The sequence below is a fragment of the Xenopus laevis genome, chromosome 3L (assembly GCF_017654675.1).
Source record: "Xenopus laevis strain J_2021 chromosome 3L, Xenopus_laevis_v10.1, whole genome shotgun sequence".
In the NCBI taxonomy this organism is placed as follows: Eukaryota; Metazoa; Chordata; class Amphibia; order Anura; family Pipidae; genus Xenopus; species Xenopus laevis.
Genome location: NC_054375.1, coordinates 78,390,875 through 78,515,255, shown reverse-complemented (window position 1 = coordinate 78,515,255; position 124,381 = coordinate 78,390,875). Strand labels below are relative to the sequence as shown.

The window sequence follows — 124,381 nt, the reverse complement described above, 5'->3', positions numbered from 1 at the left end:
CCCATCCTTCAATGATACAGTACGTGCCATACAGTCTACATGAGTGCCAATTGTGGAAATGAGATACCCCTCTCAGTTCTGCCATTAGATTTAGCTGCCAGTACAGTGGCAGGTTGGGGAAATGTTATTTGATAATATTTATTTGAAATAACACAGATAATAATCTGGGTTATAGTTCAGTGCTGCCCCTGAAGATTGTCCAATCCAAAAAGCAGACAGGAGGGCCCGTTTACAAATGTTTGCTCCTTGTAGCCCATGCATTCAATGTTGGACTGGGGGGAGGGTCTGGGCCCACTGGGGCTGCCAAATGCACACAAACACACACCACCCCCACAGACCCCTGATACAAATCCCCTTCTGCCCCCCTCCTCCCACCAGTGAGTACCTCCGCCAATTGTGTTATTTCTTCATGGGGCAGGAGAGAGGTCAGGAAGGAGCAATGGCTCTGGCAGACTTGGTAAGTAGGTCTGGGCCCAGTCCAACTCTGCATGCAGTTATCAATTGCAACACTGCTCATTCTCCTTAAAAACTGTGCTCAGCACTGGATTACAGCTTGCTCTGACACAAAAGATTAATGTACTTAAAGGGATAATGTCATGGGGAAAAAATGAATCTAAATTAATCAGTTAATAGTGCTGCTCCAGCTGAATTCTGCACTGAAATCCATTTCTCAAAAGAGCAAACAGATTTTTTTATATTCAATTTTGAAATCTGACATGGGGCTAGACATACTGTCAATTTCCCAGCTGCCCCAAGTCATGTGACTTGTGCTCTGATAAACTTCAATCACTCTTTACTGCTGTACTGCAAGTTGGAGTGATATCACCCCCTCCCTTTTCCCCCCCAGAAGCCAAACAAAAGAACAATGGGAAGGTAACCAGATAACAGCTCCCTAACACAAGATAACAGCTGCCTGGTAGATCTAAGAACAGCACTCAATAGTAAAAACCCATGTCCCACTGAGACACATTCAGTTACATTGAGAAGGAAAAACAGCAGCCTGCCAGAAAGTATTTCTCTCCTAAAGTGCAGGCACAAGTCACATGACTGGGGGCAGCTGGGAAATTGACAAAATGTCTAGCCCCATGTCAGATTTCAAAAATGAATATAAAAAAATCTGTTTGCTCTTTTGAGAAATGGATTTCAGTGCAGAATTCTGCTGGATCAGCACTATTAACTGATTCATTTTCAAAAAAATTTTTTTTCCCATGACAGTATCCCTTTAACATCCACAATTTTCAGGCAATAAACACACTGATTCCTTGTTTGTGCTGCTGCTGTGCATGCATAAACTAGTACACCTTTTTATGTTCCATTTTGCAAGGGCAAAAGAATGTACAGGAACAACCAGGGACTATCATAGGGGCCCAAGAGAACATTGCCCCCCCCCCCCATAACACAGAGGCTACTGTCTTGTAATCTGCCTAAGGATCTCTTTAAAATATTTCACTTTATGGTTTAAACCATTTTCTTTATTTCGCAATCCTGTTAGCAGTGGCCTCGTATATACTATTATTTGATTAGTATACATGCTTAATTGTGCATTCTAATAAACATCAAGCTTTCCACTTGAAGGAATATGGCATTTAGGATTAGTCATTTATAGAGTCTTCTAGTAGAAAAGTCAAGTTGTAACACATGTTTTACATTAAGGAATTTGTAGAATATGTTACCATTGTATCATTAAAAGACAATATTGTAAGAAATTATAAAATGAAAGTATATATCCAGTGTGTGGCGATAATTACATAGTTAATAATGGCTTGCCTAACCAATATGATTATAAACTTCTCTGGACTAAAAACATGCCATCCATCCTGTCTTTGTTATTTTTTATCATACCTCCCTGTTAATAACACAGACATAAATTAATTACTTATTCATTAATGACAAAAATGTACTTGCAAATTTAAAGACTACTGAATGATGTAAGTAGAAAGTTTACACAACTAATCATGCTGCATGTAATTTTGTACTGACTGAAACATATTTGCATACAGTAATATGTTTAATGTACTATACACTAACCTTGTGTATGTAGCCATTATATGTCTGCTATTGCTTTAAAATTAAAATATGAAAAATTACACATTAAGCCCTTTTATCAGTTGCATGGGCTAGTATGGTATATACAGTCAGTCGCTGTGTGACAGATTACCTTGCACATCTATCTGGCCCTACATAGTCAGATGAGCAAAGACCATTACCTATAGTAGGAACCTTTTAATTTCAGCCTGCAGTATAATTGTGTATAATGTACCCGCTTTAACAGACAATCAGTTCTGTGAATCAAGCAGATTGTGGGTTTAATAATAAAATGGGGGGTGTAATAAAAGCAATTCAAGGAATAAAAATCTGCAAAATTCAGAAATAACCATTACATTTCCCAGTATAATACAATTAAGTGATCTGCAGTCTGGAATACTTTGCTACAAACATGGATTGATTAGTTACCATCAAGTTAAAGATATTGTTGAATTATTACAGAGAACAAGGAAATTGTTTAAAATATATAATTATTCAAACATGACTCTATGGAAAATGGCATTACTGTATTTTGGAGCTTTATGGATCATGGGGCTCCAAAAGGTAGATCACAAATGTACAGGGCAGTCCCTAAAAACACAGGGTGTTCATATAGTCAGCGTGATCAAAATGGGGCAAACATTTATTTATTACATACATCACTATTGTTTTTTTATAGTTAACTCATTTTTTTATCAAACATTAATAGGAACAATTTACAGAAAAGAAAAGGAGGGTTATAGCAGTATCCAGTAAGCACATCAGATTCATATTTTCAGTTATACAACAATAAAGAAGTTTCATAATATCAAGGTAATGCTAACAAATGTACATCTAGCCAGGAGTTCCTTGTTAACAAATTTGTTGGGGCAACCGCAAGCTTCATACGTTAACATTATCAATGTGTAGACATATTCTACCCATGCACCTTTCTTTGCAGGGAGAGGGGCCATTAATCTTATGATTATTATTTTCATGACATAATAAAGGAGAGATCTTACTAATGAGTGTACTTTATTTTGGGGAAGGATGTTGCCCAGCAGGCCCAATAACCTTATTTCAGGAGAAAGGATCAGGGGAAGAGCTAAAATTTCCACCATATATTTAGTAACAGCTGTCCAGTAATAAATGATCGGGCATGCTCATATCATGTGCCAGTAGGACCTGTCATTGTCTCCAAAACTTTATATACATCACTATTGTTCATTAGATACTGCAATGTACATTTTCATTGTAACTAATGAATTTTTTTTTTGCTTCTTTCTAGAAGTAAAATAAAAATATTGCAGTTTTTTCAAACAGAGGATGTAAGAGTTACTAAATACTTTTGTGTTTTCCCAATACTTATACTTTCACAATACTAAATAGTCCACTTAATGGAAACTGTGGAAATTGTTCACATTGCACATTTTTTTGTCTGGAAAATACTTTTGTTACTTTCCCTCCACAAACATGTAAGAACACTTTAACATAATCACATTTGCAAAATCCTAGGGCACATACACAAGATTCAAATTATATGTCCAAAACTTGATCCAGCTAATCAAAATTAAGCATCACCAATAAGACCACCTTCCTCCTTAGCATTGGTATACATTTGCCACAGCAGTACTGTAAGCAATATTAATAACTTGCATGGGTGTCCACAGAAGGGGCCCAGAGGAGGCAGTTGCCCTACCCTGACTTCTCCAGCTAGTTCCAGAAATTCTTTGTAAATTTAATTCCCAAACATTTTTTATACTTCCCACCACAAGGCAAACCTTTATAAGGTTATCTTCTGCATTGTCATGAATAGGTTCATCTTCAGTGGGATGTTACCCTATGTGATATTAGCTTATTTGCCCCCCCACGTTGAAAATTTTCAGACACCCATGATAACTTGGGATGGGAAATCCTGTACTGACATGTCGAAACTATGAACTTATGATATGAAGGTAAGTGAAATTCTCATTTCCTTTTCTATCCTTTCCATGTCAGTACAAACAGGATCTACCAAGACATGCCCCAAAAACAAACAAGGGGTGGGAAAAAAACATGCAAAATAAGACACAGTAAAACAAAAAATGCATAATACGCCAAGACTAACAAGGCCAGTGTCACATTCATGAAACAGGAACATTGATTTAATGTACAGCCCCCGGAAGAAGAGACAAAAAGGCACAACAAGTCATAAGTACAGGAACAACATACCCCAGGACATGTTAAGTGACATGATAAGCTGAGGACCATAGGAAAACTAGTAGCCACTCGAACAAAGGGCCCTAACAAAGACCAGTGGCCACACAAGCCAAGGACCATGGCAAAGTCTAGTGGCCACGCAAGTTAAGTGCCATAGCAAATAAAGTTGTCTCCAGGCCTACTAATGTGCTAGCAGACATTAGACTAAATGCCCACCAACACACAATAAAAAAAGATGGGATCATACAGCCAGAAAAACACAGTGGCACTCATTTATCAACACTGGGCAAAATTGCCCATGGGCGGTTACCTATAGCAACCAATCAGCGATTAGCTTTTTGAAGCCAGCTGCAAGTAAAACAGTGAAAGCAGCATTGTGATTGGTTGCCATTGGTAATTGCCCATGGGCAAATTTGCCTGGTGTTGATAAATGACCCCCAGTAGGTGTAGTTGTTCTACAACTGAGCCTACCAGATAGGAATTAAATCTCTTAAGTGGAAAACTGTGTCACACATAAAATTACCACAGAAATAAAATAGCATAGGAAATAAAGGGGGTACACTATTGCTTCAGCAGTGCAAACCCCCAGCAGCCCTGGAAAACACTGTGGGTTAATTTATAAACACTGGGCAAATTTGCCTATGGGCAGTAACCCATAGCAACCAATCATTGACTGGCTATTTTCTGCCAGCTGCAGGCTGAACAATGATAGCAAATATTTGCTTGGTTTCCATGGGTTACTGCCTGGGTGCAAATATGCCCAGTGTTTATACATGAGCCCCCTGCTGGTGTAATAATGAACACACATACCACTGTGTCTGCACAGGGGACTGAATCTCATCAATACTGTATAAAGCTGGCCATAGACGCAAAGATCCGATCGTACGAATCGTGGATTCGTACGATTTTCGGACCGTGTGTGGAGAGTCGGAGATCGGTCGTTTGGTCGATCGGACAGGTTAGAAAATTTCTGTCGCTTGCCGATAATATCTCTGCGTGTATTGCCGATTGTACGATTTTCAGAGGGAGACTGTCACTAGTGTTGTCAGACATAAGTATCGTACGATTGCTGTCAGGGGCAGAGCATTGGGTGATCTGTTCTTATTTGATCGGAATGGTAAGACTTTGATCTGAATGGTTAGTGGAGGGTCGGGAGATGGGAAAGTCCGATCGTACGTTGATTCGTACGATCGGATCTTTGCGTCTATGGCCAGCTTTAGACTTCAGATCTCAAACAATACCAAGAAGCCAAGAGGAACACATGCACTTAACCAGAAACCATGGACTTGTCAGCGGGATGAAAGGGAAGGCTGCTTATTTGGTGCAGACTCATTAAAAGGAAGGAAGGAGGTACCAAACTGCACCAGCAGTGCAACCCCCACCCAGTTTTGGAAGCACTTGGTGTAATAAAGAATACAAATAACCACTGTGTCTGCACAGAGGTCTCAGGCTCTAAATAAAAATAAATTAAACAGCAATAAAAATGACTGGTCATCAGGAGGGAAACTCCAGCGAGAACCCTGATAGCTGAGGAACATATGCTAATTAGCATGCATGCTTAAGGAGAACTACACCCTAAAAATTAATATGGCTAAAAATCCCATATTTTATATACTGATCTAATTGCACCAGCCTAAAGTTTCAGTTTCTTACCAGCAGCAATGATCCAGGACTTCAAACTTGTCACAGGGGGGTCACCATCTTGGAAAATGTCTGTGACACTCACATGCTCAGTGGGCTCTGAGCAGCTGTTGAGAAGCTAAGCTTAGGGGTCGTCACAAATTATCAAGCAGAAAATGAGCCTGACCTGTAATATAAGCGGATGCTAAAGGACTGATTATTAGATTCTCATGCACTGGTTTTTGTGCTGGCATGTAGTAATTATCTCTATTAATTACTAATAAACTTTATATTGTGACATTTTTATTCTATGTGTACTGTATATTTTGAATTAGTCCCTAAGCTCAGTAACTGGCAGCAGCACAGAGCATGTGCAGTGAATCAGCAGAAAAGAAGATGGGGAGCTACTGGGACATCATTGGAGACACAGATCTTCCGTGCTAAAGGTTTGTGCTTAACTGGGGCTGGTACAGAAGCTCAAAACATAATGTACAACATTTCTAGCCTACTTATTTAGTTAAGCTTTACTTCTCCTTTACCAGTGCACTGAGCATTTCAAACATTTGGGCTCATTTATAAACACTGGGCATATTTGCACCTGGGCAGTAACCCATGGCAACCAGCAAAGGTGTGCTTCTATTGTTCAACCTGCAAGCGGCTGAAAGTAGCCAGCCACTAATTACTGAAGAATCATACTCACAGGATTTAGGCTTTATTATAACTAGCCCATTTCCATAGCCATGGCCCTTTTGTGCAAACTTCTGGGCAAATGCATCTTATTTCACATTCATATAAGCAGAAGTCTCCTAAATCTCACAAAACCATAGGAGAAATGAGGCTAAATCAGCTCACAGGTATAGTGGTGGGAATGCCCACACCTGTATTTCTTACCCATAAGCACGAATTTGAATCTTGTGAATAGTTGCACATACAGTATAGGGGACTATTTTAGCACAGGGCTAGGACCATGGGTATGCCCACACTTGCATTTCTTCCAGATAAGTTTCAATTTGCATTCTATGCATCTTGGGGCATCCTGTAGAGTCTTCTCCATTGCCTGGGAATCATCCCTCTCTGTCCATGCAGAAGTAAAAAACTGTAGTTCAATTCTATAAATTTTCACCAAAAGAGAGAGGAGGGGATCCTACCTCCCTTCCAGTAAGACAAATAACAACAGTTGTGAGGAGGAAGATGGTCTTTTATATGATGAGTTATTTTAATTGGCTGTGTTATAGGTCCCGCCTCCTAGTCTGGGAGGGGCAAAACTGCCTGTTTGTACTGATATAGAAGGGATGCAGAAGGAAACGTTAGTATAATAAAAACACCCTTAACCAAATTGTAGACCGCCTTTTCAGTATTTGCACTGTCTGAACCACAATGAGAGTCAGCCATACTTGTGAAGTGTATATGTCTATTGATTGGCTACAATATTACAAAAGTGTGGCACTCCCCTCTTATGCTGGTAATGTTCTGTGTTGGGTGGAGTCTCTTCAGTTCCAAGTGCTTCTTACTGTCACTATGGGGCATGTAGCTTCTGGGAAAGTATTCTACCATTGATGCTGTTTTTATCCTATGTACGTTATTTGTATTATGACTGTTTAATCTGCACTTCCTTTTTACAGTTATTCATGTTTGAATTTACTGTACTTGTATGACCTCAGGACACTATTCTAGTAGCTTTTATTGCAAACATGTCCTTTGTTATGGTTTCTCTTGTTCCACTGAAAGAGGAAGCAAATAAAGGGAAATCTGTGACACACTAATCACTTGGCAGAATAATGATGTCACAAAGTTAAAAAGAGAAGCATCTACTGTTGAGCAAACACATAACATACTACATAACTTTAGTTATGGTGTAATTATAGTAAAGTCAATTCATTTAATTTTCGTTTGAGGGTTTTCCCTTTAACCTGAAGAGATAAGCAAAATCAAAGTTTTAAAAGGTCAGTTTATTTTTAGGTCTTCCACCACACCAGCAAATCCAGTGATAGATACATGTTATAATATACAGTATATACCGCTATGGGACCTTTTATCCAGAATGCTTGGGACCTGTAGTTTTCTGGATAAAGTGTCTTTCTGTAATTTGAATCTCCATTTCTAAAGTCTACTAAAAAAATCATGTAAATATTAATTAAACCCAATAGTCTGGTTCTACTGCCAATAAGGATTAATTTTACCTTAGTTGGGATTGACTAGACTGTACTGTTTTATTAATATAGATAAATAAGCATAAAAAAACAGAGCGGATTTGATCTGAATTTGTAGCAGAAAATATTGAGATAAATTCAGACTTTGATAAATAACCCCCTAACAGTGCTAATTCTTTTTGCCACATGTGCAGGGCTCAGCAAACAGGGGTACAGAGGTTTCTGAATCTGTGCACTTCAGAACCCACCATGTGCACTTTTCTTTACACCCCAAAAATCGAATCCAAGTGAAGGGCATCTGAGCACAGGTTTGGCTTCCCAGAGTGGGGTAACACAGGTCATGTTCATTATGTACTAGGACTAAATTTGGTTCCAAGATTAAGAGGCCACAATAATCTAAGCCAGAGTGTCCATATATAACAAATTGCATACAGTGCTTAAAGTGAATTATTTGTCCGTGTTGTTCCTTAGAACCACAGAACCATTTTAAATAATAAAAACAAGTCGGTAGTTGTGCAATGAAGAATGACAAAGCTCCAGTAACTCCACTAACTGTTCTGTTCAGTGGAGATTTTATACACATTGATGACTGGCTAGCAAAGGCCCTATAACATTTTCAATAAAATATGTGTATGTATATATAGATAGATAGATAGATAGATAGATAGATAGATAGATAGATAGATAGATAGATAGATAGATAGATAGATAGATAGATACACACACATACCAAGATGGGAACGAGTACTCCGACACAAATGACTAACAAAGTGTCCATCAAGATGGGCATTAATATGTATAGGTGACCCAGTAATAATGTCTGGTCAGTGATGTACGAGTAAGCGCAGTACCGCTTGGACATTTGATCACACTGGTAGCGGAAACATGCAGAGGCTGTTGAGTTCAGTAATGAGGGAGTATGATCGCTTGTGCAAAAATTATAATGCTTTTTGTTTTTTTAAATACAGATTATACATGCACTAAAAAACCTTATTAACATATCGTCTCCTGTACTTTGGTTACAATGAACACACTGGGTCTTTTACGGCTATGTTTGTCTATGGACACATTCGGTCCATTGTGATTCCACTTGGTGTTTACAATCTGGGTAAGGGTTTTAAATACTTTTATAGACACTATAAGGTTTATTCTTTTTATTGCACTGGTTTATATTGATTCTGATATAGATTTGAATATATATAGTCCGCATCGATAAACATATAGTCAATTTAAATACCTAATTGGAAGGCGATGATTGGTTCATTTCAATGGTGTATAGATACTCACCAGCCATTGAATTGGCTATATAACAACTGTTGAAAGATCCGCACGCACAGGTCTTATAGAGAAAAATAAATACTTTATTAGTTACACAGGACTGTCGTTTCAGCCTCCCCAAGGCCTTTTTCAAAGACCTGTGAGTGCGGATCTTTCTACAGTTGTTGGAGATATTTTGTTGTTTCTGCACCCAGGCAAATTAATTCCTTTTTCTAGAGTGCTGGCAACCTTTGGAGCTATAAATATTTAAAAAAAAACTTTTATTTGAACATTTCGTGTAAATATGGGGTAATTTAAGGACTTAGAAAGGATTTCCACGAAAGCCTCTCATAAATATAGTTCAACATAAGTCCGGGATGAAATATTTGTCCTGGTAATTTCTGTTTCTACAATACTTTTGTAAATTGTGGTACTATACTGTATATCTGGAGTCTGTTCTTGTCTATGAAAGGAAGCTGTGCACCACACAAAATCATGAAATGCTGCCTTTCTCTTCCATGAACCTGGTCAGCAATGGTTTTACAGGGTCATTTTCTGTGTAAGAAATTGTGCAAAAATTAGTAATTTGAGGAAAATACAAATCCTGCTATGGAGTGAAAAGAAACAATTCAATTAAAGAGTTACATTTTTTTTGGAAAGGTGTATGATGTTCTCCCATAGCAATTTTCAAGTTTGATACTTTATTGTACTCTTTCTATAGTGCTAGAAGTAGTAGGTTACAGACTTGCTTTTCATCTATGCAAAGTGCAGTAAATTATAGTTAGACAATAATAGAAACTAAACTTACCTTGGGTGAACAACAAAAAATCCAAATGAGTAACTCACTTTCACCTTAGGGGATTCAATTGGCATGAAGGTAAATAAATGTTATGAAACATATTTGCATAAATCTTTTCATCATTTCCAGCCAAATTGCTTAATTAATCCCCAATTTCAGTGCTGTGTAACTGGAAGAGTACAATCTTGAATTTCAAACATGTCTATATATGTTTAGAAACTGTTTTTAATGCATCATATTTTTTTCAAAGTCAAATACTAAATTACATATGTAAACAATTATTACAACATAACACGATTACCAAACAACATTACTAACATAACATAACAATATTGACAGATATTATTAAACATATTTTTTGATAACTTTGAGAAACTGGTGAGGAACTAAGAAATGCAAAGCCAGTCACAAGGAAAGGCATAAACATCCAATAATGGAGGATAGATCAAAGCAAGTTACGTAATTTAGAAGTAATGGAGAAATGTTTTCCCAATTCAGATCATCCATTGCAGCTATTACAGATTAAGAAATCAAATGCAGAATTTTCCCTTTCCGTCAAATCCAGAGGTTTCACATCCTTCAGCCATTTATTGAAAACAGGAAAACCGATGGAAGAGAATGAAAGGTCTGGAGAAAATGTCTTGACATAAGTGTTCCTATATATTGACGTAAGCAAATTCTCAAGTCTTGTCATCATAACTTTAAAGTTGCACAATGAGACCATATTGCATGCTTTACCTCATCATAAAAGAGGAGCCCAACAAACCACCAGCATTCATGTAGTAGGTTTTACAGAAGCTAATTCTGTAGTTATGTAGTTTTACATTTTACCAATAAAACTGACAAGTAAGCTTGTTGACGTCTACATTTCAAGATGTACTTATTATATTAAGCACAGTGATTTTCATGTTTAGCTGTGTTAGTCGATTATCTTTTTAGCCTTGTAGCTCATTAATATTTTTCTGTTATAAAGAAGGAAGGATAAAAATGAAATTGTGACAATTATAACCTGTTCTAGAAATGCACACACTTTCATTCTTTGTGCTGCTACACACCAGGCCTTGTGCTGGATATATAATTCAGTGTAAGGCACAAAGCACAGCTGTGAAAGGAATAAGGGTGCAGTGCACTGGCATAAGCAGGTGCTAAGTAGATAGTTCCCTAGAACCTTGTGTCCCCTGTTGCTCCTGGCTTGCAGGTTCTGCAAGATTCAAAAGCTATGGGTATGCCCATGTGTTTTCAACCATCATCCCCTCCTTTATGCAGCACTTCCAAAGAGTTTCACCTATGGGTGCTACAGACCATTGGGGCAAAGTGCTCATTTCACGTTGCCTCTTACTAAATAAATAAGCCAGATAAGGGTTCCAGATTCCAGGGTTACCAGCTTTTTAGTCCTTTTTTATGAAAAACATTTTTTCAACAATTCACCAAACCATAACCAACATTTTCTGGTTTTATCAGCAGGTAGCTGTAAGTAGTGTGACAGGGTGTTTGGGAAACACCACTGTCTTAGAGCAAAAGACACACAAAAGAGTGCATTTAAACTGCATTGTATGTGCTGCAAAGGAATATTTGGCTCAGGTAGGGTTAATATTCCCTATCAGCCAGGTAATTAAGTGGCAGCTGAGAGAGGATCTACCTGGCAATGTAAAAGGGCTGTGTGAGCACAGTTCAAGGCTCTCCAGGGAAGTGAGGGGCTGTGAGAGACAGAGCTGGGCAGAAGGGTCTTTTCTGCCAGCAAGAGAGTTCCAGAGCTTGGAGCCTAAATCCCTTGTGGGGAAAGAAAGAGAAAAGGACTGGCAGAGGCTGGTGAGTCTGAATCCCAGGAGGGGAAGCCAGCAGGGCTGAGTGTGAAGCCCAATACTTCAAGGTGCATGAGGGTGAGAGTTTCCCTTGATGGTGAGTGACCAGAGGGGGGAAAACCCTGAATGTTTTGCAGTGTATTTGCTGAACTGTACCCTGCATGTTCTACAGTGAAGTTGAACTGTAACCTGAACATTTTTCTGTTGCCTTTTCGTTGGAATGCCCAGTGCTTAATAAACCTGTTTTTTTGTCTGAAGCCTTGGTGTCCCTGTCTCTAAGCTCAAAAATCCTACGCTACCTGCCTACCAAACGCTAATTCCCCCTTAAAAGTGCATGTGCAGGCCACTGGCATGTCACAATTGGTGCTCGGATGCGGGCAGAGCTTTAAAGAGACATACACCTGTTTAAAAGCCTGGTAAGCATTACCCTTAAGAGACTGTACTAATATGGCAACTGGTGCTGTAAATCGCCATGCTACAGCTGTTCAGCAGGAGGCTGTGAGTGCTATTGGAAAGCAACAGGAACAGCAAGATGGCGACTGGTGGCTGCAGTTCCACCGTGACTGGGAAAGAGTCAGCATGCCAAGTCTGGGAAAGAGATTGCTAAATGCCTCACAAGTGAAGGGTGAGCATTTCTGTGAGTTGCAAGCAGCAGTGGCAGCTCCTGTAAAGTCTGTAGGAAAACAGACAAAATTTTTCTGTCTACCACAAAGAAAGTTCTACCAACAGACTGCCAAGGAAGTGAGAGCAACTTCGCTTGTACGAAAGGAGACCCCTACATCTGGATCCAAGGCAGGAAACTGGTTCCAAAGAGGCGGTACCCCAAAGTTGGAGCTCCGGCAGAATACCAAGGAGAGAGGCTATGCTGATTTCCAAGTCCAGTCTGGCATATTTGGCCAGAGTTCATCCCCAGCAGTTCCACACCGGATGCCCTACAGGAATGGTGAGACTGTTCTTAAAGGGGTGGTGGAAAGGGAACAGCAGGCTGGGGGGATAAAAGACTGGGACTGTGGGAGGAAAGGCAAGGTCCTGGGACCTAAAGAGTTAAGTGTGCAATCAGAGTGCACTGTGCCTGTTAAAGGTATTGCTGAAAAGTTAGTAGAGGTGAAAGTGAATGGGATTTCACTGTGGGTCACACTGGACATTATCTCAACTAAGTCAGTGGTGTTGCATGAACTGTTAATGTTTATTCTACTACCGCACGAGGTCCCTGAGAAGCAAGAGAACTCAAACCTGACTGTATGTCTTAATTTTGAAACCACCAAAGGGACTGTTATCCACTCACTTATGGTTGCAAGTGACGGTGAAGAGGAAATTGTTCTGGGTACAGACTTTCCCCTATTCTGGGAGTTGTGGGGAAACAACAACCCAATGGATGTGGAACAATCAAACCAGGTGGTGAATAATGGTGGGGTTATGCAAAATGTTATGTGTAATTTTGCTGTCCAATGTCCAGATGGGAATCCTATGTGTGTGACTGTGGGGTGTGAGGTAACACCCATAGTAAAAAGTATAAGGGGGACCCCCAATATAAATGTGTCCCTAGAGAAGGTGAATGAGGTAATTCACAGTGGGGATCACCAAAAAGCAGAGCAGGTGTTTCTGCAACAAAGTAGCTCAAGTGAGAGAGAAAATGTCTTGAGTAAAATGTGCCTTAATGTTTTGTTACCTGAAGGGTTAAATCAAAGGGAGAAAAACTCTTTGAGGCATGTCTGTGATTCCAAGTGTGAATGTCTTAAAGGTGAGGCAAAACCTAAGCCCTGCACTATGTGTGACTTGTCTGTGAATGTGTACAAATCTGCAACTGTGTACAAAACAGAGCCTGTAAAGTGCAGTAGTTGTTCTGGCCCAGGTCATATGGCTGATAATTGCACAATCGAAAGGTCTACTGCGGCAATAACCGAGCTGATCAAAGTCTATGACCAGTTGTGTCTGCAACTCAACTTAGGTGGAGAGTCCCAGTCTACTGAGAGCAATCCCTTAGAGAGACAGGGATATGTCCGGCTCACTGAGTGTGTAGTGAGTGAGAACAGACCTGAGTGTGCTGATATGGAGAATGGTAACATGGCTGTCAATGGGGATAAGCCACATGGAGTGACCGCGGTTGAAAGCGAAGTCATGACTCCTGTGTTACATTCCATGGAAAGAGTCTTGCAGTCAGAATCTGTCTGTCTGACAGCGGTTGCATTGGGTCCCAATACAAGTGATACCAAATGTGAGTTGCTTGCTAACCCTAAGCGTGTGACCGAGTGTGTGTCTGGTTGTATAACACAAGTCTGTGAGCAAGATGCAACCAGAAAGCAAACTAAAACTGTTGGCCATGGGTTTGAAGTGAAAGGCCTCGGTGTGTTTAAAATCCCATCATTGCCAGTTGTGGAAGCACACCCTATATCCCAGGCAGTGGGTAAAAATGAAATGCAAAGCGTGCATGATGGTAACAGAGATGCCAAAGTGTGTGTGTCTTCCCTAGTAAATAAAATTCAGGAGTTGGAAGTGTGTGTGGCTGCTTCCATAGAGACACATGTGTCAGATTCATGTAGTAGCGATAATAAGTTGGCCTTAAAGTGTCCATCCGACTGTGACTCCCATGGTTCAGGCATGATAACCAGGGAGAGTAAAGTAAGGCAAAAGTGCAAGCAGAACTGTGGGAATGAGACACCTAAAAGTGTTTTAAGTGAGAGACCTGAAATCTTTGACTGCCAAGCTGTGTGTGTGAACATAGCCAGTGCAAAAGATGGTGTAGAAACTAGTACCATGAGTGTTAATGGTGATAAGCCAGATAGAGTGTCTGAGGAGGTGAGTGATGAAAATGTACAACTTCCTCCTGAATCTGTGTGTGTGCAGGTGCCAACCACACAACTGTTCTCCAGTGAGCCCGTCTGTGTGAGAGCTGAAACACAGTGTTCTGGAGAGGAAAATGTATGTGAAGGCATATTTAAAGGGGAAGTTAAAAGTCCTTTAGCAAAATGTGTGCCTGTCCCCACTGAAGTGAAAGTGACAGATTCAGCACCAGCTGAGTCTATTAAAGAGGTATGTGAGTTAAGACCTGATACAGAAGAGGTCAAGTGTGGGTTGCCTGTTAACACAGAATGTGTGTTTGATTGTGTGTCAGAGTTTGTGACACAAATCTCTGGTAAAAAGCACCCTACAACCCATGAATGCAAAATGCAAAGTGTTCATGGTGTGGACAAAGACACTGAAGCATGTGTGTCTGATCTTGCCCTATTTGATCAGAAGCAGGAGACTGAATGGTGTGTGACTTCTTCCATAGGAACACATGTGTTAAATGTCTTGCAGGTTAAAGAAAGACCAAGATCCCTTTTAAAGGGATGCGCTATGGACAAACGGGTCCCTAGCCCTTTAGTGAAAGACAAAGTGAGTAAAACCTTGCATTTCAAAGGCAGAGTGAGCCCTTTAAAGATAAAAGGTTCAAGTTTACAAGAGAGCACGTGTCTGTATACTCTGATTAACATGTATGTGTTGGATCTTTCACATGCTAAAGAAAGGTAAAAATCATGTTTAAAGGGTTGTGTAACTGAGAAGCAGCAATCTAGCCCTTCAACCAAAGAAAGACTGGAGGTAGAAATCCCGTTAAGAGAGTTTCTTTTGGGATGGCAATGTGTTCCGCCCCTGGGTCGAAACAGAGGGGGAGGATATGTGACACTGTGTTTGGGAAACACCACTGTCTTAGAGCAAAAGACACACAAAAGAGTGCATTTAAACTGCATTGTATGTGCTGCAAAGGAATATTTGGCTCAGGTAGGGTTAATATTCCCTATCAGCCAGGTAATTAAGTGGCAGCTGAGAGAGGATCTACCTGGCAATGTAAAAGGGCTGTGTGAGCACAGTTCAAGGCTCTCCAGGGAAGTGAGGGGCTGTGAGAGACAGAGCTGGGCAGAAGGGTCTTTTCTGCCAGCAAGAGAGTTCCAGAGCTTGGAGCCTAAATCCCTTGTGGGGAAAGAAAGAGAAAAGGACTGGCAGAGGCTGGTGAGTCTGAATCCCAGGAGGGGAAGCCAGCAGGGCTGAGTGTGAAGCCCAATACTTCAAGGTGCATGAGGGTGAGAGTTTCCCTTGATGGTGAGTGACCAGAGGGGGGAAAACCCTGAATGTTTTGCAGTGTATTTGCTGAACTGTACCCTGCATGTTCTACAGTGAAGTTGAACTGTAACCTGAACATTTTTCTGTTGCCTTTTCGTTGGAATGCCCAGTGCTTAATAAACCTGTTTTTTTGTCTGAAGCCTTGGTGTCCCTGTCTCTAAGCTCAAAAATCCTACGCTACCTGCCTACCAAACGCTAATTCCCCCTTAAAAGTGCATGTGCAGGCCACTGGCATGTCACAGTAGCTAAAATATATGTACAAGTCTCAGTATTACATATACACATTTTTTTTCGTGCAAACTGTGTAGTCATCACAACTTCAACTTATATTATTTTTTTGTTTACATTCCCTTTAGTAATATTAATGGTATGATATTGTTTTACTAAACTTTAACAATAATATTGTTTTGTTGAAAATGTCTTTAATTTTTCTCATATGCCTTCCAATTTACAGTGTTAACACATTAGAGCCGTACTATTTTATGATTATAATGTTCACCAGTATTTATACGTCATTTGCTGGTTTTATGTATGCATACACAGGGTTGGATTGCAGTGCACACCCTGTATTGTGCAGCACTGAGGAATATGCTGGTACTTTATAAATACTTGCAACTGTAAGGAGCTTGTCATATAATCAATACACATCTCAGGCTTATATTGTCCTTGTGCAATTGTGTTTTTTCCCAACATCTTGAGAAGCAGTCCTTTATTAGTTGTATGTTCCACACTAATTGATGGCCATTAACGATGTTTACCCATTCCACATACATTGCTGCTGAAACTAAGAAACATATTACAAGTTGACCCAAGGACAGCATGCCAAACAAATGCACAGCACAGCCCACAGATTTTCTTTGGATTTCTCCTAGCTTGTACATACTGTATATCTGTCCAGAATGTTTGTAAATTGGAGCAGCTCCAAAATAGACACAGCATATTTTCCATCCAGTGTTTATATCTGCAGCATATAGAGGTGATGTCTTTATATCACATTTATGTTGTTTTAAGTTCAAGTCTGTATATTCAAAATTTGTTTCTTCTGTCTGTGAGGTACTCCCTGAGCTCTTTCTTAGTCCACTTTCTGTGTCAATGGGGAGGAAATTATGTAGGTTGATGGGTTATTGTATATATAGGGCATATAATGCATTTAATAGAGCTGTTATGAATTCAATAGCACAGTACTTTAATACAGAAACAATGCATGAGAGCACTATTCATATTTAAAGTCATCAAATCATTAGTCACCATGCTACAGTGTGACAACTTCCTACTTGTGGATCCTATACCTTAAAAAACTCCAGCCAGCCTAAATCCAAATTTAATTAATTCAAAATTTTCAGATTTCATGATATTACCAGTTTTTACACTGCTAATATAATGAAGGTCTAATGTGATTGCCACCTGCTATTCAGCCTGTGTAAGGGGGCAGAACAACAAAAGATTATGGGGCAGATTTACTAAAAGGCAAAGTGGCTAATGCTAGCGAATTGGCGCCCACAGGGACATTGCCGATTTAGTAACGGCACAGGTGATTCGCTAGTGAAAGAGACTGGCGCTAGCGGGCATTCGCACTCTATCACCAGGAGACTTTTCTCTCTGGCTAATGGTCGTTACTCCGCAAATTCACAAAAGTGCGGATTTTAATAAATGTTACCTCTTTCACCAGAGTTGCCTTCGCCACCTCAGACCAGACAAAGTGCATTAAAGTAGCTAGATCTTTCTCAATCTTCTGTCGCTTACATTATATTCTGTGAACCAAAAATGCATCTAAGTTAAAAAAAAAACAAAACGCTGCGTCTTTTCCTTTTTTCAGCCTGATTGCCTGCAAAAGACCTAACTTAAACTTTTTTTGGGTAGCCGGTTTTCCCCATACATTTGCAAACATATGAAACATTAATCTTACAGTGGCACATGTGTAGGGCATTAGAATAACTCTATTGTCTTTATTAAGGTTCTCTGGATATGCGTTTTAAAAAGTGTAATCTGTAAGTATATGCACCAACATTTAACATAAAGACATCCATACAAATTTAAATTTCCCGCCCTATGCAAATTGACCTGAGCAAAAAATTAACGCTAGCGCATCTTCACTATCAAATGCTCGCATTGCCGAAGTAACTCTAGCGAAAAGTCGCCCACAATGAAACTCCACATTTTAGTGAATTAGCAAAGTGTAGCGATGGCTGCGAAGCAGTCGCTGGCGACAATTCGCCCTTTAGTAAATCTGCCCTATACTATGTTCATGAAGTAGGAAGCATCTCTTGACAATTCCCTTCTCAGTTCTGTCACTCCTGTCATATTCATGAAGCATGTCATAGGCAACCAATTCTCACTGTAGGCATATTGAAGAGACTGAGATGTTGAAAACAATCATTGCCTAACTTCCCATTCATATGTGGGTCAACAGATTGACTTTGGAAGAATTAAGCCTGACATTACATTATGAAACAATAAATAGACTGTACTGTATAAAATGTTGAAGAACATGTTTACTTTCCTAAAACTATGCATCAATCCTGCTACAAAAATTGTGTCAATCATACACAAACGGAATGTGTGCATTCTTTTGTCACAGCATGGGTTGTGTAATCTCCATTTGTGCATTGTAAAATAAATAGCATGGCAGTGCGTGCTAAGGGAACCCTGGAGTTCATCAGCAGCCAAAGACAGATGGGAAAGTACAGGAAGTTTTGTGGAAACACAAACAGAATACCGGAATATGGGTAGCTGGAATAAATAAAGTAGTTAGAAGCCACAGATTTGACATTGTTGTCATAAAAAGTATCAATTAATACAGCTTAAACCCATCTGAAATAATTGTGCACAAACATGTTTTTGTTTTAGTTCTTAAATGAACGCATCTAGACTGAAAATGTTTCTGGCTTCACAACCTGCTGTTTTGCATTTATATGCACTGTATCTTCTATTCAGGATGTTAGGCACATAATAAGGATACTGCTGAGCCTCAGTACACTGTTGTTTAATGTTATTGCCAAACAGAGAGCAATGAGCAGTAAAAACATAATCTGTGTTCCATTAACTTTTGTAAAATTGCTCAGACCACACATGTTATTCAATAATGATGTTGACAAAGGAATTCATTGCTCAACAGTGTAAGCAACCTCATCATTATCAGTTCCTATGGAATCATTGTGTAAAGCTATACTTCCGTATAAAGCAAAATACTTTAAACACTAACTATGTACAGGTAACTGGAAATGCAAGTTTTGGGTGGAATGTTTCTTCTATTCACCTTTTATTTGGCAATTATAGGTTTTAGATACATTATAGGGCCGATGTATCAAAGTGAGTTTAGAGCTTAGAAATATTTTATCAAATGGTGAGTTCTTTTCACCCATTGATAAATACAACCTGATAAATAAATATGTGGGTCAGTTTTTATTTAATAATCACTGAACACACATTTTATGAAACCTGTCCCTGCCAATTATATTTCTCATATTATATAATGTTTCTGGTTAATCTCTTACTCACATTTAACTTTACCCACTTTTCTTTCATAGATCATAGATTATATGGTCCTGGCTGTCAGGTACTTAGTTGCCAAGGGCTGTAAATTTGGTTGGTTCTTCTTTGCCTGGTGATCACTGTGGCCAGTGGCAAAAAGGTTAAATGAATTGACATGGTACTATCTCTAAATGGATTAGGATTTGTGGGGGTCCTCAAGGTTCTGTATCTACATCATTTCAACCCTGCAATTGCACATATATCCACATACTTATACAGACATATCTATGCATTCTCATATATATAAACTATATATATATATATACTAATACCTATACTAGCTAACTGTAGATCTTAACAGCACATAGCTTTGGATATTATTCTTGGTCAAGAAATCAATCAAGCTCCTTAAATGCATAGAATATGCCATCACAATATCACCCAGCAGGGCAGTCCACAAACTCACTGACCTCACCCAGAAGAACTACCTATGTTTCTTCTATTGAAAGTTCTGTTCCTCTAGTCTAAAGGGGTGAACTCCAGTGCACTGATATTTTATATGGGCAAACAATCCACTGCTATCTGTCTATAATTTGATCCAATGTACACATAAAGAGAAGTCATGTCCAATTTTATTTCATTTGTTCATTAATGAAATAGGGGTGGGTATTGTAAATAATGTATGAGTGTTTGCAGATGGCACAATTCATTCTATACAGAATGTGGGCAGCAAATTGGCAAATAGGATTCAGTATTGCTAAATGTAGGGTAATGCACCTGGGATATAAAAATATGCATGCCACTTATACTCTTAATTGGTCTACATTAGCCAATGAAGGGCCGACAAATAATTATAAATAAATAAAAACTTGGCTGTAGTAAGCATTTCCAGATAGCAGCTGCAAGGGCAAACAAGGTTTTGAGCTGTATTAAAAGGGGTATTGATTTTTGTTAGGAAAGGGTCATTCTTCTCTTTTACAAAGCACTGGCTATGATATTTTCCATCTGGAATATGCAGTGCAGTTTTATCAAAAGGGATATTATGGAATTAGAGTCCACAGAAGGGTAACCAGGCTGTTCAATGGTACATAAAGTGTCGGTTATAAAGAAAGACTGGCCAAGTTAGGAATGTTTACACTGGAGAAAAGGTGCTTATGATGTATGTATACATATAAAATATAAAAAAAGAAGAAGGCAGCACAATAAACTGTTGCTTTATTCGCCCTTCTAGCAGAAAAAGGGGAAATCAATGAGATAAGGAAATATTTGAAAATAATCAAAACCAATTTTGTACGGTGAGAACTGTGAAATTGTGGGATTCTCTACTTGAAGTGGTTGTACAGGCAGATAGCTTATTAGCAAGTTAGAAAATACAGGGTTACTGATATTAACTCTGGATTCAGATACTGTTTCAATTGCCAACATGAATTCAGGCAATACTGTATTCATTGGGGCAATTACAGGTCGCTATTTTCCATTTTTGTGCAGAGACCTGCGGCAATTTATTTAGCAAGCATGACATGGTGCTAACTGCAAAACATCTGACAGTTAATTCATATTTTATTTTTCAATAATCCACAAAATTAATAAATTAAACATTTCAGATTTCAGATCTTAGCAAGGCTTCCTTGCCTGTCTGGAGTAGATGTAAAGTACCATCAATTAAAATGTTGCCAAAATTATAAACATATGCAATACATTGTCATTACAAAGATGTGATATTTACCCTTAATATAACATATTAAGGGGCCTATTTAACATGCTGTGTAAAACATTGGAGACAAACATCACCGGTGATGTTGCCCATAGCAACCAATCACATATTTACGTCTGTTTTCTAACTTGTAGGTGACTGATGAAATCTAATTGCTGATTCGTTGGTTTCACCAGTGAGGTTTTTCTCCAATGTTTCACACAGCATGATAAATAGGCCCTAAGTATTCTTCCTCATACTCCTGATACTCAGGATTCCTTAGTTTGCCTTTTATATATATATAGTTATCATTGTTAATATGTAAAAATTTTGCAGTGCTGTATAATAAATGCATGTATACACTGAGGGGATATTTATTAAAGGTCGAGTTATGTTTTCCCCGAAAAATTCACGTTTATGGAGGGTAGTTTCAGTAAAAACTAGAAAAACTCTTATTTTTTAAGATTAATTATGCCCGAAGCTGCTAAAACCTGTTGAGGTCATGTACAATTTAATGGCAAAGGTCCCTCTTTTAGCCTTCCAAATTTTTTGGTTTTTTTTGTGGTTTGCGCTAAAAAAGTCGATCAATTTGAACTATTTGGTTTTTTTTCATCAATATTTAGATCAATTCGAGTATTCAAGCTTTTCCCCCCGATTGCCTTTAATCAAGTTTTTTACATTTCAGTTTTTTCATAAATAAGCAAACATTCAAGTTGTGAGTTAATACGAGGTAGAAAAAAACATCACAAACTCGACCTTTGATAAATAACCCCCTGGATGCACAGATTATATTCATAAATAGAGACGTGAACCTGTTTTTTATATAGTCCCAGTGACTTACATATAGTAATTAAAATAACCTAATGATAAATAGTGCCATATAGAGAGTGATTCAATCCAAGATATATTAAAATAACATTAAATGCACCTTCTTGTGAAAACTTTAACCAAAAGATTCTAGTGTTTAATACAAGATTTCTACATGCTAAGTATATAATAATAATAAGGGGGACATCATAATTGCAAAAATTTACTTTGCTTAACACAGCGCCCACATAGATTGCTCTTTGTTATGTCTCGGTGCAGGCTACGAGCAAAGCTAATCAGGGAAGTGATTCTTTCCTATGTACCACAAGCCAATTCCTTTCAGTTTCCCTCACGAAATCTAAACTGGCAAGAGGAATTTCTGGTAACAATAATTATTGGAAAATCCTTTATTTAAATTTAAAAAAAATCTATCTTCCATATGTATACATTAAAAAGTTTTCCTATCTCACAAAGGCAGCTAATGTCTACAATAATGTCAGCAGTTTATTTAATCACTGTTTTAAATTAAATATACCATACTCTCTCTGTCTCCTAATTACACAAACAATTATTGTATTTACAATATATCTTACATCATGTCTGCTAAAAACATTTGTTAACTCGTGACTTTTGAGTAGGGGACAAGGAAATAAGTTTTAACAGTAGAAAGCAAGTTGCAGGTAAAACTTAGTCCCTGTGAAAATGTATAATGAAGCAGTAAAATTCTAAATGGATCAGATAAAAGTGGGTGTAGAGAGTGGATATATTGCACTATATTCTTGACCCCAGAGGGTGCACGTACAAGAGCACTAAGGAGTGCCAGAGCGCATCCCTTAGGACTTATTCTGGGACCACTGGTGCCCCCCTGCCTGATGTGCTTTGCACTCAATTTGGTCTCAATGTGTAGCTAAGCCCTGTCCTTAATGCCTGAGTGAGGACAGGGCCTCGATACAGGCTACATGTTATGTTATTTTCCCTACCTTGTGTGTCTGAATATGTGCAAGGTAGGGGAGGCTAGGGAGCAGGCAACGGGACACTTACGTACCTTTCTCCACCCACCTCTCTTGAATCCTTGCCTATTAGCATGTAACTACTATATTGTTTTCCTTTATATGAGACTAGGTACAAAGTCAATAGTAAGTCTGCATACACCAAAATGCCATGTTTAAAGTGATTGTTCCTACATTTTCTTAAAGATAGCAATAGCTGGTGCATAGCAGTGTAAAAAGTAAAATTATAGCAGATGTTTGAATTCATGAAAAAAAATTGCATTGAATGTGAGCTTTTAATGATGTTCATTTGATATTTACCATGTCCTTTACCACATCCTATGAACTGGAAATTAGTTTTGGGGATATCTATACAGGAAGAATAGTGATCAAGAATTGGTACAGGAAACTGACACAAAATCACAGGGAATCTTCCTTTGGAAGAGCAAACATGCTGTAACCCTATGTTAGGTGCCTGGTATGGTGGTGCGCGCTGGTGATCTAATAATATACATAGCAAGGACCAACATGGGGTAGCTTCAGCTTCATTTAACAAACAAAGCTGTACCTTGAAAAATCGTGCATTGTAGCTAACGTTTTACAATACAGAATAAGAACACAATAATATTAAGAGAATGTTTACTCAACATTGTGTAATTAGGGAAACATTGAAATTTGCAACAATAGTAGCATTTTAAGTTCAAAGCATAATGTGAGTGATGTATAAAGTAATAGTTAACTGTCCACTGAGTCATGGGAGGAAAATCAGAAATAACGGAAAGTGATTATTAAGACATTAACTAGACTAAGAAATACACACAATCTTTTGAAGAACTATAAAACATTAAAACTTGTTAAAAGTCATTTTAGGAATGTTTTGCTGTTATTATTTTGTAATATTGTGTACTCAAAGTGTAATTTTTTGCAGCTTTTGTTTTAAAAGATCATATGAATGGATGTCTTAAATAGGTGACTCAGTAGAGTCAGCCAAAAAGAAGCAAAACCATTCAAATAGCAATTTGTGTTGTACAGGTATAGGACCGTTATCCAGAATGCTTGGGACCTGAGGTTTTCTGGATAATGGATCTTTCCGTAATTTGGATCTTGATACTTTACATCTGCTAGAAAATCATGGTAACATTAACTAAACCCAATAGGTTGGTTTTCCTTCCAATAAGGATTAATTATATCTTAGTTGGAATCAAGTACAAGGTACTTTTTTATTATTACATAGAAAAAGGAAATCAGTTTTAAACATTTGGTTATTTGGATAAAATTGAGTCTATAGGAGATGGCTTTTCTGTAATTTGGAGCTTTCTGGATAATGGGTTTCTGAATAACGGATCCTATACCTGTACTAGCTACTATACTTGCAATTGATCATTTACAAATGCATAACAATCTTCAAATTGCAATTTTGTGGATGCAAATTGGCATTTTTTACCCACAAAGCAGCATTCTTCCCCAAGATGTCAGTGTTTGCTGAAGTCTAATAAGTTGTGTCTATAGTCAAATAGCACGTAAATTGTGGCATACATTTTTATAAAAAAATATATATATATAGAAACACTGATAACTATGATACTGCAGTGAGGTTGTCTTATTTGTATTGTGGTTCACTTTACACAAAATAGGATCAAAAGTTTCAGAACAATCATATGCCCTTCTTCACCTGTTAAGTGATAACCCACCATAGAGATCCAAATCCTTACATACCCAACAGTGTAGTGACATCTAGTGAAATTACAAGTTGTTGCATTATGCCTTTAAAAGTCACAATGATCATATAACATCAGTTCAACAAACAGTTCATATTGTAGTCCATGTAATAGTTTAGTATACTATTATAATTATATAAATAATCACCTAAATCCTTACCCCTACGATAAGCAAATAGTGGAAATTTGCTAAATGTTTTACAGGTGGAGGAGTCATATTTTAATATTAGCCCAAATTTCCTGGTCACTCGTATTTCCTTAGAGAAATTAAATCTGCCTAATTTTTGGCTTTGAGCAGTAGATTATCAGGGTAACCATGGGCCCTGAATGTATCACTTATGTTTCACTTATTTGTTCATATACCCTTTCATCAGATGTAATAATTTTGCACCTCATCATTTGACCATAGGCCAGCAGTTGTGCCAGGTGTATGGATGCTGTCATATACCAACCTGTTTTTTTTTATACTGACTTCCTAAACAGCTTAGTCGATATCTTATTGCAGGGTCGGACTGGGACGGCAGGACAGCGGGGAAAAACCCAGACCTGAACCACACAACATGCAGCTCCTGTGCGTCTTGAGAAAGAGGGAGATTTGTGTCTGGGGTAGGGGGATTTGCAGAGGTGGCAGGGCCCACTGGGATTTTTGGCTGGGCTGGTGGCCCATGGGGGGCTCAGATGTGGGCCAAGACCCGCCCCCAGTCCTCTGGCTTATTATTCTCACAATAAACAGACATCTAAATTTAAGATCTTGAATAACAGGATATGAAGCACACCATCCTCAGGCATTGCCTTTAAAACATTTTATTCCAGTGGAAGAAAGAAGTGGTGTGCTGAAGAAAAATTGTATTTGGACTGTATCTAAATTTAAGAGACTGCAAAATAACCTACATGTCACATGTTCGAACCTAGGCAGGATGTTAGGAAAACATTTCCAGATCCAGTATTCAGTCTCGGGAACGCCACCCTGTACCTGCCCACTCTTCTACTCTCAACGTCATGCATGTACATGTCTCACATGCATGGAATCCAGTCTTCAGATGGGCAAAAGTAAAGGCAATCCCCCACTCTGTTGCGATCTAGGCACACACCTCTTCTGTCTACTCCTAGTTCTGGTCCTGTCCAGGAATGTATGGCTTACATTTATTATCACAAACATAGAGGAAATATTTGTCTTGCACAGGCTAAATCCATTCAACAAAAACAGGGAGAGATCATACAGGTTTTTATACCCAGAGGTTTGACAGAATATAGCCTGTGTCATCACAAGGTGGTTTAAAATATAGTGATTCCAGTATGCATCCTCATGAGTATTAAAAGTTTTGTTTTGTTTTAACATTTCTTGGAAAATTATCTCTGAACAAACATTACAAATGTTGCATTTGGGTGTGAATGTGATTAAGATAAACCAAACTCAGTTCAGGATGCATATGCCCAAAGGCATTCTTTAATCCAAAACACCATTATCCAATCGTTTTGTAAAATGCTTCCAGAGAGCAATTATGGCATATTTTGAGAAGCTATATGGAATATCCTGTGTCCTGATGCATTATATTTCATTTCCTCAAACTTATTGGACATACAGTAATAATCAAACCAATCTGAAGGAACAAGAAAAGTATTTTAATTTTAAAAGGATACTGTCATGGGAAATTTTTTTTTTTCCAAAACGAATCAGTTAATAGTGCTGCTCCAGCAAAAGAGCAAACAGCTCTTGAATTGAATTATATTCAATTTTGAAATCTGACATGGGGCTAGACATATTGTCAATTTCCCAGCTGCCCCAAGTCATGTGACGTGTGCTCTGATAAACTTCAATCACTCTTTACGGCTGTACTGCAAGTTAAGGTGGCCATACACGGATAGATCCGCTCGTTTGGCGATGTCGCCAAACGAGCGGATCTCCCTCCGATATGCCCACCTTGAGGTGGGCAATATCGGGCTGATCCGATCGTGGGCCCTAGGGCCCAACGATCGGATCCTAGCATTCGCCAAACGGGCGGTCGGATCGCGGGACCGCATCAACGAACAGATGCGGCCGCGATCCGACGGGATTTTTAACCCCATCCGATCGAGATCTGCCCGACTTTCGGCCAGATCTCGATCGGGGAAGCCCGTCGGGGGCCCCCATACACGGGCCAATAAGCTGCCGACTTGGTCTGTCGGCAGCTTTTATCGGCCCGTGTATGGCCACCTTTAGAGTGATATCACCCCCCTCCCTTTTACCCCCAGCAGCCAAACAAAAGAACAATGGGAAGGTAACCAGATAGCAGCTCCGTAACACAAGATAACAGCTGCCTGGTAGATCTAAGAACAGCACTCAATAGTAAAAACCCATGTCCCACTGAGACACATTCAGTTACACTGAGAAGGAAAAACAGCAGCCTGCCAGAAAGCATTTCTCTCCTAAAGTGCAGGCACAAGTCACATGACTGGGGGCAGCTGGGAAATTGACAAAATGTCTAGCCCCATGTTAGATTTTAAAATTGAATATAAAAAAATCTGTTTGCTCTTTTGAGAAATGGATTTCAGTGCAGAATTCTGCTGGAGCAGCACTATTAACTGATTCATTTTGAAAAAAAAATTTTTTCCCATGACAGTATCCCTTTAAGTAACAGCATTCAAAAACATTTTATTACTGTATTTATTACAAAAAAAACAAAAACAAGGGATTATGTAGTTAGATGTTTAATGCTTCCCTCTTACCTGTGCCCTTTTATGGGTTCTGGTAATTTTCAGCACGCAATAGCCTCAAGCCCATCATTTGATTAAAGTTACCTCTCCTTTAAAAGGTGGCATTAGCAGCAGTTTGAGAAGATACTGGGGGCAAAATAACGTGCTCTCCAAAGGACTTTTGGTCCAGGATATCAGTTGGACATAGCTTGTTCAAACCCCTTTAAAAGGTGTGTTATCATATTATTTAATATTATTTATGTGTAAAATGTGTTGAATATGAATATTTTTATTTTAGACGCCTGGGTTACTCAGATTAACAAATAACAACCTAAAAATGTAAAAAAAAATATTGAAAAAAATACATTTTTGTAATAAAAGAAATAACTAACACCAATTTGTCATTGGATGATGCCCCCTTGATTTTGCTAAGTCTAGATACTGATAAAAAGGGTTTATTAAGGGACCCACTTACCTTACACTTGCTGGATGCAGCTAGGTCAATAATCCCAAGACATTGGAAGAAGAAGGTTCCACCAAGTAGCATGGCATGGCAGCAGGCAGTAGAGCACACCAGAAAAATGGAAGAAATAACACATATTATTCATAACAAGAGTATTCTATTTAAAGCTTTTAGTGATTCATATCACTGTACCTGTTAATAAAGTGCTAGACTTTGACTAATGGCTATGGCATATACTGTGAGTAGAGATGAATCGAATGCCTGATGTGCCATAAGACTCAGAGTTAATGTTGCAGTCATTTTTTTAAAGTGGCAATTTAAAATGTATTTTTCAATATTTTTTTTTACATTTTTAGGTGGTTATTTGTTAATCTGAGTAACCCAGGCGTCTAAAAATAAAATATTCATATTCTTTTTTTTATTTATTTTTTATTTAGACAAATTATACAAAAATAGTACAATACCACAGATATAAATAGATAAACAAATAAATGAAAAAAAAAAAAAATAGGATAGAATAGAATAAGAATATATAGGACCCCAGCTATCTCACAACTGATTACATCTGACATCCACTCTCCTCACCCACAGGCCATCTCCTGAACCTTCAGGGTTGCATAGACCAGTTACTGCCTTTATTACTTTGGCTAACTCACTTGCCCCCTCCCCGGTGCATTACTGTCTATACTCCAAAGGATCCCTGTGCTTGCAAGTATATGGTATCATCTTGTGCTGTCCTACGTGCTCACAGGAACTGCCTGTTTGGGATACCTGCAATATATTTCTTTTTGTGGAGTTTGGAATAGGCTGTTACTGGCCTTTTTGTAGAGGTTAGTAATAGTAACAATGGCATTTTCAATAGTCAAATTAATGTCCAAGAAATGAAGAGATATTTCTAAAGTCTCCATTATGAATTTTACTTTGGGATGTTTTAGCTTTCTTCACAGTCTCATGGAATAATGATACAAACTTCTTACACATGAACACAATATCATCCACAATTAGGGTTACTTTTGGTTGGCCCCTTACTGGCTGATAAAGGGAGGTGGGGGGACCAAGAAGGAGTGGGACTATTATGCAAATGGGAGCAGAGCTGGGACGCTGGCAGCTAAAGGGAGGAAGAATCATGAAGAAAATGGGTTGAAAGAGGTAATAGGTTGGATAGAGGGAGCAGAATTGGGGTGGATCATGGGAAGTTAGAGTCAGAAAAAATAGGGTTTACAAATTTACTGGCAAGTACATAGCCAGTAGATTTGTAATACCGGGTTAGCTGGGATTTTAGCAGCTAGGCAGGTGACAACCCTATCCACAAAGTGAAAAAATAAGGCTACTAGAGTGATGGTTCAGGAACAGCTCTTGTTCCAACATGTAGACAAATAAATTGGCAAAAGAAGGAGCGACCATGGCCCCATTTATTTACATTGGCACAGTCAATAGTACTTATTTACAAATCTGAAATAATTTTGCTTTAATACTAAGGTTACACTATCAACCAAGAAAAATACCAAGCTATGATGGAGGTCAATTTACAGACATGCTTTCTGCACACATTTTATTCTTTCATCCTGTATAGCATAAACTTACTGTCTATATATATATATATATATATATATATATATATATATATATATATATATATATATATATATATATATATATATATATATATATATATATAGGGCATCATCAGAACCAGTTTCCAGCAGATTTAGCAATAAATTCAATAAATCATGCACAGTGGTTGACTTATTATTACCAAGGGTCTGGAGGTAAAGTAAGTTAAAAATTAGTTATTTATTTCAATGTTTTAGAAGAAAAAAACATGCAAAGCAAAAAAAAGTGTGAAATACAGTACTCACCTCGATTAATAAATCAGCCCCAGAGTGCCCATACATGTGTTTTACCTTTATGTAAACACACAAAGAGCACCAATTACCAAAGTAGATTTAACTGCAGTAACAGACGATGCAGTTACTAGGATTTACAATATATTATTTATTCTATGGGTTCCCATAAACCCATTATCCAGAAATTTCTGAATTACGCCCATCTCCCATTTTAATCAAATAATTCAACATTTTTTAAAATTTTCAGTACATCTCTCTGTAATAATAAAACAGTACCTTGTACTTGATACTAACTAAGATATAGTTAATCCTTGTTGGAGGCAAAACAATCCTATAGGGTTTTTAGTAGACTTAATTTTTGAGGATATTTTTTGGTCAAAAATCCATTTTTCGGATTAAAAAAAAACGAAATTTTTTCGAGATTTATTATACTCTGACCCTTGAAAAAGCTTGAATTTGAAAATACACATGAATAATAGGTTCTATATCTGTAATACAGAAGTATATAAAAGGTCTTAGAATATACAGTACTTGTATAAGTGTGTAATCCAAATAAGTAGTAATAATAGTTTATTGGAATCACTTCACATTTAAAATATGCAATTCCTGTTTTTTTTAACTGTTTATATACATTTTATGCACCGTCTTTTGGTGAACAATGATAATATTGCATGCATATATTGTAGTATAGATTGATAAGCAGAATAATAGGTTAATAAGACAATTCTTTAGATTAACACTGATTTGCACTTAAGGCTAATGCCACACAAAGTGCTTAGCATAATGACATATTTTATCTGGCAGAATGATCACCTCACTTGACTGGGCAGCTCCAGCGTGAGCACTTTTAGCCCGTTAGATTCCCTTGAAAAGCCATTAAGATGAGTGGAATATTATGAAAAGCACAAAAATGGGCATTATCCCCAAGGCATTGGGATCGCATTGAAGGATAGCACAGTGCATATTTAAGTGAGTGCCACTTGGTGACACAGTAGATTTTTACATTTCAGGGAACCAGAAAAATGGTGTAAAATCAGGGAAATTTAAAAGCAGGGAAATGTAAAAGCAGGGAAATGTATTACAAGTAATATATTGGTGGGACCAAAAAAAGAACGATGTACAGTAAAATGCAAGAAAACTTCAAAAGAAAAATGTAAAATTGAGGTGTCACTGTATTTTGGCTTATGCAAAAAGATAGGGAGAGAGTAAAGTATGATACTTGCGAGGTGATGTCTTTTGAATTGAACAGTGCAAATTTGTGTGAGTGTCATTTGGTTATATTTAGGTTTGTGTCAATTTACCTTCAACAGCAACTGAAGTACCAAACAGAGGTACCTTCTAGCACCATTTGATTGATTATTTTTACCTAAAATGTGTTTAATTGTTTTCGTACACATGTTTATATCCCCGCCTTTTGTCTTCTGTATCTCTTTTGTTTTAAAAAAAAAACAAAGAATTTACAAAGAGAGCACCACCTACTATATATAGATGGACAAATTGTTTTAGCTATATAGAGGTACAGTGTACTTACATACTATCCTACTACTAGCCTCCCTCCCAATCCTGTCACAATCCCCTGCCCATATACATATCCTTGAATTTGATGTTTAAAATAGGAAAAGCGTTGATTTGGAATTTTATTGAGTTAGTTTGGAAGCATTTTTTTTCTCAGCCTCAAAATTTCATAAATAGAACTTCCCGTTAAAATTTCATATATATGGCATTTTCATTATCTAGCTTTATTATCATTTATTACATTTGAAAGCAACCAATATGTGCCAAAGCGCCATTCATAAAAACACAAATTATTACCTTGAAAAGCTGTACAAATGTCCTACTCAAGGGTAATAAATTAGAAAAATTCTTATTTTCTTCTTTCACTGTGAATTTTTATATGTCATAAAGAAACTGATTTGATTATATAAATTGTATGTAATAACATAGCAAAATCTGAAACAGACTTAAGACATCAGGAATGCTTTAATCTAGGAGGAACTCAGGAATGCTTTGACAATTAACGGAAATTATCTTAGAAACTGTACATATGGTAGTAATTTTAACAGACCCTTCGAAGATCTAATCACATATTTTAGTAACACTAAGGTAGAACAATGCACACCTATACTATGATTTATTACAAATAAAGAAAACAATGCAAAATGTGCTAAACCTAAAGGTGGTGTAAATTATCTTTCTGTAAGTATTCTTGCAAACAAAATTTTTTTAAGCTTATTTTCATTCTAAATATATATGAAAAATCAGATGGCACACACTCCAGCAATTGTGCTAAATCATTCTTGTGGTTTATTTGAGATCTCCACACAGTGTGTGCCATCTGATTTTTCGTATATACATGAATTGTTGAGACTGGAGGCAGCAGAGTTTCCGGATAGAGCACCACATTGAGTCGCATACAGAATCCTGCATTGTTTCATATTGGATATATAATATAGCAGTTATTTTCATTCCAAACACTGAAATTGGAGTGTAGTGTAGTAGGGATTTCTTCCTAATACTTATTGGAATAGAGTGTTAGCAGTGTGCAGTTGCTAAAATCAATCAAACAATCTAGTCAGACATAAGTCTGGGAAATTGTAAAAATGTATCTTGAAAAACTAATGGATGAAATGAAGAGGGTAATTCTGATTCAAATTGCTTTGCCCATGCTGCCTTACCTAAGGGATAAATGGCAAAATCTCCAGTGCATATACTCTCAATATAAGGTATAAACTAGTAAGACAGGAGCTGCAGCTGTTCCAAAGAGACAAGGACTGGATTACAGTATTTAATTCATTTTATAGACTCAAAACTCAACTTAGTACAAAATGTCACAAGTGGAAAACCCAAGCCATTCCGATAACATATCACTGTACCAGAACACTGGTAGGCAACACATTTTAGATAGTATAACATAATGGTACCTATATTATGTTCATAATTTTTCGCTGGCAGCTCTGTTTTAGTAAGTAATTGTTGCTTGAAGTCCCTAAACCTTACTGTTTTGCCACCAGACTGTCACTTCTCAACCTGTCATAGGTTATGTAAAAATACCAGGCAAATACTTTTATGGCAAAATTATGTATAGCATGCAAAGACACTGTTATGATAGATGTTAAAAAAAGATTTAATTTCTGGTGTCAGTATCTCTTTAAGTTTTTCATATGTAAAGTTCCTAATATTCTATTATATGCCCCCTAGCATATAGCACATCTAGCTGGTAGTCAGCATTTGTTCGCTTTGCAGACGTTTTTCGTAGTTTGAGCTTGGCTTTTAAGTGAGCTTAAAATAGGACAGACGACACATAGATCTATCCTCTGATAAGAGGAATGACCATAAGGTCCTATTGTCAAACGCTCCTTAAACCCCCACAATGAATGGAAGTGAAGGACATTGTAACGACTCATCCTGGTGGTCTAGATCGAGGGGATCGACAGGGACGCCTGTCGCCCCCTCGGCGGGAACGCCTCCCACGAGGATCTTCTGCCTCCATGCCTGCCGTTTCTTAGGGTGCATGTGGATGCGCCTCTGCTTCTTTTGTAGGTGCGTTTGCGCTGGTGAGTGACGTCACTGCGCAATGGCGCAAGATTTAAAGGGGTATAAAAGAAGCATTTTGTCTGCAGATTTTTGCCTGTTATAGGTTTGCCTCTAGCAAGTTCCTGGTGCTTCTGATTTATATCCTGTCTGTTATCAGAATACCTCTTGTGACCCTTGCCTCTTCTGACTATCCTGACTTCTGGAATCCTGACCCTGCCTGGTAATCGACTCTCCTGTATCTGTATCCCCCCTGACTGATCGCCTGGTTTGACCCTTGCCTGCCTGACTCCGTTTGTACTCTGCCTGCCCCGACCCGGCCTGATCTGACTATGCTTTTTGTCTAAGCCTTGTACCGTGACTGTCTGCCCAAAAGACTTTGTTTAACTGTCGTGCCCCTTTGCTCATTCAGAACCCCTCACTTGGCACCTCTCTTAATAAGACCTGGCAGCATCCGATTAGCCGAGGGCTCCTCCCGAGGAGGCTCTTAAAATAGGAAGCAAGAGCTGCGAACAGGTTGCTTAGCATAGGTTCTGAATTTAGGGTGCCGAATGTGACAGACATGTACTCAACAATGGTTCACTATATTTTGATGAGTTTAATTTCCCATTGTCAGACAAACTAGAGGGGAAAATTACGTCACTGTTTCTCTATTTCGGGTTGTTTCTCTGCTCATCACAACATTGACACTCAGGTGTTCTGTACACTAATGTGGGTTTACTTGAAAAATGTGGTTTTACCTGTGGGTCGGGCTTGTTTGGCTTGAATTTTGGATGACCATTGCAGGTAAGGGTTGAGTGCAGGTCATATAGGGGAAGTACACTCCTCCTCTGCTCCAGAAGATTATCTGTCTTGGAACCAGATTTTGTTAATCTTAAATTCTGAGCATGCATATTCCTTGTTGGACAAGTGTAAAATGCAATGTAAAATGCTCATTAAGAAATACACCAGTCAGTATATTCCCATTATAAGCAAAGACAGACTATTATGGTTTGATAAAAATTAGAGTAGAGGTTGGGCACTCAAGTTGGCAAGGACAGCTGAAACTCGTAGAGGCCAAAGAAGCATGCAAAAATAGCAATTAGACAAGCTATAGTAATAAAAGAAAAGGGCATTGCAGCAAGGAGTAAAGCACAACATTATTTTTTAAATATATAAATACTAAAAAATTATGCAAGAAGGGGTGGGTCCTTTAGTATCAGAGGAAAGTAAATTAGTTATTGAGGGACCAGTAGAGACTCTGAACTTTTATTTTTCATCTTTTTACAAGAAAACTAATAGATTAAGTATTCCTTTTTAACAGACCCAATTCTAATAATGTAAATATTGATGGATGGTGATCAAAGGCCTTTATAAGCCAGTCTTTTCCTGCAACTAGTGCCTAGTCATTAGAGGCACACAGCTGTTTTGATGTTAAAATGCACACGATAACAGAACCTATTATTTTCTATTGTGACTGTACCCACTGCAACAAGTAGGGGCAAATTCATCAAGGGTCGAATTTTGAGGGGTTAAACCCCTCGAAATTCGACTGGGGAATAGAATCAAATAGAATCGAATAGGCAATTCGGGCGAATTTACGCGCTGTCGAATTGGCGAATATTCGCCAGGCGAATAGGCGCTCGATCGAATATTCGCTTGAAGGATTTCCATTCGATCGAATGCCTTTTTATTTAATCAAAAACTTGGTAAACAAGCCTAAGGGACTTTCCCATAGGCTTTTAAAGCAATTCGGTAGGTTTTAGGTGGCGAAGTAGGCAGTAAAAGTATTTTTAAAAGAGACAGTACTTCGACTATCGAATGGGCGAATAGTCGCAGCGTTTTTGCGCTCGATCCAGTACTTCGACTATCGAATGGCGAATAGTCGCAGCGTTTTTGCGCTCGATCTATTCGAATCATTCTACTCAGGCGAATTTACGCCAATTCCATAGTCGAGGAGCACAAAAAACTACTCGAAATTCAAAGTTTTTTTACTTTGAATCCTTCACTCGAAGTTAGTGAATCGGCCCCGTAGTGTTTAGCCTGCCATCTGCATTTGACATTGCAGTGGGTAAAGACCCATCAGTCCTATGACACAAAATTTATTGTTCAAAATCATGAGGGACGGCAACCCCCCCACAAAAAATATAAATATATAATACATATATTAATAGATACATAGTTTAACAGATAATAGATAAATAGACACAAACAGGATCTTTGACTGTAGGATCTAGTAAATGGTATGACTGGCACAGACTTAAATCTGTAGCAAACGTTTTATTTATTGTGTATCCTGAAGGGTGTTTAGGCTTCATTGTCCTATTACTGATTCAATTGTTTTGAAGAAAAACAGAATGCCTCTTGCCTGTTATTATTTTTCATAAATACATAAATAACATGAGCCATGAATACCCTGTAAAATATAGACTTATAAACATGACTTTGTGATATCATTTGTGTCACGACTATCCGTGTAATGTATAAGTATTAGAAATAGTCTATGACTAAGTCTGACTATAGTTCTATGACCTTTACATGGTCATGAAACTTTCTGATAACCTCTATCCTTTTAATTCACTTTAATTTACTTTAAATTACTTTATTATTTCCTATTTAAAGAAAATAGCCAATTTTAGGTGCTGCCTCGTGCTAGTGCAAAATACAATATCAAAAACCTAGTATTTTCCTTACCCAGACTGATCCTAGTTGTAGTTATCAGCCTACTAGCATGAATACTAGAAGGCTATAAGGAAAACTGTGTTGATTAAAGCATGGAGATTAAAAAACACATTGTTTATGTCATGCCTCAATATGCAATGGAATGCTAGGAAAAACAAGGTTAGAAACACTTATCTTAGAAACTTTCCAGTTTTCATGTTGAGAAATCTACCTCTACATATGGTAGAGAGAAGCACCAGAGATAGATGTTTTACCTTGCATGTTTTAGCTATATGTCAACATTTATTAAAAGTGTTATAATATGATATGTCTGGGACATTACCTCATTTGAAACAGTAAAGGAATAAGGAGTTTGTATGATTCTTGGAAAAAACATTGCAAAAAGTAATTTAAAATATATTCTGTATTTATAAAGGCTGTTATTAATACATGTGAATTAATACTATACATCACAATCATCCAGTATAAAGAGTGATTTGTGTTATTTTACTCTGGAGAAATTCTAATTTAAATAATTTTATACCACCTGGCATAACCCATTGAAGTTTATGGGAATAAATGTCAAAAATACTTTTTTAAAATACATTTACAATATATTGTACGGTTCAATATGTCTGTTCATCACAAAATAACAAACACATTGTGATGCATTTTTTGAGGTGGCAGAAACTTATCAATCAGATTCTCTGGAGCCATTGTTACTCACATGATTTAAACGTGAGTGTATGCTTTATTGTTCTATATTGCAGTGCTAAGGATCCCCCAATCACATTTCTTCAGATATAAAAAAAAAGAATGTACCTGCGTATGATTTTTTTTTACATTACTACTTTGTATTATGTCACACTGTTATAATGAAGATATTCTAACACTAATCTCATTTACTACATTGTTTACAGTCAAAAAAGTAAACATTTTTATTTTGATGATAATGTCCTTTTAAGAACTGTCACAATAATGCAGTTTTACAATGTTCAAAAAGCAAGCCTGAAAAAAAATAAAAACATCCACACATATAGGTTAGGTATTATATAAGAATAATTATACTCCTTCATGATGAAACTCAGTATCCAAAAACATCTTCAGCAATGCCTTGTTGTGCTCACCGAAAATGAAATTGGTAAATATTGTCATTTTTGTAGCAACATTATGTCATTGTGCCATTTGTACCATTACTGCCTTCCATGCTTTATCCTTGTCAAATTCTCTTAAAGTGTTGTTGGAAACCTGTAACAATTACACAATTACACAGTTGTCTGTGTTTGGACCTACAGTATGTCAGGGGTTGCACAACAAAATAAAATGTAATGACATTTTGGAAAAGGAAATGACAGTAAAACAACATAGCTGATAAAGTCTATAACAAACTGACATGTATTTGCATACTCCAGTACACAATAATGGGATACACTTAAAAACCACTGTTCAATTACTAATATAAAATATAAAAAAGAGAGACTTCACCAGTAGTCTTAAAAGATAAGGAAAGTCTCAGTGGCACTGAGGGTGCCAAATATTAGGCACCCCCAAGTGACTGTAATAACTTACCTGATACCTTGGCCAGTGCTCCTATTACAGAAAACTGCACCAGCCCAGAGTACATTTCAGCTCATTCTGAACTTATTCTGCTTCTTCGTTGCTCAATAGCCCCTGGCCAACACACGCACAATACTCTACTGCACTTGTGCACCCATGCAGAGAAAGAGGAAGCAGGAATTGGATTGCAGTTACAGTAAGTAATTACACCGTAATTACAATCACCGGGGGGTGCCTAACACCCCTACCCCAGTGATTGAGATTTTACTTCTCCTTTAAGAAAAACTAAATTCTAATCATATACTGGATACAAACTGTAAATTGAGAGGTAAGGAGAGAGCTGTTATCAGTGTTCAGTAATGCTCTACACATGTCAATGTCAATAACAACCAACATCATTTAATGCTATATGGACATATCCAGGTCTCTCTGCTGATTGCATTAATTGCATTAGATAATTTACAGATTATATGTCTAAAACTGGCAAACCCATTTCTAGATTTGGTGGGGCAATGATTTTAACTATAACATCCTTGTAGGAGGTAGCATTGTGCCTCAACATATTGGGAAGTTAGAGATGCTTCAGCTTCTGAAATAATTGCTGGCATTACTCATACAACATGAGACTGGGTGATTCACTCCATAATAGCAGGGGGTGTACAGTACAATTCCTTGTTCTGCCTGCAATCCTTACAATAAAAGGGTTACTGCGTACTCACATCATTATTCCTGTAATCCATGTTGTCTTCCGGTGACATGTTCCAAGATAAATCATCCATTCTCATCTGTGATTTGTAGTGAACACATTGGATGATGGTGATATTTGTGAGCAATGCCTGTATTAACAGGATCAGCATCAGAAGAAACAAAACAATATCGTGAAACTGCTGTAAAACAGATTGAAAAGAGAAGACAAATATCAGAATTTACGAAAAAAGCTGGTTACTATTTTTAGATGCATTGTATATGTTTGGGATCTAGAATGTTAGGGATATTGGGTATTCTAAATAAGAGGCCCTTTTGTATTGTTGAGTAATATGCCTTACACTAATGTCAGACGTCAAGAAAGTGTTAACTGTCAAGAAAGTGTGCCAGTGATTTCAGAAGATTGCCATTAAAAGTGAATGGTGTAATTCTGAATGTCACCACAGAGCAACAAAATACCCAGGCTAAATAACCTGGGTGTACTACACATTTCCTCTAATGGTGGAAATTTGGCAGTTCAGACTACCATAGACTTTAATAGCAAGTCATCAAGCATACTGGCAGATTTTATTCAAAAACTGAGCATGTTTGGGCTGAAATCCGCTTGTATGCGTAGTGACAGTTGGCTGCAATTAAAATAAATTAAAGTCTGCATTGATGGTGTTTCACTGCTAACATTAAGCAAAGTGTGACATTAGCCTAAGGCATGCACTTTTACAACATAATATGTAATATGCACAAATGAATTCCTACAGTAATGACAGTGCAGTGTATGTGAGTCAGTCTTTCATGTTATAGTTTTTGTTGCCTCGTGCTCATTACTTTATGAACTAGCAAGGCGGCAGGGCTTATTACTTATCATCATTATGTTTCAGATACCAAGTCTTATCTGCGCCCTGACTTGTGTTCTTAAAAGAGGCATATTAAATCTCTATTCCACTGGGCCTATTTGTGATAACCTGGAGTTTATCCCTTTTATTCTCCAAAGTGGAGTAAGTCCTGCTGTTTTTCAGACTGCATATTACTCATACAGCATATGGTTTTTAGATTTATATTAGGTTTATAGATTTTAACAATGGGTATTAAAAAAAAAAAAAAAATACAAACAAAAAAGTGTCATCCACGAAAATTTGTTTGTTTAATGAAGTAAAATTAGAACCCGCTTTCCAATATACATTCATTTAACATTTCGAGAGGTGTTGAAATTATTTGTAAATAATTGAAGCAGTGTTTGTTTATCCCTTTCTGAGTCAGACCTCCTCCAAATCTTTTGAACTTGCTTGCAGCATTGTTTTAGGAGTCAGAAATGCAGAGAATATAAATAGATTTCAGATACAATTTTAATAGAAATTACATTTTCACACATAACTTTTGAAAATTTTAATTCATGTATACTGGAAAGCTGCTTAGAATAATATCTTCTCCATTATACAAAAAAGCAGTAGGCGAAAAACCCCATTTAAAGGGGACATTACATTTTTTTCCAAAATTGTCTCTAATTCCATTTCCTGCTGCCTCCTTTCCCAAGATGTGCAGGGGAGCTGTGGCACTCAGCACTGTAGAACAGGAACCAGTCTGGCAGGGGGCATTAGAACATGCCTACTTCTTATTTGAAACATGGACATGTAGAATATCTATGGGAAGCTCAAATAAAGGGGCACATTTTAAAGATAAAAATGTTTAACCCAGAATGAAACTAGTACCTTATAGTATTTATCACAGCCTAAAAGATTGGGGGATTTTTACTTATGCTATATGTCTTTAAAGTTTGCTTATAGTCCACTATATTTGTAGGAGATAGCATATTGTAGTGTTAAACATTTTAAAGGAAATGTAAAACATTATTCATTAGAAGATGCAAATAGGTAACAAAGTCAATTGAATCACTAGGTTTCTTCTTTCAATTCAGTGCTTGTTTGCTGGCAAAAATGCATTTGCCCAGGGATGTTTCTATGGCAATGGCAAACTGCCATCTTTCTTACTTTTCTATGCATCCTACGCAAAGACAAAAAGTCATAAATGGGCATTACAATAAAATGTATGCCATGTGATGCCTGGAAAGGTAAGAAAAATGGTAGAAAGTCCCAAAAAAGAAGCACAGGCCCTGTGAAATCCAATTCACTGGCACCTCCCAATAAAAAGGGTTACCTTGTCCTTGAAAATGCTTTATAAACCTGCAATATGCTCTTTCCTAAAAAATAATCATGGAAAATAAGCTTAGTCAATTCACCAGGACTTGCCAAACATTTGACCAGTTGAGAAGAAGATAATGACCAGGCTTGGGTACCCTAGCAACAATGGACAAAATATTATATTTAGAATAAAGCTATTTATTTTTTAGAGTTGAAATACAGCTGTGAGAATGTACTGTGGATAAATGTTCCAAAACAATAAAGTTGAACTTACTGTAACAATTGTTGGATAAATTCTAAAAATGTCAATGGTCCTTATAATACTGAAAGACAGGTAGGCTGATGTTGAGAACAGCAAGGGAGATGTTATACTGCTCGTCACAATGAGCCCCTCCACCTAATGTGCATATATAAGTGCAGAGTATTAGAAAAGCTTTGGTCTTAGCATAATCAGAATCCAGTAAAAATATCAGTTTATTGAAAAAAAAACAGCAACCTGCTGCCTACAGTATAAAACAAATCTTAATAATGAAAAAAAATTGTGTTCTACCTCCTGCCTACTACTGCATATAAATGCATGCATTTGGTGGAGTTAAAAAACGTTATTTTATCTTTATATTAAAGATTAAAACAAATATAGATCTAGTAACCTGCAGTAAAAGGCAAAATGTGACTTGCACTGCAGAGTGGTCAGGTATGATGGTCTGTATGTTACTTAGATTGGACAGCACTAGGGCTCAGTAATACTGGGTAATTTTGCACAAGTCTGCAACACATAGTAACCAATCAGCAATGAATTTTGAACTACTTAGAAATCAAAGGCCAAATACATACTTACTTATTCGGGCAGATTTAAAAAAATTTGAACTGGTAAATTCTGACGTTTTTGGTAGAAAATCACCTGCACGCCATTTATCCACATTTCTGGTGCAGTGCTATGGGATGCTATGCTATGGGTGCTATGGGATGTACTAGACATGACCATGTAATACTTTCTTGAGTATTAACAGGAACGTCACACACATGCATTTAAGATGTTTAAGCAATTTTATTGTGCCACAGAGTGGTTTGTGAACAAATGGACCTGATTGTGGGTAACTCTGATGTATTCAATTTGATATAGTATATACAGTAGGGGAGGCCCATTTACTAAGGGTCGAATATCGAGAGTTAATTAACCCTCGATATTCGACCATCGAAGTAAAATCCTTCGACTTTGAATATCGAAGTTGAAGGATTTACCGCAAATGCTTCGATCGAAAGATCGCAGGAAAAATCGTTCAATCAAACGATTAAATCCTTTGAATCGAACGATTCGAAGGATTTTAATCCATCGATCCAACGATTTTCCTTCGATCAGAAAAAGCATAGAAACCTTAAGGGAAGTCTAAGTTTTTTTTAAAGAGACAGTACATCGACTATTGAATGGTCGCATAGTCGAACGATTTTTAGTTCAAAACGTTCGATTTGAAGTCGTAGTCAAAGGTCAAAGTAGCCTATTCAATGGTCGAAGTACCCAAAAAAAACTTCAAAATTCAGCGTTTTTTCAGTTCGAATCCTTCACTCGAGCTTAGTAAATGTGCCCCATAGTGTTCATTTATCTAGCACTTGTATCTGGGGAATGTCTTCACTTGACACTGGATTCAAAATGCAGAGGTCAGAACACAGAACTGGTAGGCACAAGACAGGCCTGTTCTTACCGCTTGGACAAAATCCAAACTGCTCACGCACACCCAGAAAAATACTAACCCTGGTGCTCGGGGAAAAGGGCTTCGGCAACCCCACAACAATACGAAGAAAGAATTCACCGGCACACAGGTATTGCTGGCAGGGTGAAAAACCCTTGCTTTAAAGTTTAATGGTGCGACATGCAACGTTTCGGGGACAACCCCTTTATCAAGCATACTGAAACAGAATGCACGAAGCAATTTAAAGCATAGGTTAGTGACGTAACAATTACATATGTGTGCATATAATTAACATAATGAATTAACATAATGAATTACCATCACAAAGAAAAAAAAAATTTTCAAAAAAAGAAAACGACAAGAAAAAATTAACAAGAAAAAATTAAACACCCAAAAGATATATTTGTAGTAAAGTGTCCCAATAATCGGTATCCAAAAATTGTTTAGGAAAAATCACTAAAAGATAGAAAAATAATTACAGATATTATTTCAAATCCTTGATTAAAAACTAATTATTCTTAAATAGTAAAACATGAATGTATTACAAAATATACAAAGATTAAAAACATAGTATCCAGTTAAACTAGAAGGGAGCAGCAGAGTTGAAAGCAAGTATGTAACACTTTTAACTATTTTTATTACTTGACAATTAAAGAAACAAAATTACTAGCTTACCCTACATATGGGAAGCTGTCCCTGGCATATAATCCGGCTGTAATTGTTATCTACAAGAGAAGAACACAACACATTAGAGAATGGGACTACAGGTATGATAATGTTATACCTAAAAAAATTTTTTTTACAAATAACAGGCCATATTAAAATCTTCATTTAACCCTTTAGGGTGGCGTGTCTGTAATAGCCAGATCCAATAGCATTCTCGCTGTAAGATATTTTTCTTTTTATCCATACCCTTGTTGGAATTCACTTTCTCTATCACTTGCCATCGCAATTGCGATACTCGGTGTCCATGTTCAAAAAAGTGTTTAGCTAATAAAGATTCAGTTTTACATTTATTTATTTTGTCCACTGGCTTTTTACCATGCAATAGTGTTATAGGCAAATCAGGACGATAAGTCCTAATATTTGATTTATGTTCATTGAGCCTGATTTTAATCGCTCTACTCGTTTGTCCAATATATAGTAACCCACATGGGCATTTGAGGCAATATACAACCTCAGATGTATCACAAGTAGAAAAACCATAAATTTTATGTTTCTGTCCTGTCTGTGGGTGAGTCACACAGTTACCAGGGATAATGGCGCTGCAGTGACTACAGTTTCTACAGGGGGAAAGTTCCCATGCTTTGTGTGCCCAATATATTACGTATCCCTTTTTGTGGAGTAGTTTTACGTTTAATCAGTTCACCAACATTCTTGCCCCTTCTATACGAAAAAATTGGGGGTACTTTGAACAAATGGCCATGTTTAGTATCAGTACTTAAAATATTCCAGTGTTTTAAAACTACATTACGGTAATATTTTGAATTAGTATCATAGGACGTAACAAAGGGAATTCTTTGTGTAGCAGATTTCGGTCTCAATTTCTTAGTTAATGCTAATTCTCTAGGTATAAGCTCAACCTCATTTTGTGTGGCCACCAATTTGGATTTATCATACCCCCTTTCCACGAATTTTTCCACCATCGTAAGTGATTCAGATTCGTAAAGTTCAGGCGTGGAGGTAATTCTTTTCACCCTCATTAATTGGCTTCGTGGAAGCCCTTTAAACAAGCTAGGTGGATGAAAACTTGAAGGGCGCAGTAAATTATTCTTATCTGTAGGCTTACTGTAAATTGATGTAACAAAGGTAGTCCCCTCTAACTGGATGTTGACATCCAGGAAGTGGAGGTTACTAGGGCTAGCTTCAAAAGTAAATTTAATCGTCGGATGGACCTCATTCAGATGAGAAACAAAATTTTCTAATGTTTGCATATCCCCAGACCATATAAAAAAGGTATCATCGACATACCTCATATATTGCTGTATGTGCTGATTGTAGACACTATTGGAGAAAATGTATGTTTTTTCAAAGTGGTCCATAAAAATATTAGCGTAGGCCGGCGCCATGTTAGCACCCATGGCGCAGCCTTGCATTTGTAAAAAATATTCATTATTGTACAAAAAATTATTTTTGGTAAGGACCATCTCCAATAGCTGACAAATGAACGAAACAGTATGCATAGGTAGGTTTGATGTTAGTAAGTAATCATGTACACACTCGATACCCTCGTTATGGGGTATTGAGGTAAAAAGGTCTTTAACATCAAGTGAGCACAAAAGAAAATTTCCAGATGGTATAGATACTTGATTAAGTTTCTTTAAAAATTCAGTTGTATCAATTAGACAAGGTTTTAATGTTGGCAATATTTCCTGCAGATGCATATCGATATAAATGGCAGCAGGTTGCCATAAGGAACCTACATTAGAGACAATCGGTCTCCCAGGTGGTTTACTTAAACTTTTATGCACCTTAGGCAGGAAATATATATGCGGAACTTTAGGAAATTTTTCGGTAAGCAATTGCATAATATCCTCAGAGATGACTCCTTCCATTACAGCACCATTCAAAAAGATATTCAATTCATTTTTAAATTTAATAGTAGGGTCACCAGATAATCTCTGATAGTGAGCCTCATTATTTAACTGTCTTACTGCCTCCATATCATAATCACGTAGATTCATAACAACAGTGCCTCCACCTTTATCAGCTCTGGTAATGAATATGTCGGTATTATTTTGTAAAGATTTTAAAGCTTTTCGTTCCATCGCTGAAATATTCTGTTGTTTAAAATGTGCTCTTTTATTAGTCAAACAATTGTTATATTTACCGACATCAAACATTACCATCGCCTCGAAGGTGTCGATTGTGGAAAAGGTACCTGGGGGAACAAATGAACTTTTAGTACCAAGTTTACATTTAAGTGCTTTAGTCATAGTATCCGTTTGTCGTAATTCCTTATCTGAAAAATATACTTTTAGTTTAAGCGATCGAATAAATTTGAACAAATCAATCACAAAGGTGAATGGAGCCGCAGTATATACTGGGACAAAGTTCAATCCCTTATCAAGTACAGTAAGTTCGTGACCCTCAAGTTCATATGTTATAAACTTATCTTCATATGAACTTGAGGGTCACGAACTTACTGTACTTGATAAGGGATTGAACTTTGTCCCAGTATATACTGCGGCCCCATTCACCTTTGTGATTGATTTGTTCAAATTTATTCGATCGCTTAAACTAAAAGTATATTTTTCAGATAAGGAATTACGACAAACGGATACTATGACTAAAGCACTTAAATGTAAACTTGGTACTAAAAGTTCATTTGTTCCCCCAGGTACCTTTTCCACAATCGACACCTTCGAGGCGATGGTAATGTTTGATGTCGGTAAATATAACAATTGTTTGACTAATAAAAGAGCACATTTTAAACAACAGAATATTTCAGCAATGGAACGAAAAGCTTTAAAATCTTTACAAAATAATACCGACATATTCATTACCAGAGCTGATAAAGGTGGAGGCACTGTTGTTATGAATCTACGTGATTATGATATGGAGGCAGTAAGACAGTTAAATAATGAGGCTCACTATCAGAGATTATCTGGTGACCCTACTATTAAATTTAAAAATGAATTGAATATCTTTTTGAATGGTGCTGTAATGGAAGGAGTCATCTCTGAGGATATTATGCAATTGCTTACCGAAAAATTTCCTAAAGTTCCGCATATATATTTCCTGCCTAAGGTGCATAAAAGTTTAAGTAAACCACCTGGGAGACCGATTGTCTCTAATGTAGGCTCCTTATGGCAACCTGCTGCCATTTATATCGATATGCATCTGCAGGAAATATTGCCAACATTAAAACCTTGTCTAATTGATACAACTGAATTTTTAAAGAAACTTAATCAAGTATCTATACCATCTGGAAATTTTCTTTTGTGCTCACTTGATGTTAAAGACCTTTTTACCTCAATACCCCATAACGAGGGTATCGAGTGTGTACATGATTACTTACTAACATCAAACCTACCTATGCATACTGTTTCGTTCATTTGTCAGCTATTGGAGATGGTCCTTACCAAAAATTATTTTTTGTACAATAATGAATATTTTTTACAAATGCAAGGCTGCGCCATGGGTGCTAACATGGCGCCGGCCTACGCTAATATTTTTATGGACCACTTTGAAAAAACATACATTTTCTCCAATAGTGTCTACAATCAGCACATACAGCAATATATGAGGTATGTCGATGATACCTTTTTTATATGGTCTGGGGATATGCAAACATTAGAAAATTTTGTTTCTCATCTGAATGAGGTCCATCCGACGATTAAATTTACTTTTGAAGCTAGCCCTAGTAACCTCCACTTCCTGGATGTCAACATCCAGTTAGAGGGGACTACCTTTGTTACATCAATTTACAGTAAGCCTACAGATAAGAATAATTTACTGCGCCCTTCAAGTTTTCATCCACCTAGCTTGTTTAAAGGGCTTCCACGAAGCCAATTAATGAGGGTGAAAAGAATTACCTCCACGCCTGAACTTTACAAATCTGAATCACTTACGATGGTGGAAAAATTCGTGGAAAGGGGGTATGATAAATCCAAATTGGTGGCCACACAAAATGAGGTTGAGCTTATACCTAGAGAATTAGCATTAACTAAGAAATTGAGACCGAAATCTGCTACACAAAGAATTCCCTTTGTTACGTCCTATGATACTAATTCAAAATATTACCGTAATGTAGTTTTAAAACACTGGAATATTTTAAGTAGGGATGTAGCGAACGTCGGAAAAAAAGTTCGCGAACATATTCGCGAACTTGCGCAAAAATGCGAGCGGTTCGCGAACGGTTCGCGAACCCCATAGACTTCAATGGGAAGGCGAACTTTAACATCTAGAAAAGACATTTCTGGCCAGAAAAATGATTTTAAAGTTGTTTAAAGGGTGCAACGACCTGGACAGTGGCATGCCAGAGGGGGATCAAGGGCAAAAATGTATCTGAAAAATCTGCCTGTGTGTGCTTGGAAGAGATAGTGTAGGGGGAGAGCTGTTAGTGATTTCAGGGACAGATGATAGTAAGCTTGCTGGCTAGTAATCTGCTTGATACTGCTCTGTATTGGAGGGACAGAAGTCTGCAGGGATTTGAGGGACATTTTAGCTTAGGTAGCTTTGCTGGCTAGTAATCTACTGTTCTCTTTAAACAACTGCCATACGTTGACCTTGTAGGCATTGTTTGCCCAGTTTTTTTGGACGCAGCCACTGAAGCACAGTTGCCAGAAAAAATATGCCATATAAATGCTGAAAATAGTAATTTTTCGCCATACGTTGACCTTGTAGACATTGTTTGCCCAGTTTTTTTGGACGCAGCCACTGAAGCACAGTTGCCAGAAAAATTATGCCATATAAATGCTGAAAATATAAATTTTTTTGGTTGCAGCCACTGAAGCACAGAGGCCAGAAAAATTATGCCATATAAATGCAGAAAATATGCATTTTTTTGGTCGCAGCCACTGAAGCACAGTTGCCAGAAAAATTATGCCATATAAATGCTGAAAATATAAATTTTTTTGGTTGCAGCCACTGAAGCACAGAGGCCAGAAAAATTATGCCATATAAATGCAGAAAATATGCATTTTTTTGGTCGCAGCCACTGAAGCACAGTTGCCAGAAAAAATATGCCATATAAATGCTGAAAATAGTCATTTTTTGCCATATACGTTGAGTCAACGTATGGCAAAAAATTACTATTTTCAGCATTTATATGGCATTTTTTCTGGCCTCTGTGCTTCAGTGGCTGCGGCCAAAAAAACTGGGCAAACAATGCCTACAAGGTCAACGTCGTTGACCTTGTAGGCATTGTTTGCCCAGTTTTTTTGGCCGCAGCCACTGAAGCACAGAGGCCAGAAAAAATATGCCATATAAATGCTGAAAATAGTAATTTTTTTGGTCGCAGCCACTGAAGCACAGTTGCCAGAAAAATTATGCCATATAAATGCTGAAAATATAAATTTTTTTGGTTGCAGCCACTGAAGCACAGAGGCCAGAAAAATTATGCCATATAAATGCTGAAAATATAAATTTTTTTGGTTGCAGCCACTGAAGCACAGAGGCCAGAAAAATTATGCCATATAAATGCAGAAAATATGCATTTTTTTGGTCGCAGCCACTGAAGCACAGTTGCCAGAAAAATTATGCCATATAAATGCAGAAAATATGCATTTTTTTGGACGCAGCCACTGAAGCACAGTTGCCAGAAAAAATATGCCATATAAATGCTGAAAATAGTCATTTTTTGCCATACGTTGACCTTGTAGACATTGTTTGCCCAGTTTTTTTGGTTGCAGCCACTGAAGCACAGAGGCCAGAAAAAATTAAACCAGTAGGGTTTGCACCCTAGTTTGTAACGGTGGCGGAGGGAGGAGGAGGACGCTAAAGGACAGCTGTGTGTGGAGTCATGAGGCTTGAAGAGAAGGACAGCTGCATAGAAGTCAGAACAAGTCTTCCGGCGTGCAGTAACCCTCCGAGATCCACCCCTCATTCATTTTAATAAAGGTCAGGTAATCGACACTTTTGTGACCTAGGCGAGTTCTCTTCTCAGTTACAATCCCTCCTGCTGCACTGAAGGTCCTTTCTGAGAGCACACTTGAGGCTGGGCAAGACAAGAGGTTCATGGCAAATTGTGACAGCTCTGGCCACAGATCAAGCCTGCGCACCCAGTAGTCCAGGGGTTCATCGCTCCTCAGAGTGTCGATATCTGCAGTTAATGCCAGGTAGTCCGCTACCTGCCGGTCGAGGCGTTCTTTGAGGGTGGATCCAGAAGGGTTGTGGCGCTGCCTTGGACAGAAAAACATTTGCATGTCTGACGTTACAGACTGGCCAAAGGGCTTTGTCCTTGCAGGTGTGCTCGTGGCAGGATTACTGGCACCTCTGCCCCTGGAATGTTGATGAGTTCCTGAAGTGACATCACCCTTAAAAGCATTGTACAACATGTTTTGCAGGCTGGTTTGTAAATGCCGCATCTTTTCGGACTTGTGGTATGTTGGTAACATTTCTGACACTTTATGCTTGTACCGAGGGTCTAGTAGCGTTGCGACCCAGTACAGGTCCTTCTCCTTAAGCCTCTTGATACGGGGGTCCTTCAACAGGCATGACAGCATGAAAGACCCCATTCTCACAAGGTTGGATGCAGAGCTATCCATCTCCGCTTCCTCATTATCAAGGACTGCATCATCCACGGTCTCCTCCCCCCAGCCACGTACAAGACCAGGGGTCCCCAAAAGGTCACCACTAGCCCCCTGGGAAGCCTGCTCCTGTTGGTCCTCCTCCTCCTCCTCCACAAAGCCACCTTCCTCCTCTGACTCCACTTCTGGCACCTCTCCCTGCGTTGCAGCAGGTGCCTGGGTTCGTTCTGGTGATTCCGACCAGAAATCGTGCGCTTCCAGCTCCTCGTCACGCTGGTCTACAGCCTCATCTGTCACTCGTCGCACGGCACGCTCCAGGAAGAAAGCGAAGGGTATTAGGTCGCTGATGGTGCCTTCGGTGCGACTGACCATATTTGTCACCTCTTCAAAAGGTCGCATGAGCCTGCAGGCATCGCGCATAAGCACCCAGTAACGGGGGAAAAAAATCCCCAGCTGTGCAGATCCAGTCCTACCACCCAGTTCAAAAAGGTACTCGTTGACGGCCCTTTGTTGTTGCAGCAGACGTTCCAACATAAGGAGCGTTGAATTCCAGCGAGTCTGGCTGTCAGAAATCAAACGCCTGACTGGCATGTTGTAGCGCTGCTGAATGTCAGCAAGGCGTGCCATGGCTGTGTAGGAACGTCTGAAATGGGCCGACACCTTTCTGGACTGGGTGAGAACGTCCTGGAATCCTGGGTACTTGGAGACAAAACGTTGGACTATTAAATTTAACACATGTGCCATGCAGGGCACATGTGTTAAATTGCCTAGTCTCAACGCTGCCAACAGATTGCTTCCATTGTCACACACCACTTTTCCGATCTGCAGTTGGTGTGGGGTCAGCCACCGATCGGCCTGTGACTGCAGAGATGACAGGAGTACAGATCCGGTATGGTTTTTGCTTTCCAGGCACGTCATCCCCAAGACAGCGTGACAACGGCGTACCTGGCACGTCGAATAGCCTAGGGGGAGCTGGGGGTGCACAGGTGTGGAGGAGGAGAAGGAGGACCCAGCAGCAGAGTAAGAAGAAGAAGAAGACGAGGTAGAGAGCGATGGAGGAGTAGAGGTGGTGGCAGAACCGCGTGCAATCCGTGGCGGTGACACCAACTCCACTGTTGTTGTTGAGCTACCCATTCCCTGCTTCCCAGCCATTACCAAGTTCACCCAGTGGGCAGTGTAGGTGACATACCTGCCCTGACCATGCTTGGAGGACCATGCGTCAGTAGTCATATGGACCTTTGGCCCAACACTAAGTGACAGAGATGCGGTAACTTGGCTCTGCACATGTTGGTACAGGTGTGGTATTCCCTTTTTAGAAAAAAAATTGCGGCTGGGTACCTTCCACTGCGGTGTCCCAATTGCTACAAATTTGCGGAAGGCCTCAGAGTCCACCAGCTGGTATGGTAAAAGCTGGCGGGCTAAGAGTGCAGACAAGCCAGCTGTCAGACGCCGGGCAAGGGGGTGACAGTCAGACATTGGCTTCTTACGCTCAAACATGGCCTTCACAGAAACTTGGCTGGTGGCAGATGACTGGGAATGGGAACAGGTGGTCAAGGTGGAAGGCGGAGTGGAGGGTGGTTCAGACGGGTCAAGGAGAGCAGAGGTAGAGCAGTAAGATGCTGGACCAGAAGGAGTGTGGCTTTTAGTTTGCCTGTTGCCTTTGAGGTGTTGCTCCCAAAGTGCTTTGTGCTTGCCGCTCATGTGCCTTCGCATAGAAGTTGTACCTATGTGGCTGTTGGGCTTACCAAGGCTCAGTTTCTGACTGCACTCATTGCAAATTACAATGCTTTTGTCAGAGGCACACACATTAAAAAAATCCCACACTGCTGACTTTTTGGAAGTGTGCGATCTGGCGGTAACAGTAGAAGTTGGCGGAGTTGGCGGTATTGGCGGCAATGGCGGGTGCGTTGGCCGGCTGAACACAGGTGCCGATACATGTTGTTGCCCTGCTGATCCCTGCGGGCTGTCCTCCCTGCTTCTTCTAAGTCTTATTCTCCTACTGCCTCTCTGACTCTCCGTCTCTCCATCTGAACTACCCTCCTCTTGCTCTCTTCTACTAGGCACCCACAAAACATCAATCTCCTCATCATCATTCTCCTCAGATGCATCAATTTCTTCTGACACATCACAGAAGGAAGCAGCAGCGGGGACCTCCTCCTCATCACTCATTATGTCCATCTCTATCGTGTTCTCTGCCAGAATTAAATCTGGTGTAAGGTCCTCATCTCCTTCATCTTCTTCTGGCAATAATGGTTGCGCATTACTCAGTTCAAGAAACTCATTGGAAAATAACTCCTCTGACCCCAGTGAAGAAGGGGCACCGGTGGTGGAGGAAGTGTTACGTGGGGTGGCCATAGCAGTGGAGGATGAGGAGGATGTTGTGGTAAAGTTAGAAACGGTAGAGGATGGGGTGTGCTGTGTAAGCCAGTCAACTACCTCTTCAGCATTTTGGGAGTTCAGGGTCATTGGCTTTTTAAAACTGGGAAATTTGCTAGGGCCACAGGATTGCATAGCAGCACGGCCCTAGCACGGCCTCTGCGTGGCGGCCTGCCTTTGCCTGGCATTATTTTTAAAAAAACACAACAACAACAACAAAACTCAGTTGGTTTTTCTGGAAACGATAATACACACAGCTAGATGGCGGGTTGAAGAAAACACTGTGCAAATAATGCCTACAAAGTCAACGTATACACTACTACAGCGGTGGATACGGATTACGTAAAATATATGAATGCTGCTTGAAAAAAAGTAACTCAAGTGGTTTTTCTAGAGACGATAATATTATCAATATTTAGACAAAATGTGAACAAGGTCACACAGCTCGATGGCGGGTTGAAGAAAACAGTGTGCAAATAATGCCTACAAGGTCAACGTATACACTACTACAGCGGTGGATACGGATTACGTAAAATATATGAATGCTGCTTGAAAAAAAGTAACTCAAGTGGTTTTTCTAGAGACGATAATATTATCAATATTTAGACAAAATGTGAACAAGCTCACACAGCTCGATGGCGGGTTGAAGAAAACAGTGTGCAAATAATGCCTACAAGGTCAACGTATACACTACTACAGCGGTGGATACGGATTACGTAAAATATATGAATGCTGCTTGAAAAAAAGTAACTCAAGTGGTTTTTCTAGAGACGATAATATTATCAATATTTAGACAAAATGTGAACAAGCTCACACAGCTCGATGGCGGGTTGAAGAAAACACTGTGCAAATAATGCCTACAAGGTCAACGTATACACTACTACAGCGGTGGATACGGATTACGTAAAATATATGAATGCTGCTTGAAAAAAAGTAACTCAAGTGGTTTTTCTAGAGACGATAATATTATCAATATTTAGACAAAATGTGAACAAGCTCACACAGCTCGATGGCGGGTTGAAGAAAACACTGTGCAAATAATGCCTACAAGGTCAACGTATACACTACTACAGCGGTGGATACGGATTACGTAAAATATATGAATGCTGCTTGAAAAAAAGTAACTCAAGTGGTTTTTCTAGAGACGATAATATTATCAATATTTAGACAAAATGTGAACAAGCTCACACAGCTCGATGGCGGGTTGAAGAAAACACTGTGCAAATAATGCCTACAAGGCCAACGTATACACTACTACAGCGGTGGATACGGATTACGTAAAATATATGAATGCTGCTTGAAAAAAGTGACTCCGGTGTTTTTTCTGGAGACGGTAATATTATGGATATTTAGACAGAATGGGAACAAGGTCACACAGCTCGATGGCGGGTTGAAGAAAACAGTGTGCAAATAATGCCTACAAGGCCAACGTATACACTACTACAGCGGTGGATACGGATTACGTAAAATATATGAATGCTGCTTGAAAAAAGTGACTCCGGTGTTTTTTTCTGGAGACGGTAATATTATGGATATTTAGACAGAATGGGAACAAGGTCACACAGCTCGATGGCGGGTTGAAGAAAACAGTGTTGCAAATAATGCCTACAAGGCCAACGTATACACTACTACAGCGGTGGATACGGATTACGTAAAATATATGAATGCTGCTTGAAAAAAGTGACTCCGTGTTTTTTTCTGGAGACGGTAATATTATGGATATTTAGACAGAATGGGAACAAGGTCACACAGCTCGATGGCGGGTTGAAGAAAACAGTGTGCAAATAATGCCTACAAGGCCAACGTATACACTACTACAGCGGTGGATACGGATTACGTAAAATATATTATGGCTGCTTGAAAAAAGTGACTCCGGTGTTTTTTCTGGAGACGGTAATATTATGGATATTTAGACAGAATGTGAACAAGGTCACACAGCTCGATGGCGGGTTGAAGAAAACAGTGTGCAAATAATGCCTACAGGGCAAATAATGCCTAAAAGGTCAACTTATACACTACTACAGCGGTAGTAAAATAAAAAAAGTAAAATAAAAAAAAAATGAATATTAAAAAAAAAAAATTAAAGTTGGTGCTGCTGAACTACTAGGAGCAGCAGATTAGCACACCAGTCCCACTCCCCAACACTGCTAGACTAATAGCACTGGGCTCTTATAGTAGTAGTAGTAGTAGTAGTAGTAAAACAACAAAAAAATAAATAAAAGCAGTCCTTACAAGGACTACTGTTATTGCAGCAGTCAGCAGATGAGATCAGAAGCAGGACAGCTGCCCACTGCAGCTACATACAGAGCACTGCAGTAGAAGGTAGATTACTAGCCAGCAAAGCTACCTAAGCTTAAATGTCCCTCAAACCCCTGCAGACTTCTGTCCCTCCAATAACAGAGCAGTATCAAAACGATTACTAGCCAGCAAACTTTCAACTGTCCCTGAAATCACTAACAGGCAGCAGCTCTCTCCCTACACTATCTCTTCAGCACACACAGGCAGAGTGAAAAAACGCTGCAGGGCTTCGGTTTTTATAGGGAAGGGGAGTGGTCCAGGGGAGAGCTTCCTGATTGGCTGCCATGTACCTGCTGGTCTGGGGTGAGAGGGCAAAAAAAAGCGCCAACAATGGCGAACCCAAAATGGCGAACGTCGCGCGACGTTCGCGAACTTCCGGCGAGCGCGAACACCCGATGTTCGCGCGAACAAGTTCGCCGGCGAACAGTTCGCGACATCTCTAATTTTAAGTACTGATACTAAACATGGCCATTTGTTCAAAGTACCCCCAATTTTTTCGTATAGAAGGGGCAAGAATGTTGGTGAACTGATTAAATGTAAAACTACTCCACAAAAAGGGATACGTAATATATTGGGCACACAAAGCATGGGAACTTTCCCCTGTAGAAACTGTAGTCACTGCAGCGCCATTATCCCTGGTAACTGTGTGACTCACCCACAGACAGGACAGAAACATAAAATTTATGGTTTTTCTACTTGTGATACATCTGAGGTTGTATATTGCCTCAAATGCCCATGTGGGTTACTATATATTGGACAAACGAGTAGAGCGATTAAAATCAGGCTCAATGAACATAAATCAAATATTAGGACTTATCGTCCTGATTTGCCTATAACACTATTGCATGGTAAAAAGCCAGTGGACAAAATAAATACATTTAAAACTGAATCTTTATTAGCTAAACACTTTTTTGAACATGGACACCGAGTATCGCAATTGTGATGGCAAGTGATAGAGAAAGTGAATTCCAACAAGGGTATGGATAAAAGTTTAAGTAAACCACCTGGGAGACCGATTGTCTCTAATGTAGGCTCCTTATGGCAACCTGCTGCCATTTATATCGATATGCATCTGCAGGAAATATTGCCAACATTAAAACCTTGTCTAATTGATACAACTGAATTTTTAAAGAAACTTAATCAAGTATCTATACCATCTGGAAATTTTCTTTTGTGCTCACTTGATGTTAAAGACCTTTTTACCTCAATACCCCATAACGAGGGTATCGAGTGTGTACATGATTACTTACTAACATCAAACCTACCTATGCATACTGTTTCGTTCATTTGTCAGCTATTGGAGATGGTCCTTACCAAAAATTATTTTTTGTACAATAATGAATATTTTTTACAAATGCAAGGCTGCGCCATGGGTGCTAACATGGCGCCGGCCTACGCTAATATTTTTATGGACCACTTTGAAAAAACATACATTTTCTCCAATAGTGTCTACAATCAGCACATACAGCAATATATGAGGTATGTCGATGATACCTTTTTTATATGGTCTGGGGATATGCAAACATTAGAAAATTTTGTTTCTCATCTGAATGAGGTCCATCCGACGATTAAATTTACTTTTGAAGCTAGCCCTAGTAACCTCCACTTCCTGGATGTCAACATCCAGTTAGAGGGGACTACCTTTGTTACATCAATTTACAGTAAGCCTACAGATAAGAATAATTTACTGCGCCCTTCAAGTTTTCATCCACCTAGCTTGTTTAAAGGGCTTCCACAAAGCCAATTAATGAGGGTGAAAAGAATTACCTCCACGCCTGAACTTTACAAATCTGAATCACTTACGATGGTGGAAAAATTCGTGGAAAGGGGGTATGATAAATCCAAATTGGTGGCCACACAAAATGAGGTTGAGCTTATACCTAGAGAATTAGCATTAACTAAGAAATTGAGACCGAAATCTGCTACACAAAGAATTCCCTTTGTTACGTCCTATGATACTAATTCAAAATATTACCGTAATGTAGTTTTAAAACACTGGAATATTTTAAGTACTGATACTAAACATGGCCATTTGTTCAAAGTACCCCCAATTTTTTCGTATAGAAGGGGCAAGAATGTTGGTGAACTGATTAAACGTAAAACTACTCCACAAAAAGGGATACGTAATATATTGGGCACACAAAGCATGGGAACTTTCCCCTGTAGAAACTGTAGTCACTGCAGCGCCATTATCCCTGGTAACTGTGTGACTCACCCACAGACAGGACAGAAACATAAAATTTATGGTTTTTCTACTTGTGATACATCTGAGGTTGTATATTGCCTCAAATGCCCATGTGGGTTACTATATATTGGACAAACGAGTAGAGCGATTAAAATCAGGCTCAATGAACATAAATCAAATATTAGGACTTATCGTCCTGATTTGCCTATAACACTATTGCATGGTAAAAAGCCAGTGGACAAAATAAATACATTTAAAACTGAATCTTTATTAGCTAAACACTTTTTTGAACATGGACACCGAGTATCGCAATTGTGATGGCAAGTGATAGAGAAAGTGAATTCCAACAAGGGTATGGATAAAAAGAAAAATATCTTACAGCGAGAATGCTATTGGATCTGGCTATTACAGACACGCCACCCTAAAGGGTTAAATGAAGATTTTAATATGGCCTGTTATTTGTAAAAAAAATTTTTTTAGGTATAACATTATCATACCTGTAGTCCCATTCTCTAATGTGTTGTGTTCTTCTCTTGTAGATAACAATTACAGCCGGATTATATGCCAGGGACAGCTTCCCATATGTAGGGTAAGATAGTAATTTTGTTTCTTTAATTGTCAAGTAATAAAAATAGTTAAAAGTGTTACATACTTGCTTTCAACTCTGCTGCTCCCTTCTAGTTTAACTGGATACTATGTTTTTAATCTTTGTATATTTTGTAATACATTCATGTTTTACTATTTAAGAATAATTAGTTTTTAATCAAGGATTTGAAATAATATCTTTAATTATTTTTCTATCTTTTAGTGATTTTTCCTAAACAATTTTTGGATACCGATTATTGGGACACTTTACTACAAATATATCTTTTGGGTGTTTAATTTTTTCTTGTTAATTTTTTCTTGTCGTTTTCTTTTTTTGAAAAATATTTTTTTTTTCTTTGTGATGGTAATTCATTATGTTAATTCATTATGTTAATTATATGCACACATATGTAATTGTTACGTCACTAACCTATGCTTTAAATTGCTTCGTGCATTCTGTTTCAGTATGCTTGATAAAGGGGTTGTCCCCGAAACGTTGCATGTCGCACCATTAAACTTTAAAGCAAGGGTTTTTCACCCTGCCAGCAATACCTGTGTGCCGGTGAATTCTTTCTTCGTACTGTTCTTACCGCTTGCCATAGGACAGGCAAAAAAATGGTTCCTTAGCACCCTGCACCCACCAGAGTTGCCTACCTTGTGTGTCTGAATGAAATGCAAGTTAGGGGGAGTGCAAGGACCAGTACCCATGGGGCAAACTTTGAAACGAGGTGCTGTAATGCAAAAAACATGGCAGTTTGTTTGTAGAGGACCCCTCATATTTAGTAAAGTAATACAATTTCATTCATGAAGTAATGTGATAAAAATATACATTGATCATGTGCCCATAATGTAACAGAAAATGTATTAATTATTGTAATAGATGGCTTTCAAAGCTTACCAAGCATTTAGTGGGATATTCAGCAGCTACATGACTTACAACAGCATTTGGAAAACACTGAAAAAAAAAATGAATGTCAAAACCGAATCACTAGTTGCACTGTTCTTTGCTAGAGAGAAACAATTTAACAGTTGCCAGTGATAACTGACATAAATTACATAAAACTACTATTTCGTGTAGTTTTCTTCAGTGAAGACAAACTGCATGAATCAGAGTTAGCACAGGAAATACAAAAACCCCACAATGCATATGGAAGACTAAATATAAAAGGTTACCAACTACTTTTTTAGGCATATAAAACACTTGCCTAATGGTTCATAAAGCAAAAACAGTTTTATACTTACAGCTGCTAACACCCAAAAGATGGATACATAAAGGTAAGGACTGTGCAACAGGGCATCAAAGTTTAGCGCAATAACTCCACCAAATACTGCACAAACTCCTACTACCACTTCCACAATCTAAAATCAAAAAAGGTAAAGAGGTGTTTGTCCAACAGATATAACTTTTGAATAATACACACGTCACATTTGAAAATCGAATCATCTTATGAGCACATTGCCTTGATAAATGGACAATCAAAATGCATAGGGAGGGACACATGTGGTTAAATCATTTGACAACTAAATGAGGTCTAAATGGTCAGCTTTAGAAAACATTATACTTGTTGGCAGTAAATTTAATGCAAACCGATAATATGTGTGTACATTTCATGTTCCAGATATCAGTTTTTCAGTCTGATTAACTTGCAGCAGTTTATGTAATTCAGTCTGTGTGTTTCCTATCAGTATGATATGGTCATTCAACTTAAGGAGCATCCCCAACATACAAAAAGGTCCAAAGAGCCTATATTTTAACATTTGCATTGTGTCATCGGCCAACTCAGAAATGCACTGAATTGTACTTATGCTTATTATTAGACCAGCAGAAACGGTGCACCTTTCATTACATTAACCACTGTATTTTTTAAAACAAAAGTAACACTTACTGAAGAAAATGTTTCTTTTCTGGAGAGAAAGTCTTTTTTGTGTATGGTATTTGGTACAGTGGGACAAGGGATAAATATTTTCAAGAGCATCTAACTGTTACCACTATTTCTAGAAAATATGCTAAAGAATGTTTAAAACAAAAAGTAGCAGTATATAAATTAATAAAAACTTTATACATGCAGAAAATATCACTACCTAGGTTTTGATCAATATGAGAATGTAAAGACCATATATTTCTTACCGAATAAGATTTCATCAGTCGAGCAGGAAATTTTACCTGCTTCACACAACCAGAACTTCCATATACTGTGCCCTAAGTTTAGTGAAAATAGTTAATGAACAAAGACTAAAATGTAGAAATAATTACATATTTAAGGTAAAAAAATGTTTACGATATTTGTATACTATCCAGCATTACAGGACTTCATTTTTATATAGAAAGCGCTATGCAAGAAGTAAATGCAAGTCTATTCCTACTTTCTTTTTCAGACACAACTAGGATTGTATTCCAAATGACACCAGTGGAAAAAAATAAATAAATAAACAATATTTATAAGTCCTTTGATTACAATTGTAAAAAACAGACTCAACGAGGATACAGCATCAGAAACATGCATTCTTTAGTAGGTACATGAAATGTTTTTAGTTTTTAAATTTTGTAAATTATATATATATTTTTTAATTGTGTATATTACGGTATTTCAATGTTATCTTATTAAATCTGAACAAAGAGCTGCCATCTATGTAAACTGTGATTAACATTTCACTGTGTTAGCTTTCAACTAACTTACTATGATGCGTAAATGTTGATAAACTCTATAATTGAGAATTTGCCTACAAACTTATTCACATTCCAAGAAAAGGTTAAAGGGATACTGTCATGATTTTCATGGTTTAGTTTTTAATATTAGACTATACTGAGTGCTTTGCATATAATTCATTCAACCATCTAACTTTGTATTCTCTACCAATATATGTGCGTTTTTTATTATAATGCTGTGTGCCAACTTAGTTCATTAGGCATAATCCTGTGCTTTTAGAAACTTGCATAATGTAAGTCCTTTCAAGTAGCTATTGTCTCCCCTATTCAATTCTTATTTCCCAGTAAGCTTTTGCTCCTCTTATAGGGAGTTGCTATATCTTGTTACCTGCCCATTTTTATGTTGAGAGGCTGCTCGGGAGGTTGACATCACTCCAACTTAAAGGAGAACTAAACCCTAAAAATAAATATGTCTAAAAATGCCATATTGTATATACTTAACGTATTGCACTAGCTTAAAGTTTCAGCTTCTCAATGGTAGCAATGATCCAGGACTTCAAACTTGTCACAGGGGGTCGCCATCTTGGAAAGTGTCTGGGACACTCACATGCTCAGTGGGCTCTGAGTGGCTGTGGAGAAGCTAAGCTTAGGGGTCATTGCAAATTATCAAGAAGAAAATGTGGTTGGCCTAAAATATAAGATGATGCTACAGGGCTGATTATTAAATTCTGATTCTAGTTGCACTGGTTTCTGAGCTGACATGTAGTAATTATCTCTATTAATCTTTATTAATCAGCCTTATATTGTGACATTTATATTCTATGTGTACTGTATATTTTGAGTCGGCCCCTAAGCTCAACAACATTTGTAGCCTACTTCTGTAGTTAGGCTTTTAGTTCTGTTTTAAAGTACAGCAGTGAAGAGTTACTAAAGCTTATCAGAGCACAAGTCACTAGGCTTTTAGGCACCCCAGGTGCATTGAGCCAAACATTTACACATGACAGAAGTACCACTACATTTTTTAAATGCTCCAGATAGTAGTTTCTCCTGCTTGCACTAGATGCATTCACAATAAGTATGGAAGAGAGAGGGTTCGAGTAATCACAACAGAAAATATATCAGACTAACACTAACACGTAGGGGGTTATTTAGTAAACTTGATGTTTTTTCTGGTCAATGTTTTTTGGGCAAAAACTTTTTGTGGAAAAAAAACCTAGAACCTTTCGAGATTTATTATACCCCGATGCTGCAAAAATTCAGAATCTGAAAATCCGCCTTCTCAAACCTGTAAGTATATGTCATATGTAAGTCGTGTATAAGTCAATGGCAGATGTCCCAATCCCAGTTTAAACATATCATGGTCTGTGCTGGGTTCAGCCCGTTAATCCCAAAAATACAGGGTTTTCAGCCGATAACCCACAAAAAATCAAGCGATTCAGGAGTGAAGTCGAAAAATTTGCATGATTCGAGTGTTGTATGATTTTATTGAGTTTTTACCAACCCAACTTTTTCGAGTTATTTTATTGATAAATACAGTAGAATCATGGATGATAGTTTGGTTGAACTTTCTTTAATTAAAAAAAATTAGATAAATTCAATTTAGTAAATAGCCCCCTTAAACTAATACATTTTAATTGAAATCTTTCATTTGATAGATTCATTTGAAACCTCAGATCTTATGTTCTTTATTTGTTGCTACTTCATTATTAGAAAGTTCCCTACACAAACTATATTGCAATATGAAGAACACATTACATAAATACTTACTCTCTGTACTTTACAGCAGTCTACATTTGATCTTGCAGAGATAATTACTGTTGTTGCCATAAGAATTTCCATCAGAATAAGGAGAATCAGATTAAAATTTATCTACACAAAAGCAAACAAACGATTAAAATAAGAATCATTATATAATGACAACTATCACTGGGTATATAATGCCCAAAAAATAATTAAGAAACAGTAAGAAATTCACAAATATTTGTTTTTCCACCATCTTTCATTTCATAGGCTAATTTATTGCAGTTTTAGGTTCAGGTGCGGATAGGCAATAGCAGTCTGCAAGCATCAATATAAATAGTTTTTATATTGATTTATATTTATATGAACTTAGCAAACACTTATGGGCCAAACTTTGAAGCATTGATTATACATTGTAAATTTCAGGTATGTGGTTATCTGAGCACTCACAGGAGGGTGGAGCCACACTGATGGTGGAGTGCACCAAGATGGTGTAGTGAACTAATATAGCAGTGGTGTAACAAGATGTTACTGGGCCCCACAGCAAAATAATTTTTTGGCCTCCAACATATCTAGTCTCGTTTTACCAATATCTATTGAAATGTCTCATTAATTAGGGCTTTAGCGGGCCCCTAAACCTCCTGTGCCCCCTTGTAGCCGCAGGGTTTTCTTCCTCTGTTCTTACGCCCCTGAGTATAAGAATCTGCACTTAGATAATACAGAGCTCCTCATTATGTTGTGATTAAGTTTTGGAATCCACCAGATCCATGTTACAGAAAACTTGCAAAAGGATATCTGTTTAATATCCTCATGCACCCACTGGGCAGCAACAACATAATTTTTGACAGCTATCTTTAACAGCCTTTTTACATTTTCAACAATATTCTATGGAAAATGTATCAATATTCTTCCCCTTGACTATTTTCCTAACTTTGAAGTGGGTAGTTAAGTTTTTGAAGCATGATCTATAGGATTATCTATCGCTGTTCCATGGTTAATTATTTTCACAATAAGAAAGAGGTTTGCAATTTACTGTTCCTTAGGGGATACCTAGGGCATTGACAAGCATATAAAAACCAGTTATGGATATTTACAAACATTATAATCATGTTTTATGCTAACATTATGGGAATTAACCTGCAGTAAAAAAACAAGAAATAAGTAAAAATTTAATGGTGCCCACCATTCAGTGATCTGCTTCCAAACAATCACAAGTTATAGGTAAACAGTGAACAGTGTGAACAATTTTTATTGAAACTGTCTCACAAATATGTATTTCTTATTTATATATATATATTTATTATATATATATATAACTACCTAGTTTTTTGAGTTCTTCAACCTAACATTTCTTTTTTCCTGCTTGGAGTGCAACAGATTTCACATGCTCTAACTGGCTAATTCCACCACGTGTCAGCAAAAGAATAAAGTTTGTTTAAAATAATTATTAAGCTTTCATTATATTTTAGTAGATTATTTTTAAATAAGTGTCTGTATTATGCATTTATTGTAGTAGACTTGAGACTAAGGATGTATACTAGTGTCATAACACGCATTTCATGTAGATAATCAAATCCCCAGGGTAATCAACTCTGCTGTAGGAAACATAACCATACGTTTTGCATAAACTTCAATTTGTATAGCCTTGGATTATAGCGTCTCAAACTTTCAAGTGTATATATCTCTAGCTTAACATCGTTCAAGAAACACCAAGTGATTGCACAATCTTTCTAAAGTGAAAAAGTAAACACGTGTATTTAATCAGCTCAAAGCTTTTCCATATGAAACAAAGCTAAACTGGAAAAGGTCACTGACGTGAAATATATACATATACAGTCACGCAAAACATTGATATAGTGCTGTAAAGTGAAGCCATAAACATAAAGTCTCTTGACAATGTTTACATTAAAAAAAAAAACATTATGCAATATCAAAATTATAATAAAATAAAACTAGATGAAAAAGGAAAGTCTTCTTATCCGCACCAAATACCAAATCAAAAGTCAAGTACATGTGTTCCCTTTGTTTTTGTTATTTTGATTTTCAAGGCTTGTACATAATTCAAATATTATGGTGTAGACAAGGCCTTTTGTACAGAGTATGGATTTGGAATATCCCTACATGTTCTCAAAAACCACTGAATTACTACAAGACAGGCAAATATACCAAATTAACACAGCATAAAGGAGACATAGTATGTCAAAAACAAGAATGTACAATTGAATTAGACCCTTTTAAATATAGAAGGAATGTGTTGTTTCTGGTTACTTTCTGGTTTCTGGTTACTTTATTGAAAATTTCTGCAAAAACCCTACTAATCACACCATTCTGTTCCACTTCCAGCTGTCTCATTTCCTGGGCTGTGCAAGGGAGCTGGCAGTACTCAACACACTGCACTGTAGGGCAGAAACCAATCAGCTGACCTAATATGGAACTGAAGGCTGATTTTTCATTTGTGACTGCAGGGCTGTGATTGGCTGTCCTGGTAGGGTTCATTGAGAAACACCAGCCCTTCATTGGAAGCAGATGTATAGGGAGCTTGAATAAAGGGGCCATTTTTAAAGATATTAACTATAGGCCCATAGTGAAACCAGCACCATATGTTATTCATTATTGCCTTAAATTATATAAAGGGTTTTTAGCTATACTATGTGTCTTCTTTAAGGTTACACGGGCAAATAGAACACAAGTTTATGGTTTTACACAACAACACAATTTGAAAAGTAATGGTAAGTACAACTTTCCCTTGTTTGTTATAGTTTATACAGGAACAGTGGCCAGCTCCATGTTGTAGCTCCCACCCTCCCCAGCTATAGTCAGATGATCCCAGTGGTGGCTAATAAAACGGCAACCATGTTTGGGAGTTTTAACCTTGAAAGCAGCAAGCAAGTTACGGATAAAACGTAGTCCCTCTGAAAAATGTATAATGAAGCAGCAGAATTCTTAATGAATCAGATGAAAATGAGTGTAGGACTGATTAGACCAGGGATGACAGTGATGTAGTTGGCCAGCTTGAATTTATTGGAAGACATCAAGAAACAATCCCTGTTATCCCAATATATTGATAATGGGTTGAATGCACAAGACCTTTTATCGTTGTCTATATGAATTTTGTGGTCACAGCCCAATTGCACCCAATTGCTTAATTGTTTAAAATTTAACTGTGAGTACAACTTTCCCTTTTTGGCTATACTTTACACAACATCCAGACCCACATATAGAAATGTAATGAAAAAAGTATTGTATTTTGGATAAAAATAAAAATAAATCTCAGAGTATGAGTACTGCAGTAGTCACAATGAGAATTTAAATGTAAATAAACAGTGTATGTATGGTGTCTTCAATGGTTAACATCAACGGTAAATTGATGTAGGCATCACTGGGGAAGCCTAGCCCTCCCCACTGCTTTTCACTTTATTTATAAAGGTGTAAGGCGAGAATGAATTAGGACACAAATCACTAAGGTAATGTAGTAATGAAACTTACTCTACAGAATTTTATGGAATAGGGAAATTCCCTTGCCAATAAAACTATAAAAGTTTGGGGGGGGAGAAGCCAGCTTTGCATGCTATGTTCCTTAGTATATTAATACCAAGGCATCTTTTGATACTTACATTGATTGCTGTTGGGTTTATAGCAAGTTTGCATCCAAACCAAATCAAACAAGTGGTAGTTATTGAAAATGATGACACAAATAATATTTGGTAATGATACATCTGAAAAACAAATAAAAACACACACACATGGGGTAAAGAATACTTCATGCTGGCAAATCTAGAGCTCGTGTTTAAACATTACCACAGATTATAAAGCACATTTGAAGGGCTGCAACAATTGTTTCAAGAGCTTTGAAGTTGTTACTAGGTTTATTAAATGAAAATTATAAAGACCACAAAACATCTGTTCATTTAATTTTTATCAATACATACATCAGTGTACCATTTTCCACACCCTTCCACTGAATGGGGTTTATTTCTTGATATCAACATTAAAGGGGGAGCTCCCCTATAAATACACTTTAAGTATTTAAAATATTCTGGTCTAAGGCTATCTTTCTGTTTAGGCCCTGCCCTATTCATATTCCATTCTTACTTTCAAACTGCTGACTTGTTTCTAGGGTAATTAAGCCCTAGCATCAAGCCAGCAGTAAATAATGTAACCCACCAGCTGCATAATAATAATTAATGAATAAAACAATAATGCATATTGTATTAGTATACCACTGTCTACATGACATGCACACAAAGAAATTTTAAGGTGAACTATACCTCTAAAATCAGAAAGGCACCGGACAGTTCATGTACAAGATGTACATATAAGAATTGCAATTTGTGCATAAAGAATTCACAGAACATATACAACAAATTACCATTTTATACGTTTTCTTATGTGACTCTGTTCTGTCTTGTCAAGCACAAAATTGTAATATATTGCTATATTTGTTATTACACCCCCTTGTTCATCACAAGCCCTATTTGTTAAACTGCCCCTTCAATAAATTGAAGGCTGTTGAGCAATCTTGCAATTTACTTTATGATGATAAGTAACTCCACTGCTCAAATATATAATTCACAAAAATAAACAGAAACATTGCTTTAACATACACTGGTTTCTTTAATATGAATCACTTACCACATTCACTTTGTTTTTCAGCACAGCAAAATTGACAACCGCTGAAGGCAGGCACTGCAAGCATATTTTGCATTATTTTATTATTTTGCAAATACCTAAACAAATCTCTTTTCCAAATGACACTTTGCCAGAATAAAGATGTTCATTTAGAAGCACTAATTCAGAGATGCTTTGTTGCAACTTTAAAGGTTATCTATCAAAGGTTGAGTTTGTGAGGTTTGTGAGGTTTTTATACCTTGAATAAACTCAAAACTAAAATGTTTGCATATTTATGAAAAAACCCAAACATGAAACTCGAATCAGTGCAATGGGGGGGGGGGTGAATTTGAATACTCAAATTGATCAAGTTATCGGCAGAAAAAAACTCAAATCGATTGAATTGATTGAGTTTTCAAGTGAAAACCACTGACCCAAACATTTTCGGATTCAAGCTATTTTTGGGTTCGGTGCATACTAAATCATGAAAAATTCTAGTTTTTTCTATTTTTAACCTGAAAATTAAAGTTTTTTCCTGAAAAATGAATTACATTATCTGATATAAATCAAGAGATATAAGGGCTGGTTTACAAATCCAACTTGAAAGCTCAAAAACAACCAAAATCAGTTTTTTACACCATGCAGTTTTTCATAAATTCCAGTGCAATACAGAGTGCACACAAAACCACAACTTGATTTACAGATGTGGATACCTATTAGTTTCCATATTAGCAAATAACTGGTTAGTTGTAATGCCATTTAAGACAATGTGGTTTCACACTACTTCAGAAGTGTTAGCACAAGATTCATTGAGTGCAAAGAAGTAGCAAATGTAGGTGTAGCAGGTGTTAATTCTTGGATTTATTTGTATCCATGGGCCCTATTAAAATATAAACAAAAAAATACAGTCCAACAGCTTTTAACAGCATCACTGGACCTGGAGTAAAGTTAGGTTTTTGTTGGTCATGACAAGTACTACATTTTCAAAAACTCATAAGAACAGCCAATGGCACATATTATCCGAGAACCCATATTTTAAGGACATTAAATGCTAAAGTGGAGGTTAAATGAGGCAATTAAATGTTTCATAATACAGTTTGTTAATCTCATTACAAACAGGATTCCAGCAAGAAGAGACATGCTAGAAAATTTCACACTCCCACTTCCTAAGAAGCTTAAATATGGTAGTGGAACATAATAACACCCATAACCAAATGCAGATGCATAGATGTTGGAAGTTTATACTACAATTTTACACTTTTGCTTGGCACAAATATAAAACCCTTGTCCAAAGTATGTCATTTTACAAAAACAAATCTGGCACATACATTTTGGGCAACATAAACTGGTACATTCAGTATTGCCCTGTATTTTGAAAATCCATTTTTCATTCCATTTTAACAAGATGCCCATTTCCTGCTGATAAAAAAATCAATTATTCTTTATCACTGTTAATAAAGTGATTGTTATACCTCAATTTTGTCCCTCTCGCAAGTTTCCTTGCACAGAAAATTATGGCCTTCTCTAGGCAGTGTCTGGGTAGATTAATAAAACTCCCACTTAGTGATAACTGAATCTGCAGTGCCTACTTGGACATCTAAAAACTTTAATATTGGTTTAAATTATTTTTCTAATTCGGTGCAATCCATGCCATGGGATCCATCCCATGTAGTAAGTACATTTGCTGATGTAACGTGTTTTTGGGCTGGATTATATAAACAGGATGGCGTCCATAGGCAGAAAACAGATTCCAAAAAAAGGAATAGGTTGGTCACAGTACAACTGGCCACCAGCCATGTTCTAATTTAGACATTTATATCAGTGCAGGAGAGTTTGCTTTTTCCCGAGTTAGATTTGAATAACTGCATAGTATCCACTTCAGAGGATGTAGAATTTGCTGATACAGAATAAATTTAGTACTGACCATGGCATAATGTTTGTACACCTGTCTTACATATACTTGTAAGTTATTTGGGAAGGATTGGGCTTGGGAACATTTGCTTTTGCCATATATAGAAGCTTGTGGGATGGGTGCATAGCCACTGAAAGCGGTATATACTCTGAAACACAAGAGGGGATATTTATCAAAGAGTGAAGTTATAGATCACAATGGTCCACTAGAGTGAAATACCGCCTGTCTCCATTCATTTCTATGGGATTTTTAAAGGCGTATTTATCAAATGGTGAACTTTCACCCTTTGATAAAAACAACTTTAAAAATCCCATAAATTGAGAGAGGCGGTTTTTCACTCTAGCGGACTGTGGTGATCTCTAACTTCACTCATTAATAAATATACCCCAAGGTCTCGTTCTATCTCTCTCTTCCCTGGAGGGACAGATGGATCTCTTTCCCTGACAGATGGACACACACACACACATGCACACATAGATGAAACTCATGTCCCTCATATATACTTAAATATTATACTTGTACTTATGCATTCAATATACAGATAATTTATTTGCTTTAGGCTTTCAATTGTATGTTTTTGACTGTCTGTCTGTATAAGCATATCATTTGTAACACTGTTCCACACAATAAAGATACTTTGATATCACCATCAAAAATTGAAATGAAAAATGAGGTATGCAAAAGGGCAGAATAAAGAGCCTCATCAGAATACTTACCGAGCCTGCAGCACAACGCAAGTAGTCCATTTCAGAGGGAAAGACATTCCCAAGATAAAGGGAAAATCCAGATGTAGCAACAAGGCAGCTCTGTAATAAAGGAACCATGTGATTTAAGGACATCCAACTTAAACGTTCATGCTTCTCATATGTTTAAACAGCAGTTTGTAAACATAAAGAGCATTTATAAAATGTATTTTATTTTGCCAGCATTAAAGTAAACTCTGCTTATGGAAGGGACCGTTAGGACACGTCCACCCCTCATTTTAAACACAGTCAGGGATCATTCCAGATCTATGGGGAGCTCCAATAAAGGGACCATTTTTAAATATGATATTACATTTTAGTCCAAAGCGAAACCAGTAGCATATATTATTCATTTTTACCTAAAGAAATTGGCAGGGTTCACATTATGTCTCCTTTAAAAGAGAAAAATAATGTAAATTGCACTTTGAGAACATTTACACCAATAGAATATCTGGATTTTGATCTACTTTACAAACCATCAGGTTTTTTATACCTTGAATGAACTCACAACTCAAATGTTTTCCGATTTAAGAAAAGGCATGAACTGAAAAAAATCTATTCAATGAATTGGGTTACAAACCCAAAAATGTCGAATTAATCGTGGGAAAAAACTAAAATTGCTTGAATTAATCAAGTTTTCAAGTGAAACTCACTGAAAAAAACATAAACATCATGAAGGCTATTAACATCTTCAAATGGTTGAAGGGACCCCTGCCATTTATTTCTAAGGGGCCCATTCACTAAGCTCGAGTGAAGGATTAGAGGAAAATAGAGGAAAAAAATTCGATTTTCGAATGTTTTTTTTGGCTACTTCGACCATCGAATTCGCTACTTCGACCTTTGACTACGACCTTCGAATTGAACGATTCGAACTAAAAATCGTTCGAATATTCGACCATTCGATAATCAAAGTACAAAGTACTGTTCCCCATATTACTGTTTCTTTGACCCCCTAGTTCGCCACCTAAAACCTACCGAGGACAATGTTAGCCTATGGGGAAGGTCTTCATAGGCTTTCCAAGGTTTTTCTGATCGAAGGATAATCCTTCGATCGATGGATTAAAATCCTTCGAATCGTTTGATCAAATGATTATTCCTTCGATCATTCGATCGAACGAGTTGCGCAAAATCCTTCTACTTCGATATTCGAAGTTGAAGGATTTTTATTCGGCGGTCGAATATCGAGGGTTAATTAACCCTCGATATTCGACCCTTGATACATCTGCCCCTAAGTGTCATTGACAGGTTTTAGTTGAAGTATTTTTGGATCCAAAAACCTGAAAATTCAAGTTTTTGACTAAAAACAACCCTTGGAAAACTTAACTCGATCTTTGATAAACCTACCTAATAGTGTTTCAATTCAGACTCCTCAAATTGTAACAATGTATCACAAAAGTGCAAAACAGATTTTGATATGATACAGACTATATAAGTGCTCACAGTTGTTTCTCCATAGACGACTACTACTAAAAAGTATGGGCGTAACTGAAGAAAGTACAAGGAAACATTAGACACAAATTCAGCATTCCAAAATGTATTTGATGCCATGTTCTTTTTTGACCCCTTTTAATGTCCCAGTGATGAATTGTATCTATAGTAAACATGTACATGCTAAATAACTTTACACACAGCAAATTCCCAGCTGAAAGGTTCTGAAAAGTGGGTACAGGCTGAAGCTCACTATTGTATATCTAATCTCTGTTTGCTGCATCATAGTCTTCTTTCACTTTTTCATTGTTTTGTGCCATGTGGAAAATAATGACTGTTTGTAAATTGTTTAAAATTTAAAATATCTGGAACAAATTTAAAGCATGTCTGATATCTAACTGTCCTTTAGCGATTATGAAATGAAAATTCTGCAAGCAAAACAGAGGTACCTAATACATATGTAACTTTTTATCGAATGACAAAATACCTGTATTCCCAATACATACCCCCATCAACAAGGAAAACATCCACATTTTGTAGCCAGTACATGGCTTAAGCCCCTCAGGAAACTGAATATCACCGGACTTTAGATCTACATGGAATTTTTTATTTTCTTGCTTCCCCAGTTCCAAAGTAGCCATTCGATCATAACTATATTCTTCAATTAACCCTTCTTCTCTGGTCATTTTGTTCTGAAATTAAATAAAGAGTTTATTTACATATCTTCCCTTTAAATATATAAAAAAAATATATTTTTTTGATATTACCAATAAACAGAGCTTTCATCCACATTAAGTCCAAATATCAAGAGTGTCCATAATTGTACCTTTACTAAAATGAAACATCTATTCATATGCTTTCCTTATAGTGCATTGTGTGTGCACTTGGCTTTATAGTAAGGATAAAAAGTATAGTGTCATGTAAATAGCAAAAGACATTTGGACATCTATTTCAGCTAACTGAGCAATCAAAGTTGGCAGGCTTATTTAACAGGTTTCAACAGTCTTCAAAAAAAAAAAGTTCTACATAAAAAACATTTTCCTAGTTCTGTTGCCAGATAGCATTGCAGTTTAGTAGAAAGTTTAGTGACACAAAAACATTCATGACTAGCCATACCAGCAGAGTTCTCAAAACCTAGACTACTTGTAGTAATGCTACATAAATATTCAGATAAAAGTTGTTTCAGAAGAGTACAGTTTCTTGGATTTTTTTTGGATGAAGCCATACATACCTGTGTTCCAAAAGTTTTCAAATGAATATGGTGTATAGACTAAAAGATACCCACAGGCTTGCTATTCTCTCTGATTAGTGATTCATGCTGTCTTTGAAAAGTTTGTCCTTCTACTCTGTTAGAGAAAAGCCTCTATTCACATTCAGGACAAAGGCAGTGGGAATTTGTACGTAAGCCAGACAACAGGGATGCCTCTTGAATTTTAATGAGATAGCATAACAGGACACAAACAACTGAAGTGTTACTGTTAACGAATTGCATTGGAGTAATTATGCTTTCAAAGTTGTGAAAATCACTTGTAAATAATTTCATGCTGTGAAATAAATCGTTTTTGGATGAAAAACAAGACAAAATGGTAAAATGAATTTATTAAAGGGGTGGTTCACCTTTAAGGTAACTTTTAGTATGTTATAGAATGGCCAATTTTATGCAACTTTTCAATTGGTTTTCATTATATATTTTTTATAGCTTTATAATTATTTGCCTCTTTTTTCTGACTCTTTGCAGGGTTCAAATGGGCGTCCCTGACCCCTTTTAAAAAGCAAATGCTCTGTAAGGCTCCACATGTATTGTTATTGCTACTTTTTATTGCTCATCTCTCTATGCAGGTCCTGTCCTATTCATTTTCCAGTCTCTTATTCAAATCAATGCATGGTTGCTAGGGTAATTCGGACCCTGCAAATTGAAGAGCTACTAAAAGTTATCTCAAAGGTGAACAACCCCTTTGCTTGTGAATGCAGGGGTGTATACTTTTCAAATATGTGTAACTGTGTGTGTAAATGAGCAAATGTGTACAAGAGTGTGCAATGAAAGCAAACTTTAGTAAAATGTGTGTGTGTGTAAATAAGGGTCACTCTCCATTTTTTTGTAGCAGGAGAGCCACTTGAATTGAGGGTCCTTGAGGGATAGTCAATCACAGCCCTGCAGTCACACAAGCAAAGACAGGCTTCAGTTCCCTGTCAGGTCAGCCTAGCTGCTGATTGGTTCCTATCCTACAGTGCAGTGTGCTGAGTGCCACTAGCTCACTTGTACAGCCAGACAATTCAGTTCCAAATGCTCCAGGACCTATTGCTTGTGACTGTGGGGGGAAGAGGGGGTAACATGGCAAATGGATTGGCCTTGGGAAGCCCTCAGTACAAATGTAGGCTTTCCTGTTAAAGGACAAGTAAAGTAAAACTAAAGAAGTAGGTTAGAAATGTTGTACATTATGTTTTGGGCTTCTTTACCAGCCCAAGGCAACCACAGCAGTAAAGATCTATGTGTCAAAAGATGCCCTAGTAGCTCCCCATCTTATTTTCCGCTGATTCACTGCACATGCTCTGTGCTGCTGTCACTTACTGAGCTTAGGGACTGACTCAAAATATACAGTACACAGAATAGAAATGTCACAACATAAGGCTGATTAGTGATTATTATGGGTAATTACTACATGGCAGCACATAAACCAGTGCAATTAGCATCAAAATTGAATAATCAGCCTTGTAGCATCAGCTTATATTACAGGCCAACCTCATTTTCTGCTTGATAATTTGCAGCGAGCCCTAAGCTTAGTTTCTCAACAGCTGCTCAGAGTACACTGACAGTACAGTGTCGCAGATATTTTCCAAGTTGGTGAACCCCTGCGAAAAGTTTGAAGTCCTTGATCATTGCTACTATTGAGCAGCTGAAACTTTAGGCTGGTGCAATAAGTTCAGAATTAAAAAAAGAAATGGCATTTTTTAGCCCAATTCATTTTTAGGGTTTAGCTCATGTGTTACTTAGAGCTTTTTACAGCCTTGAACCTGCAGGACAATTGGACAATGCAGGTTCAAAGTTAAATCTCCTGCACTGTCCAATCACGCTGCCCGTTCAATGCGCTTGTTCACCTTTAAAGTAGATTTTAGTATGATGTAGAGTGATATTCTGAGGCAGAGCCGGGCCAACCCTGCCAGGCGCCCTAGGTAACCTGGTCAGCCATGGTGCCGGCTGAGTGTGTGCTGGAGTGTGCACGATCAGGTGCGCATGCGCAAAATTATGCTCATGTGCGCATGTGCAAAATTACTCTCAGGTGCGCATGTGTGAAATCGCGCTTGAGTGCGCATGTGCAATGGGGTAGGCGACAGAGCAGGTATGTGCCTGGCACCCCCCCCCAGCTTTGTGCCCTAGGCACGTGCCTACTCTGCCTCGGGCCCTGTTCTGAGGCAATTCAATTAAATTTTTGGTGTTTTTTGAGTTATTTAGCCTTTTATTCAGCAGCTCTCCATTAAGCAAAATTGGCAATCTGGTTGCTAGGGCCCACATTACCCTAGCAACCATGCATCAATTTTAATAAGACACTGGAATATGAATAGGAGACGGCTTGAATAGAAAGATGAGTAATAAAAAGTATCAGCAATAAATGCACTCAATGGGAAACAGGTGGTGTTGGGAAAATTAACAATTTAAATAGTGTGCAATTGCTATATCAGGTAGGAAAAAAATAGTTTGGCAAGTTGTCAGTATACAAACCCAGCAAAGATACCAAAATTAGCCCAAATCTGTTTCCTTAATGAGGTTGTACTTCTAAAAACCGTGTCAGTTTGAAGCCAGTCCACTTTGGCACCACCCTGCCATGTGCTAATCTTCTTAGTGAGACAGTGCACAGTGCATGCTGGCTAATGTAGTTTTAACATGCTAACCCACCACTACCTCACTTTAAAGAGCAGTAGTACTGCGTAGGAACACAGGCCACCGTATACAGTAGGAAACAGGTTACAGTGCTGCTGACAGGGACTGAGAAGGTATACTGCACAAATGTGGGAGCTTTATTCAGGCAGGTGGTGCTGGAAAGAGTAATAGTTTGGAGAGCTTGCAGAAAAAAAGTTGCCGATTTTTTTAGCATATAAACAAAGCAAAACTACCCAAATCTGGACCCTAATGAGTCTGCACTGAAAACTCATAATCGTTTTGAAATCAGTCCTCTTTAGCGCAACCCTGCCATATGCGTAACCTTCTCTGCTCTTTGCATGCTGGCTAATGTAGTTTTTTATAACCTGTTGCCTGCAGCTAAGGTTAATATGAAACTACAATACCCAGGATGCAATGGGACTGGGCGGTACAAAAAGAAGCAGCATTATCAGGCAGGCAGGCGTAGCAGCACACCAATTCCAAGCTGTCTGTCAGCACTGCAACCTGAGTTCATCCAGTTGTATTTGGTCTGTTACTGCACTACTACTAAAAGTACTACTACTACTACTGTAATTTCATTTTGTGTTGGGGGTGGGTTGGGCTGGCATGTGTTCCTAAGGTTTATAGCTAAACTATAACTTTTAGGATCTGTGGGGGTTTCATAATGTTGTAGTTTAATATGCCTATGTTTCCCATCCCTGGCTATAATGTAGGGGAGCAGTTTGTTGTAGTTCAACACATGTATGAGGTGTAGTAAGAGTTGTAGTTTAACAGATCCATGTATGCTGCTAAACCTGATAGAATAGAACCTTAATGGGAGGATCAAATAGATATACATATAGAGTTATATAGGGGGGAGATTAAATGTGTAGTTAACACAGAATAAGGAATGAAAGGAATGTTGTGAAGTAAGAGAAATGAAGGATGATAGAACTGAAAATGAGACAAAAAAGTATTCTGTACAAGTATAGGATCCCTTATCCGGAAACCCGATATCCAGAAAGCTCCGAATTACGGAATGGCTGTCTCCCATAGACTCCATTTTATCAAAATAATCCAAATTTTTAAAAATGATTTCCTTTTTCTCTGTAATAATAAAACAGTAGCTTGTACTTGATCCCAACTAAGATATAATTAATCCTTATTGGAAGCAAAACCAGCCTATTGGGTTTATTTAAAGTTTAAATTAATTTTTAGTAGACTTAAGGCATGAAGACCCAAATTACGGAAAGATCCTTTATCCGGAACACCCCAGGTCCCGAGCATTCTGGATAACAGGTCCCATACCTGTATTGTCCTTTCTTTTTTCTCTTAATTCTTGCTGTAGGGGGACTGTCACTGGGCAAATTGGGCTATTTTGGGGTTTCTTTGGAAATGGCTTTTGGTTCTTTAAGTGATTGACTTTGGCTGGTTTTAAAAATAAGACCAGGCAAATCTGGTACTGTTCCTTGTTATAAGTGGGTAAAGCATGAAGAAGTGCTGGTAAAATAACTCGCATATCTTAATACATGTATCAAATCATGTATCTGTAGGGAGCTATAAAGAAAAGAAAAGCCATGATCGGTGTACTCTCCAGGGTCGGTTCCTTCTTCTGGAGAAGAGCTGATGAAGAAGAGAAATCAAAGTTTGGTTCAGGTACATTTCTTCAGGAAGGGCAATGTTTATCACTCAAAGCTTATCAATAGCTGGCAAATATGCTCATGTACTATATTCTGAGTTCAGTATGCTATTTATTGTGTGCTGTGTTATTATTATATTTATAGTACTAGTGTATACAATCCCCATGATTAAAATTATTTAGGTAGTTGTATATTGCATGAATCACCTTTAAAGGGCTGTATTATTGAATAACACTGTGTAGAATGAATTGCTGTCCTTTGTGCCATTCATGCAGGTCCGGACTGAGAATTAAAATAGGCCCTGGCATTTCAGGTACACAGAGGCCCAATCAGCCCACATAGAAGCTCAAACAGCCCCCACCAGCCCACTAAATACTGACTTTCTATGGCACCTTATAGCAGCCCCTCTGGCATTTGCCAGAACCCACAGATTGCCAGTCCAGGCCTGCATTCATGTGTTACCAAAATTGCTTCAAGATCCGAGACGTCACTGAGGGGCCAATCCACATGGTTTTAAAAATTAAGTGCAGGGCCCCTTTACGCCTTTTGTCACTCATCCTGAATGGTGAGATGGGGTACTTCAGGGTACGCTCAGGTTGGGCCCAAATGGCACCCTTTGGTGTGTTGTGAAAAAGAGGAAATACTGCGGCTCAAATTTTGAGACCAAAAAAAGATGTATCTTTCAGGGGGGCAAAGTGATAAAAGGGTGTTTTGGTTTTCATTGGTTAGGTTTTAAGCTAGTCTCAAGGAAAGATGGTGATACAGCTGGCATTGCTTTATTCAGCATAACAACTGAGAGGTCTTTTTCTCTTACTAACCCAAATCAGAAATACAAGGGCATAACTTGCTACTGTATTTATTGCAGAGAGTGCATGTAAACAATAAACACATCATTTGTACGCATGAATTTCTCTGGCTTTTTTTTTGCTTTTTTAAAGGGAACCTGTCACCCAAAAAAATAAAGCTGTATAATAAAAGTCCTTTTCAAATTAAATATGAAATCCAAATTATTATTTTTTTATTACAGCATTCATAGGTGTTGTAAACTCATTTAAAAATCTCAGCTGTTTATCAAATATTGCCTGCCCCTTCTCTATGCCTTAGGAAGGCAATTATTACACTTTCCATTCAGCACTTACTAGATGTCGCTGTACTCACCACATTCCCCGTGCACACTTTACCATTTATTTGTGTAGCCAGTGCATGGGTATATACATCAGTTTCCCCATTATTGTGCACAAACAAGATTTTGAGATTATGCAAGGCTTGCCTTAATAACAGTGTCCATAAAAGGGCTCCAGCATTCTTTCTAGAATTATGAGTTCCCTGACTGAATGAAATAAGATTAAAATAATTTATATAGTGTAATTAAAGTTAATTTTGCTTGACTAACGTGATAAAATAGGATTTGGAATATTTTTTTCAGGTGACGGGTCCCCTTTAACTTTTTATTGTAACTTTCTAATGTGGCTTTTAAACGGCTATTTGATTGCTTTACTCCCTTGCCATTGCAATTAAGCATATGTCTGAATGTGCCAATACAAAGATTAGCAATAAGGAATAATAATAAAATTTTGTTTCACAAGCAAAGTGATTCATGAGTGTTGCTTAGATCAGTCCCATAGGCATCATACAGAAAGCTATTTTAAAGGCAAACTTCTCATAATAACATAGATTTTTTTTACAAGCCCAACAACAGGTGTTTTTTCTTGTTCTTTGTGAGTTACGGTAGTAAATTTGTTATCAGAGATACATAAATGGTTGGGGAAAAGATTTATTGCACAGAAATAGGCATAACATATATTAATGGTCATTCACAGTGCTGCACTACAGCTAAGCATCCAAATTATAATTATTATAATAATATTTATAATATAATATTTTTGTTGTACCACGACTAGGCTTGAAGTTACTACTACATAGAAATTCAGATGTTGGATGCACTGGTTTCTACATTGCCATGTAAAATACATTGTTGTACTATCGTTTCTTGTCTCTAGCCTACATGTTTACTTTTTCAGATTCGTCTGTGATTAAGAATATGGATGGTGTAGTTACACGTTTCTGTAATGATTACGGAATGATAAACGACCAAATCTACTTCACAAGTGATGCTGTGATAGGCAGAGAGCTACTGAGTGTAGGACAGAATGTCAGTGTTGCTTATGAAGAGGATAAAACATCTGGAGGCTTGAGAGCAATCATGGTAAGATATACTTCTAATTGTAAGCTGCTTATGTTATTTGTACTTATTTCTGTTGATTTTCTTAAGGGTAAAACTGTATACAGAGAGATTTTGATCAGATTTTGCGGGTCAGATTTTATCTGATCTTGCCATGCAACACCGATATTTGTAGCATTCTACTAAATATGATCCCCCTCAAGCTAGAATTTAAATTCGGATCAGATAAAGTTAATGGTGTAGTTTGGTCATGCATCTACATCCGACAAAAAGTAGACACCATCAAATTTTATCTTGTCTGATGAAGATGCAATATGCTGCATTCCCATGCAACAGTTATGTCACATTGGACAGAAAACTTTCCATGTAGTAGTAGTACACATCAGATTTGTGTATCAGTCCCATTATATTTTGACCCATCCAACTTGCAACAATATTTCTAAAGTTGTACTTAAATTAACTGTTTTAAAACACATAGAAACACACAACACACAGAACAAAACACATGTCATATAATGTTAAGGTTTAGGTTACAAAACATTTATGAAATATGCATTTTAGTAGTATTTCGCTCCATACTTAAAATTAACTTTAAAGGAAAACTTTACCCCCAAAATGAATTATTAAGCAACAGAACTCTGTCTTTTAATTGGCCCATGGGATCTAACATGTATGGTTTGTTTGTGTGCACTGTGAATCCTAGGATCCCAGGGGATGGTCAATATTTTTTTTAAAATAGCAATTTTGTATTAATGATTACCCAATGGCACATACTACTAAAAAAGTATATTATTATGAAAATGGTTTATTTACATGAAGCAGGGTTTTATATATGAGCTGTTTTATAAAATATCTTTTTATAGAGACCTACATTTTTTTGTGGGTATAGTTTTCCTTTAAGTATAATGTAGACAGAGATATTCTGAGACAGATTGCAGTTGGTCTTATTTTTTTAATTATTTTTTTTTGCTTGTCAGCTCTCCAGTTTGGGAATTCATCAGCTATCTGGTTGCTACGGTCTAGTTTACCCTACCAACCAGGCAGTGTTGTGAATGAGAGACTGGAAGATGAATAGGAGAGGCCTGAAAGATAATGAATAACAATTGTAGCTTACAAAGCAATAGTTTATTTGTTGCTGGGGAAAGTGACCCTCTTCTGAAAGATGGAAAGAGACATAAACTATAAACAATGATGCCAACTGGAAAGTTGCTAAGAATAGACCATTCCAGAACATACTAAAATTTAAAGGGGTGGTTCACCTTTAAGTTAACTTTTAGCATGTTATAGAATGGCTAGTTCTAAGCAACTTAATTTTTTTGCCTTTTCTTCTGACTCTTTCCAGCTTTCAAATGGGGGTCACTGACCCCATCAAAAACAAATGCTCTGTAAGGCTACGCATTCATTGTTATTGCAATTCAGACCATCTCCTATTTATATTCCAGTCTCTTATTCAAATCAATCATCATTTATTTATATAGCGCTGTCAAGATACGCAGTGCTTTACTGCAGTTATAGCAAACAGGGAATAAATGGTGGATAACAAACAAGGATAACAGAATACAATAGGGTTAGAAGGACCTAGAGATTAGAGTTTACAAACTAAAAGTTTAGGGTACAATTGAGACATTAGGATTATATAAACATTTTGTCATTTTTGATATAGCAATGATTAATTAAGGTACATCGAATAAGCCTCTGTAAACAGGTGGGTCTTTAAGGAGCGCTTGAAAGTTTGGAAAGAAGGAGAAAGTCTGACAGCTTGTGGCAGAGAGTTCCAGAGAAAAGCAGAAACCCGAGAAAAGTCTTGTAGATGAGAATGGGAAGAAGTGATCAGAGGAGAAGTGAGGTGAAGATCAGAAGCAGAGCATAGGTTTCGTGAAGGACTGTATTTGGAGATTAGAGATGAAATATAGGGAGGGGTTTCTTTATTAAGGGCCTTGAATGCGAGTGTAAGTAATTTGAATTTGATTCTAGAAAAGATTGGGAGCCAGTGAAGGGACATACATATGGGAGCAGCTTATGTTGAGCGGCGAGCAAGATGAATGAGTCTAACGGCCGCGTTTAGAACAGATTGCAGTTGTGAAAGGTGACTTGTTGGAATACCTGTGAGGAGTAAGTTGCAGTAATCAAGGCGGGAGATGATGAGAGACTGAATCAGTGTTTTAGTTGATTCTGAACTGAGATATGGTCGTATTCGAGCAATGTTCCGCAGTTGAATATGGCAAGATTTTGCAAGTGTTTGAATGTGTGGTGAAAAAAACAGATGAGAGTCTAAGATAACTCCTAGGCAGCGTGCCTGTGTGGTGGAATGAAAGGTGGTGTTGTTTACAGTGAGTGATATCTGAGGGACAGGGGAAGATCTTGGAGGAAATATAATGAGTTCTGTTTTAGAAAGGTTCAGTTTCAGGTGGTGCTGTGACATCCAGGAGTAGACAAGTAGAGTTGGGTGTCATCAGCATAAAGGTGATACTGAAGTCCAAATGACTGAATACGTTTTCCTAGGGAAGTTGTATAGAGCGAGAACAGCAGGGGGCCAAGAACAGAGCCTTGAGGAACTCCAACAGAGAGTGGGAAAGTAGTAGAAGTAGAGTTAGAGAAGGAAACTTTAAAGGAACAGTCAGACAGATAAGATGTAAACCATGAAAGAGCAGTGTCCCGAATGCCAGCTGAGTGTAGAATGTCAAGGAGGAGTGTGTGGTCAACTGTGTCAAAGGCTGCAGAGAGATCTAGAAGGATTAGAATGGAGAAGTGACCTTTAGACTTTGCCAATAGAAGATCATTGGTTACTTTGGTGAGTGCAGTTTCAGTCGAGTGTGATGGGCGGAAGCCAGATTGCAAGGGGTCGAGGAGGGAGTTGTGAGTGAGATGCTGGATCAGGCGTTTGTAAACAAGCCTTTCTAGTAATTTGGATGCGAATGGAAGAAGGGAGACCGGTCGATAGTTAGTGGGAGAGCTGGGATCAAGGGAAGGTTTTTTGAGGATAGGAGTGATTTAGTGCTTGTTTGTATAATAATGGAAAGGTACCAGTAGAGAGTGAAAGATTAAATAGGTGGGTAAGAGCAGGAGAGAGTGTATCAGAGATTGGGTGGAGGAGGCGAGAGGGTATGGATCAAGGGAGCAGGTGGTGGGTTTTGAGCAGGCTAGAAGTTTGCTAACTTCATCTAGAGTTGCATGGTTGCTAAGGTAATATGGAGCCTAGCAACCAGTTTGCTAAAACTGCGAACTGGAGAGCTGCTAAATATAAAGCTAAATAACTCCAAAATAAGAAATGCATGGAATATGAATAGACGAGGCCTGAATAGAAAGATGAGTTATAAAAAGGAGCAATAACAAGAAATGTGTACCAGTACAGAGCATTTGGTTTTTAGATGGTTTAGTGACCCCTGTTTGAACCGTTTGAAAGCTGGAATGAATCAGAAAGAGACAAAATTCAAAAACCATAAAAAAGAAAAAAACGAAGACCAATTGAAAATTTGCTTAAAATTAGCCATTCTATAACAAATTAAAAGTTAACTTAAGGGCTCTTACTCTCGAGCGTTTTTACCTGCGCTCCCCTGCGTTCCGTTTTTCTGCGTTCAGCAGCAGGGGAGCGCAGGAATAGATGCATTCGATTTTTACCAATGGGGCTGTACTCACACAGGCGCGTGTAGGCGCCGAACGCAGGAAAAATGCAGCATGTTGCGTCTCAGCCTGCGTTTGGTGCCTACATGCGCCTGTGTGAGTACAGCCCCATTGGAAAAAATCTAATGCGTCTATTCCTGCGCTCCCCTGCGGCTGAACATAGAAAAATGGAACGCAGGGGAGCGCAGGTAAAAACGCTCGTCAGTAAGAGCCCTAAGGGTCCACCACCCCTTTAAAGGTAAATTTTACCAATTTCAAATTATTGTAAATTTTACTCCTGATTTGTATAAAGAAATGCATTACTTGAAATTCATTTTAGTGCCTTTTTTGTGAATACTATCACCCAATTTCTCTTCGATCTGAAAATAAAATAAAATAAGGCCCTAAAAAGCCTGAAGTGGGATTATTTGGTATTTCTGTAAGCACAGGTTACCTGTATATGCAAACACGGCACATCAGAATCTACATGAATTATGCAAACCCATTCACAAGAGCTTATATTTGCCAGTTATATTTTGAATGGTCAAAAGTGTCTGCTCATGCATTCCCAATCTTAGTGCTAATTGCTGACTGTTTGCTACCACATACAGTATACTGCAGTTATAGAATCCATTTTAACCTACAGTAAGTACGTGTTTTTTGTGTCTTCAGCAACTATTTTGCCGTTAAATATATTCTCAGCATGTATGAATGCATAATGTCCGATTTAAATAAAAAATGTAGCTTAACAGAACTGAAAAAAAAATTTAATGATTGTGGGAACAATTAGCCAGAATAAAATGGAATTTTTTAACTCATATTGTGGTGTATGCAAACCTCCATTCAGTACATTAAAAATGCCTGTGTAAGGGCCCTTGGGGTACAGAGCCACAAGTGTTTTTGCTTGCAGTTGACACGTGGTTACGTTTTTCATGTATTCAACCTCAGCACAAATTTGATAAGAGACGAGCGTTTTAAGCTGCACTCCCCTGTGTTCTGGTATCATGTGTTCAGCCGCAGGGGAGCGCAGGAGTAGACTTTTCAATGGGGCTGTACTCACACAAACGCATGTAAGCGCCAAACGCAGTAAAAATGCAACATGCTGCATCCCAACCGGCGTTTACATTCGTTTGTGTGAGTACAGCCGCATCGAAAAGAATTCAGTGCGTTCACTCCTGCGCTCCCCTGCGGCTGAACGCATGAAACCGGAACGCAGGGAAGTGCAGCTAAAAATGATCGTCTCTTATCAAATTTGTTATGTTAAATAACTTGTAGTATTGCAGGTTGCAATGTTACACTGAGTGAGATATTCTAAATTTGGTGTGGCCCCCACATCAGGTGCATGTTTTGCATAATTGCCATTAAAAGGGTAAGATGAATGAAAAGACCATTTTTGGGTTTGCAGAGCCTTCAGCACATCATGCACAGTTTTTTTTAGAAGTATACTTTTTTAAAGGGAATGCTGGAAGATGTGGCATTATGCTAAACTTATTTTAAGAAAAAGCTACAGATTTTTTTTTTTTTTTTGTCAAATGAATTTGTTAGACCAGAAAAGACACCTGTACATAACCGTGCTGCTCCCGGGGCTGGAATGATTTGGGTGGGGCAATTAGTAGTTTCACAAACACAATTGGAATAACAGGAGTGAAGGATCGATGAGAGCAGGAGTAGTAGTGCTTGTGGGACTCTTTTATTGATTTGCCTTTGCACTGTGGGCTGGTTTTATTCTCATGCAGTCATGTCTTATTGGTATCCGTATCTGGTAAGTGTTCTGCGGCACATGCAGCTTCATTTCTGTCTCAGTTCACAACTTTAATTGCTAACAAACGTGTTGCTTGTTCAGATTTACTAGCTGCATACTGAGGAGAAGGAAAACCTGAATAAAAATCTTACAGGGATGATCTGTACTGAGTATGTTATCAGTCAAACATGCTTGAAAAAGCGATTTTTAGTACTGTTTGCAGTGAAGACCATGGCCATCTTGTTTGTAGCACAAACATTTGTATTGTGAACTATAGTTCCCTGCATCCTCCAAGAAACTTCTGCTATTTGAGTGTTGTGAACAGTAGTGTAAATTGTCAGCAGAGGGTTTAACATTATTAGCTTGATCTGTTTACTAACACTGGTAGCACATATCAGGTGTTGGGTGATTTTGCCTGAAAACACGTTTACCCACCTATTTCTCTGCAAACAGTTTAAAATGTGATTTAAAAAGCTATTTAAAAGACATATCATATTTTAATCATATTAAAATTGCTATTCCTAAAGCAGCTATATTATTTTGCAGTCTGCCATGCCTGTTCTCTTTTCTTTGGCATATGCTTTTAACAAGTAGCTCTTTGTTCACCAACAGTCGGTGTGCAACTGCAGCTCTCCCATGTCTGCCATCTGTCTGAAGTAATAACCAGCTGTGCCTGCATCAAACTTCTTAGGAATTTGGATAAATTCCCAAACATTGCCTTTTATGAATACATGAAAATTTAAAAATGGAAGACTATTAAGGGGCATTATACACTAAATTCCTCCAATAAAAAAACAAAAACAAATGGGATTTCTTTTTAAAAATGTTATGTATAATTTGTATTAATGTAAACATATATTATCCTTCGTGAAACAGCTCTGCATCTAAGACTTGCTTTTATGAAACAGTAATTGCTTGGTAAATGAAGCAAACTATACATCCTTTAATTCAGTTTAAAGTGGTGATTCACCTTTAAGTTAACTTTTAGTATGTTAAAGAATGGCCAATTCTAAGAAACTTTTTCAATTGGTCTTCATTGTTTATTTGTTATAGTTTTTTAGTTATTTGCCTTATTCTTCTGGATCTTTTCTCTTTCAAATGGGAATCACTGACCCCATCTAAAAAAACACATGATCTGTAAGGCTATAAATGTATTGTTATTGCTACTTTCAATTACTCCTCTTTCTATTCATACTCTTTCCTATTCATATTCCAGTCTCTTATTTAAATCAAAGCATAGTTGCTAGGGTAATTTGTACCATAGCAACCAGGTTGTTAAAATTGCAGACTGTAGAGCTGCTGTATAAAAAGCTAAAGAACGCAAAAACTACAAAACGTAAAAAATGAAAATCAATTGCAAATTGTCTCAGAATATCACTCTCTACATCATACTAAAAGTTAACTCAAAGGTTAACAACCTTTTTATACAGGTCATGGAAATCCGAAGTGACTTCTAACATCCTCATATTTTGCAACAGGGGGTACTTTATTTATTATAATACACAAGTTTCAGTGAGTTGTGACCGAAATGAGCTCCGATTATATAGTAAATAAAGTACCCCCTCTTGTAAAATATAAGGGTATTATAAGTTACTGTGTAGTTTCATGACCATATAAAAGCACGAGGCAGATGGCTGTGTCTTTTTATACAGGTCACAGAACTCCGAGGTAACTTCTAATATCCTCATATTTTGCAACAGGGGGTACTTTATTTATTATAAAACACGTGTTTCAGTGAGTCATGTGACAAAAATGACATCACTACTCACCGTTTATAACTGATGACATCAGTACTCACTGTTTATAAGGATATAATTTACAGGATATTCATGACTCGTGTGTGCTTGAATTGTATTGATTAGTGCGATTTTAAAAAGCAATAAGATTAAATGGATCCGAAGTTTGTTGAATTTTTTTCTCCACAAAATCATTTGCCTCCTTGAACTGTTCATTGCCTAATTTTATTATGAGTGTGTTTTTTTTGCGCACTGACCTCACACGTCAGCTTCACTGCGCCTTTAAGACACTGAAGTGCGCGCTGCACGCACCTTAGAGGAAGCCGGCACTGGAGCAAAAAGACACATGGAAAAAAAGAGCTCATAAGCTCCACTGGGGCAGAGACTGAAGTGCATAGGGTTGCCACCTGGCTGGTAAAAATTATGGTTGATCCCAATGTTATTAATAGGAAAAAAATATAAATATATAGGAAGGCCGGTATTTTTTTTCCAGAAAAGGTAGCAACCCTAGTAGTGAATGATATATATGTCTAAAGTGCTGCAGAATAATAGCAGTAGAACTGTGCTAATAATAACACTAGTGATAAAACACTGTTTGTTTGTAAAATGCTTCTTAATGTTTGGAACTTTCAGGTTAAGGGTTGGTTCTATCCGTAATCTGTCTTCTGCAAAACCTCTTAAACTTGTAATTATTTTTCTAAAGGTACACGTAATCTCCAACAGATGGGAGAACTATATTCCTTCAAATGAAAATTCTCAAGACTTGGACATCAGAGTTTTAATTGGTTGTGTTACATCCTGCAATAAAGATGGTGGTGATATCAATCAGACAACCTGTTTTTACATGTGTGATGTATGTGAAGGTAAGTACGTTAATTAACTATACAAAACGTTATAATACATATTTTTTTGTTAAAGAAAGAGAGACATAGAGAGGCAGATTCTGAATTGTATTTTTTTTCATTTCTCTTAAACTGAAAATTTGAGTAAAAACCATGAAAAAAAACAAATGCAAAACTTAAAGTAAAAGCAGTCAATGTCCTATAAAAGTCAATGGGAGCTGCGCTTATCCTATTGGACCTTTTTTTTTTCTTTCTTTTTTTCCCAACCATTGAGGGTTTCAGATTTGTTTTGCTAGTAATTTAAGCATTCAGCATTTTTTTTTCCCGTTCATACTTATATTGGGAGCTTTTAATATCTTTCATGGCATTCGTTATTTTAAATAAAATAAATTTAATTGTGGTTTTGAAGACCTATAATGCCACTAAAATTCAACTTTTAATAAATGGGCCTCGTACAGTAATGCTCAATACTAAAAAATGAATCACTCTAATAAATAAATGCATGTTTGTAACATTTATAAATGTTCTGTATGTGACTTCATCGTAGAATGATGCAAAACTAGGATCCAACAACATACTTATAATATTCTACTAACCATTCTAAGTGATCCAAATTACAGAAAGGTCACTTATCCAGAAAACCCCAGGTCCTGAGCATTCTGGATAACCGGTCCCATACATGTGGTGAATGTTTTTGTTTTTTTGTCTGCCATAGATGATTTATTTTTCATAACTACAGAAAAATGATTAGAACTATCATGGTGATAAGAATCATCAGAATCATATTTTTTTTTATTTTCTTCTTTATTAGGATATCTACCATACAAAGGAGACTGGGTAAAAGCAGAGTACTTCATTAATCCATCCACATGGAACAGTGAGGCATATTCTGTGAAGCCACTGAGATGTAAAAGAATAGACCAGGTAGGTTTATTAATGTAACTGTTTTGATTCTTTGTTTTGGTTGATAGGTGAATATAAACTCTAAAGCTTAAAGGAATTGTTCAGCGTAAAAATAAAAACTGGGTAAATAGGCTGTGCAAAATAAAAAAATGTTTCTAATTTAGTTAGGCAAAAATGTGATGTATAAAGGCTGGAGTAACTGGATGTCTAACATAATAGCCAGAACACTACTTCCTGCTTTTCAGCTCTCTTGGTTTACACTGACTGGTTACCAGGCAGTAACCAATCAGAGACTTGGGGGGGGGGCACATGGGTCATATCTGTTGCTTTTGAATCTGAGCTGAATGCTAAGGATCAATTGCAAACTCACTGAACAGATATGTACCATGTGGCCCCCCTTCAAGTCGCTGACTAGCTCAAGAGTTATAGGGCTGAAAAGCAGGAAGTGGTGTTCTGGCTACTTTCCAGTCACTCCAGCCTTTATAAATTACATTTTTGGCTAACTATCTATATTAGAAACATTGTTTATTTTGCACAGGCTATCTATTTACACAGTTTTTATTTTCACACTGAACTGCTCCTTTAAGGTGTGGGGGAGGCAGTCATATCCCTGGATAAATATATTAAAGGGGCCATATATCCCATTGTTCAGCTTGTGTTTAATGATAGAGCTTGTGCTGAACATACTTTTTGGTCCTTGAGAGAGAGATCTCCAGTGCACAGATAATCTCCATTCATAATTGACTCCTGCTAACAAAGCTGGGAAGGGAAAGGGGTTGTATACTGGTGATCTATTTGTCTATCTCTCATGGACCAAGCAAGGACTAGTTTCCATTTTTCTATTTAGCACAAGAAATGACTAAATGACCTTTTCATGATCAAAACAATAGTCACTAGCTCTATTCATAGCAATCATGTATAAAAAGGGCATCTACTGCCCCTTTAATTGGTAAGCTGCACTTCAGTTTTTCTACCACTGGCTTTATGATAGTGTAGGTAGATTGGGTAGCACAACTGACAAGTTATCATGTACAATGTCCAGATAGATGAAGATGCACTAGCTAGTAATAAGACTTGACAAACTATCTGAAACAAAAGCTTTCTAAAATCTAACTCTCATCTCAGCCTCAAAAATAATGTGCATTTGGAAATAGTTGGTTGGTGGATTGTTATGATGAAAATAAAAACTCAAATTTGTGGTGGAGATGTAGACGGTTTTTTTTTTTTACTCACAAACGGCATATGCCTAACCTGAATCATATTGTTCACAATGCTGCAGAGCCACACTGGCAAGTAAGCCAGTCCTCTCTCGTGAAGCTAGTTGAGATGATTAGGCTGTAATTCTTGCCGTGGGGAATGCAGAAGCACGTGAGCCCTTGTGCCATTAGTGGATTACGTGGAAACTCACAACAGTAATGTATCTTAAAAGTATTTTTGTGCTGGCTAGTGACTAATAAGTGTGATTTCACAAGGAGTGCTCTGTTGCCTTCAGAAAACTTCTCTCCCACGGTTGACAAAGAACACAAAAATACATTTGGATAATCTTAATGTGGACATTAAGATAAATAACGATGTTTAAAACATATTGGTAGGGATGCACCGAATCCAGGATTCGGATTCGGCCTTTTTCAGCAGGATTGCATATGCAAATTAGGGGTGGGGAGGGAAATCGAGTGACTTTTAGGGTAAGGACACACGAGATTCAGGGAGATTTTGTCGCCTGGCTACTAATCTCCTTGTCTTTTGAGCAACTATTTTCCTGAACTGCCTCAGCGTTTTTCCCCATAGGCTACAATGAAAAGTTGCCTGCGCTAATGCACACAGGGCGATGCGTTTTCAATAGTTGCCTGAAATTGCCTCACTGAGGCAACTTTGGGCAACTATTGAAAACGCATCACCGTGTGTGCATTAGCGCAGGCAACTTTTCATTGTAGCCTATGGGGAAAAACGCTGAGGCAGTTCAGGGAGATAGTTGCTCAAAAGACAAGGAGATTAGTAGCCAGGCGACAAAATCTCCCTGAATCTCCTCGTGTGTCCTTACCCTTAGTCACAAACCAAGGACGTAAAAAATGTTTCCCATTCCCACCCCATAATTTGCATATGCAAATTCGCATTTGGATCGGTATTCAGCCGAATCTTTCGCAAAGTATTCAGGGGGTTCGGCCGAATCCAAAATAGTGGATTCAGTGCATCCCTACATATTGGTCAGGAGAACGTGCCTTTGAAGGCAATTAAGCACTATTACAATATTGATATGATTGACCAATGGTGATTTACATTCATCCCTGTACAAAGGAATTTTCAGGTTTTTGTCACCTGCAGAAGAGAGTCTTCTTTAGAGAAAAAGTATAGAGTCATTTGAGTATCTGGAATACACTTCCCCCATGAAAGGAAAAGAATACTTCAGAAAGGAAATAGGACTAAAATTAGCACAATTGCTTTTAAAAGCTTTAATACAGAAAAGAGAAGGTCTGTCCATTTTGGGCATAAGGCAGGAGCCATAGTTGCGCATCCCTCAGAATGGTGGCGTCAGGGTAGCCGCTCTGTTTGGAGCTGTTTTTCTGAATCTAGCTTGAAAGAAGCTTCGCTTCAAATGCACTTTAAGTTCAAGTACATTTAATAAACTGTGCCATAGAAGTAATTGATATTTACAAAAAATTACATCAAAAATTTAGCTGTGTATTTTTATTTGTAATATATTTATGCACATAAGCTGACTGTAACTTTTGTTTTTGACAGATGAAAATTACAGCATTTTATGGAACAAGTGGTGTAATTGATGAAAGTATATTCTTTACAATGGATTCTTTAAGGCTTCCGAAGGACTATTATCCAAGACGTGATGACCTTGTTAATGCAGTAGTGGTGGAAAGTAGCCAATCATGTTATGTCTGGCGAGCACTGTGCATAGCACCAGTTAACAAACAAAGGTAAATGGAAAGGTTTTCTTTTCACTACTTATTCAGTACAACTTTTTGTGTGTGTACACATATCAGCTCACATGGGACACACAGTACATAATGATCAGTTTAAATAGTGGTACATAGTAACCTGAGCCAGATGTCTATATAAAATTTGGTCTATCTATCTTTCTCTTTTGCACACTCAAAGGCTTCAACTGAATACATTTTTTATATTTTAAACCCTGAGTGCACCATTTCTTTTGGTAGCGTTTATATCTGCATTCGTTGTTGGTGAGTATTGATCCACAGAGCAATATAAAGTCAAATAACACTAAAGCTGGCCATAGACATGCAGATTATTAGCCTATGTCAGAGAAATGATCTTTCGACCTGCAACTAACCATCCAGAGTACTCTAAAGTAGTAAAGAGATCAAGTCACACAATGCTCAGGCCATTAATTGACAGACCCCAATCGTACGAAAGTTATGTCCAACAAATAGTAGTGACAATTTTCCGGTAATATTGTCAGATAGTCAATACATGCAGAGATCTTATCGGTAGCTGATATAAATCTTTTAACCTGTCCGATCGACTGTATGACCGATCGCCCTGGTATGAAAAACTTTGGGACACTCCCCGCATGGTCGGGTATCTTTGCATCTACGGCCAGCTTTATACTACTCTGCAGAGGAACTCTATAACTAAGTTGTAGTGACTTAACCAAGTCATGTGTTCATTTATATTTGTTTAATGTGTTTGCATTTTCTAATGTCTCATACACTTTTGACTGAGATCTGTAAAAAAGAAAGAGGCATTGCTTATTCATCCTAGTATTACATTCTGTAAACATTGAGTTAACCTTATTTTTATTTTGAAGACCAAAATGGCTTATGCATGTCGATAGAAAAATTAAGCCTTAAATGTAAGTGAAATATAGCTTTGTTTGTCTCCTGATGGCTTTTTGTTCCAGTTTGTCAGCATCTAATGCCACAGACTCACTCTATCCGTGCTCAGCTGCTTTGATGATGAACAAAGGGGGCTTGGAAGTTTCCAGAATGACTAATTTTGGAGTGATCAAACAAGGACAGACTAAACATGTGCAAATATACATTGAGTGAGTTATTTAATCTAAAATAGTTGTGGATTTTAACTGTAATGGATTGATCAAAGACAGAGCAAACACAAAAATATAGTTATTTCAAACCTAACACTTTGTTTTGCATTGTAATTACTTAACTAAATCTAATATATGAACATTTTTATTTTAAATTGTTCTGTAGTTGTTAATGGCTTTTTTTTATGGCTGGCCCACTTTCTGTAAATGTTCTGTTTCAGGAATAAGGGAAACGAGTCCCATACACTGATTGCTTGCAAGTTTGCTGGGTGGGAAAAGGAGAACAAATTTAAGTTTGAAATGTCTGAGCCAACATCTGATTCCATGTCCGACGCAACCCAATCACTACAGGATTCTTCTTTTCCACCAAGAGAAAGTACAATGTGTAATGTTAATGTAACAAGTTATTGTGGAAAAGACAAGGCTGATCTTCATCAAGCACTTACTCCCAGTTTACTAACCTGCAATGAATTGACTGAAAAGTTTTGTCATTTGGGCTTTAAAGTGCCTTCAGCAACACCATACTTGTTTAATAATTGTAATAAATTATTGAGGAGTTCTGTTGACCATTTATCAACTGGATTATACAAACCACTGAGACATGGTTCAGAATCTTCAGACAATCCTATGGAACAATCCGTTTTTGGAGCAACTATACATGAGGAACAGTCTTGCAATGTGGATGGTAATGTGAACAGTGGAGACAGTGGAGGCAGTGACTCTGTATTACAACACTCTTCGAATGCAAGTGAAGCGATGGTTATCCTTCCTGGGGTGAAGACTTTTATCGTCGTCACGTGTGAGGCCAGGTATGTCTTTGTCTTAATCCTAGAATATGTTAAAATGTTCTTTGTTGTGAATTTTTTGGCTTTTTTTCTTTCTTAATTGCTGTTTGAGATACATTTATAAAAACTGGATCGCTCTCATTTATCTTACCAAAACAATAAAATGTGGCATGTGCAAGCACCATTTAAAAGAGTCCCAACTGCGCATGCCCCAAATCAGTGTGTCACTCCTTGTGTGCGGATGTACCTGCTGACACATTTCACCTAAACAGGCTTTGTCTCCGAGCAAAATGGCGCATGTTAGCTTACTACGCTTTATTATCCCTCCGTGTCACTCAACTTTATTGTTACAATCTACTACAGCTTCCCTAACTAATATACGATCATATACATTTTTGCAAAGCTATACTTGCTTAAAATTTACACATTGCATGAATACATTTATACAGAATTATAAATGAATCTATAAACCTATTGTATAATACCAGCACATTAAAAAGATGCTAGCACGTTAAAAAAAAAAAGAGGAGATGCCAGCATCCCCTCTGTTAAGATGGGGGGAGGGGTACGAACACAATAAAAGGGTACCAGCATGTTAAAAAAAACACTAACTTAAATAAAGAGATGACTCTACTGAAATAAAAACACTTTGAGATTGAAATCAATATTTAGACCCAAAGGAGATAATGAGGCTCCTTTATAAACACTGGTCAAATGTGCACCTGGGCAGTAACCCATAGCCACCAATCAGAGACTGTCTTTTACAAGCCACTGCAAGCTGAACAATGAAAGAAAACATTTGATTGGTTCCTATAGGATACTGCCCAGGTGCAGATTTGCACAGTCTTTATAAATGAGCCCAAATCTATGGCTCTACCAACTCTCTCATTTTGATGTCTCTATTACTACATCTCCCACCTTTCCAATGTGCTCTATCTACTTCAATGCCACATAATTTCAGACCAATAGGGGATTTAGTATGTGTTTCTAAAAAATGTTTAGAAACCAAATGTTCTCATATCCTTTACCAATATTATTTACATGTTGCCCTATGCTTTCCCTTCAAGTTGGAAGTGGAAGAGACGTTTTATCTGCAGTTGGAGAGCGGGGAACAGTTGAATTGGGAAACAACTTTTTTTATTCTTTAATGTTTTTTTACATGGATTAGAAGCTGGCTACGGGATTGTGTACAGACCATGGTTGTAAATGGTACATTTTCTCTTTGAGTAGAATGGGGCCCCCACAGGGTAACTTTGTTTAAAAGCTTTATGTTAAATGTATATTTACCCATTTATTGTACAGAGCTGCAAAATACAGTGTGCAGAAATGACATTCACATTACATTTATTGTTTGTCGTTTCATTTTCTTTTCCTTTCAAAGAAATCCAGGCCGCTGCAAAGAACTACTTTTGCTGTGCTTCAGTGATTTTATGATTGGACGTTGCCTTGAAGGAATTGTTGAAAGTGAAGAGGAGTCCTTTTTGCTCCCACCTGCGGAATTTGCTTCCAGGCAGAACAAAGTTCCCAATGAATATGTGCCCAACAGCAGAACAGTAATGTCTGCTCCACATAGAAGGCAAGCAGCTAATTTCAACTTATAGAACTCTCAGTCCTTATATGTATTACTTGGAAAGCTTGCGGTTTGATATGGTGTACAAAGTAAAGCCTCTGAACCTCTTTGTTTTTGAAGTATATAACCCTTTATTTCTGCAACCTTCCATTACAATTTAAGTTAAACTCAGGGGGGAAGGTCCATGGTGTACATGCAACTCTTAATCATAATCATCTTTGTATGTTAAGGTATGTCAGTTGTTTGAATCAAAGATAAATGTGGAACTTTAATTTGAAAGGACCTGGTAGTCTGCAATAGAACAGGGACTGATTTAGCTTGTCAACACTGTATAAATAAATGATTATCTATGTAATTTTACCTTTAAATTTTTGGTATAGTCCATGTTTGAACATGAGTGAATGTTTGTCTTGGTTCTGTGCTATAATGCAAAATACTCCTTTGCAAGCAAACTTTGATCGGTTTTTGGTCAGTTTCCCAAATACTACACCCCAAAATTGACTATCTTTATGCTGTCACTGAAATTCTAAGCTAATTTATAATTTCTAAAAATGTGTTTCTCTTGTAAACGTAGAATTGATGAGCTTTTCTTTTGAATGAGTGGGAATTTTTACAGAGATGAAAGGGAATCTATTGTTCTTCAAAAAACTACTGTAAACTAACTAGCTTTATATATATTTTTATTGTGTATAACTTTTTTTTTTTTGTTTAGGATTTCTAGAAGACAGCTGCCAAGTTTTCTTCCACTTTATCCCATACCAGACAGACTAAGAAAGGGCATAGAGCAGAAGATGGACGTCTTGGCCTTAGAGCCTTGTTTGGGAGAGGTCAGTGTGGTGATCCTTTAATTTAAGAGCCCTGTGACTAATTGTTAAAATTGGATGATGTCATGTAAATAAAATGTACCACCAACCTGTTTGTTTGCTTGCATTTTCCATAACACATGGCTTCTGAACAATGCATAGTCAGGTTCCTGTGCTGTGCAGCCAGTCGTTTTACATGTGAAAACATATGATGCCTGCCTGTATGCGCTTATTATGGATGCCAAAAGAATGAAGGAAAAATATTTAAATTGATGTAAATTTATATAAAGTTTACTTCAATTTATATAGTGTAAGTAAAGTTAATTTTGCTTGAATGACATAAGATTTGGAATACTTTCTTAGGGTGCCAGGCCCCCTTTGATTTTAAAATCCTGTTGCTAATGTTTTGGAACTGAACAGTACTTGGTATCCAAATTAAACATAATCATAGAGCAAAATATTCTGTAAACATGACTACCGAATTCAGAATTCTCTTCAGGTTTCGGCTAAAATACAGGCATATCTTTAGTGCTTAGCACTTGATAATTGAATGTGACAAAGTACATAGTGAAAAATGTTTGCCTTTTAAGAAAGCCGCAAACAGAATGCGAGTTGGGGCAGAATTTTTGATTCCTAGTATTACTAGGCGCTAAGGTAAGGTTTGGGTAATTGTAAGTGCCTATGTCCTTTTTTTTTTTTTTTTTTTTTCGTTTGGCTGCTGCAAATGAACTTGGTTTTAAAACTAGTTTGGAAGTTACACACAATCTATTTTCTTTATATTCCATTTTCCAAGGTTCTCTGTGTGTGAGGTTTTTCATGTTATATAGCTCTCCATGTAAAATAATAGGAAAGGTTAATTCCGCGGCCACAGCTTTTGTAGTACCCCATTGGACAGAAATGAATATAGTTAGCAGCCTTTGGCTATATGTTTTTTTACTTTCTATATTTTTCTTTTTATGAACTTTTTATTTCTATGAAATGAGTTGCAGTGAATCACATGATTGATTGACACCTAACTATGCACATCACATCTAATCCATTATTTGGATCACATGAATTTTAAAATTAATCTATAGGATGTATTTTAATTTGCACCGGTCACTTTGATATTTGCCTCAGCAATTTCACTTTGTTATTGGTCCCACCAGTTAGCACTTTATACTTTATTGGTATTGGAAGTCTTAAAGGGTTTGTTTTTCTCAGTTTGCCAAATACAAAATTACAACCCCTTAGGATTTTGGATCTTGGAATTCCACTCTTGTGAGTATTCCCCTTCCTTTAATTGTTCTATGATTTTAAATTTGCTCAAATTTGAATTAAGGGTTCAGAGTCAGTGTGATACTACTACTTTAAACAGCCTGTTTCATGCTATCAATTTGTAAAATTAGAAAGCCAATTAATAGACCTTAAATGGGTATAACATACCATTTTAATAACTATTATAAAACACTAAGATTTTTTTACCATTAATACTTCATCTTGTAATCAGAAGAGTTAATATAAAATAAGCATAAAATAGTCCCTCCCTTTCTTCAGTTGTTGCCTGTCTCTCAGGCTTACAAAAATATTATTTCATTATACAGATGATTTCATTTAAATTTGACTGCCTTCTACTCTTCTGCATTTTCTATAAAGGACCCTGGAAACTTGAAAACAAAAGCACGTCAAAGAAAATATATTTTTCTTCATGTTTCATGAGAACTAACCACTGCACAGGGCTTTCATAATTGTTTATAATTGATTTATACTGTGGTTGGTCTTTCTCCATGATTCCCTCACTTTTAAGCACAAAGCCACCAGTGAGACTAAAGCGGTTTTTCTTTCTTGCAGGTTTTAACCTTATCAAGTTACCGCAAGAAGATGTCCACCTTACTTTGGCTTGAGGACATTCATGCAGAGATGGAAATGAGCGAATTTAGCCTGAGTGGTGTTTGTCTCCAAAAACGTGGAGGATTTTTGCTATTAGAAGTACCTGGACTTGCTGAGGGTAGACCATTTCTGAACCAAGGTAACTTGGTGGTGTTATCTTTTCGAGGGGTATCTGCACCATACCAATGATAAACTATGCAATTAAAACAATTGTCTCAAAAAATATGCAAAGCATTGCATTCAAGTTAGTTAAAGTCATGCTGTTTGTGTTTTGAAAATAGTAGCTCAGTGTCCTTTTAATTGATGGTTCAACTAGAGAGGCTCGATATAGGAATATCTGCAATATGGCTTCCTTTTAAATAGTATCTGTCTTAATTTAACAGTTAAGGTGGCCATACACGGACCGATAAAAGCTGCCGACAGACTGTGTCGGCAGCTTATTGGCCCGTGTATGGGGGCCCCCGACGGGCTTCCCCGATCGAGATCTGGCCGAAAGTCGGCCAGATCTCGATCGGATGGGGTTAAAAATCCCGTCGGATCGCGGCCGCATCTGTTCGTTGATGCGGTACCGCGATCCGACCGCCCGTTTGCGAGCGCTAGGATCCAATCGTTGGGCCCTAGGGCCCACGATCGGATCAGCCCGATATTGCCCACCTCAAGGTGGGCATATCGGAGGGAGATCCGCTCGTTTGGCGACATCGCCAAACGAGCGGATCTATCCGTGTATGGCCACCTTAAGTCTTCATTATGCTGTTGGGATAAAACTGAACCATGTAGCATATATTGTTAATTACTAATTGATAATTGACACATCTTATAAGTATAGTAGAGTGGAACTCTTTTCTTTTTTGCAGGGGACAAAGTGTTTTTAAAATACCAGGTGTTCACAACAACTGCTATTCAGTTTGTGGGCTTAATTGTAGAGGTAAGTTTTTTTTTTTTTTTTTTTTTTTTTTTTTTTTGGTAAAACGTGTATTTTGCACATATTAAAAGCAACGTCACTGTGAAAATTAGTTTTTCCTGAGAATGGTGATCCCATTTAATGTGATAGAAGCACCTAGGCATTCTCCCTTGGGGTGGCAGTAGCCAATTTGTTTGCTGTTTTTTGCCAGTTGGCACACTAAATCCAAAGAAAAATATATTTCCCTTCTATTTAGTACAGGGTAATGGCAATAAGAAAGTTTTATGATATCTCTGACTACAAGCAAACATAAAGGTTATTCCTGTTGATGCTTTTCTATGTCTTTGTTTTACTTGTCTGTCTGCTTTTGACTATCCTATCCTATTGATGCTGGCCCATGCCAATGCAACTATGAAGTGCCTACTGGAAAAGTAAAATAAAATTGTTGAATGCATCACTGTGATGTGGTTCACACATCCTTCTTGTTTGAAGAGTGCTCTCTTAGATGTAACATCACCAGCTTTATTTATAATTGACTTTTCAAGATACTGTGAATGAGCATAGTAGTATTAAGATCTGGCTCAAAGTGTTTCATGAAACACTTCATTGAAAAATCATCAGGCACTAGTTCAAAATGTTAAAGCGAATGCCTTTCAACATTTCAAACTCCATTTATTTAGCTGCGTTGGGCAGGAATGCCTCTTCCAATGGGAGTGTTGCAGCAGTGATGTCCAAGCTTGGGGTGGGTTAAAGATCTGTTTAGGCAGCAAACACTGTTTACGTTGGTGCTCCGGCATATAGGGAGTTATTTATTAAGGTTTGAGTTGTGTTTTCCACGAAAATTCAAGTTTTCTTGTTGATTTTTTTTTTTTTTAATCAAAACTCACATTTTCAGATTTAAAAAAAAAAATATGTGAATTTTTCTAGATGTATTATACCCCGACCCTAGAAATAGCTTGAATCCGAAAATAAACCATCTAAAACCTGTTTAGGTCATGGAGAAGTCAATGGCAGAGGTCCCTTGAAACATTTGAAGATGCTAATCAAGATGCATGATGATCAAGGTTTTTTCAGAAGGGTTTTGCCAGAAAGCTCGAATAATCCTAGCGATTCCCCTTTTTTTTCCCCCTTAGAAAATATGATTGATTTGAGTTTTCGAGTTTCGTAACTCGACTTGCAGAATCAAGGTTTTTCCATTTGAGTTTTTTCTTAAATAAGATACCATTCAAGATATTTTGACTTCATTCACGGTATAAAAAAAAATGAACATAAGACTTTTGATAAATAACCGCCATAAAGTCTTTTTTACACCCCAAGCATGGGATGTCACTTGTGCCACAGCCATGGTTGAGTAGGTGTAGGACATTGGGTGGGTGTTGAATCAAGGTGTTAGTTTTATCATGACAGAAAATGTTATTGTCAGTCCCCTTGATGAAACAGAAGTATTACCCCTCACTTTATGGCAGATACATTACATAGTATTGGATGATTCATTTTTTTTCAAGTGAGTGTAATACAAGGCTACTGATAGAAATACTGTAGTGTATTATTGATCCAGAGTCTGGTTTAATTACTCCTTGGGAATTTTAGTTTTAAGCCTTCTGAGTAAATTGAAGACAACATTCACTGTACACATCAGCTAAAAATTAGGTAGGATTTACAGTGACAGAAGGTTTGATAGACCTGTCTCTCTCTCTTTCATCCTCTCTCACTATTTAAAAAAAAAAGTGAACGCATGTATTTTTGTGATGTATGTGCTTAAAATGTGTGAATCGCTTTTTTCAGATACATGAAGAGGAAATTACGCTCCGGGTCAATGAAGAATTTGAGCAATCTTACAAGTTTGAACCAATGGATGTGGAATTTGTTGTAAATAGGTAACATTTTACTAAAAGTACACTGGGTAAATGAATTGTTCATTAACATTTTTACAATATAAAAAGACTCCAAACACAAGTAAAATTAATGAATTTATCTGAAAAAAAACTCCATGCCATAAACTGCCCATTAATAATACATGATAATAGGATGCTTGCTATTTCCTAAGTAATGTCAATATATGCATACAAAGTATTTATTTTCAAAGGCTATGAAAAGAAAGAACCCAACTAGTGTTTAAGTCTAGAGACAAAGATTAATGGACTATGTAGTTTTAGGTTTTTCCACTAAAGGGATCATTTATGATAGACCGGGGGAAGAAGTGCAGAGCACTATAGGCCGAGCTTCATCCCCTGTTCTGGCTGTGGTCTTGGTAAGGTGCAGACTAGCCTTGTATTTACTGCCTGCAATTGGGCAGGTGGTAAGTACAGGGCCATGAAAGAGCCTCCTGCTCAGCCACTCCCTTACTGCTGAACACAGACATCATTCTGTTTGTGGAGCTATCCACAGTTCTCTGCTCCCCATTTTAGATATATGAATATTTTTTTTGTTCTATAATCATGTGGATGGAGTGTGACTTGGTGAAAATATGTAATCCTCACTGTAAGTTAGTGCCATAATTTTCCTTTTTTTTTTTTTTTTTTTTAGGGTCACAAGCAGGCGTTGCCAGTTTGCTGTGGAACAAGCAGAGCATTTAGGGAAAAAAGGTAACTAACTTATTAGGTATTTGCTGTTAAAAATAAAATATAGTTAACTTTTCTGTTTCTACAGTAAACAATATGCGATCTGCATTAATTGTATTTAACCATCATCTGCTTCATAGGTGCTTCACTTTGGCACCCATTATTCAACCACATTTTAATCTTTGATTATATAGTGGTTTCTGGGAGTTGTAGTTCGGAAACAATGTAGATTTGTATGTGTTTGTAATGATGCAATAAATGGATGAAATTCTCAGAGGCTGTGATTTGTCTTATGGGTATTTTTGGGGCAGATTTAACAGATGTCATCCAGAGGAATCCTGGAAACCCTGATTGTTTTTTTCCTTTATTAAAACTTTCCTGACAGTAAAGAACATTTTTCAAGGGGAGGGAAGGATTGGACTATTGCAACACTTTGTAACATTTTCCATTCATTATTAACTCTTCTCTTGTGTGTTAACAAAGACTTACTTACATTTTTTTGGGGTATAGATGAAAAGAAACCAGCATGGGGAACTTTCCTGCATATAACTACACCACAAAATGTTTTTCTTGTTTGACTTTACTAGAGACTTTATCAGTATGAACTTTTTTCTGCCATGGACATTGGTTTTCAAACTGTCTGGGAACAGTATATCATGTGAAATATAATGGGTCTATGTGTAATTGTACTGTAATTATCCATTCCATGAGTTTGATTGGACGCTAAGTGGGAGGAGGTGCTTAAAGGGCTTAAAAGCTGTACATAGCCAATTCTTTACACTTGAGAAAAGCAATTCTAGCACTCAATTGTTTTCATTAAATCACCTTTTAAATTTTCTTAGTGAATGTACACCTTTTTAACAGTTTTGAAAAATAAATAGAGGTTTAATTTAAAGAAATGAAGGGTAGATGCATAGATCCTTAGGGCTCTTTTCTCTGCAAAAACCAGAGGATCTCGGACCCCTACAGAGCTAATCTGTACTATGCATGTTCATTTCATTTGTATTTCCCTGATCTGATTGGTTGATACGATTCAACCAATCTGATCAGTGTCTAGCAAAGGAAGCCAAAAGAAGGGCCATGAGCATTAACGAGCATTGCCTGTACCTCCTTCTGATATTACTATGCAAAGATTAATAAGAAAGTGGACCCTTGACTTGCAAAGAGAAATTAACATTTTGGTTTAATTAAACCAAACTCCAAATATTGTTTAAATGTCAGATCTATCTATTTTTCAAAACTGTAAAAAAAAAAGTGGATATCTCCTATTTAAGGGTCTACACACCTCATTGTTTTGGATGGATGTTTGGAGAGCCAACACATCTAGAGAACACTGCTAGGTCTTCTTTTTGGCTTACTGTGCTTTTAAATGCATTTATTGTAATAATCATTTTCCTTTTAGTGTTGTTTCCAGACACTGTGGAATTACAAGCTCCACAAGTTCCCACTACAGATACCAACGCAATAGAATCTGCAGAAAAAAAGGAGCAAACTGGATGCCAAGAAAACAATCAGGTGAATTTAAACTAAATGCAAGTTTTATTGAAAATATATTTTGGGTACCTAGGTACAAAAATCTCTTTGTGGAGACCATTTGTTGCCACAATGAAAAGAACTCTTAAGCAGTCCATACACTTTCAGGTTTTATTAATCGTATGGCGAACGTTCGGATATCTGTAGCACGTTCAATGCAGCAATCTAAAACTAACATTCGGATTTAAATTGTAGTATTAAAGTAGGAAAAATAAATCAAACAATGTTCTGGCCATTTAATTAACAGACAACAATTTTAAAGTTTTCTCCCAGAAATAATAGTGACAATCACCCATGGATATCGTCTGTTATCCGACAAATTTTTTAACCTGTCCAATCGACTAAACAACCGATTGACATGGACACGGAAATTGTCGGGATGATTATTTGGAAATTTGTTTTGTACGATCAGCATGTGTATGTCCGCCTTTAAGATCGTACAGCTTAGATGTAATTTTGCCCTATAAATATTTAGTTTAGAGAATCTGCATAACTGCTGTGGCGGAAAAAATACATTTAATTTTTAAAATATAAATAGAAAATGGTACAACAAATAGCAATTGAAGTAAGTCATTATTTTATTAATGCAAACTACTGCACAACTTCAGAAAACCGAAGCACCATTTATGGTTTCCTGCTGGTGATTTCCATTATGCCGGTGTAAAAGCTTTTGCAGGAAATTATTTGCCCTCAGCGAAGATTTATTGGGGCAACTAATCTCCTCGTGTGCCAGTGCCCTTAATATTTATTTTTTATTTGGATTCAGAGTAATCAAACATCAAGAGGAAAGAATGCTGTATATATGAGTGATATGGTGACGGTGGCTACACAGACCAGCACAAAAGGTTTGAGAGTTCTCTAAGTTTCTACAAATGCATTTTTTAAAGAATATAAGACTTAGATCATTGTCAACTAATTTCTAGAGGCAGTCCTAATGTCATATTTATTTTAGTCTCTGGAAATATATCAGGAAAGCAGCTCTTTTTTGCTCTCTTGTTGTGACGAGAGGAAATTATTTAAGCAATTGTCAGGCTCGTTATATATGTTCTACTGAGATATAGCTAATTACTTTCACTTTCTATTCTGCACTTCATATATATATATATATATATATATATATATATATAAGTGCAGAATAGAAAGTGAAAGTAATTAGCTGCCCTGCCTAGGGGCAGGCAATACATGATTGACAGGTTGACTTTTAAACCTGTTTATAACATGGATGCTTTTTTTTAAAAAAAAAAAAAAAAAAGAATGTATTTAATTTGAAGTGGACTTATTTATACAGCTTATTATGTCTGGGTGAAAGGTCCCCTCAAATGTTTAAACAATTTGTCAGTAAACAAAGTAAGGAGAAATTAATTTCGGTAAGATCTCTTATGCGGAAAACCTTTATTTATTTTTTTTTTTTTTATTTTTTTTTTTGGCTTATGGAAGGAAAATACAAATGCTTGATATAGTCATGCCTCTTTTTCTCTTTTATTGTTATTTCAATTATTATCATTTTCTATATTTATTGTTAAACTCAGACAGTGGTTCACCTGTGAAGAAGAAAGGAAAATTCTTCAATAATATGTTGAATGATCACCAGAAATTGGCAGTGAAAAGGATTCTCAGTGGTGAATGCCGCCCTACACCATACATACTTTTTGGACCTCCAGGGACTGGAAAAACTGTTACAATAATTGAAGCAATATTACAGGTGAGACTTAAGCATACATAGGCAATGATTGCTCTTGTTTAAAAATACTTGGTGTTGCATTTCATAACACTTTTTAAAAGCTTTAACAAAAGATTAGATTGTTTCTGTTTTAGGACTTCTGGTCTTCATAAATAATCCTAAACATATTATATCTATGCTTTGGGTAACAGCCAAGAAGTTATTTTTAGAATTATTTATTAAATATATTTGACTTAGTATCACAGTACTGTTTCCATAGTACCGTTCTGATCAGACTTAATACCTAGTTTTGCAAGTCCTTAGAATTATGTGCAGAGACCGTACACTACTGGTTCAATTTAACAATTATCTGCATTTGGAACCATGTAGCCCATGATTGTACACTAAAAATAAATTTCCATCAATAGCTATACCACTTACATTTAGAAGCAGAACGAATAAGCAAATTGTTATGGTTAATCAACAATTGCATGAACAATTTCTGTTTTGAACTTTGCATTGTAGCGGAATGTTTAATTTTTTTTATTTTTATGCTGCTTTCATTGAGGGCAGCTTAATAACTTTCAAAAAAGTCACTCCATTTCTAGCACTTCAACAGACTACTTCTTGCTTCCAACCCCGTCTGTTTCACAACAAGCTATGTTAATGTGGATATATTAATAGCAGAACGTTAGCCTGAAAAGCTTATGTGATCCTTAGATCTGTAACTCCTCTAATTACTTTACATATTAGCTGATCAAAAGGTTGAATCTTATCTGGCGAAGAACTTATGGCATCCATGTAAAATGTAAAACCTTTTTCTCTGGGTATACATGCAGTCAGGTTGATTGCTTTAACCCAAAAATTGGAAAGATTTCTGGGTTACATATGTCCAGCAATTAATATGATCTTGGAAGTGCTATGGAAGATTGTTGGGACAAATCCAAAATGTAGATTTTTGTTTTATAGTACTCTCCTATTATTGGCGACCTGATTGGCTCACCTCCACATGGTCACACTGTAAAGACCAAAAATACATCAGAACAAGGAACATGAAAGGAGCTACACAAACTGCTGAACTGTGCTGCCGCTTTTTATTGCACTACATATGGATCACATGGACCTATTCTCAAGTGTAAAGAATTGACTATGTACAGCTTTTAAGCCCTTTAAGCTCCTCCTCCCACTTGGCGTCCAATCAAAGTCATGGAATGGATAATTACAGTACAATTTCACATAGACCCATTATATTTCACATAATATACTGTGTTCCCAGCCAGTTTTAAAAAACCATGGCAGAAAAAAAAGTTCATTCTGATAAAGTCTCTAGTAAAGTCAAACAAGAAAAACATTTTCTTATGAATTAATCCATTCTAAAGTGAAATTTCCATCCATTCTAAAGTGATAAATCTAATCTTGTTTGAATTATTTATTCTGGATGTGGGTAGGAAATAGGCAGAACACCTTTAAAGTTTGGGGGGGCTTCTCTCCATTGGCTATATGGAGGACTAACCTATTCCTGTCTTAAAGGGGTTGTTCACCTTCAAACAACTAGTTGTTTTTAGATAGATCATCAAAAATATTGACTTTTTCCAATTACTTTATTTTCTATGTGTCACAGTTTTTCTAATATTTAAGTGTGAAGTATCCTTTTTCACCTTCTAAAGCAGCTCTGGGAGGGGGGTCGTCGACCCTGTAAACTGTTCTAAATGGATACATTTAGTTGATTAATTTCTTATCTTTATCCCTGATGAGCAGTTTTCCTGAGTTTCATTACAGGCAGCTGTTAGAATTGATACAATAGTAGCTTGGTACTCCAGAGATGCTGCTGTGAAATGTATCAACTAAATGTTGCAAATCTGCTCCTGAATTATGGAGCTGCCAGACTGAAACACCAGAGACACCACATTAAACTTAAATTTTGGAAAATCAGTACAAAATACTGTAAATAACGGAAAGTAATTGAAAAAAGTCTTTATTTCTGGGGAATAATTGGAAAACAACTGAACTGAAAAATGTGTTTGAAAGGTGAACAACCCCTTTAACTCCTGTCAGAATATAAACAATTTTCTGTCTTCATTGCATGCCTTTACATCAAATAAAATGGTTGTTGGTGTCATATGTTATAGACTGTTTTTGTATAATTTGGGCTATAATGTTTCAGTTGTGGTGATGATTTTATTATCTGTATGCAGATCTATTATGCTTTACCAGATAGTCGTATTTTGGTGTGTGCACCATCAAACAGTGCAGCCGACTTGGTATGCTTGAGGCTACATGAGAGCAATCGGCTAGAACCTGGTAGCATGGTTAGAGTGAATGCTACCTCTCGACTAGAAGAGGTAATTAGCTTTTTTTTCTTAAACATTGCAACTTTTTTCTACTTTAAGCAACCCAGCTCATCTTTCTCTATGGAAAGCCAGATATTTGTGCTAAATGATTCTACTGGGCATCTCTAGGTGTTTACAAAATGTTGTCATATTTTTTTAAAATTCTTTAACTATTTTTCTTATACTGTTTGTTCAAACTTTACAATAAATAATGTAAGTGAAATAGTTGCAAAGGTTAATATTTTTACGGTAAACCGAAAAACTGTAGGCAATATGTCTTCTTGATTCATTTCACATCAATTTGTATTACATGCCTATAAGATTTGTTGCAGTGAGTGAGCTATTTAAAGAAGCGTATCATGGGGCAAGGTATGATGAAATAAAGGCAATAAAAACAGAGGGGGTTTGGGAGGGCTAGATCTCAATCTGTAAAGTATTTGAGTGACATTAGATGTTTCTTGAAGTAAATGTATTTTACACATAACATGTGGGGTATTCTATCTAGATGTGGCAAGTACGTCTTAAAAAATAGGTTATGTGTTGCTTTACTTCTGTAAATTGTGAACAGTAAAAGCAGTTATTTTTATCTAGTTACATCATTATATGAATCTGCTTTAAGATATTCAATTTTGAGAGCCCCTTATCATGGGTGTTTGTGGATCTCCACTATCAAGGTATTTTAATCTTTTCTGCATTCAGTGGAATGATTAGTACTGGATTTTTTTTTGCTTTTTTTTAGCAATAAAAGGGTCTATCTCAGTTATGCAATAACAAAACTTGGTGTCTGAATCCATCTGTGAGAGTCTTTGTAAATTCTATTGTTACGCTTAGAATTTAAAAGCATGTAATGAAAATGTTCCTGTTAATGTTCTTGGTTTTCTATGGCACCTCCATGTGTCTGGTATTTGTGAGAAGAACAACTAATAAAATAGAAATAGTGTGGGAGTATTCCTGGAAATAACTAAATAGAAAAAGTGTGGGAGTATTTATGGAAATAACAGCACTCCCTAAGAAGATCTCACAATCCCATGAAAGTAGATCAAATAATCATGTTTAAGGAGTTCTTTCTATGATTGATTAAGTTGTATTAGCCATGTAACACATTGTCAGTGTTAGTAACTGCTTTCTTTGGTGCATGTGTGATTTATTTCTTTCAGACACAATGTGCAAGTCTTTCTACATTCACACAGGGAAAGTATTTCGCACCTGATAAAGTACACATATAATGGGTGGTTGTGTTCAACTTTTTGGGAGATCACCTTAATCTTCTCAGTAAATATTGTCTATTGTGATGGTCTGCGTGCTCCCACAGAGATCACCTGACAGGGAATAATGCAGATATAACTGTAACAGGAAGAAATGTTGCATAACTCTGTCCATTCATTGGCTGATGTAATCCAGCATTTCATGTGATCCCTTGATTTGTGAATAATATGAGCAAGGGGCAGTCGGTAGCTGTAAAAAATGGCAGTTTTTTTTCTATTTGGTATTATGGCAAGTACTACTAGAAACGTACATTTTTAATGAAAATGCTGTATTTAGATAAGGAAGTGTTTTTAATAGGTAAATCTTTTTCCGTTATGGTGTTCAAGTGACTTAACTGACCTGTAAACTGCCTGCAACTTTGCTTGAGACACTCCCCAATCTTTTTTTATATTTTGAGCCACATTCAAATGTAAAAAGAGTTGGGGAGCAACTCAAGCATGAAAAATGTTCCTGGGTGTTGCAATTATTGGCTATTTGGTGGCCCCTATGTGGACTGTCGGCCTACAAGAGACTGTGTTTGGCAGTATACCTGGTTTTCATGCAACCAAAACTTACATCCAAACCTGGAATTCAAAATCAAGCACCTGCTATGAGGTCACTGGGAGCAACATCCAAGGGTTGATTAGTACCATGCTGCTCACAAGCCACTGGTTGGGGATCACTGATCTATATTAAACAGACAGTGACACACACAGTGCTTTGCTGCCTGCAGGTAATCACTCTACAGCAGGAGACTTTGCTCCAGAAAATGACCTTTAATTCAGAAGCATGGGGATCATTGCATGTAAAACAGCTGTATGATTGTGTGTCTGTGGGGAAAAGGAAGAAGGCCTTTCCCTATGACTACGCCAATTGCTGCATAATGTGGCAATACTTATTATTCAGGATTAAATGGTATTTTGAGACGTTGCATGAGTAAGCGTTATGTGCGTCATTTCCCTTAAAGAGAAACTATACCTCTGAACATTGCAGGTGTTTATCAAAATATATTGCATTAAACAGCCCAGCCCATATGTAAAATACTTCATCTAAATAAACCACTTACATAAAAATATACTTTTCTAGTAGCATGTGCCATCTGATAATCCTAAATAGAAAATTGGCATTTTACATACTAAGGGCCGTCCCCTGGGCTCATACAGTTCACTGTACTCACGCCAACCAAGGGTACTCTTACATTATTTCCTGTCAGGTGATCTCTTGAGGGACCATCAAAAATAAAGGAGCAATGGTAAACATGTTAAAGGGCAATGTTTAATGATCTATATGTCCGTTTGGTAAGATTCTTTAGTTGGTCTTGTATTATGTAATTATCTGTTAGCTGAAGTTTTCATTCTGAAGGTTTAGTTTTCTGTTAAGATTGGATTAGCATTTTCAGTAGTGTACATGCTCTGTGATTTGCATACAGGATTTTTGTATTTTATACATTTTGGAAAGACCCTAAGAAACCAGATTTTCTCATTATTTAAGATAGTTAGTCACAGCTGTCAGATGTTCCAGTTCAACTGCTAAAAGGGAAAAGGGTATTTTATTTCTGTTTATATATTTCACTAAATGTAATATCCATCTTAACATGAGGCTGATCATTTGGTAGATTAATATCTGATTTAACATATTCTGATGAATATACTCTGAAATGCAGTTGTAATATGTTTTAAGTTAGGTTAATTAATGAGACTGGCCTCTAATTTATTTTTAGGTATGGGACCTGTTATCCAGAATGCTCAGGACCTGGGGTTTTTCCAAATAACGGATCTTTCTGTAATTTGGACCTTCATACTTTGAAGGAGAACTAAACCCTAAAATTGATTAGGGCTAAAAATGCAATGTTTTATATACTGCACTTCTTGCACCAACCTAAAGTTTCAACATTTCAATAGCAGCAATGATCCAGGACTTCAAACTTGTCACAGGGGGTCACCATCTTGGAAAGTGTCTGCGACATGGCAGCACCATGGAGCATGTGCAGTGAATCGGCAGAAAAGAAGATGGGGAGCTACTGGGGCATCTTTGAAAAGACAGATCTTTACTGCTAAAGGGCTGTGGTTGCCTGGGGCTGGTGCAGAAACTCAAAACATAATGTACAACATTTCTAGCCTACTTATTTAGTTTAACTTTCCTTGTCCTTTAAGTCTACTAGAAAATAATTTAAGCATTAAATAACCCCTATAGGTGGATTTAGCCTCTATAGGGATTAATTATATCTTAGATTGGATCCAGTACAATGTACTGTTTTATTATTACAGCGTAAATAACAAATAAAAAAACAAACAAATACAAAAAGTATTGTAGAAGTGATGCCTATATTGGCTAACGCCTAACAATAAAAATACATTATAGAGAAAGTTTGGATAAAATGGAGACAACCTTCCCCTAATTTGGAGCTTTTTGGTAACTTGTTTCCGGATAACAGATCCCAGACCTGTATTAAGTAAATCCTTTATGGGATTGGTTATTTTTGCAATATCTGCTTCCAGCATTTAGGCTGTGGGTACAAAGGCTGAAGGCTCAGCTGCTCATGGGCCACCCATATGTGTTTTGGGTGTTAAGGATTAGTTCTACTCTTAAATAATCTATTTCGTGCTGATTCCTTTAGATGCCATCAGTGGGTTGCATATAAATAGTAGATAGCTCTAAGACATTTTATCAAAACAGAACTCCTGTTGAGTTTTTAACAGCAGTCCTGGTGTATGTGGCCCGTTCTCTGGTCTCCTCCGTCTTTCCCTGTTCCATTTTCTTGATCAGCATCTGCTTCAAGAGCTTAGTACGGGGACTGCTCTTTCTGGAAATATCTGGTTTTCGCCTAGCCTTGACTGTCTGTTGTGGGGCTTTGCATTCGATTCATTTTCTCCTCAGCTAGTAGTATGGCTGGTCTGAATGTAACTGAAACACTTGCTAAAAGGTTGGCAGGCTTTGTCTGATGGAGTTGGCATAGTTATCCTGCCATCTTACTAAGTGTTACATCTTGCCCCTGTCCTCATCCTTAATAATATTACCTCCTAATTGTTGTTTCATTTTATAATTTCAGACAATCTGTGATGCGATTAAGCCTTACTGCGGGCCCGGAGAAGACATTCGCAAAGCATCTCGGTTTCGCATAATTATTTCCACTTGTAGCAGTGCAGGAATGTTTTATCAGATTGGATTAAGGTATGAGGACATTACAGACTATTGCATTTAGAATTTCTCAGTTTTGTTTCACCAGCATATAAAGCACATGAAGCATGCTGTAACTTGGATAGTAACGTATAATTAAAGTGATCCTGATGCCTGTAGAACAAGATCTAATTCTGATTAGCCTAAATACAATTGGAGTATGTCTGTTCCACATAAATTGCATTTTCACAATAAAATAACAGATCTCAAATGAATATGCACAAGCATTGCGAACCACCCTATTGCCTCATGGTAAGCAAAGTACTTTTGTTTGCAGGCCAGTTGTCATTAAAATGCCTTAGTCAAATGAAATGATTTGCAGACTGGATTTTGTAGGGATCTTTTAGCATGAATTTCTTTATTATGAATACAGTCAGAGGGAATGCTGTAAAAAATAGCTTTGTTTTTCCTGTTATGTGATTGCTGCAGGGTTGGACACTTCACCCATGTGTTTGTAGATGAAGCAGGCCAGGCCAGTGAACCTGAATGTTTCATACCACTAGGGCTGATATCAGAAGTAACTGGACAGGTACATGTAACATTGTATTTACCCTTCTGTTATTGGTCAGGACATTGCCTTAGTTGGTCATTTGTTCTCTTTTCACAGATAATACTTGCAGGGGACCCTATGCAGCTTGGACCCATTATAAAGTCTAGAGTAGCCTTGGCTTATGGGCTGAATGTATCCTTTCTGGAGAGGTTAATGGCTAGACCACTGTACTTAAGAGACGAAGAGACTTACGGAGCGTGTGGGAATTACAACCCTTTACTGGTGTGTGCCACATAAATAGGAGCCATTCTCATGTTGTTTCTGAGTGGCATCCACTGGTGCCAACAGAAACCGTTTATCCCTAAATGGGGAAGATCTGTTATTTGCTTAGGCAAGGTGGGTCTAGCACCCATGATATTGATAGCAATTACAGATCTGGCTTACACAGTTGTTAGACTTAGCAGTGTTGGGTCCATACACTAAATAGATATTTTGTTTCCAGATTACTAAACTTATGAAGAACTACAGGTCTCATGGTGCATTACTACATCTACCTTCTAAGCTGTTCTACCACAAAGAACTGGAAGTCTGCGCAGATCAGGCTGTCGTAAATAAGCTACTAAGATGGGACAAACTTCCTCACAAAGGATTCCCTTTAATATTCCATGGTGTCAGGGTAGGTAATATTTCTTTAACAACAAAGTAAATGTGTAGATATTGGTACAGCAGACTGTAAACAAGCATAATCATTTTTACTTATTTTGAATATTGGCATTTTTAAGCAGTGCTGTTAGCGGAAATGTTTCCAGCAGTGAGGCTACTTACATTGCTAAAACCATTACTGTATATACATGATCAAGAATATGTCAGTGCCTGGATCACATATTGATCTTCTAATCACACCAGTTGTGTGTGTATTCAGTGTGTAGTTGTAGTAAGGTGCTACTCGTGGTATCTTTTTGCACATTTTCAGAATGCTGCTGTATACCAATTTTGGTGGCTATTCAGATATGCTGTGTTCATTCAGAGTTTGTTGTAATGTAACAACAACTACTGGGTTCTATTACTTAATGTGATACCATATGTTTCAGATTTTGTAAGGTTAACTTGAATTCATTCATATTCATGTTTTATTTATTTGAAACTACATTGTTAAAATGACTCCTTGTTGCTGTTAGGGTACAGAGATGCGAGAAGGAAGCAATCCATCTTGGTTTAACCCCTCAGAAGCAGTCCAGACTATGCGATACTGCTGCATTCTTGCTAAACATGTCACCACATCCGTGTCTGCTAAAGATATCGGTGTCATCACTCCATATCGAAAACAGGTATGGTATGTCATTCTCTCTAGATGCAGATTTTTATCCAGTGTACGTAATGAATGAATCATATTTCCAGTTAATATTTTGGTCTAGAAGAATTTAAAAGAATTGTTCACTATAAAAATAAAAACTGAGTAAATAGGCTGTGAAAAATAAAAAATGTTTTCTATATAGTTAGCCAAAAATGTAATCTATAAAGGATGGTGTGACTGGATGTGGAACAGAACTGATTGGTTCTAACTATATTAGAAACATTTTTTATTTTTCACAGCCTTATCTCTTTACCCAGTTTTTATTTTTGACACTGAACTGTTCCTTTAATAATTGTGTACATACATGGATACAGTAAACATTGTCTTGTATTAACGTTCCCAATTTTATTTTATTCACGGAACAATGCTAACTGAGTTGTCTAAATTTTTCCCTTTTATTAAATTATACACATACCCTTTTCCACAAAGTACCCAGGATGGGAGAGCAGGTGGCTAGAACTTGGGCTTTGTAGGTGTGGATAGGAAATTACAGCAGTACGCAGTGTTGTTTGTACATAGGATATCTTTAAGTGGAGCCTTAGACAAGATACACTTTAAAATTTAAGGCGAGTGACCTATTATATAAAATATCTGTATTCAATTGTACGTTATAAAATATTACCATCATGTTTCAATTAATCCACATTTCTGCACTTGATTTCTGACCTACGATTTTAAAAATGATTACAAGATAACAATTCTTATTGTTAGAAAATGTTGCATATTCTTATCATTTTAATCATTTCTTATTCCTTTCTACCTGTCCAGCTTGCAGATCCATTACAAAAGATTTATTATACAAAATGATTTCTTGTTTTAGGCATAGCTTTATTAATGGTACCCTGATTTTTAATAGATGCATTGTACCATTTTTGTCACTGCCATAAGACTCGTTAGAACCATGAGATGCACAAAATTATTATTAGCACAAGTATTTTTCTTTAAACAATGTATTCCTGTTGGTTTATCTAATGGTTTGGTTCATTGTTTAGTACCCGAGATACAGTTGTTGATATTTAACATCAGTTGGAGACCAGTTGTATATTTGCTTTATTTTCAGATGTATGCTTATAATTTTGTATGATTTATTCCAAAAGGGGGAAAAAATAAGAAAACTCCTGAGAACTGTTGATCTGTCAGACATAAAAGTTGGTTCTGTAGAAGAGTTCCAGGGGCAGGAATACTTGGTAATCATTATATCAATGGTAAGTGTGTATTTGCTTTCACTCTCCATATGATGCCGTGGTCACATTTAGCTAGAGTTCTGCGCGGGTCTGGTAGGGCAGACTTATGCACGACTCGCTGATTTGCAACTCGATTTGCAACTTTTGCCACACCCTCAGAGGAGGGTGGGAGGGACCAGTCATGCACTTTAGCCAGGTACCCAGACAGGTTACCCACGGACTACACGCATTATAGGGAATCCGAGCTTTCTGCCCAAAACCTGTCCACTTTGTGGGTATTCCGCGGGTACCCTACCTGAAGCAAGACTCTACATTTTCTTCTGTGAAGACGAAAACAGGGATAATTAATAACAAAATGTTGGATTTAGGTGCGGTCTTGTGAAGACTCTCTTTATGAGGATTCCAGGCATCTCTTGGGATTTCTGTGCAACCCAAAACGATTCAATGTTGCAATAACTAGACCGAAAGCTTTGCTGATTGTTCTTGGAAATCCACATGTCCTTGTCAAGGTATGTGCACTACTATAATAGTCTTTATTCATTGATGAAGTTGTTTTCAGTTTTGATTTTGCTCATAAACATAAGGAACATAAAAACCATTATTAAGTAACCTTCTGTTTTTCATTATATGAAGTCTTTGAGGTATTTAGAATAGAAACGGAGACACCACTTATTAGTGGCTGTAAATAAGTGCTTGGTATAAACAGCAGTATTTTATCTAAAAGGTTATAGCTGAATCTCAAACATGCTCTTAAATACAGTTTTGTGTACACTTTTCTTTTTAAACAAAACTTAGCCCCGTGCAAGATTTAATCTTTCATTCTCAGTACTGTAAATGTGGTTTGTTTAGATACTCTAGGTGCCAGCCTAAGTTCACATTTCTGTGCACTCCATGTCAGCTGTTAAACATTTTGTGCTTTCTCTTTATAGGGGCATTTTATGAGTTGTCTTTGAACAAGCTGTGGCATAATTATTATTTATGTAGGGAGGGGGCTGGGCCTACAGAGTTGTCTGTTACCAAGGAAAACAACCTAAGCTTTCTTAATCTGCCTGCCTATTTATGCAATTTTACTCCTGTAACAAAATAGGACTTTGAATACCTTAAAATACCCTACCCTACTTACTATGTTCCCTTTGATGTGGTCCACAATCTCATGTCTCCACCCACATTGCTGTCATGACTCCACCCCATTATCAAATAGGGTTGCCACTGCGGGTCTGTAAGGGAGGGGTCCATGACATGGGGGTGGAGGTTTGGTGCGAATGGGGGCAGACGGGCAATATATTGCTTGTAGATTTGTAAACCGCATCATATGCACCATGTTTCCTAACGTACCAGCATAAAATGCTCTAAATAAGAACGCCGGATCTTTAATATATGCATAGAATTAGTATGGGCCCTGCAGAGGCCCCAAAAATGAATTGTGCACACACAATGTTTACAGGAAAAAAAGAGTACAATAACAGTAAAGAAATGCAATAAAATAACTACAAATGTTTTTTGCCTAATGAAAACAGTGGTAAAAATTCCAGCAATAGCTCAAAGCAATCAACAGCTATTTGTGTTTGTACACTTGGCAAAATGTGCCGTGTGTGTGTTGTACTGGCAGTATGCAAACATTCTCCCCCCCCCAAAAAAAATGGATTGTGTGTGTATAAATAAATGTATGTGTATGCTAGTGTAAAATAAAAGTGCATTTGTCTATGACCATAACCTGGGGTAGACCGGCTGGAAAGAAGGATCTGGGGGAGGGCCACCATTACCATCCAGATATCAGATGGGCCCCTCTGGGGGAGGGGGCAGGAAGTGAATACAACAGTAGACAAGTGATGTAAATGTCCTCAGGAGTGATTGTGCCTCTGCTTGTTGCTTATGGGTTGGGAACAAAGGAGCAGCTTTCAAAGCAATTGCTTTGCTTCCAAAACCAGAAGTGATTTCGTATATATCGTAGGGATGCACCGAATCCACTATTTTGGATTCGGCCGAACTCCCGAATCCTTGGCGCAGGATTTGGCTGAATACCGAATTTGAACCCTAATTTGCATATGTATATTAGGGGTGGGAAGGGGAAAACATTTTTTACTTCCTTGTTTTGTGACGAAAAGTCACGCGATTTCCCTCCCTCCTAATTTGCATATGTAAATTAGGGTTCGGATTCGGTTCGGCTGGGCAGAAGGATTCGGCCGAATCCGAATCCTGCTGAAAAAGGGCGAATCCCGAACCGAATCCTGGATTCGGTGCATCCCTAATATATCGTCTACCACTTTGGCACTTAAAACAAAAGAAATAACAAAAAGTCAATTAGCTCTTTGTTTTCTGAATATAAACATATCCATCTGGCCTGTCCCATAATTAGTTGTACTTTAGGTGTCCTTTGTCAATCCCCAGTAGTAGAATATGTTGATGTTCTATTAAAAAAAAATGCCCACCTCTTTCTAGGATCCATGCATCTGTGCATTACTTGAGTACAGTTTAATAAATGGAGCATACACAGGCTGCAACTTACCTCCTGGACTTGAATCCCTTCAACAGTGAGTATTTCTTAGATTACAGTTGAATGAATGTCTTTGGTATCCTTGTCATGGCCTCACATTTTTGGTATAAAAAATTTTGAACACTCAAGATTTCCCTAATTCTGCTTCAGGGCCGGAACTAGGGGTAGGCACGTGCCTAAGGCACAAAGCTGGGGGGCACCAGGCACTTACCTTCTCTGCCACCTACCCCTAGACTGGTCCCCACTCTCCTCTTCACCCTACTGTGTGCGTGAGTGCCCATCGGGTGCTGTGACTGCCAGGTTGCCTAAGGCGCCTGGCCCGGCTCTATGCTGCTTCCTGCAACACTATAGTAAATTGAAGCAGCACATTTCTCCAGAGCTATGAGCATTGCCATAAATCTGCCTGGATAAGAATCTTTACTCTCAGGAGTGAGCCCTTGCAACTGGGTGGAGGCACGTGTGTGCTCAGCGTATATCCTATAGCATGCTGCCACCTAGTGGTCAAACTATAAAACTCTAGGGGTCATGCTTTGACCCAGGAAGAGGAGCATTACTCCCTCCATAAACTAAGGGGCTCTTCAGTGACCACATTTTAAGGGATTGCAATATAAATGGGGATTGCAATATTCATCAGTTCTCTACAGAGACTTGCTCAAGTTTCCACTTTACAAATATTATCCAGAGGAACAAGTCTCTTGTGATAAACCTTTGATTCTAGTTTATAAATGGAGATTGGAGGAGCCAATTTTGACACTATGTAACTAGGGTTGCCACCTAGCCGGTATTTTACCGGCCTGGCCGGTAAAAATAATGCTTGATGCCAATGTTATTAATAGGAAAAAGTGGCAAGAATATAGCAAGGCCGGTATTTTTCTCCAGAAAAGGTGGCAACCCTATATGTAACATGTCTGGATGGCATCTATCTTGAATCCAGTTAAGTCAATTGGAAAGCTGCTAAGCCCTTATTTTTTGCTACAAAACTGACAAGGATTATCTGATTTACCAACATATGTATTTTGAGGATTGGACAGCTGCCTAAAGAATGGTGCCTTTTTTTCACTCTTAGTTATGGCAATTGGACCGAAAGATAGTGAACCCAAAACTAGACTGTGCATAGACAGTCAGAATTCCCTTCCCTAAACTTACTTCTGCTTTGCCTTTATTGTTGTCCTGCACTAGTAGCCAGCAACCCTGAGCCATTATTCTCTACATTCTCTTTGGTTTGATCCTTTACCAGCAGCTCATAGAAACCATTTTCTGGGCCTATAGCTGTAGAATGATGGTATATGTGGATCACACAGGGAACAACCACCACAGCAACTCATGAGAAGCTGACTGGTGAACCGCACAGGGATAACACTCTCTGAACTTTCATAGTGTGGCTATTAAAAACAATATGGTGGAAGGAAGAGGAAAGTGAAAAACAACAGAGTGCAGCAATACAACTGCAGACAATAAAAAACACTAACAAAATTAGCGGTGCCACCTTGTGGCTGTTTAGTATAGCACATTGTGTTGAAGCATGAATGCTGGTGCATATTTTCCAACATGGAATCCCTCTACTCATAATCTTATTTGGTCTATTTTGATTCTTCAAGGACTAGACTGACTGCCTAAGACTTCAGATAAGTTATTCTCTTATATATGACATGATTTTCTGGTGCAGTCAAAGGCTTCCTATAAAGACACATTCATGCTGAGTCACATATGAATTCAGGTCTTTTCTCAGCATTGGTAGACTGAGTCTAGCAAACGTTCTATTTCTAATGTATATATGTGTTCAACATTGTGGTTCTTTCAGCCTTACATATTTCTCTGTTTTATCCTGTTTTGTTTACTGCTACATCTAAAACTCTGTGGCCAGATATGTATTGTAGAGGTTTGTCATTTCAATAAGCAGGCGGCTAATTTATTTGTCAAACATAGTATAGTAAGTATTAGTGGAGAGGCTTTATACATATCCATGCAAATCTAGGAAAAAAAAAGATTCTGGCTATACCAGATATATGTATAATACTTGTATATAGTTCTTTTCACCTGCATTTGGCACATACATGAGCCTTAATGAGAACAGCCCAATCAGGAAGCATGTATATGTGCATCCATGACACCTGCAACACCTGCAGAACAAACATATATAAGCATAAACTTCGCCAGTAGAATGACTCGCCAAATAGAGTAGGTGGCCCAGGTGCTCCTGCCCCAGGCCCTTAACTCAGGGGAGCGGACAAACCTTATGTGGGAAAGCAAAATATTGAAGCAAGGCACTCAAAGCTCACGCATGGATCAGACAAATATTAAGAAAATAAAAAAAATTTATTTGTATAAACTGTTCATGCCTGACGCGTTTCATGCCGAGGACACTTAGTCATAGGTTACACTAAGCCTATGACTAAGTGTCCTCGACACGAAACGCGTCAGGCATGAATAGTTTATACAAATAAAAATTTATATTTTCTTAAAGGGATACTGTCATGGAAAAACATGTTTTTTTTTTGTTTTTTTTTTCAGAATGCATCAGTTAATAGTACTGCTCCAGCAAAATTCTGCACTGAAATCCATTTTTCAAAATATTCTGATAAACTTCAGTCATTTTTTACTGCTGTACTGCAAGTTGGAGTGACATCACCCCCTCCCCAGTAGCCTAACAACAGAACAATGAGAAGGTAACCAGATAGCCGCTCCCTAACACAAGATAACAGCTCCCTGGTAGATCTAAAAACAACACTCTATAGTAAAAGCCAAGTCCCACTGAGACTGATTCAGTTACATTGAGTAGGAGAAATTACAGCCTGCCAGAAAGTAGTTCCATCCTAAAGTGCAGGCACAAATCACATGACTGGGGCAGCTGGGAAACTGACAATATGTCTAGCCCTACGTCAGATTTCAAAATTGAATATAAAAGATAATTGGATTTCAGTGCAAAAGTCTGCTGGAGTAGCACTATTAACTCATGCGTTTTGAGAAAAACATGTTTTCCCATGACAGTATACCTTTAGTATTCGTCTGATCCATGCGTGACCTTTGAGTGCCTTACTTCAATATTTTGCTTTCCCACCTGCAACACCTGACTCACTGCTTCTTTCACTGAGCAGAGCAATTGACTTAGCCCTGTGAGTGCCAGTAAGCCTGTAGGAGAGAAAAGAAAATGAATGATGTCAGTGAGAACAGGCTCTTCCAGCATGCCTAACTTTACAACTGGTCATGTACCTAGATGCCTTATCTAGTAAACATGCATATAATAAATCCACATGCAAAACGGAGAATTTCTTTTTAAGATATCATTACACATATTTATCCCATGATGTGATTTCTTTGTATTTCTATCCACAATTTATTTGAATATTCTTTGTTTTGTGACACAGGTGTGATTAGTCCTCTGTGGCTGCACTGAGAATGACACTTCATGCTGAAGGAAAAGCACTTCGATTAAAATGGAGACAGATATTCTTGTTTGTTTGCCAGGATTTAACAGTATGGACTATGAGTCTGGGGCTAAAAGGATGGATATGATACTCGGGGATATTGGTTTTTGTTTTCTTGTTTTGTCTTTTGTTTCCTTGTTGCTATAATAATTCTTAGCAAAACCACAATGTAAGGGATGGGTAATTGCGTATGTTCACTCCCACGGTGCTTTTTTATTTTTGTACCTTGTTTCAAAAGGCAGAATTATATAACTCTGTAATTAATACTCTTGTATTAAAAATGGCCATGCATGGTTATATGAGATGCATGGTAGATCTGGCGGTAGTGTATGGTACAACTGTTACTATCTGCCTTAACATGTATCCCGTACATTTCTGCCACTAGAGAGAGGTTCCAGATTCCATCTGACACTAAAGCAGTCTGGTGCCTCCTTGTGATTTGTAAGTGTTAGTGATTTTTCTTGCAGTTTTTGTTTTGCACTAGTCAATAAAGGATGATAAAGTTACAGTGCGATTGTCGGGTGTCTTGCACATACAATCCTTATCCAGATGTGAATCTGTTTAGTTGCTGGGATTTATAGCAATATATATTTTTATAGCAGTATATGATGCTATACATTCAGCTGAAAAACATCTTATTACATAAACTGTTTATTACTAAACAGGTAACACACAGTAAGGACTGTAAAGAAGCTTGAGCTCAGCAGCTGAAACACTGGGATCATTAAAGGACAAGGAAAATGTTCCAGGGGATGGGGTATGCACATCAGTCCAAGGGATGGGGTATGCACATCAGTCTTGCTGTCCATTAGAAAATGTTAGTTTTTGCAGCAACTGACCTATGGGCTAGTCCCCCTTGTCCCTATTTATTTTTTTTTTTAATCATGAATAATCTGGGAGGGGGTCTGTTATTTCTTGAGCTAAACAAGGAATTTTCAGCTATTCCATGTTTAGCGAAAAACAAGCAATCAAGAATAATGATACCGTATATACTCGAGTATAAGCCGACCCGAGTATAAGCCAAGGTACCTAATTTTACCTACGAAAACTGGGAAAACTTATTGACTCTAGTATAAGCCTAGACACAACTACAGCCCTGTCTCCCAGCAGCGCACATTCTGCCAAAGCGACCCCCCCAGCGATCAACCGGACTTCTTTGCAAAGTTGATGGTGACCGAGAATTGCCAAACGGATTACTGTGTGCATTGTCCCACTGTCCCACTACCATGTGCAGAGGATGCTGTTTGATATTGCCATCACTGTTAATCTTTCGTATAACCAACAGAGGGTGCTGTGTGATATTGCAGTCACTGTTATTCTTTCATATAACCAACAGAGGGCGCTGTGTGATATTGCAGTCACTGTTAATTTTTCATATAACCAACAGAGGGCGCTGTGATATTGCAGTCACCGTTATTCTTTCATACAACCAACAGATGGGGCTGTGTGATATTGCAGTCACTGTTATTCTTTCATGCAACCAACAGATGGCGCTGTTTGATATTGCAGTCACTGTTATTCTTTCATACAACCAACAGATGGCGCTGTGTGATATTGTAGTCACTGTTATTCTTTCATACAACCAACAGATGGCACTGTGTGATATTGTAGTCACTGTTATTCTTTCATACAACCAACAGATGGTGCTGTGTGATATTGCAGTCACTGTTATTCTTTAATACAACCAACGGATGGCGCTGTGTGATATTGCAGTCACTGTTATTCTTTCATATAACCAACAGAGGGCGCACTGTTATTCTTTCATATAACCAACAGAGGGCATTGTGGGATATTGCAGTCTCTCCCCAAGTGAACTGTTGGTATAGGAATGATTAAAAGTGACTGCAATCTCAGCTACTCGGGTCAGGTACCGCTGACCCGAGTATAAGCCGAGGTAGACTTTTTCAGTACATTTTGGATGCTGCAAAACTCGGCTTATACATGGGTATATACGGTATACCGTAAAAAAAAAAACAGACTGGGCAATAAAACTGTATAGAAAATGGATACCATATATAAACTGTTTCTAATAGTAATACACCTCCAAGTCAGTACCGTGATGATCATTAAGTTCAGATAAATACAAATGCATTAACCTAAGGGGCCTATTTATCATGCTGTGTAAAAATTGGAGGAAAAACACCACCAATGTAGTGCCCACAGCAACCGATCAGAGAATTGCTTTTATTTTCAAACTTGTAGGTGACTTGCAATCTGATTGGTTGCTATGGACAATATCACCGGTTATGTTATTCCCTAATTTCTACACAGCATGATAAATAGGCCCCTTTGATTACACTGAACTACTGTTATTTTTCCCACAGTTTTATACAAATGCAGTTAGATTGTATTCACGATTCATACCCCAAGGCTCAAGTGTTTGTAGAGAGTGTATCTAAAATTAAGAAGCCTTTTGCCTCCCTCTTCTCACTGGGGGCACAGCCTCTATTACAAAAACCCAGAGATGGGCAATAGAAGCTTCAAATTTGTTTGAATGGTAGATTTCACAAATTCTATCCTTAACGTGATACTGACACTAAAAAATGAATTTTGGCATATGAATGTACATTAAATGTTACCTATAGGTCATGTTGATCATTTTTTGCTGAGAGGTTTGTTTTTGTATATAATTGTTAGTTGAAGTTCCTAAGCCTGACTCTCTGACACTCTGACTTTGCCAACCTGACTGTCCCATCTCAGCCTGTTAGTTACAGTTTCTAATGCTATTGGACTCCTGCTGCACAAATATGGCAGCCCCCTCATACAGGGACATGGGGGATCAGACAGGTAATGTAAAAGCATCATGCAAATACTTTATGGCAAAGTTAGAAGTAGCAAACAAAGCCAATATTATAATAGATGTAAAAAAAAGTTTAATTTCAGGTGTCAGTATCTCTTTAATGGCCTGTGTGGTCTACATAAAGTAACCTGTAAGGACACTATGTGGTAGACCACTCCAGACCCCAGATCTGTTCTCACATTGTGGGGTCGAACAAAAGTTAAGGACTCTTAAACTCCGTTATTTCTGGCTAAGTTCTTGCAGGACACCCCAGTGTTTGTTGATAATGTGGTGTGTTTTCTGCAATGCCAGGTGAAATATATGTAGATTTGGGCCAGGTTTGTTACCCAAATCTTTCTGGCTATAGTGTATCAGTAAGGACTCTCAATCTATCTGCCTTACTTTATGTAGTTCATTCTGAAGCAGATCCAATGGGTACTCTCTCTGTATATTGGAATTCTGCCTTACTTTATGTAGTTCATTCTGAAGCAGATCCAATGGGTACTCTCTCTGTATATTGGAATTCTGCGTCATCTCATTAAGTCTTTGTTCCAGTCTTTCTGAAGACTCCAGAACTACCCATTTTTGGTAATAGAAGCCATGCCCACTAATAAGAGGCGGCAATAGGCTTCTATGTACAAAAACAGGAGACATTTTGGATAAGCACTCTACAGACACTGGAGCCCAAGAGTATGACTCGACTATAATCTAACTGTATTTGTATAAAATTGTGTTCAGTATAAGAGTAGTTCAGTGTATACTAAGGGTCTGGCCACACAAGCAGATTCGGGGGGCTTAGTCGCCCCAGTGTGGGGGAAGGCACACGCGGCGCTTCATTTTCTGAAGTCGCCCGAAGTTTCCTTGTGAGGCAAATTTGGAAAACAAAGCGCTGCCTCTGCATTCCCCCAGGAGATTTTCATATTAGCCCGCAGAGGGCAGGCAGTCCGAAGAGATTGTTGCCCCGAAGAAGAGATTTGTAGCTGGGGCGGCTAATCTCCCTGAATCTGCTCCTGTGGCCAGACCCTTAAGTCTGTGGAGAGTAAGGCAGCTGACTCTGTGAACTAGATGATCACTTACTCACTTATTGCTATTAGAAATGGAAATGTATGTGGTATCCATTTGCTAAACAGTGAAATTAAATATATACACAGGTATATCAGAATATGTAAATGCAGGGGGTTTACTTACAGTATGTCTAAGGGGTGGGAAGGAGGGTGGGTTTTAAAAGTGTGGTAATGTCTTAACTTTTGTAGCTTGAAAAAGAGTGGCACACCTTTGTATTTTTGCTACGTTTTTAACACTAAATGTGTCTACAGTATGCAGGACTTTTGTTCTATTTATCTTTTTCATATGAAGATATTGCAACACCCGATGTAATTTTCAAGTAGGCATGTGGCTGTGGTTTATTCAAAGCAAGGTTCTTCATGCAAACAAACATTCTTTCGTCCCAGAACATACTGATCCATTGGCAGACTGAATACCTAGAAAAGCTGCTCTTTCATCCAGTAGATTCAATATTTAAGTCTGTCTTTTGAGTTTGTCCTCTGCTGTCTCGGCTGAACCAATAATTCTAGCATGGGTGCCAGCCATTTACAAGCTAGTAGGCACAGTCACCCTAGCAGCACATGCTTAATCACTGATGCCAACAGACATTGGGGGAAGTCACATGGGTGGCACTTCAGTTCTGTGTTGGTGTTCTTCAGTAAAGGAATGTCTATTCTTTGAACATTAAATACACCAGAATTTCCTTTACTACAGACTTGTGCCAAAATGTCAAGGTGGCTCTTATTTAGCCAAAATATCTGCTAAATTCACACTGGGTGGTATGTTTGAACATGTTATTAGCCACATAGTACTTTTTCCTAAATTGTTGCACAAAGCTTGCCTGTGTATCCTAGTAGCACTATATATTACACATACATTTAAGTTTTAAGCTATATTTTGTTACACATACATTTAAAAAGTGCAGATGAATTTCATAGCTGATTTCACCGTGTTATGTAATTTTGAGCAGATATCCTGTTTGGCCACTATCTGTATCTTTCTAATAATAGAGCAGGTTATTGCCTAAAATCTGACTCCTTTGTGGGTATCCCATGTAGGACCACAAGCAATACATCTGTGTTGATCACATTTAGGTCTTATCCATTTCAGTGCACTACATTTTTTGCCATTTCCTGGGGGCATTTTTTCCTCTTTCCAAGACAAATTCACCTTTTGAAATGTGGTGAAATTACACTTTGTGATAAGATCTAAATGTATTATCATATTCTAGAAAATACACATTCTAACATTATAAATGGCAAAATTCCTTTCTATATCGAAGTGGAAAGCTTTACCAAAGCTAGTGTTTTTGAAATCTCAACTTTTAACCAAATATTCCACTTTTCAGCATCTTGTCAGTTAATACAAGTTTAAACAAAATTGTAAACTTCTGAACAGTTAATCATCTAATGTGCATGTGTCATAAGGGCCCCTAACAGTAAGCAGACCCTAGAAAATAATATACACATTCTGATCAATTCATATTGCTGGAAAGCTTACATTTTTACAGCATCTTATTTCCCATCTATCATTATTTACAAAGATCAACATCCTAAATACTGAAAAGTGTGATACTCTGCCTAACATACATAGGGTTATCTCCTAGAGCTGAGGTAAGAAAAGCATACAGTAAGCTGAAAATCTCAGGTTTAGATCCTAAAAACCACAATAGTATTCTTTATTTACAAGAAGTCAACATGTACTATACAGAGATTGCAAATTGTTCACTAGGTACCTGCCCCCACTGAAGCTTACACTCTAGCCTAGTCAAGTCATGACAAGCATGTCATTTTATCAGGAGCCAATCAACCTTTTTTGGAGTTTGAAAAGATACACACAGTGGAACATACAAACCTTTGCAGATAGTGCCAAGGTTGGACTCAAATGCAGAGGCTAGACCTAAATGGCCAAGCTACATGAATGACTAAAGATGTATAATGTTACAGAAATAAAAGTATTAAACAGAAGGCTTACTGGAGACCAGAATTTATAGGACAAGGAAAGTTGGAGACATGGTTGGGATACTAATTTGATAAGCACCATCAGTTACCCTCACCATGTGCTAACATGCCTCTTCCATGAAGAACACACTGGCTTGGGGGGAGTTTATAGCATCTTCTCAGGCATCCCATCTGACTTTGCGCATCAAATGTCTGGGTAGGTAGAGGAAGATGGTGGCAGCCAGCTCAGCTAAAAAAAAGGGCAGGTGTGTTTTTACAGAAGAGGAGCACCTACCCATGATAAGAGGTAAGCCATTAATCATTGGGTGCCCAACAAATTGGCATCCAATGTGTGACTAGCTTTTTTTGATTTGAAACCTGGCCATGCTAGAGTACAGAACAGGTCATTTACAAACAACATGACCTAGGGAAAACTGAACACCTGGCCTTTTATTGGCCATGGGTGTCAAAGTGAATGGGCAGCCCTATAATGCCAGCATCAACCACATGGTCAGAGATTTTTATAGTCTTTTACGATAAGCATCAAAGGCATGAAAACTTAATAGATCAGTTTACTGACACGAACGGTGACAAAACACCTTTCCCCCCCAATATATCTATAATTTTCATTCAGTAGAGTAACACTGTACCAATGGTCAATGTAACATCTTTTCTGTTCTCCACTTTTTCTTTTTTAAATGTTTATTTTTCTTTGCAAGTTAGGGCACTGGTTTGGTTGAATCTCTATATATGAAGGGATCTCACCTACGCCTAATTATACTTTAAAGGACCAGTAACATCAAAAAAATTCTTTAATATACATAGAAAAAAAAAACCCACCAAGACAATCGTATTTAAAATCGCAAAGCCTTTATTAAGAAATAATTTACGGTAACTCAGCTTCCGCTCCTCTTCAGAAACAGCGATGATCCATCATGCGGCGCTCGATGGATTGCCCAATGCTTTCTGAAGAGGAACGCAAGATAAATTATTTCTTAATAAAGACTTTGCGATGTTAACGTTTCATTTGTCTTGGTGGTTTTTTTCAATGTATACTAACGAATATTTTTTTTTAAAAAAAAAATGTTTGTTACTGGTCCTTTAAATGTTTTTTTTCAATTTTCTTAAATGGATCTTTTCTAGGGACGCACCGGATCAACT

At 37.5% G+C, this 124,381-nt stretch overlaps 2 protein-coding genes across 8 annotated transcripts; one reads left to right on the top strand and one right to left on the bottom strand.

The window, feature by feature from the left end:
• Window positions 1-36,167: 36,167 nt before the first annotated feature.
• LOC108711162 (membrane protein MLC1) lies at window positions 36,168-73,409 on the bottom strand. Of its 6 annotated transcripts, none has more exons than XM_018252610.2 (12): window positions 73,277-73,409; window positions 70,065-70,250; window positions 68,104-68,193; window positions 65,500-65,553; window positions 64,482-64,583; window positions 60,895-60,996; window positions 58,609-58,680; window positions 57,723-57,839; window positions 57,379-57,435; window positions 40,430-40,552; window positions 38,038-38,205; window positions 36,168-37,009 (listed from the first exon to the last, which is right to left on the bottom strand). In XM_018252610.2, exons 2-12 carry the CDS (start codon window positions 70,242-70,244, stop codon window positions 36,935-36,937), a joined length of 1,140 nt encoding a protein of 379 aa, XP_018108099.1. In that variant the 5' UTR covers window positions 70,245-70,250; window positions 73,277-73,409; the 3' UTR covers window positions 36,168-36,934. The 6 variants fall into 6 exon arrangements, with proteins under 6 accessions (XP_018108099.1, XP_041442360.1, XP_041442362.1 ...); XM_041586426.1 differs by lacking the exon at window positions 73,277-73,409 and adding an exon at window positions 70,790-70,905; XM_041586428.1 differs by lacking the exon at window positions 73,277-73,409 and adding an exon at window positions 70,790-70,905 and having other exon boundaries at window positions 38,038-38,202.
• A 462-nt stretch (window positions 73,410-73,871) lies between these two features.
• Window positions 73,872-117,965, top strand: mov10l1.L (Mov10 like RISC complex RNA helicase 1 L homeolog). 2 transcript variants are annotated; one of them, XM_018252607.2, is made up of 27 exons: window positions 73,872-73,987; window positions 74,968-75,070; window positions 77,076-77,260; window positions 85,017-85,176; window positions 85,967-86,079; window positions 88,798-88,988; window positions 89,933-90,076; window positions 90,298-90,885; window positions 92,243-92,437; window positions 93,144-93,258; window positions 95,065-95,242; window positions 95,958-96,028; window positions 97,790-97,881; window positions 98,531-98,589; window positions 99,968-100,080; window positions 100,865-100,943; window positions 101,628-101,800; window positions 103,954-104,100; window positions 108,383-108,504; window positions 108,940-109,039; window positions 109,118-109,282; window positions 109,503-109,676; window positions 110,179-110,328; window positions 111,452-111,559; window positions 111,907-112,047; window positions 113,978-114,069; window positions 117,398-117,965. In XM_018252607.2, exons 2-27 carry the CDS (start codon window positions 74,992-74,994, stop codon window positions 117,405-117,407), a joined length of 3,744 nt encoding a protein of 1,247 aa, XP_018108096.1. In that variant the 5' UTR covers window positions 73,872-73,987; window positions 74,968-74,991; the 3' UTR covers window positions 117,408-117,965. The 2 variants fall into 2 exon arrangements, with proteins under 2 accessions (XP_018108096.1, XP_018108097.1); XM_018252608.2 differs by lacking the exons at window positions 73,872-73,987; window positions 74,968-75,070; window positions 77,076-77,260 and adding an exon at window positions 82,243-82,598.
• Window positions 117,966-124,381: the final 6,416 nt, after the last annotated feature.

Coding starts and splice junctions, on each gene's coding strand:
- LOC108711162 (XM_018252610.2), bottom strand. CDS start 70,244: ATGACCAGAGAAGAAGGGTTAATTGAAGAATATAGTTATGATCGAATG. Junction 58,681..60,894: donor ACTGCTGTAAAGTACAGAGA/GTAAGTATTTAT, acceptor CACTAAACTTAG/GGCACAGTATATGGAAGTTC. Junction 40,553..57,378: donor AATATCCCACTAAATGCTTG/GTAAGCTTTGAA, acceptor TATGCACATTAG/GTGGAGGGGCTCATTGTGAC.
- mov10l1.L (XM_018252607.2), top strand. CDS start 74,992: ATGATCGGTGTACTCTCCAGGGTCGGTTCCTTCTTCTGGAGAAGAGCT. Junction 109,283..109,502: donor GGAATTACAACCCTTTACTG/GTGTGTGCCACA, acceptor TTTTGTTTCCAG/ATTACTAAACTTATGAAGAA. Junction 111,560..111,906: donor TGGTAATCATTATATCAATG/GTAAGTGTGTAT, acceptor TGTTGGATTTAG/GTGCGGTCTTGTGAAGACTC.